This window comes from Mus caroli, unplaced genomic scaffold, assembly GCF_978045245.1.
Source record: "Mus caroli unplaced genomic scaffold, Mus_caroli_1 scaffold_5, whole genome shotgun sequence".
In the NCBI taxonomy this organism is placed as follows: Eukaryota; Metazoa; Chordata; class Mammalia; order Rodentia; family Muridae; genus Mus; species Mus caroli.
In genome coordinates this window covers 117,269,420-117,390,302 of record NW_028227260.1, presented here as the reverse complement: position 1 = coordinate 117,390,302, position 120,883 = coordinate 117,269,420, and the positions used below count along the sequence as shown (strand labels likewise).

Below are 120,883 nucleotides of genomic sequence, written 5' to 3'. Positions count from 1 at the left end.
AGCTACCAAACACAGACACTTCTGTGGGTGCTGGGAAGTGCTTGCTGATGGAAGCCTGATATGGCTGCCTCCTGAGATGCTCTGCCACAGCCTGACAAATACAGAGGTGGGTGCTCTCAACCAATCATTGGACTGAGCACAGGGTTCCCTGATGGAAGAGTTGGACAAGGGACTGAAGGATCTGAGGGTCTTTACAGCCCCATGAAGGGAGCAACAGTGTTAACTGGCCAGATCCCCTGGATTTCCAAGGGACTGGACCACCCACCAAAGAATACACATGGAGGGACCCATGGTCCTGGCCACATATGTGGCAGAGGATGGCCTGATGAGACATCAGTGGGAGGAGAGGCCCTTGGGATTAGGGTGTAAAAATGAAATTACACAGTGCGATGAAATGTGCCAGAAGATAAATATGTGGACCACATTATATAGTTAAATTAATATTACCTCTAGTGTATATTACATTTTATAGTATTATTTTATGTTAACATACTGTATTTACATTACTATTTTATCGCAAAATAATATATTATATATTGATATTCATATCAATATTGATATACATTATTAGTATAATGTATAACAATATCTTTTTTTAATATTTTAGTATATATAAAAAGTAGTAAAACACAAAATTTTGCTAGTTTATGTTACCGGAGAGTACTTTTGTCCCCTTTTCTCTTTTCCCCTCTTTTTATTAAAATTAGGGTTTTGTTTTTCATACAATTTGTCCTGATTGCAGTTTCCCTACCCTTCCCTCCACTCCTTCCAGAACCTCCCTCTTCCCCTTCCATCCTGGTCTAATCCTGTTTTGTCTCTGAGGAAAGAACAGGTTTCTAAGAGATAACAACAAAACATAACAAATGTATACATATATTGCAATAGAACAAGCACCATCATATGAAAAGTAACAATCAAACCAACAGAAGGAGAACAGAAAACTCAGGGAACACACACCCAGCACATGGTACCTCACAATCATCTGTGACTCCAGACCCAGGGAATCCTCAACCCTCCTCTGGACTGCTCAGGAACTGCATGCAAGTAGTGCACAGCCATTCATGCAGAAGAAAGCCGTGTGTGTGTGTGTGTGTGTGTGTGTGGGGGGGGGTGTTCTGTAATATATATAATGAAAGTATTTTAAAAGAAAAATCTGCCAGAAAAATGAAATATTAAAAATGCAGAAACATATAAGTAAATTTCAAAGAAATGTACCAGACCTTAATAACAGAAAAGACTAAATTCTGGGTAAAGACTTCAGTGAATTAAAAATCACTTCAAAATCAAGCCAAATACAGGCATATATTTTAAAAAAACAAGAAAGTGGAAGGATACAAAACCAAGTTGCAAAACCATTTGCCCTTCTATACACTAACAATAAGTCATAGTGACAAGAGCGATCATGGATTCATTCCCACATACACAGGTGTCAAAGAAAATAAAATGTCATGTTGCAGAGATGGCTCAGTGGCTAAGAGCATAGACTGCTCTTGCAGAGGTATTGTTTCCCAGCCACCACATGGTGGCTCACAACCATCTGTACTGGGGTCCAATGCCCTCTTGTGTGTGTGTGGTGGGGGGTCTGAAGACAGCTACAGTGTACTCAAACAAAGTAAAATCTCTCAGACCACTAAAATCAAGATAGCAAATGACCCAATTTAAAAAAAAAAAAGAGGGGCTATGGATCTGAACACAGAGGTCTCAAAATAAGAAATAAAAAAACAATTAAAGTAAAAAAAAATCTCTAAAGTGTTCAACACGCTTAGCAATTAGAAAAGTTCAAATGAAAACTACTTTTAAATTCATTTTGCCAAATCCAGAATGGTTAAACTCAGGAAACCTTTGAAGCACAAATGCTGGCAATTATGTGGGAAAAGGGAACCCTTGTGCACTGGAGGTGTGGCTACAAGCTGATGTCATCACTCTGAAAATCAGTGTGGAGAATCTTCAAGATCCTGAAATTACATACAGAGTGGGTTCCAGGACTTCCAGGGGCTACAAAGAGAACCCTAGTCTTGATATAAAAACCAAAAACAAAGAAACAAACAAAAAAATCCAAAAAGAGAAAAAAGAAAAGAAAAAAGAAGAAAAAAAAAAAAAAGAAATGACTATTACAGTTTAGCCAAGGAGGACATTATGTATGTTAGGAAAGGATTCTATGTAGTAAGCTGTATTTTTCAACACAAAAAATGGATATTTTTATAATATTTACCACAAGTATACATAAAAAAAAAACCCAGGATCTGTGCACCTTGACAACACAGTAGGTTGAGGCTATACAACAAAGAACAAACAGGGCCAGAAACATGTATATGTAAGTTTGGTTTTAAGAAAGGTCCAGGGTAGCCGGGCATGGTGGCGCACGCCTTTAATCCCAGCACTCGGGAGGCAGAGGCAGGCAGATTTCTGAGTTCGAGGCTAGCCTGGTCTACAAAGTGAGTTCCAGGACAGCCAGAGCTATACAGAGAAACCCTGTCTCAAAAAACCAAAAAAAGAAAAAAAAAGAAAGGTCCAGGGCTGGAGAGATGACTCAGCGGGTAAGAGCTCTGACTGCTCTTCCAAAGGTCATGAGTTCAAATCCCAGCAACCATATGGTGGCTCAAAACCATCCTTAATAAGATCTGATGCCCTCTTCTGGTGTGTCTGAAGACAGCTACAGTGTACTTAGATATAATGATAAAATAAATCTTTAAAAAAAAAAAAGGTCCAGAATATTGAGGTGTCTTTTGGGTGGAGAAGAACCCCTCCTCTGGCATGAAGATCCCAGAATATTCCCACCCTAGAATAACAACCAACTGGAGATAGGCTAGTTCCTAGGGGCTATTCCTAGTCTCTGAATAGACAGAGCCTGTTGTAAAATGTTTGCTGCCTAGAGACCAGTTTGACCACATGCCTGCAGAGGGGCTGCTTATCTGACAGTATCTGGATAGAGACTCGCATCTGCTCTCGACCCTTTGACCTTCCAGCAAACACATTAGGAAGGCCCATTCAAGAGAAATGCAGGGAACCTTAGTAAGGTATGGGGATGTACTCAGTCCTTCACAGTTTTAACCAGTCTGTCCAGTACTAATAAACCCCCATCCACACCCAAGCTCCTGAAAAGGCACAACATGGACACATGGCAGACTCAACTGAGCTTTCTGTGAACACTCAAAGGAAGAGACCTCGTGGATAACCTTATCCGCTTAATTTCTCTTCTCTATCAAGTAACAGGCCGCTAGGATAAACTACTAGGCCTAGAGGAAAGACACTCTGTGTTTTGAGAGGAGGTGGTCTCACTCTGGTTCTGGCTGTCCTGAAAATCACTATGTAGACAAGACTGGCCTGGAACTCAGATATCCACTTCCTTCTCTCCCCTGAATGCTGGGATTAAAGTCGTGAAAAGACACCCCCAACTAAACAAGAGGTATTCTAAAAACACTTGTGTATCATTTCCAGAGCTTTTCTTCTTCAATACGAGTCGTCTGGCACACTTGAACCTAGACGGTAATTTATCCAACTGCGAGGAGGGTAGCCCCATGTGCATCCATACCAGCCTGAGTACCAAGTGGTCCCTGCAATGATATCCTGCTCCTTGCAGCACCAACCTGTTCTGTTTTGCACCTGAGGCTCAACCCATAGCTGCAGGAGATCAAAAGGAAGTCAGAGTAGCTCACCTATGATTGGACACTTGGTAACCTGCACTACCGCCCCCAAGGGCAACAAGAGAATCTCTTCCTGGTTGGAAAGCTAGGCTTTCGGCTTTTGGCTTTCGGCTTTCGGCTTTAGGCTTTCGGCTTTCGGCTTTCGGCTTTCGGCTTTCGGCTTTCGGCTTTCGGCTTTCAGCTTTCGGCTTTCGGCTTTCGGCTTTCCCAAACTCAAGGGCTCCGACTCAGAATCTGCTGGGGCAAGCTGCAGGGAAGCACTCAGGACATGGAGCATCAAAACACCACCTACCTACTTCATGACGGACTTGGCAAGGACAAGGAAAAGTGGAATGGTGAGTGCCCTCTGGGAATGGTGGATTGTGCACATCCATGAGGGGAGGAATGTGTCCCGCAGAGGTGACTTGATAGTTGCAGTGCTCCGGAGCCTTTGCTGAGACTTAACAGTGCCTCAGCACCAGCCTAGGCCCTGACGCCTGTTTCATTCTTAGTTTGTTTGTTTGTCTTGTTTTGTTTTATTTCACCACATACAGGTGGGAAGACACAGGCAGTTTTACCACTGGATGGAGAGGGAAGAAATGAAGGAGAGAGTGGAGGGGGCCAGCCTGGGTCCGGATCCGCAGCAGTGGAAGGCGACATAGCAGAAGAATTCAGTGGAGAAGGTTGGCCTGCTGCTGGTGATGCAGACCTCATGGATAACACCAACCAAGAGGACCAGGGCACCAGCGGCAGTGCCCAGGAGGAGGAGAAGCTGCCAGAGGAGCCAGTTCTCAAGGATGCTGTGGTCATAGAGAAAGTGCAGCCTATTCCAGTGCTGGTATCTAGTGTGCGGCCTAAGTCAGTGTGGGTACTCCAGAGTAGCTTACACTACAATTTCCAATGGTGGCAGCTGCACGAGCTGGAGCGATTTTTCCAGCAGAATCACTTCATCCATGCAGAAGAAAGGTAATCAGATTCTTGTTTCCTGGGAGCACAGAGCAGTCCACGGTGGCTGCCGGGTCCTTCAACTGCTACCCGCTTAGAATTGCACATTCTGTCGGTATTTGTTGATTGTTTATGACAGTGCGAGTGTGTTAATGTGGGTGTAGAGTACAGCTTGGGTTAGGCTGTTCTCTCCTTGCACCTAGTGAGTCTCTGGGTCAAATGTAGGCCATCAGTCTGACTTCCTTCACCTTCACCTTTTCCTTTCTCTTTACCTTCCTCACCTTAATCTTTTGGCCTATTTACTCAGCTGGCCTCTTACCCTAAATTAAAGCCACTTCCAAAGTCAAGGCTGCCAGATTGCTGCATCCTGCAGTAGTGTGGTATGGCAGTGTGCTGGGATAGGTGGGATACTTGTGCAAATGTTTGTTCTGGATAGTTTTATATCAACTTAACACAAGCTAGAGCTATCAGAGAGGAGGGATTCTCAGTTGAGAACAAGTTTCCATAAGAGCAGGCTCTGTGATGAGCATCACAGCGTGAGTGATGAGGCCTCAAAAGTTAAGAGCAATAGCTACTCTTCCAGAGGAGTCAGACTTAAACCACAGCACCCAGGTAGCAGGTCGCAATGGTCTGTAACGGCAGTTCCAAAGGATCATTCACCATCACATATGCATACCTGCAGGCCAAACATCAATGCCAATAAAAAGAAGGAACATATTTGTTTTAAAAGACCAGGTGATAGGCAAGTCTTTAGGGTGTTTTCATGATTGTTGGTTGAAGTGAGAGAGCCCAGCCCATTCTGGGTGAGGCCACCCCAGGGCAGGTAGTCCTACATTCTATAAGAAAGGAGACTGAGCAAGTCATGGGGAGCAAGCAGCATCCTTCCATGGCCTCTGCATCAGCTCCTGCCTCCAGGCTCCTGCCCTGCTTCTGTTCCTGTTCTTAGTGTTAGCAAAATATGGAACTGTGAGCAAAATAAACTCTGTCCTCTCCAACTTCCTTTTGGTCAGGTTGTTTCATCGCAGCAATTGTAACTCTGGCTAAGACAATGAGGATGAAGGCATTTTTAGATAGCATTAAATGAATCCGCAGAAAACTTCAGGCTATGTCTTCTCTATAAGCAAGGCCCTATAGAAAGTGTGAAAGATCGAGTGTTTGGAATAAGAGCAATTTCATAAATCTGTCTATCATGTGTTTGACTTTAAGTTTGTTTGTTTGTTTTACTTATGAGGGCATTACCTCTTCAGGGTGTACCTACATATATTTTTGTGTGTGTTTGTGTGTGTGTATATATATATATATATATATATATATATATATATATGTATATAAGTATATATACATATATTTATGTATATGTGTGTGGTATGTGTGTGTGTGTGTGTGTATGTGTGCATGTGTGTGTGTGTGTTGTATCTCACTGGCTGGCATGGAACTTATACAGCTCGAGTGGTGGCACACACATTTAAAACCAGTACTCAGGAATCAGAAGCAGGGGGATATCTGATTTCAAGGCCAGCCTGGTCTCCAAAGTTTGCTCCAGAGCAGCCAGTTCTGCACAGAGAAACCCTGTCTCAAAAAACCAAAAAAATAAAAAGAAAGAAAGAAAGAAAGAAAGAAAGAAAGAAAGAAAGAAAGAAAGAAAGAAAGAAAGAAAGAAAGAAAGAAAAGGATCTCATAGATCACTCTGCCTGCCTTTGACTCCCAAGGGCTTTCATTAAACATAAAAACCACAAAGCCTGGTGACACCTTTCCCTTAGTTACTGGGGTTTTTGTTTTTGCCTACTTTTTTTTTCCGTTCACATAAAAAATGGTCTGTCAACCAAGAATCAATACTGGGCACAATGGCATCTTCCAGTAACCCTGGTGCTAGTAATGCCAAGCCCACACAGGGGTGGCTTTCCTTGTCAGTTTGGGCTACTGTCTTAGTTACGTTCCTCTTGCTGTCATAAGATGCCATGACCAAGGCACCTTATTAAACAGAGTTTTGGGAGAGTTCCTGAATATCACATCGGGGAGCATGGCAGCAGGCAGGCAGGTACAGGCACTAGCTAAGATCTTGAGATACAACCACAGGCAACAATAGAATCTCATGAGTTTTGAAAGTTCCAAGCCTACCCTCTCCTCCAACAAGATCTCGAGTTCCAGTTCCTTTGAAACAGTTCTACCAACTGGGGATTTTATTCAATACAATAAGCATTCAGACATGTGAGTCTGTGGGAGAGTGATATTCTCACAGTTTCAAAATGAAACATTATCTGAAAACATTATTTTACAAAAGCACGATGCACATTCCTGGCTTTCCTGGAACTCACTCTGTAGAACAGGCTGACCTCGAAGTCACAGAGATCCCCCTGCCTCTGTTACCTAACAGTTGGGACTAAAATCCCAGTGGAATTTAATTAAGCTTCAAAAATCTTCATGGTGAATGTGACAGATAGTGAAGGGTGGAATAAATATTTAGAGAAGTATGAATAAAACATTTCTTTCAAAATGCCCAATACTGAATATCTGCCATTTTTCCCCCAGAAGACATCTGGCGAGATGGATAGGTGTGAGTGAAGCCAGAGTTAAGGTAAGGAGAAGAAGGCAATTTGACAGGACAGACATTCTAGAACTTGATTCTTATCTTGGATACTTTTATCCTATGCACAAAGTGGTGGTGGTGTTTTAATTGTTATGTTTCAAATGGACATTTTTAAAGTCTTTTTTTATAATTTTTCATTCACGTGTATAGATTTGCCTATGTGTGCATGCAACATGTGTGCAGGTGTTCTCAGAGAGAGAAGAGGATATCAAATTCCCTGGATTTACAAGTGGTTATGCATGGGCTAGGAACCAAACTTGGGTCCCCTACAAGAGCATCAAGTGCTCTTAACTCTTCTCTACAGCCTCCTTATAATGACTTTTGAGCCTTATGTTCTTTGTGAGTACAAAATTGAATAAGAAAGCCCACGAAACTTGAAATGGCTCATTTTAACACAAAGCACAGCTTCTGAAAGGAAAACAGAACACACACACATAGATCAGATGTACATGTATCTTGTATATAAACTACAAATATGATGTACAAATATATGTATATACTCTCTATTCATTAATAGTTGTATTAATAAAATTGATAGTCAAACACACACACACACACAAACACACACACACACACACACACACATATATATATATATATATATATATATATATATGAAATTATTTGGAACATTGATATCTTCAAGATATCAATAATAACACATTCCACTGGGGTTATGAAGTATAAATTATTTAAATAAGAATCACATTACTGTAGATAACCCTGATACTAAACTTTGAAAATCATGAAAACTAAGCATAAATTCGAATCTTATAGGAGCAATTTCAGTACACAACAAATGGTTAGTTCTCAGTAGAGCCAGGCACTCAGAAAGCTGATGTAAACTGGGTTAAACAGACACTGTGGGCATGGGGAAAGCATAGAGTCCAGTCCTCCTGCTGTTAGGAGGTGCCTACTGAAGCCATGCAGATAAGGACACCCGTCATGTTAACTCTCAGGACCATGCTGCTGGATCTGCCCGAAAGTGCTGATAAGAATCTGCAGAGGGCTCTACAGTAGAGACAGAAACCAGGTGTGCAATGTTTGGTCCACAGTCCGGGAACTATGTTGCACTGCAGGGGCCACACAAGTGGGGCTTCCCCATTGTAGGCAAGCCCTGCACTCTGTACCAGGTCTTCAGCTCCTCACAAAATTACAGAGTGATACACCAGGGTCTTCTGAGCAAGATAATATTAATATAAATTCTATTGATAAAATGTATAGAGGGGAACTAATATCACATGATGTGGTTTCTGATTTATAATCGTGAAAATAATACAAAGCAAATCCCTCTTCCTTCTCATGGTAGAGATGGTTTAAGAAGAGGAGAGAGCACTTCAGAAGAGGACAAAATCAGTCAGGGATGAATCATGATGCCCCTCTGTGGTTCCACTCTACCTTTCTCTGAAGATGGCACAGGAGCCCTGGTGTACCACCCTTGACCAGGAGCCACGTGGAGACACCTGCTGTCTTCCACCAACATGTTATTGCATCTTTATTCCCTGAGGACTTGTATGTGAAATAAATAGATTCTCAGTTTCTTTGCCTCATGTGTCTTTTTGATTAGTATGGTAGGTGTGGCCCTAATCAAGGAATGCCATTTATAGAGAGCATCAAGGTCTCTTTCTGGAAGTTGATGGTACCGAGTGACCAGCAGTAGCTGTTTAATATCACAGAAGGTTGTCACATGTCACAGTGAGTGTGCATTGACCCATACATTGTTTTTGTCCTCCTAATACAATTTTCTCTCCAGATGAGCTGACACTTTTAAAGGAATATTTCTAAATTATACAGGTCTCAAGATTTCAGAAACACTCTAATTCTTAAAATAGGTTCCCACAAGTGTAATTTCTTAAACAGTAACTGATGAAAACTAAACACCACATAAAATTCCAAGAAACACCTAATGACCCGTACTACCCTGTCCACCCTCTGGCTCTAAGTATCAAACATTGAACTGTCACTTCTTAGGGTCACCAATGGTGCAAGGCACACTGAATAGTAGCTGGACATCTTTCTACCCTATGTCATTGCGCTCCGGTGATTGAATTCGCCCTGCAGGGGATGTGCCCACCTTCGCAGAGCGGGAAGGACTCACAAGCTGCTCCATCACACACATGCCCATGCCGCTCACACACACCACTCTGCTCAGACCCCTCCCTTCCTCACCTTGCATCCTGGGCATGCCTTGAGTCCAAATATATCAAGGACCTCAGCACAAGACCCTATACCCTGAACCCAATACAGGAGAAAATGGGCAATATGGCTCACCATCCTATCAGAGGAAAGGACTTCCTCAACTGGGTCCTGGTGGAGTGGGCAGTAAAATTATCAGTTGACCAATGAGAACTCAGAAACAAAAAGCTCTAGCAAAGAGAAGGAGAACATCCTTGTGATACAGAGATTGCATACACGATGGCAGAAAATCCTTTACCAAGTTTAATTCTGTCAAAGTGTTGGTGGCTAGAATATACAAAAAACCTTAAAAAATAAATGGCAGGAAAACATGCACCCAGTTACACATTTCAGCTTGAATTAAACAGGGAGTACACACAAGGGCCCTGTGTATATGAATTAATGCCCGGTGACTACTTAGAAAAGACCTGCACAGAAAATGGCTGGACAAAATGCTACTGAGAATAGGAGGAAGCCTCGGGAATTTCCATGCAAATGGTAAAAGTGACCATTGACTTCAGCTGGGGGGAAGGAGAGTCACTTTGCTTCCATGTTCACATCATGAGGAGCTCATGCATGCTCCAGTAATGGTTTACATCAGTATACACACAGGCAGCAAAAGAAGACTCAGTAGGTTTTAGAAACATGAAATAGGAAGACAGAAGTAGAGAAGAAGAGGGCAGGGGTAATTTTAGGAAAGAGATTGTGAGGGTGTATTTGAGCTTCCGCATTATAAGCAAGGATGCAATGCTCAGACAGTAAACATACACAAAAGGTAAATCAATTCGGCCGCTCAAAAAATAGCAGTATAGTAGATGAATGAGAATTGGTAAGCAGAAATGAATGCCCTATATATGTTTTGGACACATAAACTCATGTCTCAGAAAATTACCTTATTGAGACCTAACCTTATTGAAGAAAAACTTCTAAACACACTCATTATCTAAAGACAGTTTTTTAAAGCTGAGCAGCCTGCCCCTCTCTGTCAAGTGCTCACATTACAGGCACTGAGGCATTGAGACTCCATGCTTGCTCCTTCAGTACTCCAGGTAAACCATGGGTGGCTTTATACATGTTAGGTAAGGACTGTACAAACTGAGCTACATCTCCGGCACATAAACGATGTCTTCACTATTTTGGCCAGAATGGAGAGATAAATTCTCCAGTGCTTGACACTGACACGAGCAATGCCAGGATTTAGAGCAAAGAGGGATGAAAAACTAGGAAAGAAAAACATGTAGGCTTTGTTTAGAGGTATTATCAGAGCTGTGAGTTGAGTCTTATTCAAGGAGATCTGCAGCACCAGGAGTCCAGGATATTCCCACCCCAAACAAGGGACAGTGTGGAAACGTGATAGTGCTGCAGGGCCTTCTATTTGGGAGGATGAGGTGAAGAACTCTAGAAGGTGGGGACTGGAAGGGAAGCACATTTTGCAATATAATATACTATTATTACAACAACTACTACTAAATATATACATATATATATTCATACACACCTACATACATATGCATACATATGTACACACACAACCTCACACACACACATATTTGACCACAACGTGGGAAAATGTGGCTGCCTTAGGATGAATCTGACGACATCCCAATATAGGATTTGTTTGAATGACAGTTCCAGGATGTATGTGTATGTATGTGTGTGTGTGTGTGTGTGTGTGTGTCCAAGACAAATGTGAGGAAGTTCAGCACAGGTATGACAATTCTCAGAGCTGTTACAAGCACTTATCAAAGCCTGAGAGTAATTCTAACCCCTCTCCAGTAGCCCTGGCGAAGGTGAGTCCTCTGCTCTGTCTGCTGAGCAAGCAGAGCGTTCAATTTTGCCCAGGCTCCCATAAAGGCCGACCTGGAAGCACGATACACTACGTGAACTCCACTTTCTGTGAAAGCCCTAAGGAAGAACTTCCCAGATAGAATCATTCGTTTATATCTGGTCTCTGCCGTTGACCTGGGACGAAATGTGGAGAAATAGACCAAGTGGTATTGTCCACACATTTCCGCAAGGCCTCCGGAACTACTGGGGGATCTTTTCTTACTCCCTGCAAATGGGTTCACTCAGTGGCTTGCCATTTCTTCCCTTGGAAGATAATTAAGCAAGGCAGGAGGACTCAGCTAAGATGCAAAGTGGAAGCCCCTCCTATACCTGAATTGCGAAGAGGAGCCTTCATTTCCTTCTAGTAATTCTTGCTCCGGTAACCTTCCCACTGTCCTCAGTTTTGCAGCATGGAGTTCAGCCCCAGCAACAGGTGGACAACCAGAAGGCAGGACACACTACCATAATTGGATATATGCTAAATTAGAGGATGGGGCCTGGAGGTGTGGAAGCAGACCATTGGTGGGTTAGAAGCTCTACTTCCGGAATTGTTGGGGGCTGTACCAGTGAATAGCGACTTCCAAGGCTTTACAGACATGGAGCATCAAAGCATCAATTACCTGCTTGATGTGGGACCTGAGGAGGATGAGGAAAATGCGAAAGGTCAGTGAGTGATGGGAAGGGTGGGTTGACGATATCCACGAGGGGAGGAGAGTCCCTTATAGGACTGAACTGGAGCTGGGCGCCACAGGCTTTGCCCTGACTCCATGACACCTCCGCACCAGCCTAGGCCCTGAAGCCTGGTTTTTCTGTTTCTCCACTTAAGGTGTGAAGTCTCTGATGGACTCGCTGGCTGGAGAGGGAAGAAACGAGGGAGAGAGTGGACCGGGCCTGCCTGGGTCTGGAGCCTCAGCAGCGGAAGGATACAGAGCAGGAGAATTAAGTGAAGGTGGGCCTGCTGCTGGTGCTGCAGGCCTCATGGATAACAGCAACCAAGAGGACCTTGGTGCCACTGGCTGTGCCCAGGAGAAGGAGAAGCAGCCAGAGGAGCCAGTCCCTGATTACATGGGGGATTTGGCAAATGTAAAGCCCGTGTCAGAGCCGTGGTCCACTGTTAATCCTGTGAGAGTGTTGGTGCCCGAATTCCGCCACCGTCGGAAACACAGCTTCACCTTGCAGCAACTACAAGAGCTGGAGAGCACCTTCCAGTGCAGTCACTACATCAGCACTACAGAGGCGTGAGTACATTGTCTAGCTTGCATCAGTTGGATGGGGGAATGAAGTTATGCCCAGAGAGTTTCTCCTGCTTCCTGTCCCCTTCTTGTCCACCTTTTATTTTATTTTTACATGTACATATTTATTTAAGTCTCTCTCTCTCTCTCTCTCTCTCTCTCTCTCTCTCTCTCTCTCTCTCTCTCTCTCTCTCTCTCTCTCTGTGTGTGTGTGTGTGTGAGAGAGAGAGAGAGAGAGAGAATGGACATGCTGTGCTTTTGTGTGCATGTTAACAAGACTGCATATCTGGAGGCTGATGACAGCTTGTGGGAGTTGTTTCTTGTTTTCCTCCTGTGAACCCTGGGTTTTGAACTCAGGCATGCAGGCTAGCACCTTTACCATCCAGCTACAGTAGTGAGCACCAGGCCAGCCTCAGCTGCAGAGTGCAAGGCTATCTTTAAATTATTAAACCAATAAAGCCAACAAAGCAAAAGCAAGAGCAAACAGACAACCACCAGCAGCAACAGGCTGAATGAGAATGAGGCAATACATGTCTGTAAGCCCAGTACTTGGCCAGTAGATCCCAAGTTCAAAGTTATCTCAGTTATGTAATGAGCCCCATGCCAGGCCCTTCTCCATTAGGCCATTTGTGTTGTGATTGATAGCATACTCCACCGTATGTTTTCTGGTTGGTTGGTTGGTTGGTTGTTCCAACCGGGGTGGAGGAGGTGTGTTCAGAGGTCCTCTTCTGATTTTTGGTCCAAGATCTCACTGTGTAGCATGGCTTCCTGGAACTTGTAGGGAGCTTAGGCCTCAGATTTCAAATGTATTTGTAATCCAGGACTGTGCGGTCAGTGTGGTGAGGTTTTCTTATACTCATTTCCTGTATGCTGTGACTTCTAATACTTCCTTACCCATAGTGGAAGAGGATTCAGCAGGGTAAAGGCATTTGCTATGAGAACCTGAGGTCCATTCAGAGGACACACATAGAAGATCACTCCCTCACGCTGTCCTCTTACATCTGCATGTGCAATAGGGACACATGCACACACTACAAAATAAATTTAAACAAGAAATGTGATATTTCATTTTTCAGGTAACCAGCGATTGGAGTACCTCATTCTTAAGTGAATAATAAAAAATTTTGGATGCTTTCCATTAAGCTTCTTCCTTGGAGTTTCCTTTTATCCTGACAGAACACTTTGTCTTTCCTGTTGGCGTTTGTTTTGCAGTTTTTGTCTTGTTTTGAGTTGTTTTGTTTGTGGTAGCCTCTCCTGTACCACTGTCACATGCATTAGGAACATTTCTTTTGAAGGTTTTACTGTCTTCATTAGTGCTTTAAAACTTGCTTGTTACAGACATGCTTGGGTTTGCACATCTATTAATACTAACTTGGTAATCAAATGCTACCTGTACTGTTTGCTCTAAGCACCTCAAAATTTTCAGGGTGATGATCAGAGAAAATATGAATTGAGACAAACCATTCAAAACAATGATAAAATATTCCTCTCGAATTTTATTTCACATATCCATAATTCTTTTTATCTTTTTTTAACTGTAGGAAACGTCTGGCAAGTTCCATGGGTGTGAGTGAAGCCACAGTGCAGGTCAGTCCGCACACAAAGCTGTTTGGTAGGACAGCCATTCTGGAACCTGGTGCATTTGTAGGTCCTTCTGGTTCTCTCAGTAGAATTGTGTTGCCTTTGATAACATGTCCAAACCATGGTTTAAATGATTTTTTGACGATTTATCTCTAGTTTTTTAATGTATGTTTGGGCAAGTGTGTATGTATCTCACGTTCATGTCATATGTGTGTGGCTGATCAAGGAAGCCAGGAGAGGGCATATATTTCACTTATATGCCGGAAGGACACGTATTTATAAGCAGCACAAATGGTCCTAGGAGCTAAACTCAAGTCCTCTACAAGACCAACAAGCAAGAACCACTAGACCATCACTCTAAACCAAACAAATGTCCTTTGAGATTTGTGGTCTTTGTGGGTAGAAAATGGAATAAGAAAGCCCTACTCCTCAGGAATGGCTCATTTCCTGGAGACACAAACTTCGTAAGGAACAAAGAATTGTACCAAGCTTGTTTTCACTAAGTGCATATATATATCACATACATGTATCCTGTGGGTAAATCATTATATGCATTTTAACTTAGAAAGTGTGTACACATTATGTGTAAAATAAATGTATTCTGTATAGATGTGTAGCACTTATATATGCACATTAAAATCATATATATGTGTGTGTATATATGTATATATAAAGAAATATTAACATATTGTCAGACTAGTATACTTTTGTGTATACATGTGCATATGAGTTTTTTGAGGGTGAGAGTTTCTCTGTGTAGCCCTCCCTGTCCTAAACTCACTCTGTAGAATAGGCTGGCCTCAAACTCACAGAGATCCTCCTGCCTGTGCCTCCCTAGTGCCTAAATTGAATATGTGTGCCACAATGACCTGGCCAATCCTAGTGCTCTAGGGAGTAACACTATGGTTGTGACATATGAATTATGCAAAATGATATAGCTAGGGCATCCCTGAAACTATTTGTAAAAAATATTCATAAATTATATCCTTACAGTCTGAATAGGGGGGAGGTAATAATTCACAGGTCAAATCCACATAACTAATTAAAATTTAGCTAAACAGAAACTTATGGAAATGGAGAAGATATCAAGTCAAAAACCCAACTTGCTCGTTTTGTTCGTTCTTTGATCCCTTTGTATGGGTTTTGACCATGTTTATCCTGTTCCCATAAACCTTTGTGTCCTCTAATTATTAATAATACATCGAGACTAATTTGTGCTGCTCAAATATATATCTGTGTGTGTGTGTGTGTGTGTGTGTGTGTACCCTGATGTACCATGGAAAACACTGTTTTCTTGTGGTCATACACAGCCTCTTTCCATCCTCTTTGCCATATGATCTCTGAGCCTTGGAAGGAGGACATATGGTATATATGTTCTATTTTGGGATGAGAATTCTCCAATCTCCTGTTTTCTATGCCTTGCTCAGTAGAAGATCTCTATGTCGATCAGTTCTCAAAGTAGTAGTTTCTCTGATGAGAGCCGAGAACTGCACTAAATAGAATGATACAACATTAGTTGTCAGTTTAATGTTATGCCGACTTGGCAGAGTAATAGGAAGGGGGTCGCCCCCTAGGACTTGTCTAGTTACAGGTTCTTGGCCTTCATAATGGTGCCAGGTGTAGGTTTCAGAGTGTGGAGTAGAACCTGAATTCAATTGGACACTACTTGAATACTACAATTAGGAATAGAATACTGTAGATTCTGGTTTTTATTAAGTCCTTCAACTATAATCCTAGTGGTTTACTCCTGTCTCCCAATTCCTTTTTCCCAATGACTTTAGGAATGGTTTTTGAAGAGGAGAGAAAAATACAGGAGTTATAAGAGGCTGTAAATTCTCAGAGGTCCCCCTCCTGCATCCCGGAGCATCTCTCTCTGAAGGCTGTGGAGAAGCCCCAGGGAGCCACCCATGTTCAAAAGCCATAGCGGGATGATGTTGTGGGTTCAAAGCCCTGTTAAACACTGTTATCTCCTCAATACTAGTATTTTCAATAAAGAGCTGAATTCTCAATATACTTATTTTGTGCTTCTTCTGAGATTGTTAGGATACATGTCTCATATCAGGGAAATGCCATTTAAACACAAGAAGATCTGTTTCCAGGAGGTAACATCTGTGCATCACAGTCAGTAAGCCCTGTGGGTTACAGGCACTTTCCAACATCCGTAGTAGCAGTACCCTGACCCAAGTGTTCCTTGTTTGTCACCCTCTCATTCTCACCATAACTCTAATCCCATGCAAATTTAAAAGAGAGATGATGCAGGACCCAAAGAGAAACAGCAGTCTCTTCCAAACACAGGTGATGCATGCCACGCTGGCCCCCTCTCAAGATTTCACTCCAGCCATGAACTCGGACAGAAACTTCATTTGAGACAACCCACAGGGTTCACAGGATACAAGCCATGAAGTAGGAAGTACATTCCTCTCAATTATTTTCCTTGCCTTCTTTTTTTCTGTGAACGTTTGGGGCCATATGTGGCATGAGACAGCAGTTAATTCTGTCTCAGGTCTTAGGTTTAGCTTCCACCATCATGCTGTTATTACACACTTAGTCCCTCAGCCCTTGTATTTCCAACAAAGAGCTGAGTTCTCAATATATCTGTTTCAAGTGTCTTCTGAGACCTCTAAGGAATATGTCTAAATTACCAAGGCAATGTCATTGAATCAGACAAGGCAGATGTGACTTTTCTTGGTTCTGATAGTTCAGAGGTTCTCCACTTTCCGTGCAAATATTTTTTTCTCTTCCATTCATTTTAAAAATACGATGAAATATTTTAAATGAATATGAAAGAAAGCAGTGGTACAGACAGTGGAGTCCTTCCATAGGGAAGTGAGGGTAGAAACAACACTTGATAAGTGGACCTTTAAATTAAGTGGCCCAAGTTGGCTACACAGTAAGTTCAAGAACACCCTGCATGCACTAAATGTGGCCTCCATCTCACTTTTAAATGTGGGGCTGGGAAATGGGTCAGTAGGGAAAGTGACTGCCAGCCAGCAGGAAGATATGATTCTGACTCCCAACATAGACATAAAAGAGTAGCATATATTTTAGTCTGGGTTCTGAGACAGGGAAAGATGGCTCCACAGAGGGTGCTGGCCTTCCTTCCTTGCTAGAACTGTGAGCTTGAGGTTTAGAGACAGAATGTGATCCAGAAGAGGCTAACATAGGGCTGGCTAGAGAGATGTCTCTGCAGTAAGAGAACATGCTGCTCTTGCAGAGGGCCTAAGCTTGAATCCCAGCACACACAACAGACAGTCACAATGGCATGTAACTCAGGCTCCATGTGATCTGACACTCTTCTGGATTTTACAGACATATGTGCACAAACCACACTCAGGCACACATATGTGCACATGATGGATAAATAAAAATCAAGAGGCTGGAGAGTATGTACTTGTCTTCCAGAGGTCTCAGACAGACTCCTGTCGACATCCTGCACCAGGAGTTTCACAACCACCTCTCACTTCAGCTCCAAGAAACACAACAGTCTGCCTCTGTAGACATCTGCACACATACACACACACACACACACACACACACACACACACACACACCTGAACACACACGTGCACACTTACCGTTTAAATACCAAAAATTAATTTTAAAAAACTTACAAAAATATGCAAAGTGCTAGAGGTTGTTGCTCAATGTTGACCTCTGCCCAGTCTTGTGAACAGATGGGTTCCCACCTTGAAAATACATGTGTAAACACATGCACAGATGACACATGCATAGGGTGAAAGCTGTTTTTAATTAAAAGAGGAAAGTCAGTCATGGATTTGGATTGATACACTAATCTTTTAATACTTCCACTATAAATGTTGTAAAAAAAAAAAGTTAATAGAATTTATAACAAAGGAGGGTAGGCTGACACTCGCCAGCTACCCACAACACCCGCCACAGGATCTTAAGACTTCTGGTGAGTGGAGCACAGCTTCTGCTCCAATCCAATTGCGCGGGACCTGAGACTGCATTAGTTAGGGAAGCAGAAACCGGCCTGAGTAGGGCCACAGGCCTCATCCGGCCGGATCAGCGCCAGGGTAGCGGGAGCGCAGGGTTGCCTGACACCCGCCAGCTACCCACAACCCCCGCCGCAGGATTTTGGGACTGCTGGGGAGTGGAACACAGCTTCTGCTCCAGTCCAATCACGCGGGACCTGAGACTGCTCTGGTTGGGGAGAGAGAAATCTGGCCTACATAGGGACACAACCCTCTTCTGGTCAGAAAAGCACCGGGGCAGCTGGGGCGCAGGGTCGGCTGACACTCCCCAGCTACCCACAACACCCGCCACAGGATCTTAAGACTTCTGGTGAGTGGAGTACAGCTTCTGCTCCAATCCAATTGCGCAGGACCTGAGACTGCATTGGTTAGGGAAGCAGAAACCGGCCTGAGTAGGGCCACAGGCCTCATCCGGCCGGATCAGCGCCGGGGTAGCAGGAGAGCAGGGTTGCCTGACACCCACCAGCTACCCACGACCACCGCCGCAGGATTTTGGGACTGCTGGTGAGTGGAACACAGCTTCTGCTCCAATCTTAAACAGTGACAACGATAACAACTAACCCCAGAGATTACCAGATGGCGAAAGGTAAACGTAATAATCTTACTAACAGAAACCAAGACCACTCACCATCACCAGAACCCAGCACCCCCACTTCGCCCAGTCCAGGGCACCCCAACACACCAGAAAAGCTAGACACGGATTTAAAAGCATATCTCCTGATGATGATAGAGGACTTCAAGAAGGACTTTAATAACACACTTAAAGAATTGCAGGAGAACACTGCTAAAGAGTTACAAATCCTTAAAGAAAAACAGGATAACATAATCAAACAGGTAGAAGTCCTTACAGAAAAACAGGAAAACACATCCAAACAGATGATGGAAATGAACAAAACCATACTAGACCTAAAAAGGGAAGTAGACACAATAAAGAAAACCCAAAATGAGGCAACACTGGAGATAGAAACCCTAGGAAAGAAATCTGGAACCATAGATACGAGCATCAGCAACAGAATACAAGAGATGGAAGAGAGAATCTCAGGTGCAGAAGATTCCATAGAGAACATCGGCACAACAATCAAGGAAAATGTAAAATGCAAAAAGATCCTAACTCAAAACATCCAAGAAATACAGGACATAATGAGAAGACCAAACCTACGGATAATAGGAGTGGATGAGAATGAAGATTTTCAACTCAAAGGACCAGCAAACATCTTCAACAAAATTATAGAAGAAAACTTCCCAAATCTAAAGAAAGAGATGCCCATGAACATACAAGAAGCCTACAGAACTCCAAATAGACTGGACCAGAAAAGAAATACCTCCCGACACATTATAATCAGAACAACAAATGCTCTAAATAAAGATAGAATACTAAAAGCAGTAAGAGAAAAAGGCCAAGTAACATATAAAGGCAAGCCTATCAGAATTACACCAGATTTTTCACCAGAGACTATGAAAGCCAGAAGATCCTGGACGGATGTTATACAGACACTAAAAGAACACAAATTCCAGCCCAGGCTACTATACCCAGCCAAACTCTCAATTAACATAGATGGAGAAATCAAAGTATTCCACGACAAAACCAAATTCACACATTATCTCTCCACGAATCCAGCCCTTCAAAGGATAATAACAGAAAAAAACCAATACAAGGACAGGAACCACCACGCCCTAGAAACTACAAGAAGGTAATCCCTCAACAAACCTAAAAGAAGACAGCCACAAGAACAAAATGCCAACTTTAACAACAAAAATAACAGGAAACAACAATTACTTTTCCTTAATATCTCTTAATATCAATGGACTCAACTCCCCGATAAAAAGACATAGACTAACAAACTGGCTACACAAACAAGACCCAACATTTTGCTGCTTACAGGAAACTCATCTCAGAGAAAAGGATAGACACTACCTCAGAATGAAAGGCTGGAAAACAATTTTCCAAGCAAATGGCATGAAGAAACAAGCTGGAGTAGCCATTCTAATATCTGATAAGATTGACTTCCAACCCAAAGTCATTAAAAAAGACAGGGAGGGACACTTCATACTCATCAAAGGTAAAATCCTCCAAGAGGAACTATCAATCCTGAATATCTATGCTCCAAATACAAAGGCAGCCACATTCATTAAAGAAACTTTAGTAAAGCTCAAAGCACACATTGCACCTCATACAATAATAGTGGGAGACTTCAACACACCACTTTCACCAATGGACAGATCATGGAAACAGAAACTAAACAGGGACACAGTGAAACTAAGATAAATTATGAATCAAATGGATCTGGCAGATATCTACAGAACATTCTATCCTAAAACAAAAGGATATACCTTCTTCTCAGCACCTCATGGTACTTTCTCCAAAATTGACCACATAATTGGTCACAAAGCAGGCCTCAACAGATATAAAAATATTGAAATTTTCCCATGCATCCTATCAGATCACCATGGACTAAGGCTGATCTTCAATAACAAAATAAATAATAGAAAGCCAACCTTCACGTGGAAACTGAACAACACTCTTCTCAATGATACCTTGGTCAAGGAAGGAATAAAGAAAGAAATTAAGGACTTTTTAGAGTTCAATGAAAATGAAGCCACAACATACCCAAACTTATGGGACGCAATGAAAGCATTTCTAAGAGGAAAACTCATAGCTCTGAGTGCCTCCAAAAGGAAACTAGAGAGAGCACACATTAGCAGCTTGACAACACACCTAAAAGCACTAGAACAAAAGGAAGCAAATTCACCCAAGAGGAGTAGACGGCAGGAAATAATCAAACTCAGGGGTGAAATCAACCAAGTGGAAACAAGAAAAACTATTCAAAGAATCAACCAATCAAGGAGCTGGTTCTTTGAGAAAATCAACAAGATAGATAAACCCTTAGCCAGACTCACTAGAGGGCACAGGGAAAGCATCCTAATTAACAAAATCAGAAATGAAAAAGGAGACATAACAACAGATCCTGAAGACATCCAAAACACCATCAGATCCTTCTACCAAAGGCTATACTCAACAAAACTGGAGAACCTGGATGAAATGGACAAGTTCCTAGACAGATACCAGGTACCAAAGTTGAATCAAGATCAGGTTAATGATCTAAACAGCCCTATATCCCCCAAAGAAATAGAAGCAGTCATTAATAGTCTCCCAACTAAAAAAAGCCCAGGACCAGATGGGTTTAGTGCAGAGTTCTATCAGACCTTCAAAGAAGATCTAATCCCAGTTCTTCACAAACTATTCCACAAAATAGAAACAGAAGGTACTCTACCCAACTCATTCTATGAAGCCACAATTACTCTGATACCTAAACCACAAAAAGACCCAACAAAGATAGAAAACTTCAGACCAATATCCCTTATGAATATTGATGCAAAAATCCTCAATAAAGTTCTTGCTAACCGAATCCAAGAACACATCAAAACAATCATCCATCCTGACCAAATAGGTTTCATCCCAGGGATGCAGGGATGGTTCAATATACGGAAATCCATCAACGTAATCCAGTATATAAACAAACTCAAAGACAAAAACCACATGGTCATCTCGTTAGATGCGGAAAAAGCATTTGACAAGATCCAACACCCATTCATGATAAAAGTCTTGGAAAGATCAGGAATTCAAGGCCCATACCTAAACATGATAAAAGCAATCTACAGCAAACCAGTAGCCAACATCAAAGTAAATGGTGAGAAGCTTGAAGCAATCCCTCTAAAATCAGGGACTAGACAAGGCTGTCCACTTTCTCCATACCTATTCAACATTGTACTTGAAGTCCTAGCCAGAGCAATTCGACAACAAAAGGAGATCAAAGGGATACAAATTGGAAAAGATGAAGTCAAAATATCACTTTTTGCAGATGATATGATAGTATATATAAGTGACCCTAAAAATTCCACCAGAGAACTCCTAAGCCTGATAAACAGCTTCGGTGAAGTAGCTGGATATAAAATTAACTCAAACAAATCAATGGCCTTTCTCTACACAAAGAATAAACAGGCTGAGAAAGAAATTAGGGAAACAACACCCTTCTCAATAGTCACAAATAATATAAAATATCTTGGCGTGACTCTAACTAAGGAAGTGAAAGATCTGTATAATAAAAACTTCAAGTCTCTGAAGAAAGAAATTATAGAAGATCTCAGAAGATGGAAAGATCTCCCATGCTCATGGATTGGCAGGATCAACATTGTAAAAATGGCTATCTTGCCAAAAGCAATCTACAGATTCAATGCAATCCCCATCAAAATTCCAAATCAATTCTTCAACGAATTAGAAAGTGCAATCTGCAAATTCATCTGGAATAACAAAAAACCTAGGATAGCAAAAACTCTTCTCAAGGATAAAAGAACCTCTGGTGGAATCACCATGCCGGACCTAAAGCTCTACTACAGAGCAATTGTGATAAAAACTGCATGGTACTGGTATAGTGACAGACAAATAGACCAATGGAATAGAATTGAAGACCCAGAAATGAACCCACACACCTATGGTCACTTGATCTTCGACAAGGGAGCTAAAAACATCCAGTGGAAGAAAGACAGCATTTTCAACAAATGGTGCTGGCACAACTGGTTGTTAACATGTAGAAGAATGCGAATCGATCCATTCCTATCTCCTTGTACTAAGATCAAGTCTAAGTGGATCAAGGAACTTCACATAAAACCAGAGACACTGAAACTTATAGAGGAGAAAGTGGGGAAAAGCCTTGAAGATATGGGCACAGGGGAAAAATTCCTGAATAGAACAGTAATGGCTTGTGCTGTAAGATCGAGAATTGACAAGTGGGACCTCATGAAACTACAAAGCTTCTGCAAGGCTAAAGACACCATCAATAAGACAAAAAAACCACCAACAGATTGGGAAAGGATCTTCACCTATCCTAAATCAGATTAGGACTAATATCCAATATATATAAAGAACTCAAGAAGGTGGACTCCAGAAAGTCAAATAACCCCATTAAAAAATGGGGCTCAGAACTGAACAAAGAATTCTCACCTGAGGAATACCGAATGGCAGAGAAACACCTGAAAAAATGTTCAACATCCTTAATCATCAGGGAAATGCAAATCAAAACAACCCTGAGATTCCACCTCACACCAGTCAGAATGGCTAAGATCAAAAATTCAGGTGACAGCAGATGCTGGTGAGGATGTGGAGAAAGAGGAACACTCCTCCATTGTTGGTGGGATTGCAAACTTGTACAACCACTCTGGAAATCAGTCTGGCGGTTCCTCAGAAAATTGGACATAGTACTACCGGAGGATCCAGCAATACCTCTCCTGGGCATATATCCAGAAGATGTCCCAACCGGTAAAAAGGACACATGCTCCACTATGTTCATAGCAGCCCTATTTATAATAGCCAGAAGCTGGAAAGAACCCAGATGTCCCTCAACAGAGGAATGGATACAGAAATTATGGTACATTTACACAATGGAGTACTACTCAGCTATTAAAAAGAATGAATTTATGAAATTCCTAGCCAAATGGATGGACCTGGAGGGCATCATCTTGAGTGAAGTAACACAATCACAAAAGAACTCACACAATATGTATTCATTGATAAGTGGATATTAGCCCAAAACTTAGGATACCCAAGATATAAGATACAATTAGATAAACGCATGAAACTCAAGAAGAATGAAGACCAAAGTGTGGACACTGTACACCTTCTTAGAATTGGGAACAAAACACCCAGGGAAGGAGTTACAGAGACAAAGTTCCTGGCTGTGATGAAAGGATGGACCATTTAGAGACTGCCTTATCCAGGGATCCATCCCATAATCAGCTTCTAAACGCTGACACCATTGCATACACTAGCAAGATTTTGCTGAAAGGACCCAAATATAGCTGTCTCTTGTGAGACGATGCCGGGGCCTAGCAAACACAGGAGTGGATGTTCACAGTCAGCTATTGGATGTATCACAGGGCTCCCAATGGAGAAGCTAGAGAAAGTACCCAAGGAGCTAAAGGGATCTGCAAACCTATTGTTGGAACAACATGATGTACTAACCAGAACCCCGGAGCTCTTGTCTCTAGCTGCATATATATCGAAAGATGGCCTGGTCGGCCATCAATGGAAAGAGAGGCCCATTGGACTTGCAAACTTTATATGCCCCAATATAGGGGAATGCCAGGGCCAAAAGAATGGGAATGGGTGGGTAGGGAAGTGGGGGGCGCTATGGGGGACTTTTGGGATAACATTGGAAATGTAATTGAGGAAAATATGTAATAAAAATATTAAAAATCAAAAAAAAAAGAATTTATAACAAAGGACTTAGAGGAACTCAAGGGAAAAGTGTTGACAAAGGATATCAAACTGTTTTCCAGATAACAAATAGAAATTCACAGGAAATGAAAAATAAAAATAAAAATTCTATAAATAAAAATAACATCAGGAATCATGAGGTAGCTGTGAACATAAAATATCTTGCCAGCAGTTCTAATGCCCTGATTTCCATACCCAGGACCCACACAATGGGAGGACAGTTGTCCTGTGATATCCACATAGGAACCACTGCTCCCTTCCCCTCAGCATTAAATAAATGAATTGAAAGTATATATCCTAACAGCATTACTAATAAATAAAGACAAATAACTTCATTGAATAAAAATCACTGGAGCAGCCAATAAGAGAACTGCATAGTCTTGAAGATGGGCAGTTGAGAGTACTCAGTCTGAGGAATGGAAATAAGAGAACTGCATAGTCTTGAAGATGGGCAGTTGAGAGTACTCAGTCTGAGGAATGGAAATAAGAGAAGAGGGTAGACTTGAAGATGTGCAGTTGAGAGTACTCAGTCTGAGGAATGGAAATAAGAGAAGAGGGTAGTCTGGAAGATGGGCAGTTGAGAGTACTCAGTCTGAGCAATGGAAATAAGAGAAGAGGTTAGTCTTGAAGATGGGCAGTTGAGAGTACTCAGTCTGAGGAATGGAAATAAGAGAAGAGGGTAGACTTGAAGATGGGCAGTTGAGAGTACTCAGTCTGAGGAATGGAAATAAGAGAAGAGGGTAGACTTGAAGATGGGCAGTTGAGAGTACTCAGTCTGAGGAATGGAAATAAGAGAACTGCATAGTCTTGAAGATGTTTCAGTTGAGAGTACTCAGTCTGAGGAATGGAAATAAGAGAAGAGGGTAGTCTGGAAGATGGGCAGTTGAGAGTACTCAGTCTGAGGAATGAAAATAAGAGAACTGCATAGTCTTGAAGATGGGCAGTTGAGAGTACTCAGTCTGAGGAATGGAAATAAGAGAAGAGGGTAGTCTGGAAGATGGGCAGTTGAGAGTACTCAGTCTGAGGAATGAAGATGAAAATATTAAAAGTATTAGGAAATGTGGGATTGGATGGGTAGGGAGAGTGGGCAAAAGTACCTTAGGAAAAGAAAAATGTAGGGGTTAACAGGATGCATCCATGGGTAAAGATGCTTGCATCCAAGCTTGGTGTCCTGAATTTGTTTCCCAGGTTCCTCACAGTAAGACAGAACTGATTCCCACAGGTTGTCCTATGGTTTGTGGGTATGTGCCATGGCATGCATCCCATAATATAAGTAAAATATGAATTTAAAAAGAAAAATTGCGAGAACACCTGAGTATAATGCCCAAGAGATGAGAACATCTGGAGGAAGGGGAAAATGACCACTTGTAGAAATAATGGCAAAATGTGTAAATACTGCAAACCCTCCACCAGTAGCCAAGGAAAAGGCCTAACCTCATTAAAGTATCCAAAACTTGATATTTACACCAAGACTCTCCTGCTCCTGATACAGAAAAGGATTGCTCGACAACAGCAGCAAAGAGAAAGCGCCTTATGCAAAGGCACGTAAATATAAGGCATAGCACCCTCGTGAACATGGGGTCAGGAAGTACTGTGAACAGCATATTTAAGGCAGTGAAAGGAACCTTTAAAGCCCCGTGGGTGGATGTTTCCAGATGTGACCCGAACAAGTATTCAAAAAGGACAGGGGATGGTAGCAATTGCCATTATCCCAGAAACCAGGAGGAGGAAGCAGGGGGAACAGATTAAGATTCTGGAGATGCCTACACAACACTGTCTTAAAAATATTTTTTAGGAATTTCATAAATTCATTCTTTTTAATAGCTGAGTAGTACTCCATTGTGTAAATGTACCACATTTTCTGTATCCATTCCTCTGTTGAGGGACATCTGTGTCCTTTCCAGCTTTTGGCTATTATAAATAAGGCTGCTCTGAACATAGTGGGGCATGTGTCCTTCTTACCAGTTGGAATAACTTCTGGATATATGCCCAGGAGAGGTACTGCGGGATACTCCGGTAGTTCTATGTCCACTTTTCTGAGGAACCGCCAGACTGATTTCCAGAGTGGTTGTACAAGCTTGCAATCCCACCAACAATGGAGGAGTGTTCCTCTTCCTCCACATCCTCGCCAGCATCTGCTGTCACCTGAATTTTTGATCTTAGCCATTCTGACTGGTGTGAGGTGGAAACTCAGGGTGTTTTGATTTGCATTTCCCTGATGATTAAGGATGCTGAACAATTTTTCAGGTGCTTATCAGCCGTTCTGTATTCCTCAGGTGAGAAGTCTTTGTTTAGCTCTGAGCCCCATTTTTAAAGGGGTTATTTGATTTTCTGGAGTCCACCTTCTTGACTTCTTTATATATATATTGAATATTAGTCCCCTATCTGGTTTAGGATTGGTAAAGATCTTTTCCCAATCTGTTGGTGGCCTTTTTGTCTTATTGATGGTGTCTTTTGCCTTGCAGAAGCTTTGTGATTTCATGAGGTCCCATTTTTGGATTCTCGATTTTACTGCTCAGGCCATTGCTGTTCTATTCAGGAATTTTTCCCCTGTGCCCATATCTTCGAGGCTTTTTCCCACTTTCTCCTCTATAAGTTTCACTGTCTCTGGTTTTATGTGGAGTTCCTTGATCCACTTAGATTTGACCTTAGCACCAGGAGATAGGAATGGATCAATTAGCATTCTTCTAAATGATAACCGCCAGGTGTGCCAGCACCATTTGTTGAAAATTCTCTCTTTTTTCCACTTGATGGTTTTAGCTCCCTTGTCAAAGATCAAGTGGCCATAGGTGTGTGGGTTCGTTTCTGGGTCTTCAATCTTATTCCTTTGGTCTACTTGTCTGTCGCTATACCATTACCATGCAGTTTTTATCACAATTGCTCTGTAGTACAGCTGTAGGTCACACATGGTTATTCCACTAGAGGTTCTTTTATCATTCAGAAGAGTTTTTGCTTTGGACCTGGAGGGCATCATCCTTATTGAGGCACCGCAATCACTAAAGTACTCAGATGATATGTACTCACTGACAAGTGGATATTAGCCCAGAAACTTAAAATACCCAAGATACACGATACAATTGGCAAAACACATGAAACTCAAGAAGAACGAAGACCAAAGTGTAGATACTTTGCCCCTTCTTAGAATTGGGAGCAAAACATCCATGGAAGGAGTTATAGAGACAAGGTTTGGAGCTGAGACAAAAGGATGGACCATCTAGAGACTGCCATACCCGGGGATTCATCCCATAGTTGGCCTCCAAATGCTGACACCATTGCATACACAAGCAAGTTTTTCTGAAATAACCCTGATATAGCTTTTTCTTGTGAGGCTATGCCGGGGCCTGGCAAACACAGAAGTGGATGCTCACAGTCAGCTATTGGATGGAACACAGGGCCCCCAATGGAGGATCTAGAGAAAGTACCCAAGGAGCTAAAGGGGTCTGCAACCCTATAGGTGGAACTACAATATGAACTAACCAGTACCCCCGGAACTCGTGTCTCTAGCTGCATATGTATTAGAAGATGGCCTGGTCGTCTATCACTGTGAAGAGAGGCCCCTTGGTCTTGCAAACTTTATATGCTTCAGTATGGGGAATGCCAGGGCCAAGAAGTGGGAGTGGCTCTCTTCTCCATTCCTTCACCATAGTGATTGGTACTCTTGATTCGGCTTCTTGCCATGTCTTCTCACAAGACTTTCCGAATCAAGCGATTCCTGGCCAAGAAACAAAAGCTAAATTGCCCTATTCCTCAGTGGATCTGGATAAAAACTGCTAACAAAATCAGGTACGGGATTTGAAGAGAGAAGCTGCCTGAGTAAACTGCTTTAAGAAGAACTGGTGGTTGTGTTTTCCTTGCTGGTAGAGTTGGACGCAATAAGTGGTGCTGAAGAAACGCGGGACCTGATTCCCCCACCGAAGAGGTTCAGAACTTTCTGCAGTCAGGGTCTGTCGACAGGATGAGTATGGGTGTTCAGATGCTGTTGCATACTGGGCTGGAAGGATGAAGTGGAGTCTGGAACATGAGAGCTCTACAGGACCCTGGTGCAGCTATACTCAAGTTTGCAAACATGACCTGTGTACTGGCAGGTTTTGTGTCAACTTGACACAGCTGGAGTTATCACAGAGAAAGGAGCTTCACTTGAGGAAATGCCTCCATGAGATGCAACTGTAAGGCATTTTCTCAATTAGTGATCAAGGGGGAAAGGCCCCTTGAGGGTGGGACCATCTCTGGGCTGGAAGTCTTGGTTCTATAAGAGAGCAGGCTGAGCAAGCCAGGGGAAGCAAGCCAGTAAAAAACATCCCTCCATGGCCTCTGCATCAGCTCCTGCTTCCTGACCTGCTTGAGTTCCAGTCCTGACTTCCTTGGTGATGAACAGCAATGTGGAAGTGCTCAGACCAGAGGACCGTGGGGACACTTCAAAGTGAAGCAGATCCCAGGGCCCAGACACTGTGCCCTGCACAGAAACTCTCCTTGTCACAGCCTTCACTTTACCTAGGATACAAATGTGATAACTTCCTCTGACCAGTGACTGTACAAATGGGAATTACCTCAGACTCCAGCATCCTAGTGAAACACAGAAATACAATCAACTGTCTTCTCTTCCTTTAAGATGCAATTATCATTCTTCTATCATTTGAAATTTAGTTATATTATTGATATAATCAGCATGGACAGTGATTTCAATTATTACAACAGTTAATAAAATTCGTGAAAATAGACCTTCTCACCTTTATTTTTAAACTATAGACTAGGCAGCTGTTTTGTTGTTATGGTTATTAGTTTAATATAACTTTTTGTTAGGTTAGCAGTCAGTGATGACCATGTGATAGTTTAAGAAACTTTGATGACTTAAAAATTTCTAGTGATATTATAATGACATATCACCTATTTGTAAATTTGGGGGCAAGGAAAAACTCATAAAAATATTGTGGAAATGAAAATCTTCAAAAAATTGTTATTTCAAATTTGGAGCCAGGTATGATTGTGCATCCTCCTGTAATTGAGCACACAGGAGCTGGGGGCAAAAGGACCAGAAGAACATTGTCAGTCTCTCAGCTACAGAGTCTGCAGGGGTTAGCCTGGACTGCATAGGACATGGTCACAATCAAACAGAGAAACCAACAACAGCAACAAATCCATGTGACAGCTGCATTGCCAGGCTAGCTGATTCTAAAGGAACAGTGAGCATTAATCTGCATTGTGTTTCTTCCCGAGGAGAGGAAGACATAGAATTGTAACAAGTGTGGAGCAGATGAATTGAAGAAAAGGGGCCATGTTTAAGAACAAGGTAATACTGCTAGTTTCATGTGTATACATTGTCTCATGATCACACATGAGACAATGTGAACATACATTTGTGGTGTTGGCAATTGTAGCATGTGGGGACTGGTCAACTTATATGACCTCTGACTGCTTCTCTACCTCCTGGGAGACATCTGAATGTCCACAGCTTCCAAAGTGCCTTGGGGTCACTTAGGCTAAAGGAGCCATTTATCGTGAAGATATCTCATTTTATTCCTGAGGGAGTTTCATCGTTTTGTATTTGTGAAAACTGTCAGTGTGTCTCTCTCAAAACGCAATTATCTGAACTCAGCAAACCGCACAGAGTAGACCCCTTGTCTTCAACGTCATTTTATTAAGAGCAAATTAGACTGGAAAAATGATCGTCTTAAAATGCGTTTTCAATAGATTGCTGTCAAGCTTGCTACCTGTCAACTAGAGAGGCCTGAAGCTTCACTGTGACACATGGATTAGCCCAGTCTTCCTGCTGCGTGAAAACAAAGGCAACTGGTGATGCATGGGGCAAATGCATCTTAAGACAGAGATATCAACAAAGGAATGTGACAGCATGAAAAGACAGAGTGAAGCCTGCTGTCCACATTTGCAAAGAGATTCTGTCTGAATCCATAACTTCAATAACTATGAGACAGAAGAAGAGAAAACATGCATTAAGTGTAATTGTTCATGGGAACTCTGCTTCAGCAAATGTTGATTTCATGCTCCAAAAGGAGAACAGGTGGGAAGGAGAGATAAAATTGATACCATTACAAAAAGTTATGAAGAAAATGCACATGGAATTAGAATCATTTGATTTTTTTTTTAAATCATCTGTCATTGAGACTTGAGTGTTCAAATTTTCCATGTACTAATCAATCCAAAAATAAAGGCTTAGAAACACAAAAGAACCAAACATCAAAAATCCTTTTCTCAGATAAACATTAAGTTGGGCTTGTGAAATCTGATTGTTCAGGCCTTGTTTGGAAAAGAAATGTTGAAGTGGAAAGTCAGTTATGTCAAATGATGTCTTGCTGGGGCACATAGCTGAAAGAATTGTTTGCTAAAGCAGACACATGGAAGAATGCTGTCCTGAAGCAGACACAGGTGAAAGGGTGTTTTGCTATAGCAGACATGTGAACGGACACATGATGTTCACAAGGAGTATAAATATGATGCCACAGACAGTGGGAATTTGAGCATTAGTTTGCTTGGGTCTACGTCACTATTTTCGCTAACAACACACATGTATTGGTTTGCCTTACATTTCATTGCTGAGCTCCACTTGGAGTGACGCCAAAGAATGTCTCAAGTGGTTACTGCAAGCCTTGTCGTTCCTTTTAGATTGAACTGCCCTTGCTAGTTCATGACTGGTATCTGCCAAGAGGACTGGACTGCAGCTGCTGATTCATATTTGGTGTTTGCTACTGAACTGAACTGCTCATATCCTGACAATGAAGACTGGACTCATTAGAAATATTTCTAAACAGGTCTACTTCCCCTCATGTCCTAATAACTTTTCTTTTCCACTACCTCTGATGTGTGGTTGGTTAGAGGGGGAGGTTGAATGCTTATTAAGGTAGGGTGAGAAAAATTTATGCCTACAAAGTATATATGGAAGTCTGGTGAAAATAATCAAGTTAACCTAAGTTGTGGGGAAATACCATGTTTTTGTTTGCTTGTTTGTCTTTTAACATCCTATGTGAATAGTCACACAACATAGTCATCTAAGCAGTATGTTTCAATTAAACAGATGTGAAAGCTCTTCTAATCCCTGTTTCCCAAGGAGCTCTACAATCAAGTATAAGAATGCAGTGTAGAAGTCAGTGAAGAACCATTATACTTGGGATTATAGGAGCTGCATTTTGAAGCTCTATGTTAAATGCTATTAAATCTAAACTAAGGTTGGATTAGTCACACTGTGCTACTGTGAAGTCAGACAAAACTCAGCATACCCTTCCTACATATCCTCAAGAGATTGCCTATTTGGTATCCACTGAGCTCCAGCTCTGTGACAATTCCTTGTCTTGGAAACAGGAAGGAGTCTATAGAAAGAGCAGGTCTTAAAGGCCCACCACGGCACTCCTGAGATGAGCCAAGCCCCCAAATCTTACTCAAAGCATAGACATTTCATAGAGCAGCAACATATTTCCTAGTTAATATGTTAGGTTTATTTAGCCTAATCATGTATTGATGCATAGAAAAACAAGACAAATAAATGTCAGCGGTTCTTTGGCAAAAAAAAAAAAAAAAAAAAAAAAAATCAGGTACAACTCTAAGAGAAGACACTGGAGGAGAACGAAGCTGGGTCTGTAAGGATTCACACAATGGCAAGACTGAGGATTTATACTGAATTGTCATCAATCATTCCTACCAGATGGATTTCAGCATTTAAACCTGGAGACTTTTCGTGTCTTAAATTAGGATGTTTGTCTAGTAATAAAATATAGAACCTTTTAAAAAAAAGTGGGAGTGGTTGGATAGGGGAGTGGGGGCGAGGGACTGAGGGACTTTTGGGATACCATTTGAAATGTAAATGAAGAAAACACCTAATTAAAAATATAAAATATAAAATATAAAAATACAAATAAATGTAAGACAAAAAGATATTTCTTAAAGAAGGGACATAGAATAACAATATGAAGTGAGAGATAGTCAGTTCTAAAGCAATATAGATAGCAGTATATTATTTTAATAATGTATAATAAAAATAGAGTGTCCTAAGGAAAGGAAAACTCACTATAATAAATCACAATAGATAAAGTGGATGTTCTAACCACAAGCACCAATATACATAGTGTTTACAAACAGACAGGGAATATTCTCCAGATAGATTACAGAATAAGTGAAAATACTTGTCAGCAAATTTTAAAAATTAAAGCAGGCTCCATGCACACTTCATAACTGTAGATGGCAGAATCATAAATGGGAAAAATGGTTGTCTATTTTTAGAAAGAGTGTCATTTTCTATTTGTAGATGCGGTCATATGTCCCTCTCTGAACACAAACTCACTCTGTACACTAGAGTGACTGTGGCATCTACCTCCTCACAGGATAGCATTACAATGCAGTTCAGAGATCATGTGACTTTAAGTATGCTAGGTAAGGACAATGCAATTGAGCTACAACCCTAGCCCTGAAATGTATGTCTTTACTGTTTTGACTAGACTAGGTCTAGTAAAAACAATTCTCCTGTGCTTGACACAGCAATGATGGGATTTAGAGCAAAGAGGGAAGAAAAACTAGGAAGAGAAACATGTAGGCTTCCTTGTGAGGTAGTTATCAGAGCTGTGAGGTAAGTCTTACTCAAGGAGAACTCCAGTGCTCCAGGATATTCCCACCCTAAACAAGGGACAGTGTGGAAACATGATAGTGGTGCAGGGCCTTCTATTTTAAGAGTGACCAGTACATGTTGGCAAAATGTGGCTGCATTGGGATGAGTCTGACCACATACCAACACAGGGTCTGCTTGAAGGACAGTTCTGGAATAGAGACCAAGGTATAAAAGCCTGCTTTCTCAAAGAAGACATTAGAAGTGTGTGTGTGTGTGTGTGTGTCTGTGTGTGTCTGTGTGTGTGTGTGTATCTTCGAGACAAATGAGACGAAGCTCAGCACAGGTATGACAATTCTCATAGTTTTTATCAGTACTTACCAAAACTTGACAGTACTACTAACCTACCCCCAACCCCTGCCCCAAGAGCCCTGGGGAAGTTGAGCCCTCAGATCTTTCTTCTGATCCACCAGGACCAGTAAGTCTACCCAAGCTTCTGTAAAGGGAGAGCATGGAAGCACAACAGGCTCTGTCTTAGCTACCCTCCTATTTAACTGGTGGCCTGCTTAGAGTTTCAGAGTGTGAATGCACAATCATGATGGCAGGAAGCATGGCAGCAGGTAGGCAGGCATGGCCCTAGAGGAGTAGCTGGGAGCTTGTCTCTTTTTCACCAACATGCTCTCAAGGGGGGGAGGGGTATTAATTTGGAATGGTGTGGGCCTTTGAAACCTGAAAGCCCACCACCAACAATTTGCCTCTTCCCACAAGGCCACACCTCCTCTAACAAGGCTATACTCCCCAATCCTTCCCAAGTACTTCCACCAACTGGAGACCTAGAATTCAAATATATGTGTCTATAGGCAGTCATTCTCATTCAAACCACCACAGGATCTAAGTTCACTTTCTGTGACAGCCCAAAGGAAGAGGCCTCCTAGATAATCACATTGATGTAATTTCTTTTCTCTGCCACCTCTCAGGGAATCAATGTGGAGCACTAGACCAAGAGGTAGTTCTACAGATATTTTCCTCAAGGGCTCCAGAGTTACTGGGAGATATTTTCTTGCTCCCCACAACTTGGCTTCTACAATTGACCGCCATCCCCTCGGTAGGAAGAAAATACACTATGGTCAGAGAAATCAGCTGAGATGCAGCTTCAAAGGTCATTTCTGCATCTCTACTTCCTCGAGGTTTGTGCCCTCCCTGAAAACATACCAAGCTCATCCCAGCACCCAACTCCTCTCCCCAGAGCACATCGGGGTGAGCACCAGGCTTCATGGCCTAGGCTGGTTCGGAGGTGTCATGGAGTCAGGGCAAAGCCTGTGGCGCCCAGCTCCAGTTCAGTCCTATATGGGACGCTCCTCCCCTCGTGGATATCCTCAACCCACCCTTCCCATCACTCAGTGACCTTTCGCATTTTCCTCATCCTCCTCAGGTCCCAAATCAAGCAGGTAATTGATGCTTTGATGCTCCATGTCTGTAAAGCCTTGGAAGTCGCTATTCACTGGTACAGCCCCCAACAATTCCGGGAGTAGAGCTTCTAACCCACCAATGGTCTGCTTCCACACCTCCAGGCCCCATCCTCTAATTTAGCATATATCCAATTATGGTAGTGTGTCCTGCCTTCTGGTTGTCCTCCTGTTGCTGGGGCTGAACTCCATGCTGCAAAACTGAGGACAGTGGGAAGGTTACCGGAGCAAGAATTACTAGAAGGAAATGAAGGCTCCTCTTCGCAATTCAGGTATAGGAGGGGCTTCCACTTTGCATCTTAGCTGAGTCCTCCTGCCTTGCTTAATTATCTTCCAAGGGAAGAAATGGCAGACCACATAGGGAACCCATTTGCAGGGAGTAAGAAAAGATCCCCCAGTAGCTCCAGAGGCCTTGCGGAAATGTGTGGACAATACCGCTTGGTCTATTTCTCCACATTTCGTCCCCGGTCCCCGGCAGAGACCGGATATAAACGAATGATTCTATCTGGGAAGTTCTTCATTAGGGCTTTCACAGAAAGTGGAGTTCACGTAGTGTATCGTGCTTCCAGGTCGGCCTTTATGGGAGCCTGGACATAATTGTAGGCTCTGCTGGCTCAGCAGACAGAGCAGAGGACTCACCTTCGCCAAGGATACTGGAGAGGAGTTAGAATTACTCTCAGGCTTAGATGAGTGCTTGTAAAAGCTGTTAGAATTGTCATACCTGTGCTGAACTTCCTCACATTTGTCTTGGACACACACACACACACACACACACACACACACACATCCTGGAACTGTCATTCAAACAAATCCTATATTGGGATGTAGTCAGATTCATCCTAAGGCAGCCACATTTTCCCACGTTGTGTTCAAATATGTGTGTGTGTGAGGTTTTGTGTGTGTACATATGTATGCATATGTATGTATGTGTGTATGAATATATATATGTATATATTTAGTAGTAGTTGTTGTAATAATAGTGTATTATATTGCAAAAGTTGCTTCCCTTCCAGGCCCCACCTTCCAGAGTTCTTCACCTCATCCTCTCAAATAGAAGGCCCTGCAGCACTATCATGTTTCCACACTGTCCCTTGTTTGGGGTGGGAATATCCTGGACTCCTGGTGCTGCAGTTCTCCTTGGATAAGACTCAACTCACAGCTCTGATAATACCTCTAAACAAAACCTCCATGTTTTTCTTTCCTAGTTTTTCATCCCTCTTTGCTGTAAATCCTGGCATTGCTCATGTCAGTGTCAAGCACTGGAGAATTTATCTCTCCAGTCTGGCCAAAATAGTGAAGACATTGTTTATGTGCTGGAGATGTAGCTCAGTTTGTAGAGTCCTTAACTAACAAGTATAAAGCCACCCATGGTTTACCTGGAGCACTGAAGGAGCAAGCATGGAGTCTCAATGCCTCAGTGCCTGTAATGTGAGCACTTGACAGAGAGGGGCAGGCTGCTCAGCTTTTCAAAACCGTCTTTAGGTAGTGAGTGTGTTTAGAAGTTTTTCTTCAATAAGGTTATGTCTCAATAAGGTGATTTCCTGAGACATGAGTTTATCTGTCAAAAAAAATATATAGGGCATTCGTTTCTGCTTACCAATTCTCATTCATCTACTATCCTGTTATTTTGTGAGTGTCCGAATTGATTTACCTTTTGTCTATGTTTACTGTCTGAGCATTGCTTCCTTGCTTAAAATGCAGCAGCTCCAATTCACCCTCACATTCTCTTTCCTAAAATTACCCCTGCCCTTTTCCTCTCTACTTCTCTCTTCCTATTTTATGTTTCTAAAACCTACTGAGTCTTCTTTTTGCTGCCTCTGTGTATACTGATGGAAGACCATTACTGGAGCCAGCATAAGCTCCTCATGATGTGAACATGGAAGCAAAGTGACTCTCCATCCCCCCATCTAAAGTCAATGGTCACTTTTACCATTTGCATGGAAATTCCCGAGGCTTTCTCCTATTCTCAGTAGCATTTTGTCCAGCCATTTTCTGTTCAGGTCTTTTATAAGTAGTCACCGGGCATTAATTCATATACACAGGGTCCTTGTGTGTACTCCCTGTTTAATTCAAGCTGAAATGTTTAACTGGGTGCATGTTTTCCTGCCATTTAGTTTTAAGGTTCTTTTTATATTCTAGCCACCAACTCTTTGACAGAATTAAACTTGGTAAAGGGTTTTCTGCCATCGTGTATGCAATCTCTGTATCACAATGATGATCTTCTCTTTGCTAGAGCTTTTTGTTTCTGAGTTCTCATTGGTCAACTGATAATTTTACTGCCCACACCACCAGGACCCAGTTGAGGAAGTCCTTTCCTTTGCTAGGATGGCGAGCCATACCGCCCATTTTATCCTGTATTGGGTTCAGGGTAGAGGGTCTTGTGCTGAGGTCCTTGATATATTTGGACTCAAGGCAAGCCCAGGATGCAAGGTGAGGAAGGGAGGGGTCTGAGCAGAGTGGTGTGTGTGTGTGGCATGGGCATGTGTGTGATGGAGCAGCTTGTGAGTCCTTCTGCTCTGCGCAGGTGGGCACATCCCCTGCAGGGCGAATTCAATCACCGGAGCCCTATGACAGAGGGTAGAAAGAAGTCTAGCTACTATTCAGTGTGCCTTGCACCACTGGTGAACCTAAGAAATGACAGTTGAATGTTTGATACTTAGAGCCAGAGGGTGGACAGGATAGAACAGGTCATTAGGTGTTTCTTGGAATTTTATGTGGTGTTTAGTTTTCATCAGTTACTGTTTATGAAATTACAAGTGTGGAACCTATTTTAAGAATTAGAGTGTTTCTGAAATCTTGAGACCTGTATAATTTAGACCTATTCCTTTAAAAGTGCCAGCTCATCCGGGAAGAAAATTGTATTAGGAGGACAAAAACAATGTATGGGTCAATGCACACTCACTGTGACATGTGACAACCTTCTGTGATATTAAACAGCTACTGTTGAATACTCGGTATCATCAACTTCCAGAAAGAGACTTTGATGCTCTATTAATGGCATTTCCTTGATTAGGGCCACACCTACCATACTAATCAAAAAGACACATGAGGCAAGAAACTGAGAATCTATTTATTTCACATACAAGTCCTCAGGGAATAAAGATGCAATAACATGTTGGTGGAAGACTGCAGGTGTCTGCACGTGGCTCGTGGTCAAGATTGGTACAACAGGTTTCCTGTGCATTCTTCAGAAAAAGGTAGAGTGGGACCACAGAGGGGCATCATGATTCATCCCTGACTGATTTTGTCCTCTTCTGAAGTGCTCTCTCCTCTTCTTAAACCATCTCTACCATGAGAAGGAAGAGGGATTTGCTCTGTATTATTTTCACAATTATAAATCAGAAACCACATCATGTGATATTAGTTTCCCTCTATACTTTTTATCAATAGAATTTATATTAATATTATCTTGCTCAGAAGACCCTGGTGTATCACTCTGCAATTTTGTGAGGGGCTGAAGACCTGGTACAGAGTGCAGGGCTTGCCTACAATGGGGAAGCCCCACAAGTGTGGCCCCTGCAGTGCAACATAGTTCCCGGACTGTGGACCAAACATTGCACACCTGGTTTCTGTCTCTACTGTAGAGCCCTCTGCAGATTCTTATCAGCACTTTCGGGCAGATCCAGCAGCATGGTCCTGAGAGTTAACATGACGGGTGTCCTTATCTGCATGGCTTCAGTAGGCCCCTCCTAACAGCAGGAGGACTGGACTCTATGCTTTCCCCATGCCCACAGTGTCTGTTTAACCAAGTTTACATCAGTTTTCTGAGTGCCTGGCTCTACTGAGAACTAACCATTTGTTGTGTACTGAAATTGCTCCTATAAGATTCGAATTTATGCTTAGTTTTCACTATTTTAAAAGTTTAGGATCAGGGTTATCTACAGTAATATGATTCTTATTTAAATAATTTATATTTCATAACCCCAGTGGGATGTGTCATTATTGATATCCTGAAGATATCAATGTTCCAAAGAATTTCATATATATGTATATATGTGAGCTTGAATATCAATTTTATTAATACAACTATTAATGAATAGAGAGTATATACATATATTTGTACATCATATTTGTAGTTTATATACAAGATACATGTACATCTGATCTATGTGTGTGTGTTCTGTTTTCCTTTCAGAAGCTGTGCTTTTGTTAAAATGAGCCATTTCAAGTTTGCTGAGCTTTCTTATTCAATTTTGTGCTCACAAAGAACATAAGGCTCAAAAGTCATTATAAGGAGGCTGTAGAGAAGAGTTAAGAGCACGTGATGCTCTTGTAGGGGACCCAAGTTTGGTTCCTAGCCCATGAATGACCACTTGTGAATCCAGGGAATTTTATATCCTCTTCTCTCTCTGAGAACACCTGCACACATGTTACATGCACACATAGGCAAATCTATACACGTGAATGAAAAATTATAAAAAAAGACTTTAAAAATGTCCGTTTGAAACATAACAATTAAAACACCACCACCACTTTGTGCATAGGATAAAAGTATCCAAGATAAGAATCAAGTTCTAGCATGTCTGTCCTGTCAAATTGCCTTCTTCTCCTTACCTTAACTCTGGCTTCACTCACACCTATCCATCTCGCCAGATGTCTTCTGGGGGAAAAATGGCAGATATTCAGTATTGGGCATTTCGAAAGAAATGAAATGTTTTATTCATACTTCTCTAAATATTTATTCCACCCTGCACTATCTGTCACATTCACCTTGAAGATTTTTGAAGCTTAATTAAATTCCACTGGGTTTTAATCACAACTTTTAGGAAACAGAGGCAGGTGGATCTCTGTGTCTTCGAGGTCAGCCTGTTCTACAGAGTGAGTTCCAGGACAGCCAGGATTGTGCATCATGCTTTTGTAAAATAATGTTTTCAGATAATGTTTCACTTTGAAACTGTGAGAATATCACTCTCCCACAGACTCACATGTCTGAATGCTTATTGTATTGAATAAAATCCCCAGTTGGTAGAACTGTTTCAAAGGAACTGGAACTTGAGATCTTGTTGGAGGAGAGGGTAGGCTTTGAACTTTCAAAACTCATGAGATTCTATCGTTGCCTGTGGTTGTATCTCAAGATCTTAGCTAGTGCCTGTACCTGCCTGCCTGCTGCCATGCTCCCTGCTGTGATATTCAGGAACTCTCCCAAATCTCTGTTTAATAAGGTGCCTTGGTTATGGCATCTTATAACAGCAAGAGGAATATAACTAAGACAGTAGCCCAAACTGACAAGGAAAGCCACCCCTGTGTGGGCTTGGCATTACTAGCACCAGGGTTAGTGGAAGATGCCATTGTGCCCAGTATTGATTCTTGGTTGAGAAACCATTTTTTTTTTATGGGAAGTGAAACAAAATGTAGGCAAAAAGCAAAAACCCCAGTAACTAAGGGAAAGGTGTCACCAGGCTCTGTGGTTTTTATGTTTAATGAAAGCCCTTGGGAGTCAAAGGCAGGCAGAGTGATCTATGAGTTCTTTTTCTTTCTTTCTTTTTTCTTTCTTTCTTTCTTTCTTTCTTTCTTTCTTTCTTTCTTTCTTTCTTTCTTTCTTTCTATTTTTTTGGTTTTTTGAGACAGGGTTTCTCTGTGCAGACCTGGCAGTCCTGGAACTCACTTTGGAGACCAGGCTGGCCTTGGAATCAGAAATCCCCCTGCTTCTGCTTCCTGAGTACTGGTTTTAAATGTGTATGCCACCACTCGAGCTGTATAAGTTCCATGCCAGCCAGTGAGATACACACACACACACACACACTACACACATACACACACACACACACCACACACTCATATATAAATAAATATATGTATATATACTTATATACATATATATATATATATATATATATATATATATATATATATACACAAACACACACAAAAATATATGTAGGCACACCCTGAAGAGGTAATGCCCTCATAAGTAAAACAAACAAACAAACTTAAAGTCAAACACATGATAAACAGATTTATGAAGTTTCTCTTATTCCAAACACTCGATCTTTCACACTTTCTATAGGGCCTTGCTTATAGAGAAGACATAGCCTGAAGTTTTCTGCGGATTCATTTAAATGCTATCTGAAAATGCCTTCATCCTCATTGTCTTAGCCAGAGTTACAATTGCTGCGATGAAACAACCTGACCAAAAGGAAGTTGGAGAGGACAGAGTTTATTTTGTTCACAGTTCCGTATTTTGCTAACACTAAGAACAGGAACAGAAGCAGGGCAGGAGCCTGGAGGCAGGAGGTGATGCAGAGGCCATGGAGGGATGCTGCTTGCTCCCCATGACTTGCTCAGTCTCCTTTCTTATAGAATGTAGGACTACTTGCCCTGGGGTGGCCTCACCCAGAATGGGCTGGGCTCTCTCACTTCAACCAACAATCATGAAAACACCCTAAAGACTTGCCTATCACCTGGTCTTTTAAAACATATATGTTCCTTCTTTTTATTGGCATTGATGTTTGGCCTGCAGGCATGCATATGTGATGGTGACTGATCCTCTGGAACTGCAGTTACAGACCATTGCAACCTGCCACCTGGGTGCTGGGGTTTAAGTCTGACTCCTCAGGAAGAGCAGCTATTGCTCTTAACTGTTGAGGCCTCATCACTTACGCTGTGACGCTCATCACAGAGCCTGCTCTTATGGAAACTTGTTCTCAAGTGAGAATCCATCCTCTCTGATAGCTCTAGCTTGTGTTAAGTTGATATAAAACTATTCAGAATAAACATTTGCACAAGTCTCCCACGTACCCCAGCACACTGCCATACCACACTACTGCAGGATGCAGGAATCTGGCAGCCTTGACTTTGGAAGTGGCTTTAATTTAGGGTAAGAGGCCAGCTGAGGAAATAGGCCAGAAGATTAAGGTGAGGAAGGTAAAGAGAAAGGAAAAGGTGAAGGTGAAGGAAGTCAGACTGATGGCCTACATTTGACACAGAGACTCACTAGGTGCAAGGAGAGAACAGCCTAACCCAAGCTGTACTGTACACCCACATTAACACACTCGCTCTGTCATAAACAAACCAACAAATACCTACAGAATATGCAATTCTAAGAGGGTAGCAGTTGAAGGACCCGGCAGCCACCGTGGACTGCTCTGTGCTCCCAGGAAACAAGAATCTGATTACCTTTCTTCTGCACGGATGAAGTGATTCTGCTGGAAAAATCGCTCCAGCTCGTGCAGCTGCCACCATTGGAAATTGTAGTGTAAGCTACTCTGGAGTACCCACACTGACTTAGGCCGCACACTAGATACCAGCACTGGAATAGGCTGCACTTTCTCTATGACCACAGCATCCTTGAGAACTGGCTCCTCTGGCAGCTTCTCCTCCTCCTGGGCACTGCCGCTGGTGCCCTGGTCCTCTTGGTTGGTGTTATCCATGAGGTCTGCATCACCAGCAGCAGGCCAACCTTCTCCACTGAATTCTTCTGCTATGTCGCCTTCCACTGCTGCGGATCCGGACCCAGGCTGGCCCCCTCCACTCTCTCCTTCATTTCTTCCCTCTCCATCCAGTGGTAAAACTGCCTGTGTCTTCCCACCTGTATGTGGTGAAATAAAACAAAACAAGACAAACAAACAAACTAAGAATGAAACAGGCGTCAGGGCCTAGGCTGGTGCTGAGGCACTGTTAAGTCTCAGCAAAGGCTCCGGAGCACTGCAACTATCAAGTCACCTCTGCGGGACACATTCCTCCCCTCATGGATGTGCACAATCCACCATTCCCAGAGGGCACTCACCATTCCACTTTTCCTTGTCCTTGCCAAGTCCGTCATGAAGTAGGTAGGTGGTGTTTTGATGCTCCATGTCCTGAGTGCTTCCCTGCAGCTTGGCCCAGCAGATTCTGAGTCGGAGCTCCTGAGGTTTGGAAAGCCTAAAGTGGAAAGCCGAAAGCCGAAAGCCGAAAGCCGAAAGCCGAAAGCCGAAAGCCAAAAGCTAAAAGCCCAGAGCGGAAAGCCAAAAGCTGAAAGCCGAAAGCTGAAAGCCGAAAGCCGAGAGCCGAAAGCCAAAAGCCGAAAGCCGAAAGCCGAAAGCCGAAAGCCGAAAGCCGAAAGCCGAAAGCCGAAAGCCGAAAGCCGAAAGCCGAAAGCCGCAAGCCGAAAGCCGAAAGCCTAGCTTTCCAACCAGGAAGAGATTCTCTTGTTGCCCTTGGGGGCAGTAGTGCAGGTTACCAAGTGTCCAATCATAGGTGAGCTACCCTGACTTCCTTTTGATCTCCTGCATCTATGGGTTGAGCCTCAGGTGCAAAACAGAACAGGTTGGTGCTGCAAGGAGCAGGATATCATTGCAGGGACCACGTGGTACTCAGGCTGGTATGGATGCACACGGGGCTACCCTCCTCGCAGTTGGATAAATTACTGCCTACGTTCAACTGTGCAAACGACTCGTATTGAAGAAGAAAAGCTCTGGAGACGATACACAAGTGTTTTTAGAATACCTCTTGTTTAGTTGGGGGGTGTCTTTTCACGACTTTAATCCCAGCATTCAGGGGAGAGAAGGAAGTGGATATCTGAGTTCCAGGCCAGTCTTGTCTACATAGGGATTTTCAGGACAGCCAGAACCAGAGTGAGACCACCTCCTCTCAAAACACAGTGTCTTTCCTCTAGGCCTAGTAGTTTATCCTAGCGGCCTGTTACTTGATAGAGAAGAGAAATTAAGCGGATAAGTTTATCCACGAGGTCTCTTCCTTTGAGTGTTCACAGAAAGCTCAGTTGAGTCTGCCATGTGTCCATGTTGTGCCTTTTCAGGAGCTTGGGTGTGGATAGGGGTTTATTAGTACTGGACAGACTGGTTAAAACTGTGAAGGACTGAGTACATCCCCATACCTTACTAAGGTTCCCTGCATTTCTCTTGAATGGGCCTTCCTAATGTGTTTGCTGGAAGGTCAAAGGGTCGAGAGCAGTTGCGAGTCTCTATCCAGATACTGTCAGATAAGCAGCCCCTCTGCAGGCATGTGGTCAAACTGGTCTCTAGGCAGCAAACATTTTACAACAGGCTCTGTCTATTCAGAGACTAGGAATAGCCCCTAGGAACTAGCCTATCTCCAGTTGGTTGTTATTCTAGGGTGGGAATATTCTGGGATCTTGATGCTAGTGGAGGGGTTCTTCTCCACCCCAAAGACACCTCAATATTCTGGACCTTTCTTTTTTTATTTTTAAAGATTTATTTTATTATATCTAAGTACACTGTAGCTGTCTTCAGACACACCAGAAGTGGGCATCAGATCTTCTCAAGGATGGTTTTGAGCCACCATGTGGTTGCTGGGATATGAACTCATGACCTTTGGAAGAGCAGTCAGTGCTCTTACCCGCTGAGTCATCTCTCCAGCCCTGGACCTTTCTTAAAACCAAACTTACACATACATGTTTCTTACCCTGTTTGTTCTTTGTTGTGTAGCCTCAAACTACTGTGTTGTCAAGGTACACAGAACCTGGGTATTTTTTTTTATGTATAGTTGTGGTCAATATTATAAAGATATCAATTTTTGTGTTGAATTTACAGCTTACTACATAGAATTGTTTCCTAACATACATAATATTCTCCTTGGCTAAACCGTAACAGTCATTTCTTTTTTTTTTTCTTTTCTTTTCTCTTTTCTTTTCTTTTTTTCTGTTTTCTTTTCTTTTTTCTCCTTTTAGATTTTGTTTGTTTGTTCCTTTTTTTTTTTTTTTTTGGTTTTTATTTAGGACTAGGTTTCTCTGTGTAGCCCCTGGAAGTCCTGGAACCCACTCTGTATGTAATTTCAGGATCTTGAAGATTCTCCACACTGACTTTCAGAGTGATGACATCAGCTTGTAGCCACATCTCCAGTGCACAATGGTTCCCTTTTCCCACATAATTGCCAGCATTTGTGCTTCAAAGGTTTCCTGAGTTTAACCATTCTGGATTGGGCAAGATGGATTTAAAAGTAGTTTTCATTTGAACTTCTCTACTTGCTAAGGGTGTTGAACACTTTAGAGATTTTTTTTTTACTTTAATTGTTTTTTTATTTCTTATTTTGAGACTCTGTGTTCAGATCCGTACCCCTCTTTTTTTTTTTTAAATTGAATCATTTGCTATCTTGATTTTAGTGGTCTGAGAGATTTTACTTTGTTTGAGTACACTGTAGCTGTCTTCTGACCCCCCACAAAACACACAAAAGGTGGCATTGGACCCCAGTACAGATGGTTGTGAGCCACCATGTAGTGGCTGGGAATCAATACCTCTGCAAGAGCAGTCTATGCTCTTAGCCACTGAGCCATCTCTGCAACATGACATTTTATTTTCTTTGACACCTGTGTATGTGGGAATGAATCCATGATCGCTCTTGTCACTATGTCTTATTGTTAGTGTATAGAAGGGCAAATGGTTTTGTAACTTGGTTTTGTATCCTTCTAGTTTTTTGGTTTTTTTTTAAATATATGCCTGTATTTGGCTTGCAAGCATTTTTCCCTTTAATGCTCAACATCATGTAAAAATTTCAGGCAATGCAGTTGAAGTAGACATCTCCAAACCCAGGGCTGATGGAGCCAGGTGTCAGGTGGAGATACAAAGATCCTGGGAGTCATGGGATGTCCTGAGATGTTCAGTGATAACATTTGTTTCAAAACTCGGTAGGACTATTGAGAAGGGTCTTGTTTCCCTCATTTCCTTCACAGCCTGTTTATCCTTTGTGTACAGAAATGCCATTGACTTGTTTGAGTTAATTTGAACACTTTGCCCCTTCTTAGAATTGGGAACAAAACACCCATGGAAGGAGTTTCAGAGACAAAGTTTGGAGCTGTGACGAAAGGATGGACCATCTAGAGACTTCCATATCCGGGGATCCATCCCATAATCAGCTTCCAAACGCTGACACCATTGCATACACTAGCCAGATTTTGCTGAAAGGACCCAGATAGAGCTGTCTCTTGTGAGACTATGCCGGGGCCTAGCAAACACAGAAGTGGATGCTCACAGTCAGCTATTGGATGGATCACTGGGCCCCCAATGGAGGAGCTAGAGAAAGTACCCAAGGAGCTAAAGGGATCTGCAACCCTATAGGTGGAACAACAATATGATCTACCGAGAACCCCCCCCTCCCCCGGAGCTCGTGTCTCTAGCTGCATATGAATCAGAAGATGGCCACGTCGACCATCATTGGAAAGAGAGGCCCATTGGTAATGCAAACTTTATATGCCTCAGTACAGGGGAATGACAGAGCCAAGAAGTGGGAGTGGGTGGGTGGGGGAGTGGGTGGGGTAGTGTGGGGGGACTTTTGGGATAGCATTGGAAATGTAAATGAAATAAACACCCAATAAGAAAAAGAACATTAAAAAAAAAAACTCGGTAGGGAGCTCAGCTTGTTTGCACATGCCTTTCATCCTAGCATGGGCACAGCAGAAGCAGTCAGATCTCTGTGAGTTTGAGGCCAGCATGGTCGACTGAGTTCCAGGATAGCCAGAGCTGTTACACAGACAAACTCTCAATTGAAAAACAAAACAAAGAAGCAAACAAAACAAAACAAAAACAGAGTGCAGTTGACAAAGATACCTGACGTAGACATCTGACTTCTAGTGCACAAGCATACATGGGCACACCACTCTAACACATGCATACATATCCCTTGTGCAATTACCATAACGAAAAACTGATGATGTAGGAAGTGAAATACTACCTCTCCAGTTTGATCTCAGTCTACCAGATTTTGAAGTGATTTTTAATTCACTGAAGTCTTTACCCAGAATTTAGTCTTTTCTGTTATTAAGGTCTGGTACATTTCTTTGAAATTTACTTATATGTTTCTGCATTTTTAATATTTCATTTTTCTGGCAGTTTTTTCTTTTAAAATACTTTCATTATATATATTACAGAACACCCCCCCCCCACCATGGCTTTCTTCTGCATGAATCGCTGTGCACTATTTGCATGCAGTTCCTGAGCAGTCCAGAGGAGGGATGAGGATTCCCTGGGTCTGGAGTCACAGATGATTGTGAGCTACCATACTCTGGGTGTGTGTTCCCTGAGTTTTCTGTTCTCCTTCTGTTGGTTTGATTGTTTACTTTTCATTAGATGGTGCTTGTTCTATTGCAATATATGTATACATTTGTTATGTTTTGTTGTTATCTCTTAGAAACCTGTTTTTTCCTCAGAGACAAAACAGGATTAGACCAGGATGGGAGGGGAAGAGGGAGGTTCTGGAAGGAGTGGAGGGAAGGGTAGGTAAACTGCAATCAGGATACATTGTATGAAAAAAACCCTATTTTTAATAAAAAGAGGGGAAAAGAGAAAAGGGGACAAAAGTACTCTCCGGTAACATACACTAGCAAAATATTGTGTTTTACTACTTTTTATATATACTAAAGTATTAAAAAAAGATATTGTTATACATTATACTAATAATGTATATCAATATTGATATGAATATCAATATATATAATTTTGCTATAAAAATAATGTAAATATAGTATATTAATATTAAAATATTACTATAAAATGTCATATATAATAGAGGTAATACTAATTTAAAAATATAATGTTGTCCACATATTCATCTTCTTCTGGCACATTTCATCACGCTGTGTAATTTTTTTTTTACACCCTAAGTCCCAAGGGCCTCTCCTCCCACTGATGTCTCATCAGGCCATCCTCTGCCACATATGTGGCCAGTACCATGGGTCCCTCCATGTGTATTCTTTGGTTGGTGGTCCAGTCCCTTGGAAATCCAGGGGATCTGGCCAGTTAACACTGTTGCTCCCTTCATGGGGCTGTAAAGACCCTCAGCTCCTTCAGTCCCTTCTCCAACTCCTCCATCAGGGAACCCTGTGCTCAGTCCAATGATTGGTTGAGAGCACCCACCTCTGTATTTGTCAGGCTGTGGCAGAGCATCTCAGGAGGCAGCCATATCAGGCTTCCATCAGCAAGCACTTCCCAGCACCCACAGAAGTGTCTGTATTTGGTAGCTATATATGGGATGGATCCCAAGTGCTACAGTCTCTGGTTGGCCTTCTTTCACTCTCTGCTCCATACTTTGTCTCCACATTTGCTCCTGTGAGTATTTTGTTCAGCCTTCTAAGAAGTAGTAAAGCATCCACAGTTTGCTCTTCCTTCTTTTTGGCCTTCATGTGGTCTGTGAATCGAATCTTGGGTATTCTGAACTTTTGGGCTAATATCCACTTCTCAGTGAGTGCATGCCATGTGTGTCCTTTTGTGACTGAATTACCTCACTCAGGATATATTCTTTTTTTATTACATATTTTCCATACACACAAACCTAAGGTAATTGATAACAAAAAATACTTTACATGCATTCATTTTACACATGAGTGTTTTGCCTGTGCATGTGAGTTTGTGAGTATTTCTGGATGGGTGGGTATCTCTACTAAGTGTGGTATAATGGTTAGGTGTGTGAGTATGTGTGAATGTGTGAGTGTGTGCATATATATGAGTGTGCATGAAAGAGAGTTGTGGGAGTGAGTGTGTGTTGTGTTAATGTGTTTTGGGTGTTAGTGTTAGTGCATGTGTGACATTAACAGAGTGTGTAATGTGGAGTGTGAGGGAGTGTGTGCATATGAGTGTTTACATGTTTGCTTTCATCCATGTGTGTGTGAGTGTATGTGTTTAGTGTCCTTTCCTTGGAATAAGGTGTTCTCCCTTATTTTTTATGATCAATTTTAGTTTGAAGGGAAGAATGTTTTGCTCAGATATTAGGATAGGACCATGTTCTTGTTTTCTGGTCTCATTCGCTTGGAATATTTTCCCACACAATCTTTCACTGTCCTTCAAGATAAGAAGATTTTCTTTTAGACAGCAAAAGGTAGAGTTTGTTTCTTAATTTGTTCATCCAAATTGTGTCTTTTGACTGAGTAGTTAAGGCTATACATATTTAAAGGAGTTATTGAAAGGTGTGTGTTGATTGCAGCAGTTTTATTGTTCTTCTTTGTTTTTGTGTGTATAGTCCAATTTTGTGTTTCAGTAACCATAGCTTCACATGTTCACTGTATAGAGTTTATTGGTGTGATTATTTTTCTCCTCAGTCTGACATTTTGCCTCCAGTATTCTCTGTAGAGCTGGTTTAGTGGACATTAATTCTACCTTGCTTGTAACAATATCTTACAATTTTGGTGTATAGTTTTGCTGGGTATAGTAGTCAAGACTGGCAGTTGCCATCTTTTAGAACCCATAATAAATTGTGCTAGGTTCTTCAGGATATCAGAGTGTCCACTGAGGAATCTGGTGTTATTTTAATGGACTCTTTCCTCTTTATATGAGAATTCCTTTTATTCTCCTTTGGCTTTGATGCACCCTGCAGAGTTTCTTTTCCAGCTCAATTTGTTGTTTCTGGGTCTTGTTTTCTAGTAAGAACTCCAGAAACGATCTATGGAAATACATCCTTTGTACATTTGTATCACAAAAGTCACTTTTGAAATTGAGGCTTTCTGCTGGCTTCTTATAAGTTATCTATGTACTCTAGGTCCTGAGAACAAACCTCATCCCATGTCTCTCTCTGTTCCCTTAAGTGAAGGATAACACTCTTGCATCTCTGTGAATGATCAGCCCATATTTCCAGGATGAGGAGTGAGGGGTAAAGCATGGCAGAAGGTCTGGGGTCTGAGTTTGACAGGGTAGCTACTCATGAATTCCAGCCCCACAGAATATGGGGAGAGTGTCAGCTTCTGCATCTCTAGTGAACTCATTGGCAACTATGGTCTCTGGGAATATTTCATCTCTGAATCTTCCATGACTCGGGATGATCCCAGGCACACAGTGCCATAGGGTGAATACAGTGATGTACACTCTGTGTTCTTGGATTGTTGTCTTATGAAACTGATTTATTTTAGTCCATGTAAACTAGTCTCTCAGGAATATTATCACCAAAGTGACTTGCTTATAGGGATTTATAATTTAGAATAGACATAATTAACACAACAAGAATTTCTCTATTGTATTGAGGTACGATGTAAAACGTATTAATACGCTATATTATTTAAAGGAGATAATTGGACTACTGTGCTAAAGCAACTTTCCTACTAAGCCTATGGTGATAGTAGGAAAACAGCAGCTAGGAGATGTTCCCCTCATAATCTTGCAGAGCAGCAGGGACTTCTAATTTGTCCCACACAGCCACCAGGATGTTCTCATAGTTTCCTTTGGTTTCATCTTGAATGACTCTGCAATGAGAGATTCCATACTTCTTCTGGTAAAATTATTTGACTTCTTTCATGGTGATCTCTGAAATGGAGGCCATGATCCTGATGGTGAGGGGCAGCATCCTTCAGCTGGAATACTGCTGGCACATCGATGTTGGTAGAGTGTTTCAGAATTACCATGACTAGGACGGAAACAAAGTTGTGTTCTTGAAGTTTAAGTGGTAACCTGTTTAACAGGAACTATTTTAAAAGTTACAATATGGAAAAAACAGAGCTTATACATATATTTTACTAAATCAAAAGGCACATGGGACAATCATATTGAAAATTCATATTGTTATTTAAATACAAGTGCTTTAGAGATAAGAGTTTAATAACATATTGTTAGGAGCAGAAAACAATTCATCTCTCTCTGTTGCCTGGGCTAGAGTGGCACTGCAGGGTTCCTTCACAGTCTTCAGGAAAGATGTTCTGAGAAGCAGGGGGAGAACTTCTGAGACCTTATAGCCTCTTATACCACCTGTATTGTTCTCGCCTCTTCTGAAACCATCTCTACAATGAGTGAGAAAAAGGAATTGGTTCAGAGTAGCAGATATTTAGGACCATAATTGAAAAAAAACCATAGCATGTAAGTTCATATATCAGTGTTACTTGAACCTGGTGGCTAACACTTCTTTCTAATTTTGTGAGAGACTAAGGGGCTGGCACAGTGTTCAGCGCTGGCCTAGAATGTTGTAGACCCTGCTTTCCACATCAGCACTGCAAAATAGTCCGAGAAAAGTATTCAAAAGTGGCTCACCTTGTTTCCCTCTCTACTGCAATTCACATTGTAGGTTGTGAGCAGCATTTTCAGGCCGATGCACCAGCCTTTGCACCAGCTTTATGACTGCTGGGTTCAGCCTTTGAGCTATGGCCTAACTAATATTCCTTCTGCAAGGATAAAATTTATGTTTGGTTTTGAGCATTTCAAATCGGTTATGATTGTGGAGCCCCTAACTTCCGTATGATGTCACAGAGTAACTCTACCTTTAAACACCAGCATTGCAATGAATTACACATAGTTATATATGTGTGTCTGTATATCTATACATAATGTAATTATATATACTAAATACCTATTTTATAAGTTAAGACATCTGTATTTGTAATTTATCTATAGAGTACATTTATGTGTAATAGGTATATGTCTAAGAAATGAAAGTAGTTCAGTGCTATTCTTTGTTTGTTTAGGAAGTCATGTTCCATTTTGAAATATGCCCTTTGTGCATGGTGAGGCTTTCTTATTCCATGTCTACTCACAAAGACCTTAAAGATGAAAAGTAATTCGGTGCAGACAGCAGAGACAGCTCAAAGGTCAAGAGTCCTTGCTGCTCCTGCACAGGGACCAGAGTTTGTTTCTCAGTGTCTAAGCCAGGTGCATCAAGACGACCTCTAAAGCCAGCTTCAGAGAATAAGTGTCCTCCTGAGGATTTTTTTAAATCCAGCTTCAGGGAATAAGTGCCCCACTCTGATTTTTTGGCACTTGGCCACATATTTTATACACAGAGACATACACATAGTAAAAATAAAACAATCTTGAAAAACACTCTGAAACAGTTTTACGTTAACAGTTTCATGGATAAGATGAATGCGGCCAAGACATGAGGCAAGTTGTTAACTGGCTGTCCTGCAAAGGTCTTTCTTTGGTGTACTGACCTTCACTATGGCTTCATTCACACCCATCCATCTGGCCAGTTGTTTTCTGAGGGTAAAATGATAGTTGATCAGTATTTACCATTATACATGAAAGAAAATATGTGAAGCATCTTTAATATTTGCTTTAAAATGTTGGTCTCATGCCCCAACTCCTTTGACATTTATCAGGAGGGTATGAAGATTTAAACAAATTCTATATGTAATTTTATTTATTATTAATGGACTGTTCATACACATGAACACCCATGCATGCCCCTAATAAGCATTATTAAAAGCCACAACACAGGCGTCAACAACCTTAGGCAAATACTGGTAATACTCTCTGTGGTGGTGCATGAGACCCTGCCTCAAAAACCAAGAGAAAACCAAACAAAGCAATAGTTGCAATGCAAATGCACACGGGAATGCTGAGGGAGGCCCTTTGTCAGGACAGAAGGATAAACTCAAAAGAAGATGGATTGACAGAGAGGACATGAAGAGTTCTAATGTGCCATTAGTATAAGAGGACTTCCAATGTACAGAGGGTTGGGGGGAATTAAATGTTACATTTATTGGAATTAGTCTTTGGGGGTGTGTATACACACACACACACACACACACACACACACACACTCCTGTGCCCTAGTGAACATGTAGAGCTTAGAGGGCACCTAATGGAAGGTAGAGTCCTTTGTCTATCATGTGGATGTGGATACTGGGGACAAAACTCTGCCTCTCCAGCTGGGTGGCAAGTACTTTTACCCACTGAACCATAATCTCACAAGCCTTGGGAAAGAAAATATCAAAAGCACTTCAGACAGAAAAGAAACATTCAAACAAATCAACAAACAAGAATCAAAGAACAAGAACAACAACAACCCTCCATAGTACTGGCAATCCCTTCCTGAGTTCCCACAATGAGAAAGGACCAGGCAGAGGGTCCCTGTGATTTCCAGGTCAGGCTGGACTACAGAGTGAGCAGACAAGAATAAAGAGAAAGGGAAACCCAGCTAAGATGAACATGCCTTAGATCTCAGCACAAATCTCTTACACGTGCTCAATATTAAGTCCTGGTTTTGTGGACCATTTTCCGTGGGCAGCTTGGGGAAAAGAAAGAGCAAAGCCAAAAGAACTAGGAGAATGTTGGGAGCCAGGCTTGGTGGAGCATGTTGTCCCAGCACTTGAGAGGCAAAGGTGGGAGGATCTCTGTGAGTTTGAGATCAGTCTGCTCTATAATGTGAGTGCCAGATGAGGAAGGGATTCCTAGAGAGATCTTGGAGGTGGGAGGTAAGGAGAGAAATCTGTCAGTGAGTTTCTAATTATAAAACACTTAAAGGCAAAATACATGATGTACAGATGTATCAAAAACGTTAACAAGAGCAGGATACCCCTCTGTAGTATGGCGACCATAGCTCAGCCTTGCAAATCTCTTTTAAAAGAACCTAACTACTGTAGGAGACGTGGGCTGAAGTTTTGTACTTTGACTCATGGAATTACTGTATGGAAATAACTTCAAGTCATTTTGTATGACTCTTACCCCTACCTCAGAACCACAGTGCAGGACAAGGGATCTGGCAGCCTGAATTTCCCAGGTGATTAGGATTTCTAGAGGCAAGTGTTTGTGGGTACTGACAAGATGACTAAGTGGGTCCCTGTGCGTTCTGGATAGCCCTGATGTTCTCAGTTGGATGTCTTGGACCCACATGATGGATCATAAAACTGAACGCTGCAAGTGTCCTGTTGCCTCCTCATGTGCCAGGTGGTCCATAACTCACACCCATGCAAATCCAAGGACCCACCACATGCCAACCCCCACCAAATAAATGAAGGTCTTTAATTAAAAATATAAATCCAAAAACAAGGCTCTGTGGGGGAGCAGGGAGGAGGTCAATGGTCACCTCGGACCAGCACTTGATCCCATCAAGTAGGAGAAAAGGCCAGGCAATCTCCTCACCTTGCTTCTAGACTGAGAAAATAATTGGTCCGGAAAATTCTCTCCAGTTCGTCCAGCTGCCACTGGGTGAATCTATGGTAAGATCGACGTCGTGGCACCTGCCTTGGCTCAGCAGCCTGGACACTCTCGCCCTCAGCATGCTCAGGAATCGGCTCCCTCGCTTCCTGCTCATTCTTCTCACCCCCCTTGGTGCCACGATCTTCCTTGTTCCTGTCTTCCTCTACAAGGCCTGCGATGCCAGCAGCGGCAGGACTCTCTCCATTTAATTCTTCTTTTCCTCTCCCCCTTCTGACTGTGGCTCTCAATGCCGACTCAATCTGTCCTGTATCTTCCTCATTTCTTCCCTCTTCAGCTGGCAAAACCATGGTGCCTGGAGGTGGAAAAATAGAGAAAAGTCAACCTTGCCGCCTAAAGTAGGCAACAAGTCGCAGGGATGCCAGCCGCCCATGGCGACAGTCTGGTCATGCCTCCTGAGCCACCTCCATGTCTCTCAGGGAGATAGTTACATCGCCCTTCCTCCTACCTACTGACCATTCCAGCTACATACTGACCATCTCCTGTACCCTCATCCTCATATACTACCCAATTGAACAAGTACTTGATGTTTTAACACTCCATACCTTGGGTGCTCTCCATTTTAGTCTCACATCAAAGACTGATCTTGAAGCTCTGTGGTAATCCTGATGTAGTTCCGGTAGTAGGGCAGAGCGGTAACCATTGACCTGGAAGAGATTTCTTCCAGCCCGTTCCACGTCACTATGTATCCAGTTATATACGGAACGTTCTGGCTTCATGCTCATCACCTGTTGCTATGGTAAGGTAGGAGCCCAGAGGTGCTATAATGAGCACCATTAGGTGCTCACCCTGAGGTGCTCTGGGGAGAGGAGTTTGGTGCTGGGATGAGCATGGTACGTTTTCAGGGGGGGCACAAACCTCGAGGAAGTAGAGATGCAGAAATGACCTTTGAAGCTGCATCTCAGCTGACTTCTCTGACCATAGTGTATTTTCTTCCTACCGAGGGGATGGTGGTCAATTGTAGAAGCCAAGTTGTGGGGAGCAAGAAAATATCTCCCAGTAACTCTGGAGCCCTTGAGGAAAATATCTGTAGAACTACCTCTTGATCTAGTTCTCCACATTGATTCCCTGAGAGGTGGCAGAGAAAAGAAATTACATCAATGTGATTGTCTAGGAGGCCTCTTCCTTTGGGCTGTCACAGAAAGTGAACTTAGATCCTGTGGTGGTTTGAATGAGAATGACTGCCTATAGACACATATATTTGAATTCTAGGTCTCCAGTTGGTGGAAGTACTTGGGAAGGATTGGGGAGTATAGCCTTGTTATAGGAGGTGTGGCCTTGTGGGAAGAGGCATATTGTTGGGGGTGGGCTTTCAGGTTTCAAAGGCCCACACCATTCCAAATTAATACCCCTCCCCTCACTTGAGAGCATGATGGTGAAGAAGAGACAAGCTCCTCTAGGGCCATGCCTGCCTACCTGCTGCCGTGCTTCCTGCCATCATGATTGTGGATTCACACTCTGAAACTCTAAGCAGGCCACCAGTTAAATAGGAGGGTAGCTAAGACAGAGCCTGTTGTGCTTCCACGCTCTGCCTTTACAGAAGCTTGGGTAGACTTACTGGTCCTGGTGGATCAGAAGAATGATCAGAGGGTTCAACTTCACCAGGGCTCCTGGGGCAGGGGTTGGGTGTAGGTTAGTAGTACTGTCAAGTTTTGGTAAGTACTAATAAAAGCTATGAGAATTGTCATACCTGTGCTGAGCTTTGTCACATTTGTCTCGAAGATACACACACACGCACACACACACACAAACACACACTTCTAATGTCTTCTCTGAGAAAGCAGGCTTTTATATCTTGGTCTCTATTCCAGAACTGTGCGTCAAGCAGACCCTGTGTTGGTATGTGGTCAGACTCATCCCAATGCAGCTACATTTTGCCAATATGTACTGGTCACTCTTAAAATAGAAGGCCCTGCACCACTATCATGTTTCCACACTGTCCCTTGTTTGGGTAGGAATATCCTGGAGCACTGGAGTTCACCTTGAGTAATACTTACCTCACAGCTCTGATAACTACCTCACAACGAAGCCTACATGTTTGTCTTTCCTAGTTTTTCTTCCCTCTTTGCTCTAAATCCCATCATTGCTGTGTCAAGCACAGGAGAATTGTTTTTACTAGACCTAGTCTAGTCAAAACAGTAAAGACATACATTTCAGGGCTAGGGTTGTAGCTCAATTGCATTGTCCTTACCTAGCATACTTAAAGTCACATGATCTCTGAACTGCATTGTAATGCTATCCTGTGAGGAGGTAGATGCCACAGTCACTCTAGTGTACAGAGTGAGTTTGTGTTCAGAGAGGGACATATGACCGCATCTACAAATAGAAAATGACACTCTTTCTAAAAATAGACAACCATTTTTCCCATTTATGATTCTGCCATCTACAGTTATGAAGTGTGCATGGAGCCTGCCTTAATTTTTAAAATTTACTGACAAATGTTTTCACTTATTATGTAATGTCTTTGGAGAATATTCCCTGTATGTTTATAAACAATATTTATATTGCTGCTTGTGGTTAGAACATCCAGTTTATCTATTGTGCTTTTTTATAGAGAGTTTTCCTTTCCTTGGGACACTCTATTTTTATTATACATTATTAAAATAATATATTGCAATCTATATTGCTTTAGAACTGCCCATCTCTCACCTCATATTTTTATTCTATGTCATTTCTTAAAAAAATATTTTTGAGACACTGTTGTGTAGGCATCTCCAGAATCTTAATCTGTTCCTCCTGCTTCCTCCTCCTGGTTTCTGGGATAATGGCAATTGCTACCATCCCCTGTCCTTTTTGAATACTTGTTCTGGTCACATCTGGAAACATCCACCCACGGGGCTTTAAAGGTTCCTTTCACTGCCTTAAATATGCTGTTCACAGTACTTCCTGGCCCCCATGTTCAAGAGGGTGCTATGCCTTATATTTACGTGCCTGTGCACAAGGCGCTTTCTCTTTGCTGCTGTTGTCAAGAAATCCTTTTCTTTATCAGGAGCAGGAGAGTCCTGGTGTAAATATCAAGTTTAGGGTTCTTTAATGAGGTTAGGCTTTTTCCTTGGCTACTGGTGGAGGGTTTGCAGTATTTACACATTTTGCCATTATTTCTACAAGTGGTCATTTTCCCCTTCCTCCAGATGTTCTCATCTCTTGGGCATTATACTCAGGTGTTCTCACAATTTTTCTTTTTAAATTCATATTTTACTTATATTATGGGATGTATGCCATGGCACATACCCACAAACCATAGGACAACCTGTGGGAATCAGTTCTGTCTTACTGTGAGCAACCTGGGCACCAAACTCAGGACACCAAGCTTGGATGCAAGCATCTTTACCCATGGATGCATCCTGTTAACCCCTACATTTTTCTTTACCTAAGGTACTTTTGCCCACTCTACCTACCCGTCCAATCCCACACTTCCTAATACTTTCAATATTTTCATCTTCATTCCTCAGACTGAGTACTCTCAACTGCCCATGTTCAAGACTACCCTCTTCTCTTATTTCCATTCCTCAGACTGAGTACTCTCAACTGCCCATCTTCAAGACTACCCTCTTCTCTTATTTCCACTCCTCAGACTGAGTACTCTCAACTGCCCATCTTCAAGACTATGCAGTTCTCTTATTGGCTGCTCCAGTGATTTTTATTCAATGAAGTTATTTGTCTTTATTAATAATGCTGTAAGGATATATAATTTAATTCATTTATTTAATGCTAAGTGGAAGGGACCAGTGATTCCTATGTGGATATCAAAGGACAACATTCTCTCCTCCCATTATGTGGGTCCTGGTTATGGAAATCAAGTCCTTAGAACTGCTGGAAAGATATTTTATGTTCACAGCTACCTCATGAATACTTATGTTATTTTTCATTTATAGAATTTTTATTTTTATTTTTCATTTCCTGTGAATTTCTATTTGTTATCTGGAAAACAGTTTGATATCCTTTGTCAACACTTTTCCCTTGAGTTCCTCTAATTCTTTTGTTATAAATTCCATTAACTTTTTTTTACAACATTTATAGTGGAAGTATTAAAAGATTAGTGTATCAATCCAAATCCATGACTGACTTTCCTCTTTTAATTAAAAACAACTTTCACCCTATGCACGTGTCATCTGTGCGTGTGTTTACATATGTATTTTCAAGGTGGGATTCCATCTGTTCACAAGTCTGGGCAGAGGTCAACATTGAGCAACAACCTCTAGCACTTTGCATATTATTGTAAGTTTTTTAAAATTAATTTTTGGTATTTTAACGGCAAGTGTGCATGTGTGTGTTCAGGTGTCTGTGTGTGTGTGTGTGTGTGTATGTGTGCAGATGCCTACGGAGGCAGACCGTTGTGTTTCTTGGAGCTGAAGTGAAAGGTGGTTGTGAACCTCCTGGTGCAGGATGTCGACAGGAGTCTGTCTGAGACCTCTGGAAGACAAGTACATACTCTCCAGCCTCTTGATTTTTATTTATCCATCATGTGCACATATGTGTGCCTGAGTGTGGTTTGTGTACATATGGCTGTAAAATCCAGAAGAGTGTCAGATCACATGGAGCCTGAGTTACATGCCATTGTGACTGTCTGTTGTGTGTGCTGGGATTCAAGCTTAGGCCCGCTGCAAGAGCAGCATGTAATCTTACTGCAGAGACATCTCTCTAGCCAGACCTATGTTAGCCTCTTCTGGATCTCATTCTGTCTCTAAACCTTAAGCCCACAGTTAAACCTAGGCAGGATGACCAGCACCCTCTTTGGAGCATCTTTCCCTGTCTCAGAACCCAGAGTAAAATATATGCTACTGTTTTATGTCTATGTTGGGAGTCACAATCATGTCTTCCTGCTGGCTGGCAGTCACTTTCCCTACTGACCCATTTCCCAGCCCCACATTTAAAAGTGAGAAGGAGGCCTCATTTAGTGGATGCAGGGTTTTTTTGAACGAGCTGTGTGGACAACGAGGGCCACTTAATTCATAGGTCCAGTTCTCAAGTGCTGTGATTACAGGTCCTGGCCATTGTGTTCAGCACGTGTTGTTTCTACCCTCACTTCCTTATGGAAGGACTCCACTGTCTGTACCACTGCTTTCCTTCATGTTCATTTAAAATATTTAATCATATTTTTTAAATGAATGGAAGAGACAGAAATATTTGCACGGAAAGTGGAGAAGCTCTGAACTATTAGAACCGAGAAAAGTCACATCTGCCTTGTCTGATTCAATGACATTGCCTTGGTAATTTAGACAAATTCCTTAGAGGTCTCAGAAGACACTTGAAACAGATATATTGAGAACTCAGCTCTTTGTTGGAACTACAAGGGCTGAGGGACTAAGTGTGTAATAACAGCATGATGGTGGAAGCTAAACCTAAGACCTGAGACAGAATTAACTGCTGTCTCATGCCAAATATGGCCCCAAACGTTCACAGAAAAAACGAAGGCAAGGAAAATAATTGAGAGGAATGTACTTCCTACTTCATGGCTTGTGTCCTGTGAACCCTGTGGGTTGTCTCAAATGAAGTTTCTGTCCGAGTTCAGGGCTGGAGTGATTTCTTGAGAGGGGGCCAGCGTGGCATGCATCACCTGTGTTTGGAAGAGACTGCTGTTTCTCTTTGGGTCCTGCATCATCTCTCTTTTAAATTTGTATGGGATAAGAGTCATGGTGAGAACAGTAAGAGGGGGTGACAAACAAGGAACACTTGGGTCAGGGTACTGCTACTAAGGATGTTTTAAAGTGCCTGTAACACACAGGGCTTACTGACTGTGATGCACAGATGTTACCTCCTGGAAACAGATCTTCTTGTGTTTAAATGGCATTTCCCTGATATGAGACATGTATCCTAACAATCTCAGAAGAAGCACAAAATAAATATATTGAGAATTCAGCTCTTTATTGAAAATACTAGTATTGAGGAGATAACAGTGTTTAACAGGGCTTTGAATCCACAACATCATCTGGCTATGGCGTTTGAGCATGGGTGGCTCCCTGGGGCTTCTCCACAGCCTTCAGAGAGAGATGCTCCGGGATGCAGGAAGAGGACCTCTGAGCATTTACAGCCTCTTATAACTCCTGTATTTTTCTCTCCTCTTCAAAAACCATTCCTAAAGTCATTGGGAAAAGGGAATTGGGAGACAGGAGTAAACCACTAGGATTATAGTTGAAGGACTTAATAAAAACCAGAATCTACAGTATTCTTTTCCTAATTGTAGTAATCAAGTAGTGTCCAATTGAATTCAGGTTCTACTCCATACTCTGAAACCTACACCTGGCACCATTATGAAGGCCAAGAACCTGTAACTAGACAAGTCCTAGGGGGCGACCCCCTTCCTATTACTCTGACAAGTCGGCATAACATTAAACTGACAACTAATGTTGTATCATTCTATTTAGTGCAGTTCTCGGCTCTCATCAGAGAAACTACTACTTTGAGAAGTGATCGACATAGAGATCTTCTACTGAGCAAGGCATAGAAAACAGGAGATGGAAGAATTCTCATCCCAAAATAGAACATATATACCATATGTCCTCCTTCCAAGGCTCAGAGATCATATGGCAAAGAGGATGGAAAGAGGCTGTGTATGACCACAAGAAAACAGTGTTTTTCATGGTACATCAGGGTATACACACACACACACACACACATATATATTTGAGCAGCACAAATTAGTCTTGATGTATTATTAAAAATTAGAGGACACAAAGGTTTATGGGGAACAGGATAAACATGGTCAAAACCCATACAAAGGGATGAAAGAACTAACAAAACAGGCAAGTTGGGTATTTTGACTTGATATCTTCTCCATTTCCATAAGTTTCTGTTTAGCTAAATGTTAATTAGTTATGTGGATTTGACCTGTGAATTATAACCTCCCCCCTATTCAGACTGTAAGGATATAATTTATGAATATTTTTTACAAATAGTTTCAGGGATGCCCTAGCTATATCACTTTGCATAATTCATATGTCACAACCATAGTGTTACTCCCTAGAGCACTAGGATTGGCCAGGTCATTGTGGCACACATATTCAATTTAAGCACTAGGGAGGCACAGGCAGGAGGATCTCTGTGAGTTTGAGGCCAGCCTATTCTACAGAGTGAGTTTAGGACAGGGAGGGCTACACAGAGAAACTCTCACCCTCAAAAAACTCATACGCACATATATACACAAAAGTATACTAGTCTGACAATATGTTAATACTTCTTTATATATACATATATACACACATATATATATGATTTTAATGTGCATATATAAGTGCTACACATCTATACAGAATACATCTATTTTACACATAATGTGTACACACTTTCTAAGTTAAAATGCATATAATGATTTACCCACAGGATACATGTATGTGATATATATATGCACTTAGTGAAAACAAGCTTGGTACAATTCTTTGTTCCTTAAGAAGTTTGTGTCTCCAGGAAATGAGCCATTCCTGAGGAGTAGGGCTTTCTTATTCCATTTTCTACCCACAAAGACCACAAATCTCAAAGGACATTTGTTTGGTTTAGAGTGATGGTCTAGTGGTTCATGCTTGTTGGTCTTGTAGAGGACTTGAGTTTAGTTCCTAGGACCATTTGTGCTGCTTATAAATACATGTCCGTCCGGCATATACGTGAAATATATGCCCTCTCCTGGCTTCCTTGATCAGCCACACACATATGGCATGAACGTGGGACACATACACACTTGCCCAAACATATATTAAAAAACTAGAGATAAATCGTCAAAAAGTCATTTCAACCATGGTTTGGACATGTTATCAAAGGCAACACAATTCTACTGAGAGAACCAGAAGGACCTACAAATGCACCAGGTTCCAGAATGGCTGTCCTACCAAACAGCTTTGTGTGCGGACTGACCTGCACTGTGGCTTCACTCACACCCATGGAACTTGCCAGACCTTTCCTACAGTTAAAAAAAGATAAAAAGAATTATGGATATGTGAAATAAAATTCGAGAGGAATATTTTATCATTGTTTTGAATGGTTTGTCTCAATTCATATTTTCTCTGATCATCACCCTGAAAATTTTGAGGTGCTTAGAGCAAACAGTACAGGTAGCATTTGATTACCAAGTTAGTATTAATAGATGTGCAAACCCAAGCATGTCTGTAATAAGCAAGTTTTAAAGCACTAATGAAGACAGTAAAACCTTCAAAAGAAATGTTCCTAATGCATGTGACAGTGGTACAGGAGAGGCTACCACAAACAAAACAACTCAAAACAAGACAAAAACTGCAAAACAAACGCCAACAGGAAAAACAAAGTGTTCTGTCAGGATAAAAGGAAACTCCAAGGAAGAAGCTTAATGGAAAGCATCCAAAATTTTTTATTATTCACTTAAGAATGAGGTACTCCAATCGCTGGTTACCAGAAAAATGAAATATCACATTTCTTGTTTAAATTTATTTTGTAGTGTGTGCATGTGTCCCTATTGCACATGCAGATGTAAGAGGACAGCGTGAGGAAGTGATCTTCTATGTGTGTCCTCTGAATGGACCTCAGGTTCTCATAGCAAATGCCTTTACCCTGCTGAATCCTCTTCCACTATGGGTAAGTAAATATTAGAAGTCACAGCAGACAGGAAATGAGTATGAGAAAACCTCACCACACTGACCGCACAGTCCTGGATTACAAATACATTTGAAATCTGAGGCCTGAGCTTCCTACAAGTTCCAGGAAGCCATGCTACACAGTGAGATCTTGGATCAAAAATCAGAAGAGGACCTCTGAACACACCTCCTCCACCCCTGCCAGGAACAACCAACCAACCAACCAAACAGAAAACATATGGTGGTGTATGCTGTCCATCACAACACAAATGGCCTAATGGAGAAGGGCCTGGCATGGGGCTCATTACATAACTGAGATAAGTTAGAACTTGGGATCTACCGGCCAAGTACTGGGCTTACATACATGTATTGCCTGGTTCTCATTCAGCCTGCTGCTGGTATTTGTCTGTTTGCTCTTGGTTTTGATTTGTTGGCTTTATTGATTTATTTTAATAATTTAAAGATAGCCTTGCACTCTGCAGCTGAGGCTGGCCTGGTGCTCACTACTGTATCTGGATGATAAAGGTGCTAGCTAGCATGCCTGAGTTCAAAACCCAGGGTTCACAGGAGGCAAACAAGAAACAACTCCCAAAAGCTTAAAAATAAAATAAAAGGTGGACAAGAAGGGGACAGGAAGCAGGAGAAACTCTCTGGGCATAACTTCATTCCCCCATCGAACTGATGCAAGCTAGACAATGTACTCACGCCTCTGTAGTGCTGATGTAGTGACTGCACTGGAAGGTGCTCTCCAGCTCTTGTAGTTGCTGCAAGGTGAAGCTGTGTTTCCGACGGTGGCGGAATTCGGGCACCAACACTCTCACAGGATTAACAGTGGACCACGGATCTGACACGGGCTTTACATTTGCCAAATCCCCCATGTAATCAGGGACTGGCTCCTCTGGCTGCTTCTCCTTCTCCTGGGCACAGCCAGTGGCACCAAGGTCCTCTTGGTTGCTGTTATCCATGAGGCCTGCAGCACCAGCAGCAGGCCCACCTTCACTTAATTCTCCTGCTCTGTATCCTTCCGCTGCTGAGGCTCCAGACCCAGGCAGGCCCGGTCCACTCTCTCCCTCGTTTCTTCCCTCTCCAGCCAGCGAGTCCATCAGAGACTTCACACCTTAAGTGGGGAAATGGAAAAACCAGGCTTCAGGGCCTAGGCTGGTGAGGAGGTGTCATGGAGTCAGGGCAAAGCCTGTGGCGCCCAGCTCCAGTTCAGTCCTATATGGGACTCTCCTCCCCTCGTGAATATCGTCAACCCACCCTTCCCATCACTCACTGACCTTTCGCATTTTCCTCATCCTCCTCAGGTCCCACATCAAGCAGGTAATTGATGCTTTGATGCTCCATGTCTGTAAAGCCTTGGAAGTCGCTATTCACTGGTACAGCCCCCAACAATTCCGGAAGTAGAGCTTCTAACCCACCAATGGTCTGCTTCCACACCTCCAGGCCCCATCCTCTAATTTAGCATATATCCTATTATGGTAGTGTGTCCTGCCTTCTGGTTGTCCTCCTGTTGCTGGGGCTGAACTCCATGCTGCATAACTGAGGACAGTGGGAAGGTTACTGGAGCAAGAATTACTAGAAGGAAATGTAGGCTCCTCTTCGCAATTCAGGTATAGAATGGGCTTCCACTTTGCATCTTAGCTGAGTCCTCCTGCCTTGCTTAATTATCTTCCAAGGGAAGAAATGGCAGACCACATAGGGAACCCATTTGCAGGGAGTAAGAAAAGATCCCCCAGTAGCTCCAGAGGCCTTGCGGAAATGTGTGGACAATACCGCTTGGTCTATTTCTCCACATTTCGTCCCAGGTCCGCGGCAGAGACCGGATATAAAAGAATGATTCTATCTGGGAAGTTCTTCCTTAGGGCTTTCACAGAAAGTGGACTTCACGTAGTGTATCGTGCTTCCAGGTCGGCCTTTATGGGAGCCTGGGCAAAATTGAACGCTCTGCTTGCTCAGCAGACAGAGCAGAGGTCTCACCATCGCCAGGGCTACTGGAGAGGGGTTAGAATTACTCTCAGGCTTTGATAAGTGCTTGTAACAGCTGTGAGAATTGTCATACCTGTGCTGAACTTCCTCACATTTGTCTTGGACACACACACACACACACACACACACACATACATACACACACATCCTGGAACTGTCATTCAAACAAATCCTATATTGGGATGTAGTCAGATTCATCCTAAGACAGCCACATTTTCCCACGTTCTGGTCAAATATGTGTGTGTGTGAGGTTTTGTGTGTGTACATATGTATGCATATGTATGTATGTGTGTATGAATATATATATGTATATATTTAGTAGTAGTTGTTGTAATAATAGTGTATTATATTGCAAAAGTTGCTTCCCTTCCAGGCCCCACCTTCTAGAGTTCTTCACCTCATCCTCTCAAATAGAAGGCCCTGCACCACTATCACGTTTCCACACTGTCCCTTAGGGTGTTGAATATCCTGGACTCCTGGTGCTGCAGATCTCCTTGGATAAGACTCAACTCACAGCTCTGATAATACCTCTAAACAAAACCTCCATGTTTTTCTTTCCTAGTGTTTCATCCCTCTTTGCTCTAAATCCTGGCATTGCTCGTGTCAGTGTCAAGCACTGGAGAATTTATCTCTCCATTCTGGCCAAAATAGTGAAGACATCGTTTATGTGCCGGAGATGTAGCTCAGTTTGTAGAGTCCTTACCTAACATGTATAAAGCCACCCATGGTTTACCTGGAGCAATGAAGGAGCAAGCATGGAGTCTCAATGCCTCAGTGCCTGTAATGTGAGCACTTGACAGAGAGGGGCAGGCTGCTCAGCTTTAAAAAACTGTCTTTAGGTAATAAGTGTGTTTAGAAGTTTTTCTTCAATAAGGTTAGGTCTCAATAAGGTAATTTCCTGAGACATGAGTTTATGTGTCCAAAACATATATAGGGCATTCATTTCTGCTTACCAATTCTCATTCATCTACTATACTGCTATTTTTTGAGCGGCCGAATTGATTTACCTTTCGTGTATGTTTACTGTCTGAGCATTGCATTCTTGCTTATAATGCGGAAGCTCAAATACACCCTCACAATCTCTTTCCTAAAATTACCCCTGCCCTCTTCCTCTCTACTTCTGTCTTCCTATTTCATGTTTCTAAAACCTACTGAGTCTTCTTTTGCTGCCTGTGTGTATACTGATGTAAACCATTACTGGAGCATGCATAAGCTCCTCATAATGTGAACATGGAAGCAAAGTGACTCTCCTTCCCCCCAGCTGAAGTCAATGGTCACTTTTACCATTTGCATGGAAATTCCCGAGGCTTCCTCCTATTCTCAGTAGCATTTTGTCCAGCCATTTTCTGTGCAGGTCTTTTCTAAGTAGTCACCGGGCATTAATTCATATACACAGGGCCCTTGTGTGTACTCCCTGTTTAATTCAAGCTGAAATGTGTAACTGGGTGCATGTTTTCCTGCCATTTATTTTTTAAGGTTTTTTGTATATTCTAGCCACCAACACTTTGACAGAATTAAACTTGGTAAAGGATTTTCTGCCATCGTGTATGCAATCTCTGTATCACAATGATGATCTTCTCTTTGCTAGAGCTTTTTGTTTCTGAGTTCTCATTGGTCAACTGATAATTTTACTGCCCACACCACCAGGACCCAGTTGAGGAAGTCCTTTCCTTTGCTAGGATGGCGAGCCATACCGCCCATTTTATCCTGTATTGGGTTCAGATATAGGGTTTTGTGCTGAGGTCCTTGATATATTTGGCCTCAAGGCAAGCCCAGGATGCAAGGTGAGGAAGGGAGGGGTCTGAGCAGAGTGGTGTGTGTGTGTGGCATGGGCATGTGTGTGATGGAGCAGCTTGTGAGTCCTTCTGCTCTGCGAAGGTGGGCAGGTCCTCTGCAGGGCGAATTCAATCACCGGAGCGCAATGACATAGGGTAGAAGGATGTCCAGCTACTATTCAGTGTGCCTTGCACCATTGGTGACCCTAAGAAATGACAGTTCAATGTTTGATACTTAGAACCAGAGGGTGGACAGGGTAGTACGGGTCATTAGGTGTTTCTTGGAATTTTATGTGGTGTTTAGTTTTCATCAGTTACTGTTTAAGAAATTACAAGTGTGGGAGCCTATTTTAAGAATTAGAGTGTTTCTGAAATCTTGAGACCTGTATAATTTAGAAATATTCCTTTAAAAGTGTCAGCTCATCCGGGGAGAAAATTGTATTAGGAGGACAAAAACAATGTATGGGTCAATGCACACTCACTGTGACATGTGACAACCTTCTGTGATATTAAACAGCTACTGCTGGTCACTTGGTACCATCAACTTCCAGAAAGAGACCTTGATGCTCTCTATAAATGGCATTTCCTTGATTAGGGCCACACCTACCATACTAATCAAAAAGACACATGAGGAAAAGAAACTGAGAATCTATTTATTTCACATACAAGTCCTCAGGGAATAAAGATGCAATAACATGTTGGTGGAAGACAGCAGGTGTCTGCACGTGGCTCCTGGTCAAGGGTGGTACACCAGGGCTCCTGTGCCATCTTCAGAGAAAGGTAGAGTGGGACCACAGAGGGGCATCATGATTCATCCCTGACTGATTTTGTCCTCTTCTGAAGTGCTCTCTCCTCTTCTTAAACCATCTCTACCATGAGAAGGAAGAGGGATTTGCTCTGTATTATTTTCACGATTATAAATCAGAAACCACATCATGTGATATTAGTTCCCCTCTATACATTTTATTAATAGAATTTATATTAATATCATCTTGCTCAGAAGACCCTGGTGTATCACTCTCTAATTTTGTGAGGAGCTGAAGACCTGGTACAGAGTGCAGGACTTGCCTACAATGGGGAAGCCCCACTTGTGTGGCCCCTGCAGTGTAACATAGTTCCCGGACTGTGGACCAAACATTGCACACCTGGTTTCTGTCTCTACTGTAGAGCCCTCTGCAGATTCTTATCAGCACTTTCGGGCAGATCCAGCAGCATGGTCCTGAGAGTTAACATGACGGGTGTCCTTAACTGCATGGCTTCAGTAGGCACCTCTTAACAGCAGGAGGACTGGACTCTATGCTTTTCCCATGCCCACAGTGTCTGTTTAACCCAGTTTACATCAGCTTTCTGAGTGCCTGGCTCTGCCTAAGAACTAACCAATTGTGGTGTGCTGAAATTGCGCCTATAAGATTAGAATTTATGCTTACTTTTCACTCTTTTAAAAGTTTAGGATCAGGGTTAGCTACAGTAATATGATTCTTATTTAAATAATTTATATTTCATAACCCCAGTGGGATGTGTCATTGTTGGTATCATGAAGATATCAATATTCCAAAGAATTTCATATATATGTATATATGTGAGTTTGAATATCAATTTTATTAATATAACTATTATTGAATAGAGAGTATATACATATATTTGTACATTGTATTTGTAGTTTATATACAAGATACATGTACATCTGATCTATGTGTGCATTCTGTTTTCCTTTCAGAAGCTGTGCTTTGTGTTTAAATGAGCCATTTCATGTTTGGTGGGCTTTCTTATTCAATTTCGTGCTCACAAAGAACATAAGGCTCAAAAGTCATTATAAGGAGCCTGTAGGGACTAGATAAGAGCACTTGATGATGCTCTTGTAGGGGACCCAAGTTTGGTTCCTAGCCCATGCATAACCACTTGTAAATCCAGGGAATTTTATATCCTCTTCTCTCTCTGAGAACACCTGCACACATGTAGCATGCACATATAGGCAAATCTATACACGTGAATGAAAAATTATAAAAAAAGATTTTAAAAATGTCCATTTGAAACATAACAATTAAAACACCACCACCACTTTGTGCATAGGATAAAAGTATCCAAGATAAGAATCAAGTTCTAGAATGTCTGTCCTGTCAAATTGCCTTCTTCTCCTTACCTTAACTCTGGCTTCACTCACACCTATCCATCTCGCCAGATGTCTTCTGGGGGAAAAATGGCAGATATTCAGTATTGGGCATTTTGAAAGAAATGAAATGTTTTATTCATACTTCTCTAAATATTTATTCCACCCTTCATATCTGTCACACTCACCTTGAAGGTTTTTGAAGCTTAATTAAATTCCACTGGGATTTAATCACAACCGTTAGGAAACAGAGGCAGGTGGATCTCTGTGACTTCGAGGTCAGCCTGTTCTACAGAGTGAGTTCCAGGACAGCCAGGATAGTGCATCATGCTTTTGTAAAATAATGTTTTCAGATAATGTTTCACTTTGAAACTGTGATAATATCACTCTCCCACAGACTCACATGTCTGAATGCTTATTGTATTGAATAAAATCCCCAGTTGGTAGAACTGTTTCAAAGGAACTGGAACTCGAGATCTTGTTGGAGGAGAGGGTAGGCTTTGAACTTTCAAAACTCATGAGATTCTATTGTTGCCTGTGGTTGTATCTCAAGATCTTAGCTAGTGCCTGTACCTGCCTGCCTGCTGCCATGCTCCCCGATGTGAAATTCAGAAACTCTCCCAAATCTCTGTTTAATAAGGTGCCTTGGTCATGGCATCTTATGACAGCAAGAGGAACGTAACTAAGACAGTAGCCCAAACTGACAAGGAAAGCCACCCCTGTGTGGGCTTGGCGTTACTAGCACCAGGGTTACTGGAAGATTCCATTGTGCCCAGTATTGATTCTTGGTTGACAGACCATTTTTTATGGGAACGGAAAAAAAATGTAGACAAAAAACAAAAACCCCAGTAACTAAGGGAAAGGTGTCACCAGGCTCTGTGGTTTTTATGTTTAATGAAAGCCCTTGGGAGTCAAAGGCAGGCAGAGTGATCTATGAGTTCCTTTTCTTTCTTTCTTTCTTTCTTTCTTTCTTTCTTTCTTTCTTTCTTTCTTTCTTTCTTTCTTTCTTCCTTCCTTCCTTCCTTCCTTCCTTTTTTCTTTCTTTCTTTCTTTCTTTCTTTCTTTCTTTCTCTCTTTCTTTCTTTTTATTTTTTTGGTTTTTTACGACAGGGTTTCTCTGTGCAGACCTGGCTGTCCTGGAACTCACTTTGGAGACCAGGCTGGCCTTGAAATCAGAAATCTGCCTGCTTCTGCTTCTTGAGTACTGGTTTTAAATGTGTGTGCCACCACTCGAGCTGTATAAGTTCCATGCCAGCCAGCGAGATATAACACACACACACACACACATACACACATCTATACACACACACCATACACACATATATATAAATATATGTATATATACTTATATATATATATATATAAATATATATATATACACAAACACACACAAAAATATATGTAGGCACACCCTGAAGAGGTAATGCCCTCATAAGTAAAACAAACAAACAAACTTAAAGTCAAACACATGATAGACAGATTTATTAAGTTGCTCTTATTCCAAACACTCGATCTTTCACACTTTCTATAGGGCCTTGCTTATAGAGAAGACATAGCCTGAAGTTTTCTGCGGATTCATTTAAATGCTATCTGAAAATGCCTTCATCCTCTTTGTCTTAGCCAAAGTTACAATTGCTGCGATGAAACACCCTGACCAAAAGGAAGTTGGAGGGTACAGAGATTATTTGGCTCACAGTTCCATATTTTGCTAACACTAAGAACAGGAACAGAAGCAGGGCAGGAGCTTGGAGGCAGGAGCTGATGCAGAGGCCATGGAGGGATGCTGCTTGCTCCCCATGACTTGCTCAGTCTCCTTTCTTATAGAATGTAGGACTACCTGCCCTGGGGTGGCCTCACCCACAATGGGCTGGGCGGTCTCACTTCAACCAACAATCATGAAAACACCCTAAAAACTTGCCTATCACCTGGTCTTTTAAAATGTATATGTTCCTTCTTTTTATTGGCATTGATGTTTGGCCTGCAGGCATGCGTATGTGATGGTGAATGATCCTTTGGAACTGCAGTTACAGACCATTTCGATCTGCTACCTGGGTGCTGGGGTTTAAGTCTGACTCCTCAGGAAGAGCAGCTATTGCTCTTAACTGTTGAGGCCTCATCACTTACGCTGTGACGCTCATCACAGAGCCTGCTCTTATGGAAACTTGTTCTCAAGTGAGAATCCATCCTCTCTGATAGCTCTAGCTTGTGTTAAGTTGATATAAAAGTATCCAGAACAAACATTTGCACAAGTGTCCCACCTACCCCAGCACACTGCCATACCACACTACTGCAGGATGCAGGAATCTGGCAGCCTTGACTTTGGAAGTCGCTTTAATTTAGGGTAAGAGGCCAGCTGAGGAAATAGGCCAGAAGACTAAGGTGAAGAAGGTAAAGAGAAAGTAAAAGGAGAAGGTGAAGGAAAACAGACTGATGGCCTACATTTGACTCAGAGACTCACTAGGTGCAAGGAGAGAACAGCCTAACCCAAGCTGTACTCTACACCCACATTAACACACTCGCTCTGTCATAAACAAACCAACAAATACCGACAGAACGTGCAATTCTAAGCGGGTTGCAGTTGAAGGACCCGGCAGCCACCGTGGACTGCTCTGTGCTCCCAGGAAATAAGAATCTGATTACCTTTCTTCTGCACGGATGAAGTGATTCTGCTGGAAAAATCGCTCCAACTCGTGCAGCTGCCACCATTGGAAATTGTAGTGTAAGCTACTCTGGAGTACCCACACTGACTTAGGCCGCACACTAGATACCAGCACTGGAATAGGCTGCACTTTCTCTATGACCACAGCATCCTTGAGAACTTGCTCCTCTGGCAGCTTCTCCTCCTCCTGGGCAATGCCGCTGGTTCCCTGGTCCTCTTGGTTGGTGTTATCCATGAGGTCTGCATCACCAGCAGCAGGCCAACCTTCTCCACTGAATTCTTCTGCTATGTCGCCTTCCACTGCTGCGGATCCGGACCCAGGCTGGCCCCCTCCACTCTCTCCTTCATTTTTTCCCTCTCCATCCAGTGGTAAAACTGCCTGTGTCTTCCCACCTGTATGTGGGGAAATAAAACAAAACAAGACAAACAAACAAACTAAGAAAGAAACAGGCGTCAGGGCCTAGGCTGGTGCTGAGGCACTGTTAAGTCTCAGCAAAGGCTCCAGAGCTCTGCAACTATCAAATTACCTCTTCGGGACACATTCCTCCCCTCATGGATGTGCACAATCCACCATTCCCAGAGGGCACTCACCATTCCACTTTTCCTTGTCCTTGCCAAGTCCGTCATGAAGTAGGTAGGTGGTGTTTTGATGCTCCATGTCCTGAGTGCTTCCCTGCAGCTTGGCCCAGCAGATTCTGAGTCGGAGCCCTTGAGGTTGGGAAAGCCAAAAGCTGAAAGCCGAAAGCCAAAAGCCGAAAGCCGAAAGCCGAAAGCCGAAAGCCGAAAGCCGAAAGCCGAAAGCCGAATGCCGAAAGCCGAAAGCTGAAAGCCGAAAGCCGAAAGCCACAAGCCAAAAGCCGATATCCCAGCTTCACAACCAGGAAGAGATTCTCTTGTTGCCCTTGGGGGCGGTAGTGCAGGTTACCAAGTGTCCAATCATAGGTGAGCTATCCTGACTTGCTTTTGCTCTCCTGCAGCTATGGGTTGAGCCTCAGGTGCAAAACAGAACAGGTTGGTGCTGCAAGGAGCAGGATATCATTGCAGGGACCACGTGGTACTCAGGCTGGTATGGATGCACACGGGGCTACCCTCCTCGCAGTTGGATAAATTACTGTCTACATTCAACTGTGCCAGACGACTTGTATTGAAGAAGAAAAGCTCTGGAGACGATACACAAGTGTTTTTAGAATACCTCTTGTTAGTTGGGGGGTGTCATTTCACGACTTTAATCCCAGCATTCAGGGGAGAGAAGGAAGTGGTTTTCTGAGTTCCAGGCCAGTCTTGTCTACATAGTGATTTTCAGGACAGCCAGAACCAGAGTGAGACCACCTCCTCTCAAAACACAGAGTGTCTTTCCTCTAGGCCTAGTAGTTTATCCTAGCGGCCTGTTACTTGATAGAGAAGAGAAATTAAGCGGATAAGGTTATCCACGAGGTCTCTTCCTTTGAGTGTTCACAGAAAGCTCAGTTGAGTCTGCCATGTGTCCATGTTGTGCCTTTTCAGGAGCTTGGGTGTGGATGGGGGTTTATTAGTACTGGACAGACTGGTTAAAACTGTGAAGGACTGAGTACATCCCCATACCTTACTAAGGTTCCCTGCATTTCTCTTGAATGGGCCTTCCTAATGTGTTTGCTGGAAGGTCAAAGGGTCGAGAGCAGTTGCGAGTCTCTATCCAGATACTGTCAGATAAGCAGCCCCTCTGCAGGCATGTGGTCAAACTGGTCTCTAGGCAGCAAACATTTTACAACAAACTCTGGCTATTCAGAGACTAGGAATAGCTCTTAGGAACTAGCCTATCTCCAGTTGGTTGTTATTCTAGGGTGGGAATATTCTGGGGTCTTGATACCAGAGGAGGGGTTCTTCTCCACCCAAAAGACACCTCAATATTCTGGACCTTTTTTTTTTGTAAAGATTTATTTTATCATTATATCTAAGTACACTGTAGCTGTCTTCAGACACACCAGAAGAGGGCATCAGATCTTATTAAGGATGGTTTTGAGCCACCATATGGTTGCTGAGATTTGAACTCATGACCTTTGGAAGAGCAGTCAATGCTCTTACCCGCTGAGTCATCTCTCCAACCCTGGACCTTTCTTAAAACCAAACTTACACATACATGTTTCTGGCCCTGTTTGTTCTTTGTTGTGTAGCCTCAAACTATTGTGTTGTCAAGGTGCACAGAACCTGGGTATTTTTTTTTATGTATAGTTGTGGTCAATATTATAACAATATCAAATTTTTGTGTTGAAAAATACAGCTTACTACATAGAATCCTTTTCTAACATACATAATATTCTCCTTGGCTAAACCGTAACTGTCATTTCTATTTATTTCTTTTCTTTTCTTTTCTTTTTTTTTCTTTTCTTTTCTTTTCTTTTCTTTCCTTTCCTTTCCTTTTCTTTTCTTTTCTTTTCTTCGGTTTTCTTTTCTTTTTTCTCCTTTTAGATTTTGTTTATTTGTTCCTTTTTTTTTTTTTTTTTTTGGTTTTTATTTCCAGACTAGGTTTCTCTTTGTAGCCCCTGGAAGTCCTGGAACCCACTCTGTGTGTAATTTCAGGATCTTGAAGATTCTCCACACTGATTTTCAGAGTGATGACATCAGCTTGTAGCCACACCTCCAGTGCACAAGGGTTCCCTTTTCCCACATAATTGCCAGCATTTGTGCTTCACAGGTTTCCTGAGTTTAACCATTCTGGATTGGGCAAGATGGATTTAAAAGTAGTTTTCATTTGAACTTCTCTACTTTCTAAGGGTGTTGAACACTTTAGAGATTTTTTTTTTACTTTAATCATTTTTTAAATTTATTTTGAGACCTCGGTGTTCAGAACCATAACCCCTCTTTTTTTTTTTTTTTAAATTGGGTCATTTGCTCTCTTGATTTTAGTGGTCTGAGAGATTTTACTTTGTTTGAGTACACTGTAGCTGTCTTCAGACCCCCCAAAACACACACACAAGAGGGCATTGGACCCCAGTACAGATTGTTGTGAGCCACCATGTGGTGGCTGGGAATCAATACCTCTGCAAGAGCAGTCTATGCTCTTAGCCACTGAGCCATCTCTGCAACATGACATTTTATTTTCTTTGACACCTCTGTATGTGGGAATGAATCCATGATCGCTCTTGTCACTATGTCTTATTGTTAGTGTATAGAAGGGCAACTGGGTTTTGTAACTTGGTTTTGTATCCTTCCAATTCTTGTTTTTTTTTTTTAAATATATGCCGGTATTTGGCTTGCAAGCATTTTTCCCTTTAATTCCCTTTAATTTCAGAGCTGATGTCATCACTCTGAAAATCAGTGTGGAGAATCTTCAAGATCCTGAAATTACATACAGAGTGGGTTCTAGGATTTCCAGGGGCTACAGAGAGAAACCTAGTTTCTCACTGTAGCCCCTGGATTCTCAACATCATGTAAAAAGTTCAGGCAATGCAGTTGAAATAGACATCTCCAAACCCAGGGCTGATGGAGCCAGGTTTCAGGTGGAGATACAAAGATCCCGGGAGTCATGGGATGTCCTGAGATGTTCAGTGATAGAATTTGTTTCAAAACTCGGTAGGACTATTGAGAAGGGTGTTGTCACCCTAATTTCTTTCTCAGCCTGTTTATCCTTTGTGTACAGAAAGGCCATTGACTTGTTTGAGTTAATTTGGACACTTTGCCCCTTCTTAGAATTGGGAACAAAACACCCATGGAAGGAGTTACAGAGACAAAGTTTGGAGCTGTGACGAAAGGATGGACCATCTAGAGACTGCCATATCTGGGGATCCATCCCATAATCAGCTTCCAAATGCTGACACCATTGCACACACTAGCAAGATGTTGCTGAAAGGACCCAGATAGAGCTGTCTCTTGTGAAACTATGCAGGGGCCTAGCAAACACAGAAGTGTATGCTCACAGTCATCTATTGGATGGATCACAGGGCCCCCAATGGAGGAGCTAGAGAAAGTACCCAAGGAGCTAAAGGGATCTGCAATCCTATAGGTGGAACAACAATATGAACTACGGAGACCCCCCCCCCCCGGAGCTCGTGTCTCTAGCTGCATATGTATCAGAAGATGGCCAAGTCGACCATCATTGGAAAGAGAGGCCCATTGGTAATGCAAAAGTTATATGCCTCAGTACAGGGGAACAACAGGGCCAAGAAGTGGGAGTGGGTGGGTGTGGGAGTGGGGGGGGGTAGTGGGGGGGGACTTTTGGGATAGCATTGGAAATGTAAATGAAATAAATACCCAATAAAAAAAGAACATTAAAAAAAAACTCGGTAGGGAGCTCAGCTTATTTGCACATGCCTTTCATCCTAGCATGGGCACAGCAGAAGCAGTCAGATCTCTGTGAGTTTGAGGCCAGCATGGTCGACTGAGTTCCAGGATAGCCAGAGCTGTTACACAGACAAACTCTCAATTGAAAAACAAAACAAAGAAGCAAACAAAACAAAACAAAACAAAACAAAACAAAACAAAACAAAAACAGAGTGCAGTTGACAAAGACACCTGACATAGACATCTGACTTCTAGTGCACAAGCATACTTGGGCACACCACTCTAACACATGCATACATATCCCTTGTGCAATCACCATAACGAAAAACTGATGATGTAGGAAGTGAAATACTACCTCTCCAGTTTGATCTCAGTCTACAAGATTTTGAAGTGATTTTTAATTCACTGAAGTCTTTACCCAGAATTTAGTCTTTTCTGTTATTAAGGTCTGGTACATTTCTTTGAAATTTACTTGTCTGTTTCTGCATTTTTAATATTTCATTTTTCTGGCAGATTTTTCTTTTAAAATACTTTCATTAATATATTACAGAACACACACACACACACACACACACACACACACACACACACACGGGGCTTTCTTCTGCATGAATGGCTGTGCACTACTTACCTGCAGTTCCTGAGCAGTCCAGAGGAGGGTTGAGGATTCCCTGGGTCTGGAGTCACAGATGATTGTGAGCTACCATGTGCTGGGTGTGTGTTCCCTGAATTTTCTGTTCTCCTTCTGTTGGTTTGATTGTTTACTTTTCATATGATGGTGCTTGTTCTATTTTTATATATGTATACATTTGTTATGTTTTGTTGTTATCTCTTAGAAGGCTGTTCTTTCCCCAGAGACAAAACAGGATTAGACCAGGATGGAAGGGGAAGAGGGAGGTTCTGGAAGGAGTGGAGGGAAGGGTAGGGAAACTGCAATCAGGATACATTGTATGAAAAACAAAACCCTATTTTTAATAAAAAGAGGGGAAAAGAGAAAAGGGGACAAAAGTACTCTCCTATAACGTACACTAGCAAAATTTTGTGTTTTACTTATTTTTATATATACTAAAATATTATTAAAAAGATATTGTTATACATTATACTAATAATTTATATCAATATTGATATGAATATCAATATATATATAATTTTGCTATAAAAATAATGTAAATATATTAACCTTAAAATATTACTATAAAATGTAATATATAATAGAGGTAATACTAATTTAACAATATAATGTTGTCCACATTTTTATCTTATTCTGGCACAATTCTTCACACTGTGAAATTTTTTTTTACACCCTAAGTCCCAAGGGCCTCTCCTCCCACTGATGTCTCATCAGGCCATCCTCTGCCACATATGTGGCCAGTACCATGGGTCCCTCCATGTGTATTCTTTGGTAGGAGGTCCAGTCCCTTGGAAATCCAGGGGATCTGGCCAGTTAACACTGTTGTTCCCTTCATGGGGCTGTAAAGACCCTCAGCTCCTTCAGTCCCTTCTCCAACTCCTCCATCAGGGAACCCTGTGCTCAGTCCAATGATTGGTTGAGAGCACCCACCTCTGTATTTGTCAGGCTGTGGCAGAGCATCTCAGGAGGCAGCCATATCAGGCTTCCATCAGCAAGCACTTCCCAGCACCCACAGTAGTGTCTGTATTTGGTAGCTATATATGGGATGGATCCCAAGTGGTACAGACTCTGGGTGGCCTTCTTTCACTCTCTGCTCTATACTTTGTCTCCACATTTGCTCCTGTGAGTATTTTGTTCAGCCTTCTAAGAAGTAGTAAAGCATCCACAGTTTGTTCTTCCTTCTTTTTGGCCTTCATGTGGTCTGTGAATCGAATCTTGGGTATTCTGAACTTTTGGGCTAATATCCACTTCTCAGTGAGTGCATGCCATGTGTGTCCTTTTGTGACTGAATTACCTCAATCAGGATATATTCTTTTTTTATTACATATTTTCCATACACACAAACCTAAGGTAATTGATAACAAAAAATACTTTACATGCATTCATTTTACACATGAGTGTTTTGCCTGTGCATGTGAGTTTGTGAGTATTTCTGGATGGGTGGGTATCTCTACTAAGTGTGGTATAATGGTTAGGTGTGTGAGTATGTGTGAATGTGTGAGTGTGTGCATGTATATGAGTGTGCATGAAAGAGAGTTGTGGGAGTGAGTGTGTGTTGTGTTAATGTGTTTTGGGTGTTAGTGTTAGTGCATGTGTGACTTTAACAGAGTGTGTAATGTGGAGTGTGAGGGAGTGTGTGCATATGAGTGTTTACATGTTTGCTTTCATCCATGTGTGTGTGAGTGTATGTGTTTAGTGTCCTTTCCTTGGAATAAAGTGTTCTCCCTTATTTTTTTATGATCAATTTTAGTTTGAAGGGAAGAATATTTTGCTCAGATATTAGGATAGGACCATGTTCTTGTTTTCCGGTCTCATTCGCTTGGAATATTTTCCCACACAATCTTTCACTGTCCTTCAAGATAAGAAGATTTTCTTAAGCCGGGCGTGGTGGCGCACGCCTTTAATCCCAGCACTCGGGAGGCAGAGGCAGGCGGATTTCTGAGTTCGAGGCCAGCCTGGTCTACAAAGTGAGTTCCAGGACAGCCAGGGCTACACAGAGAAACCCTGTCTCGAAAAACCAAAAAAAAAAAAAAAAAAAGAAGATTTTCTTTTAGACAGCAAAAGGTAGAGTTTGTTTCTTAATTTGTTCATCCAAATTGTGTCTTTTGATTGAGTAGTTAAGGCTATACATATTTAAAGTAGTTATTGAAAGCTGTGTGTTGATTGCAGCAGTTTTATTGTTCTTCTTTGTTTTTGTGTGTATAGTCCAATTTTGTGTTTCAGTAACCATAGCTTCACATATTCACTGTATAGAGTCTATTGGTGTGCTTATTTTTCTCCTCAGTCTGACATTTTGCCTCCAGTATTCTCTGTAGAGCTGGTTTAGTGGACATGAATTCTACCTTGCTTGTAACAATATCTTACAATTTTGGTGTATAGTTTTGCTGGGTACAGTAGTCTATACTGGCAGTTGCCATCTTTTAGAACCCATAATAAATTGTGCCAGGTTCTTCAGGATATCAGAGTGTCCACTGAGGAATCTGGTGTTATTTTAATGGACTCTTTCCTCTTTATATGAGAATTCCTTTTATTCTCCTTTGGCTTTGATGCACCCTGCAGAGTTTATTTTCCAGCTCAATTTGTTGTTTCTGGGTCTTGTTTTCTAGTAAGAACTCCAGAAACGATCTATGGAAATACATCCTTTGTACATTTGTATCACAAAAGTCACTTTTGAAATTGAGGCTTTCTGCTGGCTTCTTATAAGTTATCTATGTACTCTAGGTCCTGAGAACAAACCTCATCCCATGACTCTCTCTGCTCCCTTAAGTGAAGGATACCACTCTTGCATCTCTGTGAATGATCAGCCCATATTTCCAGGATGAGGAGTGAGGGGTAAAGCATGGCAGAAGGTCTGGGGTCTGAGTTTGACAGGGTAGCTACTCATGAATTCCAGCCCCACAGAATATGGGGAGAGTGTCAGCTTCTGCATCTCTAGTGAACTCATTGGCAACTATGGCCTCTGGGAATATTTCATCTCTGAATCTTCCATGACTCGGGAAGATCCCAGGCACACAGTGCCATAGGGTGAATACAGTGATGTACACTCTGTGTTCTTGGATTGTTGTCTTATGAAACTGATTTATTTTAGTCCATGTAAACTAGTCTCTCAGGAATATTATCACCAAAGTGACTTGCTTATAGGGATTTATAATTTAGAATAGACATAATTAACACAACAAGAATTTCTCTATTGTACTGAGGTACGATGTAAAACGTATTAATACGCTATATTATTTAAAGGAGATAATTGGACTACTGTGCTAAAGCAACTTTCCTACTAAGCCTATGGTGATAGTAGGAAAACAGCAGCTAGGAGATGTTCCCCTCATAATCTTGCAGAGCAGCAGGGACTTCTAATTTGTCCCACACAGCCACCAGGATGTTCTCATAGTTTCCTTTGGTTTCATCGTGAATGACTCCGCAATGAGAGATTCCATACTTCTTCTGGTAAAATTATTTGACTTCTTTCATGGTGATCTCTGAAATGGAGGCCATGATCCTGATGGTGAGGGGCAGCATCCTTCAGCTGGAATACTGCTGGCACATCGATGTTGGTAGAGTGTTTCAGAATTACCATGACTAGGACGGAAACAAAGTTGTGTTCTTGAAGTTTAAGTGGTAACCTGTTTAACAGGAACTATTTTAAAAGTTACAATATGGAAAAAACAGAGCTTATACATATATTTTACTAAATCAAAAGGCACATGGGACAATCATATTGAAAATTCATATTGTTATTTAAATACAAGTGCTTTAGAGATAAGAGTTTAATAACATATTGTTAGGAGCAGAAAACAATTCATCTCTCTCTGTTGCCTGGGCTAGAGTGGCACTGCAGGGTTCCTTCACAGTCTTCAGGAAAGATGTTCTGAGAAGCAGGGGGAGAACTTCTGAGACCTTATAGCCTCTTATACCACCTGTATTGTTCTCGCCTCTTCTGAAACCATCTCTACAATGAGTGAGAAAAAGGAATTGGTTCAGAGTAGCAGATATTTAGGACCATAATTGAAAAAAAACCATAGCATGTAAGTTCATATATCAGTGTTACTTGAACCTGGTGGCTAACACTTCTTTCTAATTTTGTGAGAGACTAAGGGGCTGGCACAGTGTTCGGCGCTGGCCTAGAATGTTGTAGACCCTGCTTTCCACATCAGCACTGCAAAATAGTCCGAGAAAAGTATTCAAAAGTGGCTCACCTTGTTTCCCTCTCTACTGCAATTCACATTGTAGGTTGTAAGCAGCATTTTCAGGCCGATGCACCAGCCTTTGCACCAGCTTTATGACTGCTGGGTTCAGCCTTTGAGCTATGGCCTAACTAATATTCCTTCTGCAAGGATAAAATTTATGTTTGGTTTTGAGCATTTCAAATCGGTTATGATTGTGGAGCCCCTAACTTCCGTATGATGTCACAGAGTAACTCTACCTTTAAACACCAGCATTGCAATGAATTACACATAGTTATATATGTGTGTCTGTATATCTATACATAATGCAATTATATATACTAAATACCTATTTTATAAGTTAAGACATCTGTATTTATAATTTATCTATAGAGTACATGTATGTGTAATAGGTATATGTCTAAGAAATGAAAGTAGTTCAGTGCTATTCTTTGTTTGTTTAGGAAGTCATGTTCCATTTTGAAATATGCCCTTTGTGCATGGTGAGGCTTCCTTATTCCATGTCTACTCACAAAGACCTTAAAGATGAAAAGTAATTCGGTGCAGACAGCAGAGACTGCTCGAAGGTCAAGAGTCCTTTCTGCTCCTGCACAGGGATCAGAGTTTGTTTCCCAGTGTCTAAGCCGGGTGCATCAAGAGGACCTCTAAAGCCAGCTTCAGAGAATAAGTGTCCTCCTGAGGATTTTTGTAAATCCAGCTTCAGGGAATAAGTGCCCCACTCTGGATTTTTTGGCACTTGGCCACATATTTTATACACAGAGACATATACATAGTAAAAATAAAACAATCTTGAAAAACACTCTGAAACAGTTTTACGTTAACAGTTTCATGGATAAGATGAATGCGGCCAAGACATAAGGCAAGTTGTTAACTGGCTGTCCTGCAAAGGTTTTTCTTTGGTGTACTGACCTTCACTATGGCTTCATTCACACCCATCCATCTGGCCAGTTGTTTTCTGAGGGTAAAATGATAGATGATCAGTATTTACCATTATACATGAAAGAAAATATGTGAAGCATCTTTAATATTTGCTTTAAAATGTTGGTCTCATGCCCCAACTCCTTTGACATTTATCTGGAGGGTATGAAGATTTAAACAAATTCTATATGTAATTTTATTTATTATTAATGGACTGTTCATACACATGAACACCCATGCATGCCCCTAATAAGCATTATTAAAAGCCACAACACAGGTGTCAACAACCTTAGGCAAATACTGGTAATACTCTCTGTGGTGGTGCATGAGACCCTGCCTCAAAAACCAAGAGAAAACCAAACAAAGCAATAGTTGCAATGCAAATGCACACGGGAATGCTGAGGGAGGCCCTTTGTCAGGACAGAAGGATAAACTCAAAAGAAGATGGATTGACAGAGAGGACATGAAGAGTTCTAATGTGCCATTAGTATAAGAGGACTTCCAATGTACAGAGGGTTGAGGGGAATTAAATGTTACATTTATTGGAATTAGTCTTTGGGGGTGTGTATACACACACACACACACACACACACACACACACACTCCTGTGCCCTAGTGAACATGTAGAGCTTAGAGGGCACCTAATGGAAGGTAGAGTCCTTTGTCTATCATGTGGATGTGGATACTGGGGACAAAACTCTGCCTCTCCAGCTGGGTGGCAAGTACTTTTACCCACTGAACCATAATCTCACAAGCCTTGGGAAAGAAAATATCAAAAGCACTTCAGACAGAAAAGAAACATTCAAACAAATCAACAAACAAGAATCAAAGAACAAGAACAACAACAACCCTCCATAGTACTGGCAATCCCTTCCTGAGTTCCCACAATGAGAAAGGACCAGGCAAAGGGTCCCTGTGATTTCCAGGTCAGGCTGGACTAAGAGTGAGCAGACAAGAATAAAGAGTAGTACCAGTATCCAGTAAGATAAAAAGAAGATCAAGCCTGGAGACCGCCATGGTGCGGCGCGGGCGGTTAGGAACTCCCAGGGCCGCTCCAGCATTCCTTTCCCTAGCAGAGCAGCTCAGGCCCAAGCCTCCTGGTGCAGGGCAGCAGGCGGCGCGGAGTGGAGCAGCCAGCACAGGCCTTCCTGCATGGGCCGGCCACCGGAGCTCCTCTCCACAGCAACCAGGGTCCCACACACAGATGGAGGCAGCGCCGCTCTGACCCGCACCACTTCAAACCGTGTGCCCCCAGCCCCACTCTCTGCTTGTTTTGTTTTTCAATTGAGAGTTTGTCTGTGTAACAGCTCTGGCTATCCTGGAACTCAGTTGACCATGCTGGCCTCAAACTCACAGAGATCTGACTGCTTCTGCTGTGCCCATGCTAGGATGAAAGGCATGTGCAAACAAGCTGAGCTCCATGCCGAGTTTTTTTTTTAATGTTCTTTTTCTTATTGGGTGTTTATTTCATTTACATTTCCAATGCTATCCCAAAAGTCCCCCCCACACTACCCCTCCACTCCCCCACCCACCCACTCCCACTTCTTGGCCCTGTCGTTCCCCTGTACTGAGGCATATAAAGTTTGCATTACCAACGGGCCTCTCTTTCCAATGATGGTTGACTTGGCCATCTTCTGATTCATATGCAGCTAGAGACACGAGCTCCGGGGGAGGGGGGGGGTTCTCGGTAGTTCATATTGTTGTTCCACCTATAGGGTTGCAGACCCCTTTAGCTCCTTGGGTACTTTCTCTAGCTCCTCCATTGGGGGCCCTGTGATCCATCCAATAGCTGACTGTGAGCATCCACTTCTGTGTTTGCTAGGCCCTTGCATAGTCTCAAAAGAGACAGCTCTATCTGGGTCCTTTCAGCAAAATCTTGCTAGTGTATGCAATGGTGTCAGCGTTTGGAAGCTGATTATGGGATGGATTCCCAGATATGGCAGTCTCTAGATGGTCCATCCTTTCGTCACAGTCCAAACTTTGTCTCTGTAACTCCTTCCCTGGGTGTTTTGTTCCCAATTCTAAGAAGGGGCAAAGTGTCCAAATTAACACAAACAAGTCAATGGCCTTTCTGTACCGAAAGGATAAACATGCTGAGAAAGAAATTAGGGAAACAACACCCTTCTCAATAGTCCTACCGAGTTTTGAAACAAATTCTATCACTGAATATCTCAGGACATCCCATGACTCCCGGGATCTTTGTATCTCCACCTGACACCCGGCTCCATCAGCCCTGGGTTTGGAGATGTCTATTTCAACTGCATTGCCTGAACTTTTTACATGATGTTGAGAATTAAAGGGAAAAATGCTTGCAAGCCAAATACAGGCATATATTAAAAAAAAAAAAAGTAGAAGGATACAAAACCAAGTTACAAAACCCAGTTGCCCTTCTATACACTAACCATAAGACATAGTGACAAGAGCGATCATGGATTCATTCCCACATACACAGGTGTCAAAGAAAATAAAATGTCATGCTGAAGAGATGGCTCAGTGGCTAAGAGCATAGACTGCTCTTGCAGAGGTATTGATTCCCAGCCACCACATGGTGGCTCACAACCATCTGTACTGGGGTCCAATGCCACCTTGTGTGTGTGTTTTGGGGAGTCTGAAGACAGCTACAGTGTACTCAAATAAAGTAAAATCTCTCAGACCACTAAAATCAAGATAACAAATGACCCAATTTAAAAAAAAAAAGAGGGGTATGGATCTGAAAACAGAGGTCTCAAAATAAATTTTAAAAAGATTAAAGTAAAAAAAAAAAATCTCTAAAGTGTTCCACAACCTTAGCAAGTAGAGAAGTTCAAATGAAAACTACTTTTAAATTCATCTTGCCCAATCCAGAATGGTTAAACTCAGGAAACCTGTGAAGCACAAATTCTGGCAATTTTGTGGGAAAAGGGAACCCTTGTGCACTGGAGGTGTGGCTACAAGCTGATGTCACCACTCTGAAAATCAGTGTGGAGAATCTTCAGGATCCTGAAATTACATACAGAGTGGGTTCCAGGACTTCCAGGGGCTACACAGAGAAACCTAGTCTGGAAATAAAAAACAAAAAAAAAAAAAAAAAGGAACAAACAAACAAAATCTAAAAGTAGAAAAAAGAAAAGAAAACAGAAGAAAAGAAAAGAAAAAAAAAAGGAAATGACTGTTACGGTTTAGCCAAGGAGAATATTATGTATGTTAGGAAACGATTCTATGTAGTAAGCTGTAAATTCAACACAAAAATTTGATATTTTTATAATATTGACCACAACTATACATAAAAAAATATACCCATGTTCAGTGTACCTTGACAACACAATAGTTTGAGGCTACACAACAAAGAACAAACAGGGCCAGAAACATGTATGTGTAAGTTTGGTTTTAAGAAAGGTGCAGGGCTGGAGAGATGACTCAGTGGGAGCAATTTCAGTACACAACAATTGGTTAGTTCTCAGGCAGAGCCAGGCACTCAGAAAGCTGATGTAAACTGGGTTAAACAGACACTGTGGGCATGGGGAAAGCATAGAGTCCAGTCCTCCTGCTGTTAGGAGGTGCCTACTGAAGCCATGCAGTTAAGGACACCCGTCATGTTAACTCTCAGGACCATGCTGCTGGATCTGCCCGAAAGTGCTGATAAGAATCTGCAGAGGGCTCTACAGTAGAGACAGAAACCAGGTGTGCGATGTTTGGTCCACAGTCCGGGAACTATGTTGCACTGCAGGGGCCACACAAGTGGGGCTTCCCCATTGTAGGCAACCCCTGCACTCTGTACCAGGTCTTCAGCTCCTCACAAAATTACAGAGTGATACACCAGGGTCTTCTGAGCAAGATAATATTAATATAAATTCTATTGATAAAATGTATAGAGGGATACTAATATCACATGATGTGGTTTCTGATTTATAATCGTGAAAATAATACAGAGCAAATCCCTCTTCCTTCTCATGGTAGAAATGGTTTAAGAAGAGGAGAGAGCACTTCAGAAGAGGACAAAATCAGTCAGGGATGAATCATGATGCCCCTTTGTGGTCCCACTCTACCTTTCTCTGAAGATGGCACAGGAGCCCTGGTGTACCACCCTTGACCAGGAGCCACGTGCAGACACCTGCTGTCTTCCACCAACATGTTATTGCATCTTTATTCCCTGAGGACTTGTATGTGAAATAAATAGATTCTCAGTTTCTTTTCCTCATGTGTCTTTTTGATTAGTATGGTAGGTGTGGCCCTAATCAAGAAATGCCATTTGTAGAGAGCATCAAGGTCTCTTTCTGGAAGTTGATGGTACCAAGTGACCAGCAGTAGCTGTTTAATATCACAGAAGGTTGTCACATGTCACAGTGAGTGTGCATTGACCCATACATTGTTTTTGTCCTCCTAATACAATTTTCTCCCCGGATGAGCTGGCACTTTTAAAGGAATATTTCTAAATTATACAGGTCTCAAGATTTCAGAAACACTCTAATTCTTAAAATAGGCTCCCACACTTGTAATTTCATAAACAGTAACTGATGAAAACTAAACACCACATAAAATTCCAAGAAACACCTAATGACCTGTTCTACCCTGTCCACCCTCTGGCTCTAAGTATCAAACATTGAACTGTCATTTCTTAGGGTCACCAATGGTGCAAGGCACACTGAATAGTAGCTGGATATCTTTCTACCCTATGTCATAGCGCTTGGGTGATTGAATTCGCCCTGCAGGGGATGTGCCCACCTGCGCAGAGCGGGAAGGACTCACAAGCTGCTCCATCACACACAGGCCCATGCCGCTCACACACACCACTCTGCTCAGACCCCTCCCTTCCTCACCTTGCATCCTGGGCTTGCCTTGAGTCCAGATATATCAAGGACCTCAGCACAAGGCCCTATACCCTGAACCCAATACAGGAGAAAGTGGGCAATATGGCTCGCCATCCTAGCAGAGGAAAGGACTTCCTCAACTGGGTCCTGGTGGAGTGGGCAGTAAAATTATCAGTTGACCAATGAGAACTCAGAAATGAAAAGCTCTAGCAAAGAGAAGGAGAACATCCTTGTGATGCAGAGATTGCATACACAATGTCAGAAAACCCTTTACTAAGTTTAATTCTGTCAAAGTGTTGGTGGCTAGAATACACAAAGAACCTTAAAACTAAATGGCAGGAAAACATGCACCCAGTTAAACATTTCACCTTGAATTAAACAGGGAGTACTCACAAGGGCCTTGTGTATATGAATTCATCCCCTGTTACTACTTATAAAAGACCTGCATAGAAAAAGGCTAGCCAGACTGCTGCCGCCTGCCCTGGCCCAGCCGGGGGTCCCCCCCTGTAGTCGCCGCAGTCCCGGGGAGAGGCACCCGACCCCTGCTCGCGGGGGGGGGGGGGGAGGGGGCGCCGCGGGCTCCGGGAGCACGGACGGCCCCTACCCATGAGGCCCTGATGGAAAACACAAAGGATCTGAGTCGGAAGAGACACTAGAAGTCACCCAAAGCAGCCGCCCCTGTCCAGCTTCTGACGAGTGACAGAACATTCTTCACAATCCAAAAGAAAAAGCAGACTCGTTCGGGATGTTTGACGGCTATGATAGCTGCAGTGAGGACACAAGTAGCAGCTCCAGCTCTGAGGAGAGTGAAGAAGAAGTTGCTCCTTTACCTTCTAATCTCCCAATCATCAAAAATAATGGACAGGTCTACACATACCCAGATGGTAAATCTGGCATGGCTACCTGTGAGATGTGTGGGATGGTCGGTGTGCGAGATGCTTTTTACTCTAAAACAAAACGTTTCTGCAGTGTTTCCTGTTCAAGAAGTTACTCGTCAAACTCTAAGAAGGCAAGCATTCTGGCCAGACTTCAGGGTAAGCCTCCAACAAAGAAAGCAAAAGTCCTTCAAAAACAACCTTTAGTTGCTAAATTAGCTGCCTATGCTCAGTATCAAGCTACCTTGCAAAATCAAGCAAAGACAAAAGCAGGCAATTCTGCAATCTCTGTGGAAGGCTTCAGCTGGGGTAACTACATCAACAGCAATAGCTTCATAGCAGCTCCAGTGGCCTGTTTTAAGCATGCACCTATGGGGACCTGCTGGGGTGATATCTCGGAAAATGTAAGGATAGAAGTTCCCAATACAGACTGCAGTCTACCTACCAAAGTCTTCTGGATTGCTGGAATTATAAAATTAGCAGGTTATAATGCCCTTTTGAGATATGAAGGATTTGAAAATGATTCTTCTCTGGACTTCTGGTGCAATATATGTGGGTCTGATATTCATCCAGTTGGTTGGTGTGCAGCTAGTGGAAAACCTCTCGTTCCTCCTAGAACTGTTCAACATAAATATACAAACTGGAAAGCTTTTCTAGTAAAAAGACTTACTGGTGCCAAAACACTTCCTCCTGATTTCTCACAAAAGGTTTCTGAGAGTATGCAATATCCTTTCAAACCTTGCATGAGAGTAGAAGTAGTTGACAAGAGGCATTTATGTCGAACAAGAGTAGCAGTGGTGGAAAGTGTAATTGGAGGACGACTACGGCTGGTGTATGAAGAGAGTGAAGATAGAACAGACGACTTCTGGTGCCACATGCACAGCCCCTTAATCCACCATATTGGATGGTCAAGAAGCATAGGCCATCGATTCAAGAGATCAGATATTACGAAGAAACAGGACGGACATTTCGATACACCTCCACACTTATTTGCTAAGGTAAAAGAAGTAGACCAGAGTGGAGAATGGTTCAAAGAAGGAATGAAATTGGAAGCTATAGACCCATTAAATCTTTCTACAATATGTGTTGCAACCATTAGAAAGGTGCTGGCTGATGGATTCCTGATGATTGGGATTGATGGCTCAGAAGCAGCAGATGGATCTGACTGGTTCTGTTATCATGCAACCTCTCCTTCTATTTTCCCTGTGGGTTTCTGTGAAATTAACATGATAGAACTGACTCCACCCAGAGGTTACACAAAACTTCCTTTTAAATGGTTTGACTACCTCAGGGAAACCGGCTCCATTGCAGCACCAGTAAAACTATTTAATAAGGATGTTCCAAACCACGGATTCCGTGTAGGAATGAAATTAGAAGCTGTAGATCTCATGGAGCCACGGTTAATATGTGTAGCCACAGTTACTCGAATTATTCACCGGCTCTTGAGGATACATTTTGATGGTTGGGAAGAAGAGTATGATCAGTGGGTAGACTGTGAGTCCCCTGACCTCTATCCTGTAGGGTGGTGTCAGTTAACTGGATATCAACTACAGCCTCCAGCATCACAGTCATCAAGAGAAAGCCAGTCAGCTTCTTCAAAACAGAAGAAAAAGGCTAAGTCTCAGCAATACAAAGGACATAAGAAAATGACCACGTCACAGCTGAAGGAGGAGCTGCTGGATGGGGAGGACTATAGCTTCCTCCACGGAGCATCTGACCAGGAGAGCAATGGCTCTGCCACCGTCTACATCAAACAAGAGCCATGAGGCGACTCAGAAACCATGGGCAGACGGGGCTGTTTACAGGACTGATTTGGAATCAGCCAGCTGTATAGCAGGCTATTCCACTGGGACATTTTGCTAAACACAGAAAAAAGTTCAGTTTCAGATTTTTCAGGTGGGGGGGAAACTATTTTGGTGGGGGGGCAATTTTTCAATTTATAAAGACGGACAATTTTTGTGTTGTATTTGAAGCTTTTGAAAGAATTTTGTAATATTTTCCAAGTTTGGATTTATGTGCATTGTTAACAAGAACTGAAATTATAACTTTTTTGGTAAGATAAAAGTTTAGGTAGCAGGATTGAAGGAAATGATTAAGAAGGATATAGTTGTAAATGCAAATGAACTGTCATTACAAATGAACCTTCTTGGTACCTGTTGGGAGATTTTTTGGATTTTAGAGTTAGGCCAGTCACATCTCCAGCTTCCTTTGCTGCGAAAATATGCAACTGAACCCCTCACAGAGGGCTCATCACCATGTAGATCACGGAAGGGGTCATTAATTGTGCTCGCTGACGTTTTATTGCAGCCCATTTAACTGTTTGTACAGAAACTTTTTCATTCTGCTAAAATTTATTTGGAGTTGTATATGAAACTAGGGGAACTCTGGATACTTTTATATGCTCTCCTTCACGTAAAGATGATTAAAATTGTCTAACACTAAAGTGTTAAACTGGAATGGTTGACAAAATACACAGGATCTCAGTCTACATAAAGGGTTGGGGGAAATTAGTATTTTCCTAAGTTTATTCTGTTTTCCTTGCTAGAAAACATCCCATAAAAGGGATATTCTTATCAGACCTCTGCCATTTCTTCTATCTGTGAGAGAGCAAGTGATGTAGCCACACCTGAAAGCAGATACTGTCCTCTATTACCAAAAGAATCACATGAAAAAATTGTTAACCAAAATAAGTGTAGATTTCAGAATCATTCCAGCTCTACTCTTAACTGTCCTGGATTTGTTAGAAACTGATTTGAAAGAAATTTTTCTTAAAATTCCATACACACACACACACATTATGAATTGTCTTTAATTGTCGTCAGAATTTATTGTAACAATTGATTTGGACCATTTTAAACATTCCCTATTTTAAAATTCATACGGCTTCCTTAAGAAGTAGAATGAAAGGGTAAATTGGTGACAGGTTTGCTCTCTGCGTTTTCTAACCTTCTACCGAATTGTGACTGAATCAGAGAGCTCTAGCATTTACCAGTGAGGTTCATAAACTAAACTCTCAGGAATTCATTGCATCTGTTCTAGAAGTGCTTCTGGGTCTGAGCCTGGCCTCTTCAGAGTGGTAATACTGCCCATTTCCTCTGGAAAATAGGCAGGGCTAATGAGAAATTAATCAAAATGATTAACCTCTGCAGCCCTTCAGCCTATGGAATGCTTTAAAAAAAAAAAAAAGAAAGAAAGAAAGAAAAAAGAATGCTAATGGAAAACCCCAGGAGACATTTTAGGTAAGATTTTTGTTTGACTTTTAAATGCATAGAACATTAAAAACCAGCAATTTATTTTCTAAAATATTGCTCTACTTTTGGGAATAATAGCATTGGTAATATGCACAGGTTTACCTCATTCTATGCAAGAGGGGTTAATAACATAAGGTTTTGTAGTAGCTACTGGAAGTAAAATGTGTTACTTTTTAGTGTAAAAATGTATGGAATCGCATGTCACCATTTTTTAATACTGACTCTGGGGGCTAAATGCAGATCACATCAATGCAAGTTGATTCTTGTGTCAAATATATGTGAATTCAGCTTTAAAATTACTGGATATTTATCTTAAACAACAGTGCTGAGAGGGACCTACTGTAAATGTGACATCCTCACACTTCCCAAATCTTTGACTTGGAAGGATCTTCCCAGAAGCTTAAAGCCTAGAAGAGGTCCAAAGCAAAGGTCATAGCAGTCTTTATTCTCAGGCTCAGCATGAAACCCAGGACTGTGCTTCCATGGTACCAGGGCAAGAAGCCTGTTGGTGGGGTGCTCTCCTACCTTGGGTGGAGGAGCTCTCCAGGGAACTAACTATGAGCCAGGAAGGATGTGATTTCAAGGCAGCCAGTCCTGGTAATCAGTTCTGTGAAATAATCACTTGTAGCCAGGTTTTACAAGCTTCCAATTCTACACCAAAACCAGGCTTGGCGTTAGAATTCCCTGCCTACATTCACAAAGTGTTTATGTTCTCTAATAGTGAAGGGTTGGTAAGGACTTGCTAGAGTCCAAACAGAACCCGAAGCCCTCTTCTTTGTTAAGACCTTCACTCCTGCTGCTAACACAGACCGTTAACCAGAGGAGGCTTCCATCGTAGCCATAATGCCTGTCGTCGTACAACTCAGTAGCCCGTTCTCTTTCACAGTTCCACGTGTACTGCTGACCTTGGACTTGTTTGTGTTTTCCTGTTAGAAGCCTGGGAACTTTTAATAGTTTAATCTTTTTAACCTTTTTCCTTGCAGTGTATGAGGAAAGCTAAAGCTGTTATCAACTTCTTCTTCTGCGGATACTAACACGGGTTTTCAGTGTTTGTTTGTTTTTATTATTAATTTTGTGTGATGTGAATACCCTCGCCCATCAATATTTGTATTATGGTGCTATATATTTGGTAATGATCCTTTAATATTGGGGAGGGATTTTAAAAATACTGTGATTAAACTGGGTATCTTCCTTTGATTTTCATATTTTAAATAAAGCCACAGACATTTATAAAAAAAAAAAAAAAAAAAAGCATCTGTCCCTGGGCAAACCTTTCAAGGACAGAGGCCAAAGTAAAGTACGTAAGGTTTTTACATCGTTTCTGTGTGCGTTTGATATATAGACAATATCTGGACAAATTTAATCTTTTATTTTCTGGTAACTTGTGGTTACTGAGGAAGTGTTTGAAGCTTTCTCGTGGAATGTATATAATGGCGTGAAAAATTCCTTCAGAGAAATTTATGTTCCTTTCATTTTTACCAAAATGCAAATTTTCAGCATGGATGTGAAAAGCATTAAAATTATAACTTTGTGTACAAGATGAAAATAATTCACTAAATTTGCCCTTTTTTTACACAAAATAAAATGTTAAAGTTAAGCTTTAAAAAAAAAAAAAAGAAAGAAAAAGGCTAGCCAAAATGCTCCTCAGAATAGGAGAAAGATTCGGGAATTTCCATGCAAAAGTTAAGTGACCATTGACTTCAGCTGGGAGGAAGGGGAGTCACTTTGCTTCCATGTTCACATCATGAGGAGCTTATGCATGCTCCAGAAATGGTCTTACATCAGTGTATACACAGGCAGCAAAAAGAAGACTCAGTAGGTTTTAGAAACATGAAATAGGAAGACAGAAGTAGAGAGGAAGAGGGCAGGGGTAATTTTAGGAAAGAGAATGTGAGGGTGGATTGGAGCTGCCACATTATAAGCAAGGATGCAATGCTCAGACAGTAAACATAGACAAAATGTAAATCAATTCGGCCATTCACAAAATAACAGAATAGTAGATGAATGAGAATTGGTAAGCAGAAAAGAATGCCCTATATATATATTTGACACATAAACTCATGTCTCAGGAAATTACCTTATTGAGACATAACGTTATTTATGAAAAACTTCTAAACACACTCACTACCTAAAGACGGTTTTGAAAAGCTGAGCAGCCTGCCCCTCTCTGTCAAGTACTCACATTACAGGCACTGAGGCATTGAGACTCCATGCTTGCTCCTTCAGTGCTCCAGGTAAACCATGGGTGGCTTTATACTTGTTAGTTAAGGACTCTACAAACTGAGCTACATCTCCAGCACATAAACAATGTCTTCACTAGTTTGGCCAGAATGGAAAGATAAATTCTCCAGTGCTTGACACTGACACGAGCAATGCCAGGATTTAGAGCAAAGAGGGATGAAAAACTAGGAAAGAAAAACATGGAGGTTTTGTTTAGAGGTATTATCAGAGCTGTGAGTTGAGTCTTATCCAAGGAGATCTGCAGCACCAGGAGTCCAGGATATTCCCACCCCAAACAAGGGACAGTGTGGAAACATGATAGTGCTGCAGGGCCTTCTATTTGAGAGGATGAGGTGAAGAACTCTAGAAGGTGGGGCCTGGAAGGGAAGCAACTTTTGCAATATAATACACTATTATTACAACAACTACTACTAAATATATACATATATATATTCATACACACATACATACATATGCATACATATGTACACACACACAAACTCACACACACATATTTGACCAGAATGTGGGAAAATGTGGCTCCCTTAGGATGACTCTGACTACATCCCAATATAGGATTTGTTTGAATGACAGTTGCAGGATGTGTGTGTGGGTGAGTGTGTGTGTGTGTGTGCCCAAGACAAATGTGAGGAAGTTCAGCACAGGTATGACAATTCTAACAGCTTTTACAAGCACTTATCAAAGCCTGAGAGTAATTCTAACTCCTCCCCAGTAGCCCTGGCGTAGGTGAGTCCTCTGCTCTGTCTGCTGAGCCAGCAGAGCCTACAATTATGTCCAGGTTCTCATAAAGGCCGACCTGGAAGCACGATACACTACGTGAACTCCACTTTCTGTGAAAGCCCTAAGGAAGAACTTCACAGATAGAATCATTCGTTTATATCCGGTCTCTGCCGGGGACCGGGGACGAAATGTGGAGAAATAGACCAAGTGGTATTGTCCACACATTTCCGAAAGGCCTCCGGAGCTACTGGGGGATCTTTTCTTACTCCCTGCAAATGGGTTCCCTCAGTGGACTGCCATTTCTTCCCTTGGAAGATAATTAAGCAAGGCAGGAGGACTCAACTAAGATGCAAAGTGGAAGCCCCTTCTATACCTGAATTGCGAAGAGGAGCCTTCATTTCCTTTTAGTAATTCTTGCTCCGGTAAACTTCCCACTGTCCTCAGTTTTGCAGCATGGAGTTCAGCCGCAACAACAGGTGGCAACCAGAAGGCAAGACACACTACCATAATTGGACATATGCTAAATTAGAGGATGGGGCCTGGAGGTGTGGAAGCAGACCATTGGTGGGTTAGAAGCTCTACTTCCGGAATTGTTGGGGGCTGTACCAGTGAATAGCGACTTCCAAGGCTTTACAGACATGGAGCATCAAAGCATCAATTACCTGCTTGATGTGGGACCTGAGGAGGATGAGGAAAATGCGAAAGGTCAGTGAGTGATGGGAAGGGTGGGTTGACGATATCCAAGAGGGGAGGAGAGTCCCATATAGGACTGAACTGGAGCTGGGCGCCACAGGCTTTGCCCTGACTCCATGACACCTCTGCACCAGCCTAGGCCCTGAAGCCTGGTTTTTCCATTTCCCCACTTAAGGTGTGAAGTCTCTGATGGGCTCGCTGGCTGAAGAGGCAGGAAATGAGGGAGAGAGTGGACGGGGCCTGCCTGGGTCTGGAGCCTCAGCAGCGGAAGGATACAGAGCAGGAGAATTAAGTGAAGGTGGGCCTGCTGCTGGTGCTGCAGGCCTCATGGATAACAGCAACCAAGAGGACCTTGGTGCCACTGGCTGTGCCCAGGAGAAGGAGAAGCAGCCAGAGGAGCCAGTCCCTGATTACATGGGGGATTTGGCAAATGTAAAGCCCGTGTCAGAGCCGTGGTCCACTGTTAATACTGTGAGAGTGTTGGTGCCCGAATTCTGCCACCGTCTGAAACACAGCTTCACCATGCAGCAACTACAAGAGCTGGAGAGCACCTTCCAGTGCAGTCACTACATCAGCACTACAGAGGCGTGAGTACATTGTCTAGCTTGCATCAGTTGGATGGGGGAATGAAGTTATGCCCAGAGCGTTTCTCCTGCTTCCTGTCCCCTTCTTGTCCACCTTTTATTTTATTTTACATGTACATATTTATTTAAGTCTCTCTCTCTCTCTCTCTCTCTATCTATCTATCTATCTATCATTCTATCTATCTATCTATCTATCTGTGTGTGTGTGTGTGTGTGTGTGAGAGAGAGAGAGAGAGAGAGAGAGAGAGAGAGAGAGAGAGAGTGAGAGAGAAAACGGGCATGCTGTGCTTTTGTGTGCATGTTAACAAGACTGCATATCTGGAGGCTTGATGACAGCTTTTGGGAGTTGTTTCTTGTTTGCATCCTGTGAACCCTGGGTTCTGAACTCAGGCATGCAGGCTGGCGCCTTTACCATCCAGATACAGTAGTGATCACCAGGCCAGCCTCAGCTGCAGAGTGCAAGGCTATCTTTAAATTATTAACATAAACCAATAAAGCCAACAAAGCAAAACCAAGAGCAAACAAACAACCACCACCAGCAGCAGGCTGAATGAGAATGAGGCAATACATGTCTGTAAGCCCAGTACTTGGCCAGTAGATCCCAAGTTCAAAGTTATCTCAGTTATGTAATGAGCTCCATGCCAGGCCCTTCTCAATTAGGCCATTTGTGTTGTGATGGACAGCATACTCCACCGTATGTTTTCTGGTTGGTTGGTTGGTTGGTTGTTCCTGGCAGGGGTGGAGGAGGTGTGTTCAGAGGTCCTCTTCTGATTTTTGATCCAAGATCTCACTGTGTAGCATGGCTTGCTGGAACTTGTAGGGAGCTCAGGCCTCAGATTTCAAATGTATTTGTAATCCAGGACTGTGTGGTCAGTGTGGTGAGGTTTTCTCATACTCATTTCCTGTCTGCTGTGACTTCTAATATTTACTTACCCATAGTGGAAGAGGATTCAGCAGGGTAAAGGCATTTGCTATGAGAACCTGAGGTCCATTCAGAGGACACACATAGAAGATCACTCCCTCACACTGTTCTCTTACATCCGCTTGTGCAATAGGGACACATGCACACACTACAAAATAAATTTAAACAAGAAATGTGATATTTCATTTTACTGGTAACCAGTGATTGGAGTACCTCATTCTTAACTGAATAATAAAAAAATTTTGGATGCGTTCCATTAAGCTTCTTCGTTGTAGTTTTCTTTTATCCTGACAGAACACTTTGTTTTTCCTGTTGGCGTTTGTTTTGTAGTTTTTGTCTTGTTTTGAGTTGTTTTGTTTGTGGTAGCCTCTCCTGTACCATTGTCACATCCATTGGGAACATTTCTTTGGAAGGTTTTACTGTCTTCATTAGTGCTTTAAAACTTGCTTATTACAAACATGCTTGGGTTTGCACATCTATTAATACTAACTTGGTAATCAAATGCTACCTGTACTGTTTGCTCTAAGCACCTCAAAATTTTCAGGGTGATGATCAGAGAAAATATGAATTGAGACAAACCATTCAAAACAATGATAAAATATTCCTCTCGAATTTTATTTCACATATCAATAATTCTTTTTATCTTTTTTTAACTGTAGAAAATGTCTGGCAAGTTCCATGGGTGTGAGTGAAGCCACAGTGCAGGTCAGTCCGCACACAAAGCTGTTTGGTAGGACAGCCATTCTGGAACCTGGTGCATTTGTAGGTCCTTCTGGTTCTCTCAGTAGAATTGTGTTGCCTTTGATAACATGTCCAAACCATGGTTGAAATGACTTTTTGAGGATTTATCTCTAGTTTTTTAATGTATGTTTGGGCAAGTGTGTATGTGTCGCACGTTCATGCCATATGTGTGTGGCTGATCAAGGAAGCCAGGAGAGGGCATATATTTCACGTACATGCCGGACAGACACGTATTTATAAGCAGCACAAATGGTCCTAGGTGCTAAACTCAACTCCTCTACAAGACCAACAAGCAAGAACCACTAGACCATCACTCTAAACCAAACAAATGTCCTTTGAGATTTGTGGTCTTTGTGGGTAGAAAATGGAATAAGAAAGCCCTACTCCTCAGGAATGGCTCATTTCCTGGAGACACAAACTTCTTAAGGAACACAGAATTGTACCAAGCTTGTTTTCACTAAGTGCATATATATATCACATACATGTATCCTGTGGGTAAATCATTATATGCATTTTAACTTAGAAAGTGTGTACACATTATGTGTAAAATAGATGTATTCTGTATAGATGTGTAGCACTTATATATGCACATTAAAATCATATATATGTGTGTGTATATATGTATATATAAAGAAATATTAACATATTGTCAGACTAGTATACTTTTGTGTATATATGTGCGTATGAGTTTTTTGAGGGTGAGAGTTTCTCTGTGTAGCCCTCCCTGTCCTAAACTCACTCTGTAGAATAGGCTGGCCTCAAACTCACAGAGATCCTCCTGCCTGTGCCTCCCTAGTGCCTAAATTGAATATGTGTGCCACAATGACCTGGCCAATCCTAGTGCTCTAGGGAGTAACACTATGGTTTTGACATATGAATTATGCAAAATGATATAGCTAGGGCATCCCTGAAACTATTTGTAAAAAATATTCATAAATTATATCCTTAGAGTCTGAATAGGGGGGAGGTTATAATTCACAGGTCAAATCCACATAACTAATTAAAATTTAGCTAAACAGAAACTTATGGAAATGGAGAAGATATCAAGTCAAAAACCCAACTTGCTCGTTTTGTTCGTTCTTCGATCCCTTTGTATGTGTTTTGACCATATTTATCCTGTTCCCCATAAACCTTTGTGTCCTCTAATTTTTAATAATACATCGAGACTAATTTGTGCTGCTCAAATATATATGTATGTGTGTGTGTGTGTGTGTGTATACCCTGATGTACCATGAAAAACACTGTTTTCTTGTGGTCATACACAGCCTCTTTCCATCCTCTTTGCCATATGATCTCTGAGCCTTGGAAGGAGGACATATGGTATATATGTTCTATTTTGGGATGAGACTTCTTCAATCTCCTGTTTTCTATGCCTTGCTCAGTAGAAGATCTCTATGTCGATCACTTCTCAAAGTAGTAGTTTCTCTGATGAGAGCCGAGAACTGCGCTAATTAGAATGATACAACATTAGTTGTCAGTTTAATGTTATGCCTACTTGGCAGAGTAATAGGAAGGGGGTCGCCCCCTAGGACTTGTCTAGTTACAGGTTCTTGGCCTTCATAATGGTGCCAGGTGTAGGTTTCAGAGTATGGAGTAGAACCTGAATTCAATTGGACACTACTTGAATACTACAATTAGGAAAAGAATACTGTAGATTCTGGTTTTTATTAAGTCCTTCAACTATAATCCTAGTGGTTTACTCCTGTCTCCCAATTCCTTTTTCCCAATGACTTTAGGAATGGTTTTTGAAGAGGAGAGAAAAATACAGGAGTTGTAAGAGGCTGTAAATGCTCAGAGGTCCTCTTCCTGCATCCCGGAGCATCTCTCTCTGAAGGCTGTGGAGAAGCCCCAGGGAGACACCCATGCTCAAATGCCATAGCCAGATGATGTTGTGGATTCAAAGCCCTGTTAAACCCTGTTATCTTCTCAATACTAGTATTTTCAATAAAGAGCTGAATTCTCAATATATTTATTTTGTGCTTCTTCTGAGATTGTTAGAATACATGTCTCATATCAGGGAAATGCCATTTAAACACAAGAAGATCTGTTTCCAGGAGGTAACATCTGTGCATCACAGTCAGTAAGCCCTGTGTGTTACAGGCACTTTAAAACATCCTTAGTAGCAGTACCCTGACCCAAGTGTTCCTTGTTTGTCACCCCCTCTTACTGTTCTCACCATGACTCTAATCCCATGCAAATTTAAAAGAGAGATGATGCAGGACCCAAAGAGAAACAGCAGTCTCTTCCAAACACAGGTGATGCATGCCACGCTGGCCCCCTCTCAAGATTTCACTCCAGCCCTGAACTCTGACAGAAACTTCATTTGAGACAACCCACAGGGTTCACAGGACACAAGCCATGAAGTAGGAAGTACATTCCTCTCAATTATTTTCCTTGCCTTCGTTTTTTCTGTGAACGTTTGGGGCCATATGTGGCATGAGACAGCAGTTAATTCTGTCTCAGGTCTTAGGTTTAGCTTCCACCATCATGCTGTTATTACACACTTAGTCCCTCAGCCCTTGTAGTTCCAACAAAGAGCTGAGTTCTCAATATATCTGTTTCAAGTGTCTTCTGAGACCTCTAAGGAATATGTCTAAATTACCAAGGCAATGTCATTGAATCAGACAAGGCAGATGTGACTTTTCTTGGTTCTGATAGTTCAGAGGTTCTCCACTTTCCGTGTAAATATTTTTTTCTCTTCCATTCATTTTAAAAATACGATGAAATATTTTAAATGAATATGAAAGAAAACAGTGGTACAGACAGTGGAGTCCTTCCATAAGGAAGTGAGGGTAGAAACAACACTTGAGAAGTGGACCTTTAAATTAAGTGGCCCAAGTTGGCTACACAGTAAGTTCAAGAACACCCTGCATGCACTAAATGAGGCCTCCATCTCACTTTTAAATGTGGGGCTGGGAAATGGGTCAGTAGGGAAAGTGACTGCCAGCCACCAGGAAGATATGATTCTGACTCCCAACATAGACATAAAAGAGTAGCATAAATTTTAGTCTGGGTTCTGAGACAGGGAAAGATGGCTCCACAGAGGGTGCTGGCCATCCTTCCTTGCTAGAACTGTGAACTTGAGGTTTAGAGACAGAATGAGATCCAGAAGAGGCTAGCATAGGGCTGGTTAGAGAGATGTCTCTGCAGTAAGAGAACATGCTGCTCTTGCAGAGGGCCTAAGCTTGAATCCCAGCACACACAACAGACAGTCACAATGGCATGTAACTCAGGCTCCATGTGATCTGACACTTTCTGGATTTTACAGCCATATGTGCACAAACCACACTCAGGCACACATATATGCACATGATGGATAAATAAAAATCAAGAGGCTGGAGAGTATGTACTTGTCTTCCAGAGGACTCAGACAGACTCCTGTCGACCTCCTGCACCAGGAGGTTCACAACCACCTCTCACTTCAGCTCCAAGAAACACAACAGTCTGCCTCTGTAGACATCTGCACACACACACAAACACACACACACACACACACACACACACCTGAACACACACGTGCACACTTACCGTTAAAATACCAAAAATTAATTTTTAAAAACTTACAAAAATATGCAAAGTGCTAGAGGTTGTTGCTCAATGTTGACCTCTGCCCAGACTTGTGAACAGATGGGTTCCCACCTTGAAAATACATATGTAAACACACGCACAGATGACACGTGCATAGGGTGAAAGTTGTTTTTAATTAAAAGAGGAAAGTCAGTCATGGATTCAGATTGATACACTAATCTTTTAATACTTCCACTATAAATGTTGTAAAAAAAAAAGTTAATGGAATTTATAACAAAGGACTTAGAGGAACTCAAGGGAAAAGTGTTGACAAAGGATATCAAACTGTTTTCCAGATAACAAATAGAAATTCACAGGAAATGAAAAATAAAAATAAAAATTCTATAAATAAAAATAACATCAGGACTCATGAGGTAGCTGTGAACATAAAATATCTTGCCAGCAGTTCTAATGCCCTGATTTCCATACCCAGGACCCACACAATGGGAGGACAGTTGTCCTGTGATATCCACATAGGAACCACTGCTCCCTTCCCCTCAGCATTAAATAAATGAATTGAAAGTATATATCCTAACAGCATTACTAATAAATAAAAACAAATAACTTCATTGAATAAAAATCACTGGAGCAGCCAATAAGAGAACTGCATAGTCTTGAAGATGGGCAGTTGAGAGTACTCAGTCTGAGGAATGGAAATAAGAGAAGAGGGTAGCCTTGAACATGGGCAGTTGAGAGTACTCAGTCTGAGGAATGAAGATGAAAATATTGAAAGTATTAGGAAGTGTAGGATTGGATGGGTAGGGACAGTGGGCAGAAGTACCTTAGGAAAAGAAAAATGTAGGGGTTAATAGGATGCATCCATGGGTAAAGATGCTTGCATCCAAGCTTGGTGTCCTGAGTTTGTTTCCCAGGTTCCTCACAGTAAGACAGAACTGATTCCCACAGGTTGTCCTATGGTTTGTGGGTATGTGCCATGGCATACATCCCATAATATAAGTAAAATATGAATTTAAAAAGAAAACTTGCGAGAACACCTGAGTATAATGCCCAAGAGATGAGAACATCTGGAGGAAGGGGAAAATGACCACTTGTAGAAATAATGGCAAAATGTGTAAATACTGCAAACCCTCCACCAGTAGCCAAGGAAAAAGCCTAACCTAATTAAAGTACCCAAAACTTGATATTTACACCAAGACTCTCCTGCTCCTGATACAGAAAAGGATTGCTCGACAACAGCAGCAAAGAGAAAGCGCCTTATGCAAAGGCACGTAAATATAAGGCATAGCACCCTCGTGAACATGGGGTCAGGAAGTACTGTGAACAGCATATTTAAGGCAGTGAAAGGAACCTTTAAAGCCCCGTGGGTGGATGATTCCAGATGTGACCCGAACAAGTATTCAAAAAGGACAGGGGATGGTAGCAATTGCCATTATCCCAGAAACCAGGAGGAGGAAGCAGGGGGAACAGATTAAGATTCTGGAGATGCCTACACAACACTGTCTTAAAAATATTTTTTAGGAATTTCATAAATTCATTCTTTTTAATAGCTGAGTAGTACTCCATTGTGTAAATGTACCACATTTTCTGTATCCATTCCTCTGTTGAGGGACATCTGTGTCCTTTCCAGCTTTTGGCTATTATAAATAAGGCTGCTCTGAACATAGTGGGGCATGTGTCCTTCTTACCAGTTGGAATAACTTCTGGATATATGCCCAGGAGAGGTACTGCGGGATACTCCGGTAGTTCTATGTCCACTTTTCTGAGGAACCGCCAGACTGATTTCCAGAGTGGTTGTACAAGCTTGCAATCCCACCAACAATGGAGGAGTGTTCCTCTTTCTCCACATCCTCACCAGCATCTGCTGTCACCTGAATTTTTGATCTTAGCCATTCTGACTGGTGTGAGGTGGAATCTCAGGGTGTTTCGATTTGCATTTCCCTGATGATTAAGGATGCGGAACATTTTTTCAGGTGCTTATCAGCCATTCAGTATTCCTCAGATGAGAATTCTTTGTTTAGCTCTGAGCCCCATTTTTTAATGGGGTTATTTGATTTTCTGTAGTCCACCTTCTTGACTTCTTTATATATATATATATATTGGATATTAGTCCCCTATCTTGTTTAGGATCTGTAAAGATCTTTTCCCAATCTGTTGGTGGCCTTTTTGTCTTATTGATGGTGTCTTTTGCCTTGCAGAAGCTTTGTGATTTCATGAGGTCCCATTTGTGGATTCTCGATTTTACTGCTCAGGCCATTGCTGTTCTATTCAGGAATTTTTCCCCTGTGCCAATCTCTTCGAGGCTTTTTCCCACTTTCTCCTCTATAAGTTTTACTGTCTCTGGTTTTATGTGGAGTTCCTTGATCCACTTAGATTTGACCTTAGCACAAGGAGATAGGAATGGATCCATTTGCATTCTTCTACTTGATAATTGCCAGTTGTGCCAGCACCATTTGTTGAAAATGCTGTCTTCAGCCGGAGGACAGAGACCTGCCCTGCAGAGAGCGCCATCTTGGCTCAGGGACTCCGCCGAACTTAGTCTACAGGTTAGAGTGAGGACCACAGAGGCAGACAGCTTCTGGGACAGGCGGGAGCCACAGAGCCGCTGAGGCAGCACCCTTTTGGGGCCGCAGACATCCGGCACCCTCCCAGTCGGAGGACAGTGACCTGCCCTGCAGGGAGCGCCATCTTGGCTCCGGGACTCCGCCGAGCTTAGTCTCTACAGGTCAGAGTGGGGACCACGGGGGCAGACGGCTTCTGGGACAGGCAGGAGCCACAGAGCCGCTGAGGCAGCACCCTTTTGGGGCCGCAGACTTCCAGCACCCTCCCAGCTGGAGGACAGAGACCTGCCCTGCAGAGAGTGCCATCTTGGCTCCGGGACTCTGCCGAACTTAGTCTACAGGTTAGAGTGAGGACCACAGAGGCAGACAGCTTCTGGGACAGGCGGGAGCCACAGAGCCGCTGAGGCAGCACCCTTTTGAGGCCGCAGACATCCGGCACCCTCCCAGTCGGAGGACAGTGACCTGCCCGCAGGGAACGCCATCTTGGCTCCGGGACTCCGCCGAGCTTAGTCTCTACAGGTCAGAGTGGGGACCACGGGGGCAGACGGCTTCTGGGACAGGCGGGAGCCACAGAGCTGCTGAGGCAGCACCCTTTAGGGGCCGCAGACATCCGGCACCCTCCCAGTCGGAGGACAGTGACCTGCCCTGCAGGGAGCGCCATCTTGGCTCCGGGACTCCGCCGAACTTAGTCTACAGGTTAGAGTGAGGACCACAGAGGCAGACAGCTTCTGGGACAGGCGCGAGCCACAGAGCCGCTGAGGCAGCACCCTTTTGGGGCCGCAGACATCCGGCACCCTCCCAGTCGGAGGACAGTGACCTGCCCTGCAGGGAGCGCCATCTTGGTTCCGGGACTCCGCCGAGCTTAGTCTCTACAGGTCAGAGTGGGGACCACGGGGGCAGACGGCTTCTGGGACAGGCAGGAGCCACAGAGCCGCTGAGGCAGCACCCTTTTGGGGCCGCAGACTTCCGGCACCCTCCCAGCCGGAGGACAGAGACCTGCCCTGCAGAGAGTGCCATCTTGGCTCCGGGACTCCGCCGAACTTAGTCTACAGGTTAGAGTGAGGACCACAGAGGCAGACAGCTTCTGGGACAGGCGGGAGCCACAGAGCCGCTGAGGCAGCACCCTTTTGGGGCCGCAGACATCCGGCACCCTCCCAGTCGGAGGACAGTGACCTGCCCTGCAGGGAACGCCATCTTGGCTCCGGGACTCCGCCGAGCTTAGTCTCTACAGGTCAGAGTGGGGACCACGGGGGCAGACGGCTTCTGGGACAGGCGGGAGCCACAGAGCTGCTGAGGCAGCACCCTTTAGGGGCCGCAGACATCCGGCACCCTCCCAGTCGGAGGACAGTGACCTGCCCTGCAGGGAGCGCCTTCTTGGCTCCGGGACTCCGCCGAACTTAGTCTGTACAGGTCAGAGTGAGGACCACAGAGGCAGACAGCTTCTGGGACAGGCGGGAGCCACAGAGCCGCTGAGGCAGCACCCTTTTGGGGCCGCAGACATCCGGCACCCTCCCAGCCGGAGAACAGTGACCTGCCCTGCAGGGAGCACCATCTTGGCTCCGGGACTCCACCGAACTTAGTCTGTACAGGTCTGCTGACAGAGGATACTCAGAATCCCCAGAAGAACAACCTCTGAACAGAGACAACTATAACAACTCCAGAGATTACCAGATGGCGAGAGGTAAAGGTAAGAATCTTACTAACAGAAACCAAGACCACTCACCATCATCAGGACCCAGCACTCCCACTTCGCCCAGTCCAGGGCACCCCAACACACCTGAAAAACTAGACCTGGATTTAAAAGCATAGCTCATGATGATGGTAGAGGACATCAAGAAGGACTTTAAAGAACTACAGGAGAACATGGCTAAAGAGTTACAAGTCCTTAAAGAAAAACAGGAAAACACAACCAAACTGGTAGAAGTCCTTAAAGAGAAACAGGAAAACACATCCAATCAGATGATGGAAATGAACAAAACCATACTAGACCTAAAAAGGGAAGTAGACACAATAAAGAAAACCCAAAATGAGGCAACACTGGAGATAGAAACCCTAGGAAAGAAATCTGGAACCATAGATGCAAGCATCAGCAACAGAATACAAGAGATGGAAGAGAGAATCTCAGGTGCAGAAGATTCCATAGAGAACATGGGCACAACAATCAAGGAAAATGGAAAATGCAAAAAGATCCTAACTCAAAACATCCAGGAAATACAGGACACAATGAGAAGACCAAACCTACGGATAATAGGAGTGGATGAGAATGAAGATTTTCAACTCAAAGGACCAGCAAACATCTTCAACAAAATTATAGAAGAAAACTTCCCAAATCTAAAGAAAGAGATGCCCATGAACATACAAGAAGCCTACAGAACTCCAAATAGGCTGGACCAGAAAAGAAATACCTCCCGACACATAATAATCAGAACAACAAATGCACTAAATAAAGATAGAATACTAAAAGCAGTAAGAGAAAAAGGCCAAGTAACATATAAAGGCAAGCCTATCAGAATTACACCAGATTTTTCACCAGAGACTATGAAAGCTAGAAGATCCTGGACAGATGTTATACAGACACTAAAAGAACACAAATTCCAGCCCAAGCTACTATACCCAGCCAAACTCTCAATTAACATAGATGGAGAAACCAAAGTATTCCACGACAAAGCCAAATTCACACATTATCTCTCCACGAATCCAGCCCTTCAAAGGATAATAACAGAAAAAAACCAATACAAGGACAGGAACCACGCCCTAGAAACAACAAGAAGGTAATCCCTCAACAAACCTAAAAGAAGACAGCCAAAAGAACAGAATGCCAACTTTAACAACAAAAATAACAGGAAACAACAATTACTTTTCCTTAATATCTCTTAATATCAATGGACTCAACTCCCCGATAAAAAGACATAGACTAACAAACTGGCTACACAAACAAGACCCAACATTTTGCTGCTTACAAGAAACTCATCTCAGAGAAAAAGATAGACACTACCTCAGAATGAAAGGCTGGAAAACAATTTTCCAAGCAAATGGTCTGAAGAAACAAGCTGGAGTAGCCATTCTAATATCAGATAAGATTGACTTCCAACCCAAAGTCATCAAAAAAGACAGGGAGGGGCACTTCATACTCATCAAAGGTAAAATCCTCCAAGAGGAACTATCAATCCTGAATATCTATGCTCCAAATACAAAGGCAGCCTCATTCATTAAAGAAACTTTAGTAAATCTCAAAGCACACATTGCACCTCATACAATAATAGTGGGAGACTTCAACACACCACTTTCACCAATGGACAGATCATGGAAACAGAAACTAAACAGGGACACAGTGAAACTAACAGAAGTTATGGATCAAATGGATCTGGCAGATATCTACAGAACATTTTACCCTAAAACAAAAGGATACACCTTCTTCTCAGCACCTCATGGTACCTTCTCCAAAATTGACCACGTAATTGGGCACAAAACAGGACTCAACAGATACAAAAACATTGAAATTGTCCCATGCATCCTATCAGATCACCATGGACTAAGGCTGATCTTCAATAACAAAATAAATAATAGAAAGCCAACCTTCACGTGGAAACTGAACAACACTCTTCTCAATGATACCTTGGTCAAGGAAGGAATAAAGAAAGAAATTAAGGACTTTTTAGAGTTCAATGAAAATGAAGCCACAACATACCCAAACTTATGGGACGCAATGAAAGCATTTCTAAGAGGAAAACTCATAGCTCTGAGTGCCTCCAAAAGGAAACTAGAAAGAGCACACATTAGCAGCTTGACAACACACCTAAAAGCACTAGAACAAAAGGAAGCAAATTCACCCAAGAGGAGTAGACGGCAGGAAATAATCAAACTCAGGGGTGAAATCAACCAAGTGGAAACAAGAAAAACTATTCAAAGAATCAACCAATCAAGGAGCTGGTTCTTTGAGAAAATCAACAAGATAGATAAACCCTTAGCCAGACTCACTAGAGGGCACAGGGAAAGCATCCTAATTAACAAAATCAGAAATGAAAAAGGAGACATAACAACAGATCCTGAAGACATCCAAAACACCATCAGATCCTTCTACCAAAGGCTATACTCAACAAAACTGGAGAACCTGGATGAAATGGAGAAGTTCCTAGACAGATACCAGGTACCAAAGTTGAATCAAGATCAGGTTAATGATCTAAACAGCCCTATATCCCCCAAAGAAATAGAAGCAGTCATTAATAGTCTCCCAACCAAAAAAAGCCCAGGACCAGATGGGTTTAGTGCAGAGTTCTATCAGACCTTCAAAGAAGATCTAATCCCAGTTCTTCACAAACTATTCCACAAAATAGAAACAGAAGGTACTCTACCCAACTCATTCTATGAAGCCACAATTACTCTGATACCTAAACCACAAAAAGACCCAACAAAGATAGAAAACTTCAGACCAATATCCCTTATGAATATTGATGCAAAAATCCTCAATAAAATTCTTGCTAACCGAATCCAAGAACACATCAAAACAATCATCCATCCTGACCAAGTAGGTTTCATCCCAGGGATGCAGGGATGGTTCAATATACGGAAATCCATCAACATAATCCAGTATATAAACAAACTCAAAGACAAAAACCACATGGTCATCTCGTTAGATGCGGAAAAAGCATTTGACAAGATCCAACACCCATTCATGATAAAAGTCTTGGAAAGATCAGGAATTCAAGGCCCATACCTAAACATGATAAAAGCAATCTACAGCAAACCAGTAGCCAACATCAAAGTAAATGGTGAGAAGCTTGAAGCAATCCCTCTAAAATCAGGGACTAGACAAGGCTGTCCACTTTCTCCATACCTATTCAACATTGTACTTGAAGTCCTAGCCAGAGCAATTCGACAACAAAAGGAGATCAAAGGGATACAAATTGGAAAAGATGAAGTCAAAATATCACTTTTTGCAGATGATATGATAGTATATATAAGTGACCCTAAAAATTCCACCAGAGAACTCCTAAGCCTGATAAACAGCTTCGGTGAAGTAGCTGGATATAAAATTAACTCAAACAAATCAATGGCCTTTCTCTACACAAAGAATAAACAGGCTGAGAAAGAAATTAGGGAAACAACACCCTTCTCAATAGTCACAAATAATATAAAATATCTTGGCGTGACTCTAACTAAGGAAGTGAAAGATCTGTATAATAAAAACTTCAAGTCTCTGAAGAAAGAAATTATAGAAGATCTCAGAAGATGGAAAGATCTCCCATGCTCATGGATTGGCAGGATCAACATTGTAAAAATGGCTATCTTGCCAAAAGCAATCTACAGATTCAATGCAATCCCCATCAAAATTCCAAATGAATTCTTCAACGAATTAGAAAGTGCAATCTGCAAATTCATCTGGAATAACAAAAAACCTAGGATAGCAAAAACTCTTCTCAAGGATAAAAGAACCTCTGGTGGAATCACCATGCCGGACCTAAAGCTCTACTACAGAGCAATTGTGATAAAAACTGCATGGTACTGGTATAGTGACAGACAAATAGACCAATGGAATAGAATTGAAGACCCAGAAATGAACCCACACACCTACGGTCACTTGATCTTCGACAAGGGAGCTAAAAACATCCAGTGGAAGAAAGACAGCATTTTCAACAAATGGTGCTGGCACAACTGGTTGTTAACATGTAGAAGAATGCGAATCGATCCATTCCTATCTCCTTGTACTAAGGTCAAGTCTAAGTGGATCAAGGAACTTCACATAAAACCAGAGACACTGAAACTTATAGAGGAGAAAGTGGGGAAAAGCCTTGAAGATATGGGCACAGGGGAAAAATTCCTGAATAGAACAGTAATGGCTTGTGCTGTAAGATCGAGAATTGACAAGTGGGACCTCATGAAACTACAAAGCTTCTGCAAGGCTAAAGACACCATCAATAAGACAAAAAAACCACCAACAGATTGGGAAAGGATCTTCACCTATCCTAAATCAGATAAGGGACTAATATCCAATATATATAAAGAACTCAAGAAGGTGGACTCCAGAAAGTCAAATAACCCCATTAAAAAATGGGGCTCAGAACTGAACAAAGAATTCTCACCTGAGGAATACCGAATGGCAGAGAAGCACCTGAAAAAATGTTCAACATCCTTAATCATCAGGGAAATGCAAATCAAAACAACCCTGAGATTCCACCTCACACCAGTCAGAATGGCTAAGATCAAAAATTCAGGTGACAGCAGTTGCTGGCGAGGATGTGGAGAAAGAGGAACACTCCTCCATTGTTGGTGGGATTGCAAGCTTGTACAACCACTCTGGAAATCAGTCTGGCGGTTCCTCAGAAAATTGGACATAGTACTACCGGAGGATCCAGCAATACCTCTCCTGGGCATATATCCAGAAGATGTCCCAACCGGTAAAAAGGACACATGTTCCACTATGTTCATAGCAGCCCTATTTATAATAGCCAGAAGCTGGAAAGAACCCAGATGTCCCTCAACAGAGGAATGGATACAGAAATTATGGTACATTTACACAATGGAGTACTACTCAGCTATTAAAAAGAATGAATTTATGAAATTCCTAGCCAAATGGATGGACCTGGAGGGCATCATCTTGAGTGAAGTAACACAATCACAAAAGAACTCACACAATATGTATTCACTGATAAGTGGATATTAGCCCAAAACTTAGGATACCCAAGATTTAAGATACAATTTGCTAAACGCATGAAACTCAAGAAGAATGAAGACCAAAGTGTGGACACTGTGCACCTTCTCAGAATTGGGAACAAAACACCCAGGGAAGGAGTTACAGAGACAAAGTTCGTAGCGGTGATGAAAGGATGGACCATTTAGAGACTGCCGTATCCAGGGATCCATCCCATAATCAACTTCTAAACGCTGACACCATTGCATACACTAGCAAGATTTTGCTGAAAGGACCCAAATATAGCTGTCTCTTGTGAGACGATGCCGGGGCCTAGCAAACACAGGAGTGGATGTTCACAGTCAGCTATTGGATGTATCACAGGGCTCCCAATGGAGAAGCTAGAGTAAGTACCCAAGGAGCTAAAGGGATCTGCAACCCTATTGTTGGAACAACATGTTGTACAAAGTAGAACCCCGGAGCTCTTGTCTCTAGCTGCATATGTATCGAAAGATGGCCTAGTCAGCCATCAATGGAAAGAGAGGCCCATTGGACTTGCAAACTTTATATGCCCCAATATAGGGGAATGCCAGGGCCAAAAGAATGGGAATGGGTGGGTAGGGAAGTGGGGGGCGCTATGGGGGACTTTTGGGATAGTATTGGAAATGTAATTGAGGAAAATATGTAATAAAAATATAAAAAAAAAAAAAAAAAAGAAAATGCTGTCTTTTTTCCACTGGATGGTTTTAGCTCCCTTGTCAAAGATCAAGTGACCATAGGTGTGTGGGTTCAGTTCTGGGTCTTCAATTCTATTACTTTGGTCTTCTTGTCTGTCGGTATACCATTACCATGCAGTTTTTATCACAATTGCTCTGTAGTACAGCTTTAGGTCACACATGGTTATTCCACTAGAGGTTCTTTTATCATTCAGAAGAGTTTTTGCTTTGGACCTGGAGGGCATCATCCTTATTGAGGCACCGCAATCACTAAAGTACTCAGATGATATGTACTCACTGACAAGTGGATATTAGCCCAGAAACTTAGAATACCCAAGATATAAGATACAATTTACTAAACGCATGAAACTCAAGAAGAAAGAAGACCAAAGTGTAGATACTTTGCCCCTTCTTAGAATTGGGAACAAAACATCCATGGAAGAAGTCACAGAGACAAAGTTTGGAGCTGAGACAAAAGGATGGACCATCTAGAGACTGCCATACCCGGGGTTCCATCCCATAATCGGCCTCCAAACGCTGTCACCATTGCATACATAAGCAAGTTTTTCTGAAAGGACCCTGATATAGCTGTTTCTTGTGAGGCTATGCCGGGGCCTGGCAAACACAGATGTGGATTCTCACAGTCAGCTATTGGATGGAAGACAGGGCCCCCCAATGGAGGATCTAGAGAAAGTACCCAAGGAGCTAAAGGGAACTGCAACCCTATAGGTGGAACTACAATATGAACTAACCAGTACCCCCAGAGCTCGTGTCTCTAGCTGCATATGTATCAGAAGATGGCCTGGTCGTCTATCACTGTGAAGAGAGGCCCCTTGGTCTTGCAAATTTTATATGCCTCAATACGGGTAATGTCAGGGACAAGAATTGGGAGGGTTGGGTAGGAGAGTGGGGGAGAGGGACTCAGGGACATTTGGGATAACATTTGAAATGTTAACGAAGAAAATACCTAATTAAAAAAATAAAATATAAATTATATAAATTATAAAAATACAAATAAATGTAAGCCAAAAAGATATTTCTTAAAGGAGGGACATAGAATGACAATATCAAGTGAGAGATAGGCAGTTCTAAAGCAATATAGATAGCAGTATATTATTTTAATAATGTATAATAAAAATAGAGTGTCCTAAGGAAAGGAAAACTCACTATAATAAATCACAATAGATAAAGTGGATGTTCTAACCACAAGCACCAATATACATAATGTTTACAAACAGACAGGGAATATTCTCCAGATAGATTACAGAATAAGTGAAAATACTTGTCAGTAAATTTTAAAAATTAAAGCAGGCTCTATGCACACTTCATAACTGTAGATGGCAGAATCATAAATGGGAAAAATGGTTGTCTATTTTTAGAAAGAGTGTCATTTTCTATTTGTAGATGCGGTCATATGTCCCTCTCTGAACACAAACTCACTCTGTACACTAGAGGGACTGTGGCATCTACCTCCTCACAGGATAGCATTACAATGCAGTTCAGAGATTATGTGACTTTAAGTATGCTAGGTAAGGACAATGCAATTGACCTACAACCCTATCCCTGAAATGTATGTCTTTACTGTTTTGACTAGACTAGGTCTAGAAAAAACAATTCTCTTGTGCTTGACACAGCAATGATGGGATTTAGAGCAAAGAGGGAAGAAAAACTAGGAAAGATAAACATGTAGGCTTCGTTGTGAGGTAGTTATCAGAGCTATGAGGTAAGTCTTACTCAAGGAGAACTCCAGGGCTCCAGGATATTCCCACCCTAAACAAGGGACAGTGTGGAAACATGATAGTGGTGCAGGGCCTTCTATTTTAAGAGTGACCAGTACATGTTGGCAAAATGTGGCTGCATTGGGATGAGTCTGACCACATACCAACACAGGGTCTGCTTGACGGACAGTTCTGAGATAGAGACCAAGATATAAAAGCCTGCTTTCTCAGAGAAGACATTAGAAGTGTGTGTGTGTGTGTGTGTGTGTGTGTGTGTGTGTGTGTGTGTGTGTGTGTCTGTGTGTCTGTGTGTGTATCTTCGAGACAAATGTGACGAAGCTCAGCACAGGTATCACAATTCTCATTGCTTTTACCAGTACTTACCAAAACTTGACAGTACTACTAACCTACCCCCAACCCCTGCCCCAGGAGCCCTGGGGAAGTTGTGCCCTCTGATCGTTCTTCTGATCCACCAGGACCAGTAAGTCTACCCAAGCTTCTGTAAAAAGAGCATGGAAGCACAACAGGCTCTGTCTTAGCTACCCTCCTATTTAACTGGTGGCCTGCTTAGAGTTTCAGAGGGTGAATGCACAATCATGATGGCAGGAAGCACGGCAGCAGGTAGGCAGGCATGGCCCTAGAGGAGTAGTTGGGAGCTTGTCTCTTTTTCACCAACATGCTCTCAAGGGGGGGAGGGGTATTAATTTGGAATGGTGTGGGCCTTTAAAACCTGAAAGCCCACCCCCAACAATTTGCCTCTTCCCACAAGGCCACACCTCCACTAAAAAGGCTATACTCCCCAATCCTTCCCAAGTACTTCCACCAACTGGAGACCTAGAATTCAAATATATGTGTCTATAGGCAGTCATTCTCATTCAAACCACCACAGGATCTAAGTTCACTTTCTGTGACAGCCCAAAGGAAGAGGCCTCCTAGATAATCACATTGATGTAATTTCTTTTCTCTGCCACCTCTCAGGGAATCAATGTGGAGCACTAGACCAAGAGGTAGTTCTACAGATATTTTCCTCAAGGGCTCCAGAGTTACTGGGAGATATTTTCTTGTTCCCCACAACTTGGCTTCTACAATTGACCACCATCCCCTCGGTAGGAAGAAAATACACTATGGTCAGAGAAGTCAGCTGAGATGCAGCTTCAAAGGTCATTTCTGCATCTCTACTTCCTCGAGGTTTGTGCCCTCCCTGAAAACGTACCATGCTCATCCCAGCACCAAACTCCTCTCCCCAGAGCACGTCAGGGTGAGCACCTAATGGTGCTCATTATAGCACCTCTGGGCTCCTACCTCACCATAGCAACAGGTGATGAGCATGAAGCCAGAACGTTCCATCTATAACTGGATACATAGTGACGTGGAACAGGCTGTAAGAAATCTCTTCCAGGTCAACGGTTACCGCTCTGCACTACTACCGGAACTACATCAGGATTACCACAGAGCTTCAAGATCAGTCTTGGATGTGAGTCTAAAATGGAGAGCACCCAAGGTATGGAGTGTTAAAACATCAAGTACTTGTTCAATTGGGTAGTATATGAGGATGAGGGTACAGGAGATGGTCAGTATGTAGCTGGAATGGTCAGTAGGTAGGAGGAAGAGCGATGTAACTATCTCCCTGAGAGACATGGAGGTGGCTCGGGAGGCATGACCAGACTGTCGCCATGGGCGGCTGGCATCCCTGCGACTTGTTGCCTACTTTAGGCGGCAAGGTTGACTTTTCTCCATTTTTCCACCTCCAGGCACCATGGTTTTTCCAGCTGAAGAGGGAAGAAATGAGGAAGATACAGGACAGATCGAGTCGGCATTGAGAGCCACAGCCCCAAGGGGGAGAGGAAAAGAAGAATTAAATGGAGAGAGTCCTGCCGCTGCTGGCATCGCAGGCCTTGTAGAGGAAGACAGGAACAAGGAAGATCGTGGCACCAAGGGGGGTGAGAAGAATGAGCAGGAAGCGAGGGAGCCGATTCCTGAGCATGCTGAGGGCGAGAGTGTCCAGGCTGCTGAGCCAAGGCAGGTGCCACGACGTCGATCTTACCATAGATTCACCCAGTGGCAGCTGGACGAACTGGAGAGAATTTTCCAGACCAATTATTTTCTCAGTCTTGAAGCAAGGTGAGGAGATTGCCTGGCCTTTTCTCCTACTTGATGGGATCAAGTGCTGGTCCGAGGTGACCATTGACCTCCTCCCTGCTCCCCCACAGAGCCTTGTTTTTGGATTTATATTTTTAATTAAAGACCTTCATTTATTTGGTGGGGGTTGGCATGTGGTGGGTCCTTGGATTTTCATGGGTGTGAGTATATTGACCACCTGGCACATGAGGAGGCAACAGGACACTTGCAGCGTTCAGTTTTATGATCCATCATGTGGGTCCAAGACATTCAACTGAGAACATCAGGGCTATCCAGAACGCACAGGGACCCACTTAGTCATCTTGTCAGTACCCACAAACACTTGCCTCTAGAAATCCTAATCACCTGGGAAATTCAGGCTGCCAGATCCCTTGTCCTGCACTGTGGTTCTGAGGTAGGGGTAAGAGTCATACAAAATGACTTGAAGTTATTTCCATACAGTAATTCCATGAGTCAAAGTACAAAACTTCAGCCCACGTCTCCTACAGTAGTTAGGTTCTTTTAAAAGAGATTTGCAAGGCTGAGCTATGGTCGCCATACTACAGAGGGGTATCCTGCTCTTGTTAACGTTTTTGATACATCTGTACATCATGTATTTTGCCTTTAAGTGTTTTATAATTAGAAACTCACTGACAGATTTCTCTCCTTACCTCCCACCTCCAAGATCTCTCTAGGAATCCCTTCCTCATCTGGCACTCACATTATAGAGCAGACTGATCTCAAACTCACAGAGATCCTCCCACCTTTGCCTCTCAAGTGCTGGGACAACATGCTCCACCAAGCCTGGCTCCCAACATTCTCCTAGTTCTTTTGGCTTTGCTCTTTCTTTTCCCCAAGCTGCCCACGGAAAATGGTCCACAAAACCAGGACTTAATATTGAGCACGTGTAAGAGATTTGTGCTGAGATCTAAGGCATGTTCATCTTAGCTGGGTTTCCCTTTCTCTTTATTCTTGTCTGCTCACTCTGTAGTCCAGCCTGACCTGGAAATCACAGGGACCCTCTGCCTGGTCCTTTCTCATTGTGGGAACTCAGGAAGGGATTGCCAGTACTATGGAGGGTTGTTGTTGTTCTTGTTCTTTGATTCTTGTTTGTTGATTTGTTTGACTGTTTCTTTTCTGTCTGAAGTGCTTTTGATATTTTCTTTCCCAAGGCTTGTGAGATTATGGTTCAGTGGGTAAAAGTACTTGCCACCCAGCTGGAGAGCCAGAGTTTTGTCCCCAGTATCCACATCCACATGATAGACAAAGGACTCTACCTTCCATTAGGTGCCCTCTAAGCTCTACATGTTCACTAGGGCACAGGAGTGTGTGTGTGTGTGTGTGTGTGTATACACACCCCCAAAGACTAATTCCAATAAATGTAACATTTAATTCCCCCCAACCCTCTGTACATTGGAAGTCCTCTTATACTAATGGCACATTAGAACTCTTCATGTCCTCTCTGTCAATCCATCTTCTTTTGAGTTTATCCTTCTGTCCTGACAAAGGGCCTCCTTCAGCATTCCCGTGTGCATTTGCATTGCAACTATTGCTTTGTTTGGTTTTCTCTTGGTTTTTGAGGCAGGGTCTCATGCACCACCACAGACAGTATTACCAGTATTTGCCTAAGGTTGTTGACGCCTGTGTTGTGGCTTTTAATAATGCTTATTAGGGGCATGCATGGGTGTTCATGTGTATGAACGGTCCATTAATAATAAAGAAAATTACATATAGAATTTGTTTAAATCTTCATACCCTCCAGATAAATGTCAAAGGAGTTGGGGCATGAGACCAACATTTTAAAACAAATATAAAAGATGCTTCACATATTTTCTTTCATGTATAATGGTAAATACTGATCAACTATCATTTTACCCTCAGAAAACAACTGGCCAGATGGATGGGTGTGAATGAAGCCATAGTGAAGGTCAGTACACCAAAGAAAGACCTTTGCAGGACAGCCAGTTAACAACTTGCCTTATGTCTTGGCCGCATTCATCTTATCCATGAAACTGTTAACGTAAAACTGTTTCAGAGTGTTTTTCAAGATTGTTTTATTTTTACTATGTGTATGTCTCTGTGTATAAAATATGTGGCCAAGTGCCAAAAAATCCAGAGTGGGGCACTTATTCCCTGAAGCTGGATTTACAAAAATCCTCAGGAGGACACTTATTCTCTGAAGCTGGCTTTAGAGGTCCTCTTGATGCACCCGGCTTAGACACTGGGAAACAAACTCTGGTCCCTGTGCAGGAGCAGAAAGGACTCTTGACCTTTGAGCTGTCTCTGCTGTCTGCACCGAATTACTTTTCATCTTTAAGGTCTTTGTGAGTAGACATGGAATAAGGAAGCCTCACCATGCACAAAGGGCATATTTCAAAATGGAACATGACTTCCTAAACAAACAAAGAATAGCACTGAACTACTTTCATTTCTTAGACATATACCTATTACACATACATGTACTCTATAGATAAATTATAAATACAGATGTCTTAACTTATAAAATAGGTATTTAGTATATATAATTGCATTATGTATAGATATACAGACACACATATATAACTATGTGTAATTCATTGCAATGCTGGTTTTTAAAGGTAGAGTTACTCTGTGACATCATACGGAAGTTAGGGGCTCCACAATCAAAACTGATTTGAAATGCTCAAAACCAAACATAAATTTTATCCTTGCAGAAGGAATATTAGTTAGGCCATAGCTCAAAGGCTGAACCCAGCAGTCATAAAGCTGGTGCAAAGGCTGGTGCATCGGCCTGAAAATGCTGCTTACAACCTACAATGTGAATTGCAGTAGAGAGGGAAACAAGGTGAGCCACCTTTGAATACATTTCTCGGACTATTTTGCAGTGCTGATGTGGAAAGCAGGGTCTACAACATTCTAGGCCAGCGCCGAACACTGTGCCAGCCCCTTAGTCTCTCACAAAATTAGAAAGAAGTGTTAGCCACCAGGTTCAAGTAACACTGATATATGAACTTACATGCTATGGTTTTTTTTCAATTATGGTCCTAAATATCTGCTACTCTGAACCAATTCCTTTTTCTCACTCATTGTAGAGATGGTTTCAGAAGAGGCGAGAACAATACAGGTGGTATAAGAGGCTATAAGGTCTCAGAAGTTCTCCCCCTGCTTCTCAGAACATCTTTCCTGAAGACTGTGAAGGAACCCTGCAGTGCCACTCTAGCCCAGGCAACAGAGAGAGATGAATTGTTTTCTGCTCCTAACAATATGTTATTAAACTCTTATCTCTAAAGCACTTGTATTTAAATAACAATATGAATTTTCAATATGATTGTCCCATGTGCCTTTTGATTTAGTAAAATATATGTATAAGCTCTGTTTTTTCCATATTGTAACTTTTAAAATAGTTCCTGTTAAACAGGTTACCACTTAAACTTCAAGAACACAACTTTGTTTCCGTCCTAGTCATGGTAATTCTGAAACACTCTACCAACTTCGATGTGCCAGCAGTATTCCAGCTGAAGGATGCTGCCCCTCACCATCAGGATCATGGCCTCCATTTCAGAGATCACCATGAAAGAAGTCAAATAATTTTACCAGAAGAAGTATGGAATCTCTCATTGGGGAGTCATTCACGATGAAACCAAAGGAAACTATGAGAACATCCTGGTGGCTGTGTGGGACAAATTAGAAGTCCCTGCTGCTCTGCAAGATTATGAGGGGAACATCTCCTAGCTGCTGTTTTCCTACTATCACCATAGGCTTAGTAGGAAAGTTGCTTTAGCACAGTAGTCCAATTATCTCCTTTAAATAATATAGCGTATTAATACGTTTTACATCGTACCTCAGTACAATAGAGAAATTCTTGTTGTGTTAATTATGTCTATTCTAAATTATAAATCCCTATAAGCAAGTCACTTTGGTGATAATATTCCTGAGAGACTAGTTTACATGGACTAAAATAAATCAGTTTCATAAGACAACAATCCAAGAACACAGAGTGTACATGACTGTATTCACCCTATGGCACTGTGTGCCTGGGATCTTCCCGAGTCATGGAAGATTCAGAGATGAAATAATCCCAGAGGCCATAGTTGCCAATGAGTTCACTAGAGATGCAGAAGCTGACACTCTCCCCATATTCTGTGGGGCTGGAATTCATGAGTAGCTACCCTGTCAAACTCAGACCCCAGACCTTCTGCCATGCTTTACCCCTCACTCCTCATCCTGGAAATATGGGCTGATCATTCACAGAGATGCAAGAGTGTTATCCTTCACTTAAGGGAGCAGAGAGAGTCATGGGATGATGTTTGTTCTCAGGACCTAGAGTACATAGATAACTTATAAGAAGCCAGCAGAAAGCCTCAATTTCAAAAGTGACTTTTGTGATACAAATGTACAAAGGATGTATTTCCATAGATCGTTTCTGGAGTTCTTACTAGAAAACAAGACCTGAAACAACAAATTGAGCTGGAAAATAAACTCTGCAGGGTGCATCAAAGCCAAAGGAGAATAAAAGGAATTCTCATATAAAGAGGAAAGAGTCCATTAAAATAACACCAGATTCCTCAGTGGAAACTCTGATATCCTGAAGAACCTAGCACAATTTATTATGGGTTCTAAAAGATGGCAACTGCCAGTCTTGACTACTATACCCAGCAAAACTATACACCAAAATTGTAAGATATTGTTACAAGCAAGGTAGAATTCATGTCCACTAAACCAGCTCTACAGAGAATACTGGAGGCAAAATGTCAGACTGAGGAGAAAAATAATCACACCAATAGACTCTATACAGTGAACATGTGAAGCTATGGTTACTGAAACACAAAATTGGACTATACACACAAAAACAAAGAAGAACAATAAAACTGCTGCAATCAACACACACCTTTCAATAACTCCTTTAAATATGTATAGCCTTAACTATTCAATCAAAAGACACAATTTGGATGAACAAATTAAGAAACAAACTCTACCTTTTGCTGTCTAAAAGAAAATCTTCTTATCTTGAAGGACAGTGAAAGATTGTGTGGGAAAATATTCCAAGCGAATGAGACCGGAAAACAAGAACATGGTCCTATCCTAATAACTGAGCAAAACATTCTTCCCTTCAAACTAAAATTGATCATAAAAAATAAGGGAGAACACTTTATTCCAAGGAAAGGACACTAAACACATACACTCACACACACATGGATGAAATCAAACATGTAAACACTCATATGCACTCACTCCCTCACACTCCACATTACACACTCTGTTAATGTCACACATGCACTAACACTAACACCCAAAACACAATAACACAACACACACTCACTCCCACAACTCTCTTTCATGCACACTCATATACATGCACACACTCACACATTCACACATACTCACACACCTAACCATTATACCACACTTAGTAGAGATACCCACCCATCCAGAAATACTCACAAACTCACATGCACAGGCAAAACACTCATGTGTAAAATGAATGCATGTAAAGTATTTTTTGTTATCAATTACCTTAGGTTTGTGTCTATGGAAAATATGTAATAAAAAAAGAATATATCCTGAGTGAGGTAATTCAGTCACAAAAGGACACACATGGCATGCACTCACTGAGAAGTGGATATTAGCCCAAAAGTTCAGAATACCCAAGATTCGATTCACAGACCACATGAAGGCCAAAAAGAAGGAAGAGCAAACTGTGGATGCTTTACTACTTCTTAGAAGGCTGAACAAAATACTCACAGGAGCAAATGTGGAGACAAAGTATGGAGCAGAGAGTGAAAGAAGGCCACCCAGAGACTGTAGCACTTGGGATCCATCCCATATATAGCTACCAAATACAGACACTACTGTGGGTGCTGGGAAGTGCTTGCTGATGGAAGCCTGATATGGCTGCCTCCTGAGACGCTCTGCCACAGCCTGACAAATACAGACGTGGGTGCTCTCAACCAATCATTGGACTGAGCACAGGGTTCCCTGATGGAGTAGTTGGAGAAGGGACTGAAGGAGCTGAGGGTCTTTACAGCCCCATGAAGGGAGCAACAGTGTTAACTGGCCAGATCCCCTGGATTTCCAAGGGACTGGACCACCAACCAAAGAATACACATGGAGGGACCCATGGTACTGGCCACATATGTGGCAGAGGATGGCCTGATGAGACATCAGTGGGAGGAGAGGCCCTTGGGACTTAGGGTGTAAAAATGAAATTACACAGCGCGATGAAATGTGCCAGAAGAAGATGAATATGTGGACAACATTATATTTTTAAATTAGTATTACCTCTAGTATATATGACATTTTATGTAATATTTTAATATTAATATACTATATTTACATCATTTTTATAGCAAAATTATATATATTGATATTCATATCAATATTGATATACATTATTAGTATAATGTATAACAATATCTTTTTTTAATACTTTAGTATATATAAAAAGTAGTAAAACACAAAATTTTGCTAGTGTATGTTACCAGAGAGTACTTTTGTCCCCTTTTCTCTTTTCCCCTCTTTTTATTAAAAATAGGTTTTTTTTCATACAATGTATCCTGATTGCAGTTTACCTACCCTTCCCTCCACTCCTTCCAGAACCTCCCTCTTCCCTTCCCATCCTGGTCTAATCCTGTTTTGTCTCTGAGGAAAAAACAGGTTTCTAAGAGATAACAACAAAACTTAACAAATGTATACATATATTGCAATAGAACAAGCACCATCTAATGAAAAGTAAACAATCAAACCAACAGAAGGAGAACAGAAAACTCAGGGAACACACACCCAGCACATGGTACCTCACAATCATCTGTGACTCCAGACCCAGGGAATCCTCATCCCTCCTCTGGACTGCTCAGGAACTGCATGCAAATAGTGCACAGCGATTCATGCAGAAGAAAGCCATGGTGGGGGGGGGGTGTTCTGTAATATATATAATGAAAGTATTTTAAAAGAAAAAACTGCCAGAAAAATGAAATATTAAAAATGCAGAAACATATAAGTAAATTTCAAAGAAATGTACCAGACCTTAATAACAGAAAAGACTAAATTCTGGGTAAAGACTTCAGTGAATTAAAAATCACTTCAAAATCTGGTAGACTGAGATCAAACTGGAGAGGTAGTATTTCACTTCCTACATCATCAGTTTTTCGTTATGGTAATTGCACAAGGGATATGTATGCATGTGTTAGAGTGGTGTGCCCATGTATGCTTGTGCACTAGAAGTCAGATGTCTATGTCAGGTGTCTTTGTCAACTGCACTCTGTTTTTGTTTTGTTTTGTTTGCTTCTTTGTTTTGTTTTTCAATTGAGAGTTTGTCTGTGTAACAGCTCTGGCTATCCTGGAACTCAGTCGACCATGCTGGCCTCAAACTCACAGAGATCTGACTGCTTCTGCTGTGCCATGCTAAGATGAAAGGCATGTGCAAACAAGCTGAGCTCCCTACCGAGTTTTTTTTTTAATGTTCTTTTTCTTATTGGGTGTTTATTTCATTTACATTTCCAATGCTATCCCAAAAGTCCCCCCACACTACCCCACCCACTCCCCCACCCACCCACTCCCACTTCTTGGCTCTGTCATTCCCCTGTACTGAGGCATATAAAGTTTGCATTACCAATGGGCCTCTCTTTCCAATGATGGTCGACTTGGCCATCTTCTGATTCATATGCAGCTAGAGACACGAGCTCCGGGGGAGGGGGGGGTTCTCGGTAGTTCATATTGTTGTTCCACCTATAGGGTTGCAGATCCCTTTAGCTCCTTGGGTACTTTCTCTAGCTCCTCCATTGGGGGCCCAGTGATCCATCCATTAGCTGACTGTGAGCATCCACTTCTGTGTTTGCTAGGCGCCGGCATAGTCTCACAAGAGACAGTTCTATCTGGGTCCTTTCAGCAAAATCTGGCTAGTGTATGCAATGGTGTCAGCGTTTGGAAGCTGATTATGGGATGGATCCCCGGATATGGAAGTCTCTAGATGGTCCATCCTTTCGTCACAGCTCCAAACTTTGTCTCTGAAACTCCTTCCATGGGTGTTTTGTTCCCAATTCTAAGAAGGGGCAAAGTGTTCAAATTAACTCAAACAAGTCAATGGCATTTCTGTACACAAAGGATAAACAGGCTGTGAAGGAAATGAGGGAAACAAGACCCTTCTCAATAGTCCTACCGAGTTTTGAAACAAATGTTATCACTGAACATCTCAGGACATCCCATGACTCCCAGGATCTTTGTATCTCCACCTGACACCTGGCTCCATCAGCCCTGGGTTTGGAGATGTCTACTTCAACTGCATTACCTGAAATTTTTACATGATGTTGAGCATTAAAGGGAAAAATGCTTGCAAGCCAAATACAGGCATATATTTAAAAAAAAAACAAAAAAGTAGAAGGATACAAAACCAAGTTACAAAACCATTTGCCCTTCTATACACTAACAATAAGACATAGTGACAAGAGCGATCATGGATTCATTCCCACATACACAGGTGTCAAAGAAAATAAAATGTCATGTTGCAGAGATGGCTCAGTGGCTAAGAGCATAGACTGCTCTTGCAGAGGTATTGATTCCCAGCCACCACATGGTGGCTCACAACCATCTGTACTGGGGTCCAATGCCACCTTTTGTGTGTTTTGTGGGGGGTCAGAAGACAGCTACAGTGTACTCAAACAAAGTAAAATCTCTCAGACCACTAAAATCAAGATAGCAAATGATTCAATTTAAAAAAAAAAGAGGGG

At 42.2% G+C, this 120,883-nt stretch overlaps 8 protein-coding genes across 8 annotated transcripts; 5 read left to right on the top strand and 3 right to left on the bottom strand.

Annotated features, from left to right (window-relative positions):
- Positions 1-3,912: 3,912 nt before the first annotated feature.
- On the top strand, positions 3,913-8,563 carry LOC147004787 (uncharacterized). The gene is made up of 4 exons (XM_085837754.1): positions 3,913-3,979; positions 4,178-4,589; positions 7,098-7,143; positions 8,465-8,563. Exons 1-4 carry the CDS (start codon positions 3,913-3,915, stop codon positions 8,561-8,563), a joined length of 624 nt encoding a protein of 207 aa, XP_085693880.1.
- Positions 8,564-11,753: 3,190 nt separating this feature from the next.
- On the top strand, positions 11,754-15,802 carry LOC147004786 (paired box protein Pax-3-A-like). Its single transcript, XM_085838186.1, has 4 exons — positions 11,754-11,820; positions 11,984-12,395; positions 13,931-13,976; positions 15,752-15,802. The coding sequence occupies exons 1-4, from the start codon at positions 11,754-11,756 to the stop codon at positions 15,800-15,802; spliced, it is 576 nt and encodes a 191-aa protein (XP_085694312.1).
- Positions 15,803-27,912: 12,110 nt separating this feature from the next.
- Positions 27,913-31,954, top strand: LOC147004785 (large ribosomal subunit protein eL39-like). The gene is made up of 2 exons (XM_085838188.1): positions 27,913-28,019; positions 31,778-31,954. Exons 1-2 carry the CDS (start codon positions 27,913-27,915, stop codon positions 31,824-31,826), a joined length of 156 nt encoding a protein of 51 aa, XP_085694314.1. The 3' UTR covers positions 31,827-31,954.
- A 5,480-nt stretch (positions 31,955-37,434) lies between these two features.
- On the bottom strand, positions 37,435-42,040 carry LOC147004784 (uncharacterized). Its single transcript, XM_085837840.1, has 4 exons — positions 41,974-42,040; positions 41,364-41,775; positions 38,802-38,847; positions 37,435-37,533 (listed from the first exon to the last, which is right to left on the bottom strand). The coding sequence occupies exons 1-4, from the start codon at positions 42,038-42,040 to the stop codon at positions 37,435-37,437; spliced, it is 624 nt and encodes a 207-aa protein (XP_085693966.1).
- A 17,029-nt stretch (positions 42,041-59,069) lies between these two features.
- Positions 59,070-62,928, bottom strand: LOC147004783 (homeobox protein HMX3-like). The gene is made up of 4 exons (XM_085838187.1): positions 62,862-62,928; positions 62,287-62,698; positions 60,890-60,935; positions 59,070-59,120 (listed from the first exon to the last, which is right to left on the bottom strand). Exons 1-4 carry the CDS (start codon positions 62,926-62,928, stop codon positions 59,070-59,072), a joined length of 576 nt encoding a protein of 191 aa, XP_085694313.1.
- Positions 62,929-66,115: 3,187 nt separating this feature from the next.
- On the bottom strand, positions 66,116-70,769 carry LOC147004782 (uncharacterized). Its single transcript, XM_085838185.1, has 4 exons — positions 70,703-70,769; positions 70,093-70,504; positions 67,486-67,531; positions 66,116-66,214 (listed from the first exon to the last, which is right to left on the bottom strand). Exons 1-4 carry the CDS (start codon positions 70,767-70,769, stop codon positions 66,116-66,118), a joined length of 624 nt encoding a protein of 207 aa, XP_085694311.1.
- A 14,693-nt stretch (positions 70,770-85,462) lies between these two features.
- Positions 85,463-89,523, top strand: LOC147004781 (MBT domain-containing protein 1). The gene has a single exon (XM_085838184.1). It carries the CDS (start codon positions 85,634-85,636, stop codon positions 87,527-87,529), a length of 1,896 nt encoding a protein of 631 aa, XP_085694310.1. The 5' UTR covers positions 85,463-85,633; the 3' UTR covers positions 87,530-89,523.
- Positions 89,524-92,613: 3,090 nt separating this feature from the next.
- Positions 92,614-96,702, top strand: LOC147004780 (paired box protein Pax-3-A-like). The gene is made up of 4 exons (XM_085837753.1): positions 92,614-92,680; positions 92,844-93,255; positions 94,834-94,879; positions 96,652-96,702. Exons 1-4 carry the CDS (start codon positions 92,614-92,616, stop codon positions 96,700-96,702), a joined length of 576 nt encoding a protein of 191 aa, XP_085693879.1.
- The last annotated feature ends 24,181 nt before the right edge of the window (positions 96,703-120,883 follow it).

Bases quoted from the DNA above. Each gene is read 5' to 3' on its own strand.
- LOC147004787 (XM_085837754.1), top strand. From the start codon at position 3,913: ATGGAGCATCAAAACACCACCTACCTACTTCATGACGGACTTGGCAAG. The intron at 4,590-7,097 runs GTAATCAGATTC...TTTTTCCCCCAG, and splicing joins TTCATCCATGCAGAAGAAAG to AAGACATCTGGCGAGATGGA. The intron at 7,144-8,464 runs GTAAGGAGAAGA...TTCTCATGGTAG, and splicing joins TGAGTGAAGCCAGAGTTAAG to AGATGGTTTAAGAAGAGGAG.
- LOC147004786 (XM_085838186.1), top strand. From the start codon at position 11,754: ATGGAGCATCAAAGCATCAATTACCTGCTTGATGTGGGACCTGAGGAG. The intron at 11,821-11,983 runs GTCAGTGAGTGA...TCTCCACTTAAG, and splicing joins GGATGAGGAAAATGCGAAAG to GTGTGAAGTCTCTGATGGAC. The intron at 12,396-13,930 runs GTGAGTACATTG...TTTTAACTGTAG, and splicing joins TACATCAGCACTACAGAGGC to GAAACGTCTGGCAAGTTCCA.
- LOC147004785 (XM_085838188.1), top strand. From the start codon at position 27,913: ATGTCTTCTCACAAGACTTTCCGAATCAAGCGATTCCTGGCCAAGAAA. The intron at 28,020-31,777 runs GTACGGGATTTG...AAAAAAAATCAG, and splicing joins AAAACTGCTAACAAAATCAG to GTACAACTCTAAGAGAAGAC.
- LOC147004780 (XM_085837753.1), top strand. From the start codon at position 92,614: ATGGAGCATCAAAGCATCAATTACCTGCTTGATGTGGGACCTGAGGAG. The intron at 92,681-92,843 runs GTCAGTGAGTGA...TCCCCACTTAAG, and splicing joins GGATGAGGAAAATGCGAAAG to GTGTGAAGTCTCTGATGGGC. The intron at 93,256-94,833 runs GTGAGTACATTG...TTTTAACTGTAG, and splicing joins TACATCAGCACTACAGAGGC to AAAATGTCTGGCAAGTTCCA.
- LOC147004784 (XM_085837840.1), bottom strand. From the start codon at position 42,040: ATGGAGCATCAAAACACCACCTACCTACTTCATGACGGACTTGGCAAG. The intron at 41,776-41,973 runs GTGAGTGCCCTC...CACCACATACAG, and splicing joins GGACAAGGAAAAGTGGAATG to GTGGGAAGACACAGGCAGTT. The intron at 37,534-38,801 runs GTAAGGAGAAGA...TTCTCATGGTAG, and splicing joins TGAGTGAAGCCAGAGTTAAG to AGATGGTTTAAGAAGAGGAG.
- LOC147004782 (XM_085838185.1), bottom strand. From the start codon at position 70,769: ATGGAGCATCAAAACACCACCTACCTACTTCATGACGGACTTGGCAAG. The intron at 70,505-70,702 runs GTGAGTGCCCTC...CCCCACATACAG, and splicing joins GGACAAGGAAAAGTGGAATG to GTGGGAAGACACAGGCAGTT. The intron at 66,215-67,485 runs GTAAGGAGAAGA...TTCTCATGGTAG, and splicing joins TGAGTGAAGCCAGAGTTAAG to AGATGGTTTAAGAAGAGGAG.
- LOC147004783 (XM_085838187.1), bottom strand. From the start codon at position 62,928: ATGGAGCATCAAAGCATCAATTACCTGCTTGATGTGGGACCTGAGGAG. The intron at 60,936-62,286 runs GTGAGTACATTG...TTTTAACTGTAG, and splicing joins TACATCAGCACTACAGAGGC to GAAAGGTCTGGCAAGTTCCA. The intron at 59,121-60,889 runs GTCAGTCCGCAC...CAATGACTTTAG, and splicing joins TGAGTGAAGCCACAGTGCAG to GAATGGTTTTTGAAGAGGAG.
- LOC147004781 (XM_085838184.1), top strand. From the start codon at position 85,634: ATGTTTGACGGCTATGATAGCTGCAGTGAGGACACAAGTAGCAGCTCC.